The 144,179-nt window shown below is 40.9% G+C and overlaps 1 protein-coding gene across 2 annotated transcripts; it reads left to right on the forward strand.

Moving 5' to 3' along the window:
• Positions 1-2,535: 2,535 nt before the first annotated feature.
• On the forward strand, positions 2,536-121,578 carry cdh8 (cadherin 8). Of its 2 annotated transcripts, none has more exons than XM_049604441.1 (12): positions 2,536-3,081; positions 5,094-5,632; positions 42,338-42,632; positions 76,947-77,066; positions 85,962-86,129; positions 86,395-86,582; positions 95,038-95,285; positions 107,992-108,128; positions 112,567-112,688; positions 113,413-113,530; positions 119,029-119,280; positions 119,466-121,578. In XM_049604441.1, exons 2-12 carry the CDS (start codon positions 5,375-5,377, stop codon positions 119,957-119,959), a joined length of 2,400 nt encoding a protein of 799 aa, XP_049460398.1. In that variant the 5' UTR covers positions 2,536-3,081; positions 5,094-5,374; the 3' UTR covers positions 119,960-121,578. The 2 variants fall into 2 exon arrangements, with proteins under 2 accessions (XP_049460398.1, XP_049460408.1); XM_049604451.1 differs by having other exon boundaries at positions 119,472-121,578.
• Positions 121,579-144,179: the final 22,601 nt, after the last annotated feature.

Raw genomic sequence — 144,179 nt, forward strand, 5'->3', positions numbered from 1 at the left:
CATAGCCTAGGTCTATTACAGGGAGCCCAATCCATCCGAGCCTGAGGATAGTGGCAGGAAATTACAGCATCAGGTCCGGGTCCGGGTCCGGGTCGGGTTCGGGCTCAGGCAGGGAAGCTAAGCTTTACTCTGTAGGCTCACATTACCAAACCTGCCAGTATGCACTGATAAAGCAGGAGCGATAATAAGTGCAACAACTTCACCACTGGTCATTAATTACATTTTGGGCATCATGTGCCATCAAATGGTAGGAATGCGCTAAGGAAATATGTGAAAATGCAGGACTGTCATACACAAATCAGCTATAACATTGGAACGTTAGCTAGCATGCTAGTTAGCTACCAAGGCATCAGCATACAAACAATTGTCTTAAAGAAACAATACAGTGAAACAACTTTAGACTAAGATAAAATGGTTACTATGGTTTTTAAATTTTTATTAATGAAGAAAATACATTTGTGGGTTTCTTCACAAGACCTGTGGTGTGTCTCAAAGCACATATTTCTGTTAGTACACTTCTGTGTAGTAAAGGCTACTGTGCGCACTATGTAGGTTACTCATTGGCGTAGTGCGCAAATTTCGACAGGGTAGTGTTGTCTCAAAACAAACACGGTCGTTGTGCACTCACCGGAAATGACGACCGCAAATTAGCTGGTTAGCTAACTAGCATTAGCATTGGCGTTATCGTTTGTGGTGCCAAATCATTATAGACTGCTAAATTAAACCAATAAACATACTGCTGCCTTATACCCGACAACAGTATAGTGGTGCTTAGTGCAAAAAACAAGCGTATTTGTACAATACAGTGACATTCACAGTTGCACAATCCACACCGCAGTTTGAAAAGTAGTCCCTCCCCTTCCGCTATGTAGCCAAGATGGCGACCATTGAGGGCGAAAAGTGTCCATAGTTCCACACTCAACTTTTTGACCGTTTTGAGTGCACCATCCGGGTACTCATAGTGCACTGCATTTTTCCATACTTCTCAATGTGAACGCACTTATGCACTCAAAATATTAAGTGTAAGTACCGAAGTATGCGATTTGAGACACAGCATAGGTTTCATGTATGCCTGTGAAAAACCTCTGTGTGGGGGGCCATGTTGCCCTTACACCTCGCCCTACCCTTCTATCCCAGCAAGAATCAGGACGCTCTACCCTTATACATGAACACGCAAAATGAATGGGTTAAAGAAAAGTAGTAGGTTCAATTTAGATATTGGATTGGGCCAAAAACACCTGCAAAAGTACTCCAAACCACTAATGCGGTAGTTGTACAATAGGTGTCTCCAAGACTGCATTGTGCCATGATGACACACACAGACTCACAAGGTAAAAACAATACTGCCCACTGTTATGTCATGCCAACAGAATGAACTACTGCCATGTGTTGTTTTGCTGTTTATTTAGTGTTATACCATACCAACAGATTCAACTACTGTAGTGTCTTTTTTGTTTTTTATTTACTCAAAAATACAGAGTGGTTTTGAACGAAGCCTCCCTGGGGTAGTCCTTTTTATACATTTAACTCTATCTACACACACACACACACACACACACACACACACACACACATCTGATATGTGCCTGTCAATGAAATCTTCATTCATATGGAGCAAGAGCAACATGGCTCAACATTTACAGCCTAATGTATTATGCAGCAGAAGCTTTTAAAAAAGATGATTGGAGAATTCCCATCTGAAACGCAGCTGCAACATCAAAGCGTGAGAGGGAAGAAAATTAAATGGTACAGAAATAAATAATGGTAGACTTGATGTCTTTGCTAATTGGGATCTCTGGCACTTGGGTCAAAAGGCCTCCACCAGGCAAAGCCTAAGAGGAACAACTCTGTTGTGCTAAGGTGGTCAGGTACAATAACATGTTGTGCTGGCAGACTCTCACCCTCTGACTCACTGAATATGCAAACATGCGCTTGAGCACTTCAGGTTTGAGGCAGTGGGAATGTGACGCTATCGTTGGAACAAAGGGACTTTAATACTCGATGGGCTGGAATGAGTTTCATAAAGAGACTCTCACTGCTGGAAAAAAAGCCATGTGTGTCAGAGCTGGTGTCAGACGCTGACCATCCTCTCCTGCTGTAGCTACTAATGAAGGCTGCTCCCCAAAGGCCTGCTCTGCTGCTGCCAAGTAGCCGGACAAACACTAGAGGGCTCTCTCCATGGACAGCAGCGTGGGGCCCCTCTGCTGTCACTCATAACTGCACTCACACACACAAACACACACATTCAGCTATGCAATGATGAGCATGACCTTTTCACTAACTGTCTCAATAAGACCTGTGTAACGCTTTCCCTGCTTCTTGTCTTTTAATAATGGGGTTTTTATTTTTTTTTACGCACTGATACGTTCATGTGCCAAGAATGCAAATAAACTGAAGCATTAAAGTTTCAGTTTAAGGGGCGATAGGAAGCAGTGCATGACTTGAATAGTTTTACTTTGTGCCAACAGGGCTGCAATGTGTGTGTCCATCTGTTCGTTGCTTAACCCTATCAAATGACAGTGTAAATGAGCAGCCTCGGTTTCGTTTCACTAATCGCCTGGCCTATTTCATTTCACTAATAACCGAGAGAAGTGAGGGTCATCTCGTGCGTCGCCGCCTCAGCAAAGAGAGAAGAATATAGAGGGGGAAAATACAGTAATGAGGAGATTTTACCTGCGCGCACCTATGTGATATCTACAGCTACAGTGCAGCCGGCAATTTGAGACGATAACCTTTGCGCGTCAGTGCCTGGGCAGAGCGGCATGCATTCATTTGTGCGCCTGTTGACCCGGCTCCTCATCAACCCAATGAGCGCCGTGGAGGGGAGGCTCTCTTCGCCACCGTGCATCTCTCCTCCATCTCCTCCTCACTTTTCCAGTCGGCCAGCAAGCCTGTCGGAGCTCTTAACTACAACCCCAACACTGTCACTCCGCCTTGACAAACTGCAGGAAGGATTTCTAGCCTCTCCGCGTTTTGCTCGTTTTCACACCGCCTCGAATGAAACGCATTGGACTTTCTTTTGCGTATTTTGAAGGAGGAAAAAAAATGGTGCAGCAACGGAAAAGGATGCAAGTCTCACTAGTAAGTATAGCCCGCCACCATGATATATAAACCTAACAGGTATTACTGATTTACACTGGTGTTTAGTGGCGGGGGTTTCACAGGACTTCTCACAGCCCCTTTCACCACCGCGGGGATACAGTCATTTTTTTTCCCGGCACGGAGCGACAGAGCCACAGAAAGGTCTGCAACTTAGACTACCTTCTTTATTCACATTTCACTCGCCTGTGCCGCCGTATAAGTCGCACACATGATGCTTGCATGTGGTTTATTTCCCGTAAATCGGACTGCTTATGCGCTCTAGTGCCACATTTGGTGCACTGAGCAGGGCTGACTGGAAACAATGTGTCCTCAAAGGGTAAAACTTCAGAGAGAGAGGGCGAATTTGGGTAATCGGGGTACGTGCTGCAGACTATTGCAGAGGCGTTCAAAGGCAAGTGGTTCAAACTTTGTGGGTTTATTCTCGGATTATTTTTTTTCCGCCGGCTGACTGGAAATTGAAAAATGTATTGCTCCTGTGTACCTTGGACAGCTCCTCCGCTGCCGGCGCTCGGTTTGCGGCTGAGCTGTCTGGACCGGCTGCTTTTCTGGCGGGGAGCTGTCCTACCCCCGTGGTGCTGAAAACCTCCTGCTTAGTCACGCACCACAGTGACTTAAAATGCATTTAAAAAGAGAGAGGGGGGAAAAAGGCACAATTTCCCGTCTGTTATTTATGGTTAAATTCTACATGATCTATAATTATGTATTTTAACAGGTTTATATTCTCCTCTTTATGTGTTTCCCCTCTCTCCTTTATTAACCTTGCTCCTGCATCTTTTTGTCTCCGGGCACTATATAGTTGCAGAATGTCACAGTAACTCGGATCACTCCACACTTTATGATATTGCAGTTGGCTTCAGGTGGAATACGCTACAGTTTTATTGTCCTTGGGATTGCATTCCTGGAGCCACAAAGCGTACGACCACAGCGGCACAGCGTGTGTAGTAAAAGTTACCAGAACTAACACTGACACTGTGCTGAAAGCAAGCCATTCCGGGCTGTGATAGCACGTCCACCTGCATCAGTTTTATCCGAGGACAACTCAAAGCCAACCGTTTGCTTTTTTCACCCCTTTTTGGTTTTGCATTGTGGTCAACAATGCACAGCAGTGTGCTGAACACTGAAGCGACTGAGCAGGTTAAATGGACGGTAGAGCTGTTTTTGATTGAAGGGCGAAATTCACATCAGACTGCATCCTCTCTGTGTCACTGTTGTAATTAATTTGCTTAATTTTTCAGTCTTTCTGTGTTAAAAAAAAAGTTAATACCCATGTTGATTGGGAAAAAGCAGCTCTAGTGTGATGTAACATATTTGATCCAATGATTAAAAAGCGCCTCTAAATACCTAAACATCTTCACAACTATCTCATCTGGATTGCTATGATATCAGTGAGCTGCAGCGCTGTTGACACTGTAGCGCTCACCTGCAGCCACCCCCTCTATCCAAAGCTTACACTACTGCATGCATGCATGGCACGGGTGTTTAACGACTGCAGCCTATAACAATGTTTCAGCCCAAAATGTAATTGTGAAAACAGTAATCACAAAGCACATGTAATTGCTCAAAATCTTTCCAGGATAATCCCCAGAACAACAGATTAAAGCAAGGCAATCTGATGTTGTGGGCTGAATAGCCTCAGAGTACAGACATACCCATTTGTTGTTCAATTGGAGCAGCATCATATGAAAACAAGATTGCAATAAAGGGTCATGGCTGCTACAGATGGATCATGTGTAATGATGAAGTCACATTCTTTTCTTAAATTAGAATTTTCTTCCTGTTTTGCAAAACCTATTTTTTTGAAATTTTTATTATGCTTGCCTTAGAATAGTTTTCTCCTTCACCCTCATTCTCTCTGTCTCGTCTGATTTGCTCAAATGTTTATTTGTCTCTGTTTTCTCATCCCTGCCTCCCTCTTTCTCCCCCCCTCCTCCTGACAACTCCTCATAAGACTAAAAGACAACTAACAAACAACTGTGATTGCTCCCTTACAGGTCTCCCCCTCGGAATAACGCCAAATGGATGCTGTGCTGAGCTCACCCCCTCACCAACTGCTATGGAGGCATGCCAAGCCATGCAAGTGACCTTTATCACACCATGAATGCAAGCTCCGCCGTTCAAAGAGGACACAAGTAACCTTTTCTTGTTATCTAAGAAGGAGCTGTTGATCTGAAGAGAGGAGCTGGAAACGAGAGTGAGAGAGAGAGAGGCCGGGAGAGAAGAGACTCGTAAAGCAAACAAAAACAAAAACAAAACAAAAACACACAACGACAGGATGCCAAAGCGGTCCGAGGAGATGCTGGTGGATCTGTGGATGTCCTTGCTGCTGGTGTGGATTACTTGTGTTCCCTGCGTGACTATGACTCCTATCATGGGCCCGTCCAAAAGTACACAAACTGGTGGGTCCGCAGCGGTGGCGAGCGGTCCTGGCGAAGGACAAAGATTACTGAGCCGCGCCAAGAGAGGATGGGTTTGGAATCAAATGTTTGTGCTGGAGGAATTTTCTGGACCCGATCCAATTCTAGTTGGCAGGGTGAGTGCTGTGATTGTCAGCATTATATTAAGCTCGCTTATCGTGTGGAAACATTAATTCGGCCATTTGAATGCTCCCTCCATTTTTTTCTCCCTTCCCATGGGCAGTGGGAGGGTTTTGGTTGTCAAGGGGAGGCAGAGATACGGGGGACAAGAGAGGGGGGGCATGGAATGCTTTTGGAAATAATTAAACTCTCATCAAATAATGGTGGCAACATTTTTGCTGTGTTGGATGTCCTTGAAATCCGAGATACTGTGAAGCAGTCAGATTGTTGTTACGTCTTTCTCTCAGTCACATTTACTATTTCCCACACAAAATACAGATGCATAAGAAAGTCTCTTTATTTTAATCCCCTATTTTCACTCACATCCATTTCTTCCCGTAAAGCCATGATTGAATTTGAATTGTGCCTAACATAAGAGAGGGTTATTTTAGTTTAGGGTTTTTTTTCCCATTGCAGCTCTATAATGAACAGAACTGCGGGCTGATCCTGCGGCTAAGGGCCACCTGCTCCCTGGCCTGTGTGGAAGTGTCAGGCAGGTTTCAGGGGAGGGGAAGGCTGCTGGCCAGCCCGGCCAAAGCAGCTTGTTCACAGCTCATTGCTGGGACTCACCTGGGGAGAGTCAGCCTGGCAGCCACGCTCACTTCCCTCCCCCAGAATATCACCCAGCCACTCTGGCATGGACAGCAATGCATGCCATCAAGCATATTTGATCTTGCTCGGTAATAGCTTTTGCAAACAGTGTTGTGGTGCCTAATATTTGATAATTGGTGGGTATGCCTTTCTTGTTTGTGACATATTGCCATTGTAGTGCACTGAAATTTTATTTTTCAGACATGGCACCTGACAGCACTGAAGCAAAAAAAATAAAAAGCTGTTGTTACACAATAAAAATAAGTCAGTTGTGGTCCAAGAAATTACTTTAAATTTCACTCCCTCTTTTTTTTTTTCGTCTTCTATCCGGAGCATTGTCATATGGCTGCATCAATTAAACATTTGCCACCATGTGGGATTTGCACCTGTGTTTTCTAAATACCATACGAACACAAAAATGCTGTTAAGTGATGCATTAATTTTTCAAGCGAGTCAATTAGGCAGCCTCTGCTGGATTCGACAATGGCTGCTCGTCAGGAAACAAACAAGCACTCACCGGGGCCACAGTGACCATCCGTGAGCTCGGAAATTAAAAGTTAGAGCTCAGCTGTGAGTTATTGAGCATCAAAGATTTGACATAACACCGGTTATACATCTATAGGGATTTTACATGAAAATGGCAGGTAAATAAATAGATAAATAAATAAATAAATGAATGAATAAATAATGTCACTTGAGAGTGAGAGGACATTTAATGATGATGAACGTGGGGTTGTGATTCATAACTCCGAGCTCACACACTCTCGCCTTGAATGCCATGCTGTGTGCCTGTGGTCTGAGTGTGAAATGCTGCTCGGATTGGTGGCATAAAATCAAATTGTGTTACTGGTCATGAGGGATGCTTCCTCTCAAGGCCTCGGTTAATGCTTTGCAACAACTTGACTGTATGATAGGTTCGTCATAGGTTTAAGCATCTGCCTGTTGAAGGACATTCAAGGATCGGGCGCAGGGTAGGGGGGCAGCTCAGGGTGAAGAAGAACTCGGCTTGCCTTTTGCGAGGTGATGATGATGGGTTGCGTTCACTGCAAGGTTAAGTGCTCATGACTACGCCTGGCAGAGCTAAGATAAGTTCTATGTTAAACCAAGATGGCACTGTACTGGTTGAAGACGATAAATCTCTCTCCCTCTTAGTCCTTTTTCTTCCCCTTTCTCTGTGTTTTTCACGCTTAATTAAAAAATGAATCAAATGGGTGGGAGGTGTGATTCAAATGGGTCATACAGCTCTCTGTGTGTTTTGCACAATTTCCTCCACTGCGTGTGAGGCCGCCTGCGTCTCTGGTTGTGGGCCTATTATCAAGGAAGTCCAGGCCAATATTGGACTCTTTCCATCCCATAGTTTTTTATTGCTGGGTGCACTCTGAGGTTTAATTATACGTGCATCCCCAATCTGCAAGCAGGCTCCCCTCAACTACACCAACACTGCGAGGGAGAGTGAGAGATAGTGTTTGTGAGAGGGACAGAGAGAGATTGCGCCATCGATTTTTAACGGTGTGTCATTCTCGGTGTTCTCTCTCGGCAGAGCATAAGTGCAGAAAAGCAAGGGAGGAGGTATAGAGGAGGCGGAGGTGTGGAAGAGTGAGAAGGACGGCCACAAGGCGTGACAGCACCCTTCCCTTTTGCTGTTCTTCTTCAGCGCATCGTTTCTTGACATTGTGATTCACTGAGCGGCGTGTTCGTCAGCCCCCGTCAGTCCCGTCGGCGTCGGGGAGCAGACATGCAGTACCTGTTAAAGTGAAGCAGGGGAGACAGCTGTGAAAGCTTGTTGCTCGGCTGTAGCTTAAAACGAACACGGTGTTGGAAGGGATTTTAGGATTACTCATCATGAGCCAGGGACGGTTCAGAAATAACCCGTCATTAAGAATAGAAATAGGCAAATGGAGTGTGAAGGTAGATAGGCTTGAACGTATCGCTCACACGGACTGAGCTAGGGGACGTGCGTTCGCTCATTGTTGACAACGAGTGGGAGATGCCACTTCAGCGAGTAAAGACTCTTATGTAGGCCATTGGGAGGCAAGCAGAGGGTACTTTTAGGTAAAGCAGCTCTTGATTTACCATTGCACAGCCATAGTGGAAAAGCCTGGGTTTTAAAATAAAATGATACTTCTTTTGTGTATAAGGTTGTTGTAATCTCGTTGAAGATCTTTCTTCATTTTGGCACGCGGCCTAACTAAACCTTCTGCAATGTCAGCCATGTTTCCCTCCTCTTCAATCAAAGCTTTTTTAATTATTCAAACATACAAAGAAGCAACTCAATTACACCCGGCCATTAAAGGCAAAACACTGCCTTAGAACAAAAGACAAACAGTGAACAAATTGCTGTGTTTGCACCAAAGAGAAATCAGAATTCTTTCCTTTGTAGTGTGAGGCAGATTGATGGCAGTTAGCGCTGGAATATCTAACAGCCTTAGACATAACTTTTCCAGACTCCTTTACTTCCCGGCGATCACTTAGCATACAGTGTGCTAGGATTGATAATGATGGATCCCAGTCTGTCGAATTGTAGTGCAGATGTGGTAAATTGACTGATCCCTCGTCCCATTGTCCAACGCTTTTATCCACCGCGGCATTGTGTGTGTTTTCGCACAAAGAGAATTGATAATCAACCATTAATATTCATCAATTCAGCCTGAACTGCAAGATTGCAAGGACTGACAGTGATACAGAAAAGAAAAGAAAGGCTTTGATTATTGATTCAGCAAAGAAAACGGATATGTCCGGGAGAAAAAATAGCTTTGTCTTTGTGTGTGTGTGTGTGTGTGTGTGTGTGTATGTGTGGTGAGGGAAAGAAACACAGGCTTCATTCTTCCAAACAAGCTGTTTGACAGGATTCCCAACAAGAAGGGCCATGGTAGTATCAGATCGGTGGTGTAATAGAAGTCTGCAGGGTGTTTGGCTGGAAGCAGAGGTGATATTCTGTAATATAAGTGATGTTTGCTGTGTTCCCCTCAAAATTGAAGACCCTTTTCTTGTAGTGACTTGTCTGAAATGGTTTAATCCTTCTTTCTTGTTTTCCCCTTTAGAGGTACATGCAGGTGATACTGATAAGAGATCAGGGCTTGGATTCATTGGTTCGATGTGCTCCTTGAAAAGAGGCGCCTTTAATATGTATTTATTTATTTACTGAATGGTATATCTGATAAAGTGGGATTTTCCTAGCTCACAATGATACAAGATTACTTCTTTTTTCTCCATCTGCTTACCCCCTCCACCTGGACCTCAGTAAACCATCTTTATCTAGGATGGTTTCCCGAATTCAATTCAGAACTTTTTGTTGCTTTTGTTGCTTTCTGCACTTTGGAGAGCCAGTACAAGATGTGGGACATCAGTCTATAAATACTGATACGAGCTACTTCTGCTCGGCTGGATTGCCTCTCTCTGTCTCTGCCCCCCCCCCCCACCTCCACCTCCACCCCTCTTTCTCTCTCTCTCTCTGTGACGGGGTGATTATGGAGAGAGTGACTCTTGAGCCCAAGTAAGCTTGCCTCCAGGGCCGATGGGGTGTGGTGCAATGACACTGTTAAAATTTCTCCAAGTGTTTGGCTTCGGCGATGCGAGGAAGCGAGGCAAAGCTAAGGCGAGATTGAGTCCTGAATGCGGCTGCTGGATCAGCCCGAGACTCCGTGGTCCTGCCAGAGGCCCTACTGTTGCTGGTTTTACAGTGGATCAAAGGTTGATCCCCTTTCTTGACGGAGTCATGCCGATGTGGTGTTTGATTAGCGAGGACCCCTCCCCCAACTTAATCTGCATTTACTCCGGCTCCAACAATTGAGCGGATATCTGGCTCTGCCTTTGATGGATGGATGAGGAGTGGGAGTTAACGAGAATATTAGCCGAATTATTGCCATTGATTGATAGCCATTATGACACATAAATTACAAGCATTGGCTCCGATATAATAAATTCTGAGATATAGCCCAAATTAGACACAGGTTCCGATGCCATAGTGAGAGGGGTGCATCAGAAAGCTGTCATTAAATCCAGGGAAAGGAAAGCCCATCAATGTTTGTTGGACTTCATTTCATTCCATTTGGGTTCTCACACCCACAACAGCTCCTGGAATACAGCTCTGTAATCTCTCCTCAGGCAGCACCACAAAGATCCGTATTGAGCTGCAGTCTAGCAGCAGCTCCTCTGTCTCTCAGCCCTTAGATCTCCATCCCCTCCTCTTGTGTAATTTAGAAAAAAACATGCTAACATCCCTCTGTCCTCTGCTTCTACCTCCTTTTCCCTGCTCTGTTACCACGCTCCTCTCTCTCCCCGAGGCTCACCTGTACAGTATATCACTAATGCCGGCAGGGCCATTATATCAATGGGCCATGGTCACAGTCTCCCTCTTCCTTTCCAATCTCTCCCTCTGTCTGTCCCTCCCGGTCTGTAATAAAACACTGGGCCCAGCGGTGGCTCTGATAGAGCTGTGGGATCACATTAGTGCTGCCCTCCAAGAGCTTGACAGGTTGTCTATGGCTTTGTGTTGTCGTCCCGGTTCCCATTAACAAGCTGCGTATGTGTATGTGCATGTGTGTGTCGTACAGTAGTCCATTCGGCAGTGTTATGGACTAAAATGAGATGAGCAGACACAGGCTTGGATGGAGTATATTTAGACATGAGGGTTACGTGTGCAGCAGTAAATACAGTGTGTCCGTGTAGCTTTATAGCTGGTGTATCTTTGCAAACATTTGCCAGAGTGTCGGCGGAGTCATATTTATGAAAGATTTCTCTCTAAACTGCTGGATATGTGTTCTGAGCAGAAATTGCAGTCGGAATTCTGTGGTATTTCAAATTTACTGGTGACCTCATCCTCACTGGCATTATTGCTTTTAAAGCAAACGTATCATCATTGCTTGTGCCTTAAATGTTATTGCCAAGTCATTTTACCAGCCTTGCACCATTGGCACATGTGTCATTTTTGAAATATCACTCACTCTGTTTCCCTCTTTGTGTCTTTCTAAACACACCCACACGTATAAACATGAAGCACACACAGCTCTGTCTCTCCTTTAAGGTGTACCTGGCGACCGCAGTGCATTAAATCACACACTGTATTTTCTCCCTGTGTATTTCCATAAGGGAGCAGAAATCATGTTTCAGTTCAGTGTATCGTAAGGAGGCACATGACGCGTCTCGTCCGCGATCCCTGGAAGCTCTCTTGTGTACATGCATCAGCTGCAATTATAATTTAACAGGAAAGCACATCCATTCACACGGCTTCAGAGTCCCTGAGCAAAATAACAAGCTTGCTGCTATCACTCACATCTGTGGCTCAGCGTGATTAAATCCATGTTGTACAGTGAGTAGCTCACGCGGGGGCCACTTTCCTGAGCTTCTACATCAGTGCTAATTCACAGCAAATGGCCCCTTTATGGTTTCACCTTGGACTGCGTCGCCGCGATTAGCTCTCTCCCACGTCAGTGTTTGCCAGTCAACGGTGTCAAACTCTTCCAGTGGAAATCTAGAAAAGCCCCCTCCTCTCATTAGGTTCAACACTCCCCCAGCCTCCTCTTAACTGCTTTCCCTCCCCTCTCCCTCTCATCTCCTCCTGCCTCCCTCACACTCCCTGGCTCACCGGGCCTGGCCTGGGTTGGCTGTGCGGAGGTGGAGCGCTTAGCAGGCTAAATCATCTGGCACTCTGCCTTGAACTTTGCACTAACTAATTTATAGGAATTAAAGCGGTTCACCTCAAAACGCTTGGCTCGTGTGCTGCTTTGGCTAAATTAGTCTAGTTTCTTCTCAAAATAGGGGATGCTTTGTTTAGATTATATCTTTTTCAAAGCATCAAGAGATGCATTTGCAATTTAACAGGATTAAGCTTCTTGGCCTTTGTCTTGTGCTGACATTTAAGCGATTGTTGATTTGTCAGACAAAACACGGGCCCCGTGTATAATCATATTTTCAACCGGCAGTGATAGACGACTAAATTAAGGCGACATTAAAGAGCCTGATGTCGGACATTCTGCTTACTGATGAATCTGCGCTGTGTTTTCCAGTCAAAACACTGGCCAAGCATCAGTAGCAGTAAATGAGGTTACAATTATTCAAATCTGATTATTCAAATCAAAAGATTATGATTATCTGAAACCTGCTAATTGGCCCCTGCCTCTGACATAGTAGTTGTGGGCATAAGCCACAACAGCAGCGGTAGCAGCTAAAGATTCCTTCTCCCTGTGCCAGTGTGCTCTTGTGGGCTCAATGTTTGGCTCCACTCCCCAGGCAGCTCCTCTCCTATGGATAGAGCCCAGCGTATGTGAAATGCTGCAGGCGGCTGCAGGCAGCTTATCCCTGCGCCTCTGCTCCCATACACGTCCCATCAGCCAAACTGGGACTGCCGGAGTAATCTTGTTAAGAATGGATGTTGTTATTGTGCGACTGGATGTGCATTTGGCTTCACGGTTAGCTGGGAGCACACGTGGGCTGGAGCAGGAGAGACAATGGGGAGGGAGTTTTGTGAGTGCCTATTTCTGGCACTTAAAAGATGACAGTCCTCAACCCTCTTCCTCCACCTCCTTACTTTCCCTCCTCGCGCCTTCCCTAGCTCCTCCCTCCCTTCCTCACGCACCTCATACAACATAATAATAACAAAGCGGCCTCAGTAAACAGTGGATGTGACATTTACTTGAAGATGGGTGTCTTCACCTATAACAGGTATTAAAGATGATGATTATCATCACTGCTGAGCGAAAGGCAGAAGGTTGCTCACCTCAATCACTGAGTTGACAATAAAAAAAAAAAAACCCACACACACACACACACACACACACACACACACACACACACGAAGAATCAATGGTTCCGTCCTTTTCTGTCCCCCCCCCCCCTTATTGCAACCACTCCTAACTCTGGTATCTGGGTGCCAACAGACTGTGGCTTTGACCTTTCTCACAAATGAATTATTTCGGTTTAATGATCCCTTCTGCAGAAAGAACAAAAAGATAGCTGAAATAATAGCCAAGGGAAGAGAAGGGGGGTACGTAAAAGGGCAGCACCCACACACACCCCATACTTTATTCTCCAACCTCACTTACACCCTACCTGTGAAGACACCTGTATCCCTCTAATAATGCCTCCTGCTTGTGTTTGTGTCTCCAAGCTGCATGTGATACATCTAGCCAGAGTCTAATAAATGAACTGACTTCAAGAAAAAAATACCCTGGATGTAACAAGCAGGTGGTGAAACACGCTTCTTTGTGTGTGTGAAAGTGACACTTTTTTTCCCCTTTCCTCCTCCAATGTTTGATTAATTCTTCTTTTTTCTGTCAGATCAGAAACGGGGGGTGGGAAGTAGAGGAGAAGGAGGTGGGGGGTTGGGGTGGGGGGGGGGCTAGATGCATGAAAAATTCAAAACGTTATAATATAAAATCCAGATGAATCATGAATGCTTAATGGGAATCAGGGCCGAGCGTGCAGGATGTTAAAATTGTTCTCAAAGAATCTTGGTGTATGTGCTTTGTCTGCCAGCGCCGCGTGCACAAAGAGGGACACGGCATGTTACGTTGTCTCTCTCAGCTGCTCTGTCTCTCTCAATGGCAGCGAAATGAGGTGTTGAGGGACACTGAATAGAGGATGCCAGAAACATGTGAAAAGCTTTTAGGGGCTAGAGGCCGTCTGTTATCGAAGTCTGGCTAATTGCCTTTATCCTAGCTGCAACTGCCTGTTGTTGTGCTTGTGGATCGGACGTGCACCGATGGTCCATCTGATGAAATATTAACAAATCTTTGCTAACACCCGGTCGTCTCTATTGTGTTTTAATGAAAGCGCAGAGTTCCAAGAAAAACTTCTGCTATTATGAATAATAGATCATCCAATTAGTGTAACATCATCGCAGATGAGTATGATGAAAGACTGGACTGGTGTAGTCTTGGAGGAGTGTGAACATTTAGTTAAGTTATCAAGTGTTTGAATGGGGTCCGCCTGTGTAGGTTGATTGCTTATGACTCAGTGACGATGTCATACAAGATTGAACTTTGTGCAGTCTTTTACTCAGAATTACAAACAAAGAAGTTATTCTTAACAGAACTGAAAGGTGAACTGAAGTTTGAATTTTTATACGTTTGTGTGTAAGGAAACATAAACTACTGCTTTTCAAAAGATAAAAATGTTGTTGTATATATTTTTGGAAACGAAGCCCCAAGCGCTCATGGTAGCGGCTGACAGATATTTGAGATCCAGCATGGTTAGGAGATGAGCTGTTAGCTGACTGGAGAACGTCACACTCCCTACAAATGTTGGTACAAGACATGTTTCTCCATCTTCTTCAACGAGCACATATACAGCACAGTAACTTTGGTTATGTACCATTAGCACACCAAGACGTTTATTCCTTTATGACATTCAACAGTTGGTAGCTAACTCAGTCTCTATTCCACTTTGAAAAGAGGACGCTAACAAGCTAGGCTAACTACATTGCATTTTGAAAAATGAAGTGTACACTGCTAACACTGGCAGTGATTTCCAACAGTGGTTCCAAACGCTTTCCCTTTAGGGACAACTTTTCCATCATTGGGTAAACTGACAACCCCTGACTGTATGACATATCCCATGGATATTTCATATTATATTCAATGCATGACAGTGATAGAACTGAACAAATGATGAACTGTACAATTAACTCCAATAGTGAATGTACTAACTGCAGAGAGTTTGTGCAAAACCAGTGATTTGGATGAATTTTGAGCAGATTATTTCCTGTGCATATTGCACTGAGATGAGTTTCTCTGATATTTTTTGGAACTTTATGGGATTTTCTGTCTTTATTGTGTATTTTTTTATTTAACATTCATACATACTTAAAACAAATTCACTGTTTTAGCTCGGTGGTTGTTTAAACTGTGTACTTTTCCAATGCACGATGAGGTTGCTTAGCAGAGAGTGAAGGCTCTGTGAATATAGCTTGTGTTCAGGTCTTCAGTGTGCCCTATCCTGTGAGATTTTCTTGACATATCTTGAATAATAATCCAATCTAATCTAATTTAATAATCTTCAAAAATAATAAATAGTAATTTCACATAATTTTCTCAACAGAAATGAATAAAATGATAAGATATAGGCCCACTGTATGTTGAAAAAAAAGTTTTCTTTCACCCCTTAAAACCTAGAAGGCCTTACAACCCCAGGAGGCTTTAGTGCCCCCCAGTGGGGTTCAGGACCACCAGGCTGGGGACCAGTGCACTTGAAGGTGGACTACTTTTTGCTCATGTTATATCTGGGGTTCTGAATGCTTTGATGGCAGATTGCCAATTGATGGAGGCAGTGTGTGATTAAGAGCCGCACAGGTAAAATGCACACGTCACTTCCGCTTTATATTGAGTTGCTTTTCAAAATTGCTAACTGCAGCTAGCAGCGTTAGCATTTGTGACAGAACGTAATGGCCGCAACACTCAACATTGTACAAGTTGTCATTCTTAACCTAAGTGATGCTTCTCAGTGGGGTGCAGTTTCATGCAGTAGCAAGTTGTGTGTTTAATGTATTTTATTGAAAGTGAAAGTACTGAGGTTGACTGCAGATGATTCAGATGTAATGCATTTCACGTCATGTTCAGGGGCCGCACAAAATGTTTTTGAGGGCCGCCACTGGCCTGCAGGCTGCACTTTTAGCACTCCTGTGTTACTAGAAACACCTAGAACACACATCATTGGCAGCTTATTCATCCTACATTATGCAACAGAGGGGGTTTAGCTAGTGTTAGCTGTTTCTGTTTTATGGGTCTTGTTGTTTTGATGGCTCAGTTTACAGATGGGACTGAGCAACAGTAAACCACTTAAGCCCACTAGCTGTTTAACTGTCTGAGTGGCCACTGGAATTTAAGTGATAAAATAAATTATTTTTACGGCTAGCCCACACAGAATATGCACTAACACTGTCAGTCAGAACCAAAAATCCTTCCACACTGGAGAAGGAATATTGTAAAGTGTGTTGTCACTGCAGAAGAAAACATAAGACTTGAATTTTTCCTCTCTTTGTAGAGTACAGTTCTAACCTAATACACTGATTTCTCTGCAAAAAATGATTTATAATTTCACTTTGAATAGTATCGAGCATTTCAATATTATGTGTAAATGCGTAATGTCTGTTACAAACAGAGCTGTCTATTTTCTCATCCTGCTCAGGGTCACAGGGGGCTGGCACCTCTCCCAGCATGCACTGGGCATTGGGCGGGGTACACCATTGCAGTCTGCCAATCTATCACAGGGCTCAACACACACTGACACATTCACACTCACATTCACACCTACAGGCAATTTAGAATTTCCAGATCACCAGTTAACCTGCATGAAACACCACTGTGCTACCTTTATGAATTAATGTTGTTTGTTGGGTCTGTTTTTGCCAAATACCTAAAAAAATGATCTGCATGACAGTTAAAATCAAAATTAAAGCTTGATTCAGTACTCTCTGGTGTGATTAAGAATGCCATTTGAGTGATGCATTGAACTGGAAATCCCAAAATACAACATTGTCAACAATATTATCCTTTGAGGAAATTCTCTTTAAGTACCGAGCAGCGAAAACAAGAAGTGTAAAGATACTTTAAATTTCACAAAAACCAAGAGCCGTGCCTCGGAGGGAAACCCCCTCTGAGTCTCATGAGATGACTCTCCTCTCGCCTCTAAGAAGAGGAACACTCTGCCAAATGGCACAGTGCCCTTTTATGTTACTTTCTGTGCTTTATCTGCGTCATGAAACCACGTCGCTGCTGTTAGCTGATGAAGACGAGGAGCAGCTGTGGTGAGGCAGCAATATTTTAATGGCTCCACAGATCTTTGAATGGTCTGTCATCGGGGGAAACGACCTGGGCCAACCCCCAAAACCATTGTAGCCTCCATCTGGATGGATGCAGTCACACAGGTCCTCATTTCCCTCCATCTCAATCTGTGCAGCACTCCCAGTGTTTACAGAAGCCGGCGCCCGCTTGAATCACCACTTGCCAAGATGTGGCATGTTTATCAGTGTCTCTCTCTGCACACAGTAACACGCGGGCACATAAACACAGATGCACATGCAAACACAAACACACATTGTCTGTGTGTCTCATTGAGTGGCCAGATAAGAAAACATGACATTATCTTTTTGGTGTGTCTGCTGTACCTGCGCGCACACACACACACACACACGAATTTGTGTGTGTACCCATGTGTCCACACAATGTGTGTGCAGTCAAAATGCTAATGTCATATCTGCCTTGATGACCTTTTCTTCTTTGTTGATGCCCGGTGTTTTTATAAATACCGTGCTGATATCCTGGGATTTGTAATTACTGCACAGCAGCAACACGATGCCTCTTTATTAGTTTTCTGACAATGGCCTTCCTCGTCACCGCTGAGTGCTGTGTGTGTGTGTGTTTCAATGTGCGAGGCTCTTCTGTTGTCCTGTTTACACAGCTGAATCCTACAGTACACTAGTACTCCTCATAGTACATGCTTCTGCTCACACACGCCTGCGAAAGACAATGGCTCAAGTGTGTGATGTTGCTTCTATTTATATGTCAGTTTTGCTCAACAATAGTCATAATATCCATAATATCCCATTTATTATCCAGTTGTTCATCTACAGGAGCTTCTCAGAAATGATCTCAGGGGATTCATAAACGGATCATATCCACAGAACACGTAGATGAAAAAAGGATGGAGGGATTTAACCGAGCAGATACCTCAGCCTGCTGTATTACTTCAACAAATACCGCATTAGATCAAGACAGAATTCAGATCAGGTGTCTTGAGCGGGATCTTTGCACACAATATGTGTGCTAACATTTACAATGCAAAAACATGAGCGGGATTCCTGCCTTTGTTGCATCACCGGTGCGGAGGGAAAATGCATGTCAGAAAGGTCTCTGTGCATACGTAATGGGATCCTGCTCTGCACCGGCTCGGCGTTTGTCGATAAGGATCACACTCCCCAGGTTCGACTCCGGGGATTAGGGCAGAGGCCGTTTGATCTTTGTGGTTTTGCATAAAAATCACAAGTCTCCTGAATCCTGCAGCAAAGGAGCTGAGTTAGCTAATTGGGAGGTGCTGCTGCATGGCGGGATGGACACACTGAAGCTTCATGTAGTGTCCTCAAGATGCCTTTGACAACCGCTGCAATTACAGTAAAGTCAGAGTGCTGTGTTAATGATGCTTTCAGAGTGGAGGAGTGTAGAGGGCTGTTTTGAGTCATGCAGCAGTTGACACACCGTACCCATGCTTTCAAATCCAGCAAACGCACACACACACACACACACACACACACACACAGAACAGTGTGCACTCAATGCAACTTATCCCAACAGGCAGTCAGACAGGAGACTAAATGTGCCCATCATCACATAGCAGCAGTGGTCGGCCTCGGTATATAAAAGTGTCCTGAAATGCTCCAGAGCTGGGTCCCCTGCATCCACACCAGATCAACATGCGCCGAAGCAGCCAACGCAGCAAAAGCAGAGAGGGGTGTGCCAGTTACGGAACATAATTGCTACTAATGACCATTAGGAGTTTGGTTTTCATCCTCCAGGGGCCATAGAAAAGGCCTTTCGTCTTATCAGTTGATTAGAGGCAAATAGACAGGGCCGGATCCTGCATATTAAGTAAACAGGGGGCTAAAATGGTGTTACTCTATCAGGGGAAAGCCTAATGGGGTGGCGGGGAGCTCATCCTCTGCTAATGCCTGAGTTCTAACAAACGGACAACTGCTCACAAACCCCTGCTCCACTTGTCAAATATTGGTAGCATTTCCTCGGCTGCCAGTTGAAATTGTATCTGTAAAAAACAACAAAAAAATGATTCCATCAGCTTGGGGCTTGGACTCAGTTTACTTTCCTGCTCCTAACAGCAAAATGCTGTAGACCTTTGTGCTGCTCTGTAGTAAAGGCACTTATGCTCTTCCAGCAGCAGTGCTGGTATCCAACTGTCAGCAATGGCAGCAAAGTTGTTTTTTCTCTCTCTGTGGATTCATTTGCATTATGCAAATGAACAATTGATATGGATCTTCTCCCCTCCGATGAACATTTTGCACAGCAATTTGCCAAGCAAGTAATTACTTATTGATAGAATGATATTACACAGGAAATTGTTGTATAAAATGGCAAACTCATCTCATTGAAAATGGTGGCAAAAATAACAAGAATAACAATAATAAAATTAGAAATGATCAGTTAAACGGACACGAGTTATGGAGGCCTCGCAGTTGTTCTCCCTGCGCTCTCTCCATCTCCACCTGTGGTTGCACCCTGGGCTTGTGGCTTTGCATTTTAATTAATTCCAAACATTATTAAGGATACAAATTCATTGTCTCACTCGACTGCACTACGCAGTGTAGTTGAGCTGCAGGAATATCAGCAATTATCCATATTGTGATGGAATATTTATGCTGTGTTTGTTTAACCGGCATGTCACATTGTGTCGTGACCAGCGATAAAGCTTTTTTTTCCCTGTTCTTAACATGGTGAAACTGAGGAGTTGGAAAACAAATTCATTTCTCCATCAGGTTTGTTTAATTTGCAGTAGATATCAAGTCAGAACAACAGCAGTGTATTGCGAACTGGAAAAGGTGACTTTTCAACATTAGTTTATTTAGATGAACATCATGTTTTGAGTTCGACCCTTGCTCAGTTTGATTTCAACGCAAGATTCCCTCTGTTGAATTATAAATCAAAGGCAGGATTCTGTGGAAAGTGTTTAAATGCATTTCAAGGTTTTTTTCTATTCTTAAGGCCAGTTTTGAGCACAGTGCTATTTCAACTATAAGGCAAAATCAAAGCAACTAAAAGCATGCAGCACTTCAACACTGTGACCTCTGGTAACCTTGAAAGAGAGAGCGAGAAAAAAAAAATCATGAGTCACCCAAGTCAATAAAGCAATTACTATCACCCTGCCAGGATCAGTGGTCAGTCGCATTAAACTCATTTTTAATTATCTAATTTATAATGACCTATCTCACAGTTATATTTCCCTTTGTCTGCTTCCACCTTAATTGCAGAAAGAAATTATTTCCCAACACGTTGATACTCGTGTGTTTGCTTCAGCCCCATTCCAGCTCTAATATCGAGCATCTCGAGAGATTGGCACCTGGAGGAAAACAGAAAAGGGAAAGGAGAAAAAAAGGGCCAGTGTGCAGCTGCATTTTCTTCCTCAGTAATCGAATCCCTCAAAAGGGGTCCATTTTTCTTCATCTCCCCAGGTCCACAGGACCTTTAAACAGAGCAAGGCACCAAAAGAAGGCGCCATAGAACACAATTATAATTCCAATATAGTCTTGTAAAGAAAATGTAAACAGATAGCCAGGCTGCAAAGCTGCCCCCATTTTCCCAGAAGACTGGTAATAAAGTAGAAAAGATGTAATACTGGAAGAGGCTTTTTACCCCCTGTCCTTTTCTCACTCTAGAAATTGAAAAGTGTGGCTCTCTGCGATGACACTGGTAGAAGAAGGGGATGCTCTGAGATTTATGACAGATTTAAAGGGGACACAGAGGAGGGGAAGATTTTTACCAGAGGCATTAATGCAGTTTTGCAAATGAACTCTAATGCACGAGTATTGATGAGAATTAATGTTGGTCTGCGGTGCTGGTGGAGTCCCCTCTTTCCAGTACAGTAACTGTGCATGTTTTGTCACAGGCTTAATTTCAGAGCCCTCTGACAGGAGACACAAACAAGCCCCTGAACCCTCCAGAAATCTGAATAAGAGCAAATTGGTGGCAAATTTTGATTTGTAAGAGCATGCTGCTTTCATATTGGCAAATCTTGAATTCTCCGGGCAAAACATTTTTCATCCCTTTCCATAGTTTTCTCCACTCTTGAATATTCCGTTTGTTGTGCACTGTCTTGGGGGTAGCATTTGTTTTATGCCCGATTTTATTTTTTCTCGAGTTTATTCTCCAATCATTGGAAGGCAGAGGAAACAGCGATAGGCTGCTTATGATAATTTCCTGGCAGTGGTTGCAACTGTCCTAATAATAATTACTGGTTGTGGGAGCTGCTTGGGCACACAGCTTAAGGGTGTGTGTGTGTGTGTGTGTGTGTGTGTGTGTGTGTGTGTGCATACAGGACGAAATGTCTTGTAGTTGCACTCAGTCACAGCAGTCATCGCTCTCCAAATCATCTATCATTTATATTTCTGAAAGTGTTGTAACAGTTATGTGAGGTCAAGAGTGGAGTTTTGGAAACAACAGTGTAGATAGATTTTATGAAACGTATTCTGAAAGCAAAATAGTTTCCAGTCTAACGGTGGTGACTAAAGCCTGTCGATGTTTTGAACCATAAGAGCCGTGTGGTAAGATCTTGTGGCGTGACCTTTAGCATAACAGTGTGAATGCAATCTGGTACTCACTTAGCCGGGGAGAAGAGGCTCCCGGAGCCGGTTAGTGCCTGGCTGCGCAGCTTCCCACTGAGTGTAAATCACAGAAAGAGAGAGAGAGGCATGGACTTTTGTACTTGTGTGAGTGTGCACGTATGAAAATGTGTGTGCCCTCCTTGTTGTCTGTATGTGAGTGTGTGCGTGTGTGTGAATCGCAGTCCAGGCCAAGAAGCAGTAAGGCCCGGCAGGCCAGGAAGGCGTGGAGGAGGGGGGTGGGGGGGTGTGTGACAGTTTAGTGTGAGAAGGGGAAATGGCATGGTGCTGCTGAAGCTAGTCATCCGTCTGCTGTGACACCCAGCGTGCATGGAAGATGTCCCCGGGACTCGGCAAGGCAGCAAGGCAGAGAGGAAGTGTGGTCGTGCAGAGGAGTGGGCGGCAGAGTGGAAGTGTCATCCTCTCTGTAAGTGTCACTCTGTCTCTGGTTCCCTGTCTGTCTGTCGCACATGGACGCTGTATTTTTGCTTCGCACTCGCTGACGCTCTCCAAATGTTCGACCACACAAATGCACAAACATTTTTTTAACCCAATGAACCCTGGGCTGCTTTTACAAGCCTTTTCTTCAGGCCTGTGGCAGTCAGGTCATGTCGTAGCTAGGTATGCTATATACTGTCACTTGTTACATCTTTGGTACCACTTGCTGAGAATGAGAGAACTTGGAAACAAGCAAGTAGATTCACACGTTCAGATTCAGATACATCAGAGCTGGTGTGTTTTTTGCTGCAGTGAAAACACAAAAAAACACAAGCAAATCTATTTTTATCCAAACTGTAATTGTGATTTCTGCCTTTTAAAGATACTGTAAAACGTGAAATACATCAATGCGGTAGGCGATTTAAGGGGAGGCACGGAGGGGGGGGTCATCCCTCTCCATCCCCCCTAAGGTCACTAATACGTGGACTGTAGGCCGGGTTCGGACCCAGATGATGTCACACTGGGACCTGGAACTAAAACCAATGAATTATTGAGAATTTCAAATTTTGATAAAGCATTTCTACTTTAAGCGCCGCAGTATTTGTAGACTTTACGGCAATGGTTTAGCAACCTGGGAACTGCACCAGTATGCCTTGTACATAATTTCAAGTGAGACGATCAAATCTGCACATTACAACAAGCATTGCAACTGAGGTCAATCAGTGAGATACCCACAAACGGAAAAGACAAGACAAGAGACGAGACAGAGAAAAGTAATTTCAGTGAAACAAAAATAGACCTTCTCATGAATGGGCAGACTCTTACATGTTGAATCTCCCCACAGGCATATCAAAACCAGTATGTCTCTAAACTGTGTAGCTAGCTATGTAATCAGTTAGCTAATAAATTGTCCAATGATTGCACAGATTAAGACAAGTACTGTACTTGGTTGTAAGCTTTTGCTTGGTACAGAGGTACACTCATGTCTGAGTGTTTCACATTCTCAGCAAACAGAACAAGGCTTTTAAAGTAATAAAAAAGGAATTTTGAGGCGAGTGATCCACAACATTGTGAGTCCTTGGGAGGCAGAAAAAACTCCATGAAGGCCGTCCCATCTATCGGAAGGATACAATAAAGGGTAACTTCTCGAAAACACTTTTGTAAATTAGTTTTTTAAGCTTTATTGACAGGAGACACAGATGGCAAATGTGGGGAGGGAAAGAACAGGATGACATGCAGCAGAGATAAAGGTCCAACAAAGGAAGAAGTAGGCGGTTATGTGATCTGCATCTCACTTACTCGGCTACTGTGAGGCCACATTGGGAGGCTGTCTTTCCGTCTTCCTTTTTTTTTTTTTTGTTAGTAGGAATGGTATCAAAGTATTTTAAACACATGTTTCACAGTACATGAATGGATGGGGCAGTATGCTCTTATTGCATCAGAGGTTTAACTTAAGAACCTTGTTGAAAGGACATTCCGTACAATAATATATTTATATAACAAAACAAACGACAAAATCATTTTTTCCTGTCTTTCCTTTTGGTTTATCCTTTCTTATTTCCATCTGTGAGAAATGAGTAGTGTTTACAGCCAGGGTTCCCATCTGCTTTAGGTGATGTAACATGACATCAGTGAGCAAGCTGTGGGCTCCACCTGAGGAACTGACACATAGCTGATACTACATTAGCTACGAGAATTGCCTGCTTGCACAGTAATGATCGAAAAATATGGACCTACAGGACCTACTAGACCTACAGGACCTACTAGATACTTAAATTGCAGAAATACTGGCAGTAAAATGCTCCGAAAGTATCAGAAGTGAAAATGCTTCTTGCAGATTTGTCATTTCATTCCTTTCCCTGTTATATTATTATATTCATCATATTATTGGAATATTAACATTTAAATGTTGCTTTATGTGAGGTGGATCTCATATTAATGTGTTTAGATGTGTGTTTTATATTAATCTGTAATATATCTTATTATATATATATATATATATTAAAGTAAGACCAGTTCCCATGGGACTAGTATTACCTGGTGACCTCTAGTAATTTCTAATAAGCAGAGGTCGTCGGTGATCTTAGTCCCGTGAGAATCTGCCATGCCTTTCGTGTGTCAAGAATAAGTTGCAACTCAAAAGATGTAGAATATATAATATCAGTCCTGTGCAAATCGGTACTTCAGGGATTTGGGGTCATTGTAAGTGTTTTGTTTTCTCTTTGCTGCCTCTTTACTGGTCAAGAATTATGGAGGCTGCGTTGGAAATTATACATGAAAGTTTTGAAAGTATTTTGGGTGCAGGAGGCAGAGAAAGCAAGCTCAAATCCCTCAGAGGAGCAAAATCTCAAAAAATGAAGAGATCCACGACAAAAGACATGAACCGCCTCTGTTTGTTTAACTCACATTAAAAAAAAAAAAAAAAAAAAAAATAGGGAGGAGGTTGCATTATCGCTAGTGGTGCTGTGTAGTGTTTCTGTGTTGTGTAAAGTGGAGTGCATCATATCTCGGGAATAATATCAGTAAATTCAATTAAAATGCAGGCTTTGGTTATCTCGTTCAAATGCACTGCACAAAACACAGACATGGGGGGTAATTTCTAAATCGAATAAGGTCCCCTAGTAATACGAGTCCAATGCAAACAGGGTGTTAGATGTAAATTTTTAATTTGTAAATAGCTGCTGTCAAATAAATGTGGCGGAGTAAAAAAATATTTTCATGTGAAATGTGCTGGAGTAGCAGGATTAAGTGGCATGAACTGGAAATTGGCAAGTAAAGTACAAGTATCTCATCAATATACTTCAACAGTACTTGAGTAAATGTACTTATTTACTTTCCACTTAAGCCGTTCAGCAGCATGTGTATGAATGATCAACTTGGCTCAGAGAGTAAATGACTTATTCTCTCTGCCAAGTTTTAACTCATTCCATAATATTTTGTGATGTCCCCACCCCCTCCGCCCCTCTTCCCTCCATTACTAGCACTAGTTATTAATGGCGTTACTTTCAGTATAAAGTCTCACGCAGCGGGTGACCCAGTTGGGAGAGGGAGAAAGACAAAGAGAGACAGAGAGACTGAGGGGGGAGCCAGAGTTGCTGGGATTTTAATGGCTCCTGCTTGCCAAGTGTGGTCATGAGCCTCCAGTGCACAGACAAGGCCTAATCAAAAGCCCCACACGGTGTGAGTGACAGCATCAAAGTGCATCTGCATACTGCGGGGAACTCTCCTAACTTTCTGATTTCTTCACAATTAAAGTGGGTGCGGGGAATGGAAACGCACGCTGTGATGATTTCTTCCTCCTCCTATTTTTTTCTGTCTCCCTCCTTTCCCTCTTTCCTCCCGTAAACAACATGAGCGCTTATCCCGTTCCCCTGTTATGTTTGTGTACATTATTTCCCAACCCTCAGGAGGCCCAGAGGAGGAGAGGGAGAATTAAAAAGGGAGAGAAAAGAGCTGAGGAGTGAAAATGTAGAAAAGACACCAAGAGGAACGCTGCTGAGAGCAAGACGAAGAGAGGCAGACAGAGCGGGGAGAGTGTGAGAGGGCTGTATTTTCACACCATTACTGTTTGTAGAGTGTTTTAGCACCCTGAGTAACTACGCTATGTCAAAAAAAAAAGTGTTGTGCTGCTGCGTGAAAACATCTTTCTGGAATACGACAGCGTGACCCACAGCAATAGCGGTTGACCAACAAACTATAAACACAACTTGAATGATACTCCATGCTTAAAGACATTACAGTAGCTCTTGTTTGCTCAGAGGCATTTCCTCTGTTTCTGTCTTTCTACTTTTACATGTTTTGCCATAAATATTTCAAACGCTACAAACCCATCAAAAACATTTTTTTGGGAGGGGTTGGAAGCAAAAACACCAGCAGGATAAAAATTTATATGTCAGGTTTATACTTTCTATCTCCACTTCCCTCCCTCCCATTAGCGGATTGGCTGCTGAAGTGCTGCTTCCTATCAAGGGAACTGCAAAACTCTGCACGAGCCAGAATGATGGAAATTACTTTTCTGGCTTCTCTGTGTGGTGCTACTATAAGGCCAGGAGTGTATTTCAAATGTAATTGAGTTTGGTGCGTTCACAAAGGCAAAATGGTGTGTTTGTGACCAAAACGATGCACATTATTTCACTTTCGGATATGCGGCCAAACTTTTAGCGCGGCTGTATGCGCCTCCTTCCAAAATTCCCCTGGAACTGCTTGTTAATGTTATGTGATTGGTTTTGTTTCATACCTGCGTCCTTCAGACCTTCCAGCCCCCGCCCTTCCCCTCTCCTCTCAATGTGACTCCCAAGCGCCTCCATTTGGCTTTGATGTTATTAAATGAAAAGACCTCAGGTTGCGGGGAGTATACTGGCACATGCTCACAGCATCACACTCGACAGCGGCATTTGGGAACACACCAAATTCAATTTCTTTTACTGCCAGCCTAATGACAATGACAACCTGGCAGAGCAAATGCTTAAAGTTAAACTTTTATTTGTCACAAGCTCCTAGAGATTATTCCCTGAACCTGTGACGTCCTTTGTTTTTTCATCCACCCGTACCGACAGTGCAGGTCAATAGGTTTGGCCACCCCGTTTCTGTGTATGTAAGCATTTTTGCCAGCATCTGGAGTGACTAAATGGATATTGGAAGCTGTTGCCGGAGCCGAAAGAATGTTGGACAATGGTTGAGATTGATGAGTGTTTGGGCGCTTTCCCTGTGACCCCTCCGCATCTGGCAGGAACAAAGTCAGGCAGGTGTGACAGCCAGCATCCATCTACTAGTCAGCTGTAATAGGGAGGGGGCATTTGTACAGGGACACACACGCACAAACACACACGCAAGCAAACACATACACACACTAAAGCCTGTGTTTTCTACACATTTTAGCAAGCAAGGATGCACACACATATCTGTCACACACACACACGCGCGCCTGTAAGTGAAGTATGCACACACTCATTCAGGCACACACACACTTACACACTGACTCAGGGAAAAAAAAAGCCTTCCTGGCAAGCTCCACTGTGTGTCTTTCCAGGAAGGAGTCGTTTTGCGATGCTGACTTCCTTCAAATGTCTGCGAGCTCTCATGTCTTATTATGGGAGACAAACGACATGTCGTGCAAACACCACGTCCCTGCTCGTTAGCTCCGGACATGACAACCGTCGCAACATGTTTCACTTATCTGTGTCCTCTTTCATTGGTTGAACATGGGAAATACTCAGACAGCTCACATGTTGAGATTCATAGTGTAATTTTAGATGTATCAGGGTGATTTGGGGTTTCATATAAATAATAGATATTAGCCTGTCAGTGTCGTTTCTGGTATGATGGAGGTTCCCCTTTAACCAAAAACGCATCAGAAAAATCTTTAAAAGAAAAAACAAAAAACAAAGAAAGAAATATTTTGCTAAAGAGTGTAGTAATTGCATTAGTGGAAAAAAATGTTTTTGGTAAAAACGGGCCGATTTGCGAGTGATAATCAGTCAACCATCACCAATATGAGCTATCATTGCCAAGTTACCTGCAGTTTACTTGCAACACATTCACCTAGCAACCAACAATGGTGCTCACGGCTTTATTCAACTACTGTTACTGTCTTTATTACATTATATTTCTCACATTGCTTGGGTGAAGTCTGAATTGAAGAATTTAAATAATTTATGTAGCCCTGCATGTTTAATGTATGTAGAGTCTGGGAGCTTTCATTTATTGCATATTCACATAGTACACTGTATTGTTGCACTTGCTTATGATAAATAATAATATGATATTAATATATAATTTTTAAAATCATTTTCTAGGAGGGGGGGGCACACATCCTGGCAGATTTGGTCCACCCCAATGTTGACGCCATGGCTACGGCCTTGCTCCAAATCACAGGGTATCTAATTAAGGGGACCACTTCAGATCACTTTGACTCCAAAATTTCTGGATCCTTGTACATTTCCAGGATATGTGAGCGTATGTTAAAATTAATGAATGAAGTTTAGTACATTGAGCTGAATTTAAGCCCAGCCAGGTCTTTAGCAACAGTGTATAACTCTGTCTGACTAATACTTTTAACAGCAATTTAGAACTTTGTTTCAGCTTCCAGTGTTCCTTTTTGTTTTTCTTTTCTTTTCTTTTCTTTTCTTTTCCTGATTTGAATGAACAGACCTTTTTAGCAGGAAGTAACCATAAATCATTTTATCCCCCTTGGTTTTTGATGTCACATGATGGTTTAGATGGTGCTTCAGAGTTTTTTTACCACACCAAAATATGAATTAAATATAAAATAATTGCAATTTAAGGATACCAAAACATTACATATTGTAACTTCAACCCACATTATACACACAAACATGCAAGTGCATGAGCACAAAAGCACGTGCTCCTTTTCCTGAAATATGCTGGAAATAACTCAGTCAGACCTGTGTGCTGTGTAGGGAGGGTGGTGTGACATTTAAGGAGCAGGGCCTGAATGCAGTCATGCAGGTTCTCTTTGCAGTAAAAGCATCTCTCAGCTGGGTGGTCTATGCCACCATTGTTAGAGTGCCTTACCAAGCCCCAGGGTACAAGCTCCACCCCCACCTCACCTCCCTACTTACCCACCACCATCACCACCATCACCGCTCCCCTCCCTTTGCTGGCATGGAAAATCCCCCATGAGCCTCTTCTCTGATGTAAATCACAGGTAGGGGAAATGTGAGCCCGGCTGATGCACCGGCACTGTGCCGTGAAATCTCTGTTGACATTACCGACGGGCGATTCCAGAAAAAGACACAGAGCGAGAGCAGGAGAAGGGGAAGAGAGTGATAAAGAGGGAAAGGGAGTGAAAGAGAGAGAGATGTGAGGAGACGTGAGCATTTCAGGGAGTCACTTTTGACTTTCTTACTTTTTGACTCACTGCCTCGTCTTCGTCTCCACGATGACGAGCTGGACTCAGTGGGCTGCACGCTTTCATCCCCAGTCTCTCACTGAGAATTGTCTGTTTAATGTTTTTTTTCTCCCCCTTCCTCTCTTTGATAGGCTGACACAGAGAAACTACCTGTTTTAACTGGTCTTAAAAAAGCACCTTTAATTCAGCCGCTGGATGGTACAGCTACAATACCCTCTAGGCCTAACCTGTTTTCTTACTTTTCTTTCGGTAACCTTTTAACAGACAAAGATTGATTTTTTTCCCCCACCTCTGGTAGCTTTGTTGTGTGATAGCAAGAAGTGGAAAAATGAAGATAACTTGGAAATGAAGTGAGGGTAACAAGGGAATCAGGGAAATGGGTTATGAGAAGCAATTTCCATGCCCACTCCCCCTTTCCAAGCACCGAAGGATCGAGTAAATGACTTGTACTTTGGTGTATGAAAATATTTAGTTGTCTCAAGTGCGGCATTCTAGGAGGGCTTAGGTATCATTTCTCCTGCTGCTTCTTGGTTTTTTGCTATTAGAGTGGTGCAACGGGATGTAAAAGTTGGCCCTTTTTTAGCCAAAGGATATGATTATGTAAGTGAGAGAGGCCTTGGACATTTGTCTAATGTGGCGGAGGAAGGCTGGGGGGATTCTGTCTCGACACAGTAATGCACTCGATGGTCGCCCGTGTGGGGTGAGGGAAGGGATAAAAGGAACATGTCATCACTGTCCAGTGTGTTAAAACAACAGAGATGACTCTGTCTCCTCTTCCTTGTCTACTTTTCCCTGCTCCTTGCTACTTTGTTCTCCCCAGTCCCTCCCTCCCTCCCTCCCTCCCTCCATCTCCTGGTCTGTGTTCCAGACAGAGTGTGAAACACATATAGTGGCATCATGACACACAGAGGGAGTGCTTGTGCTTGTAGCTGCCGTCCACTCCAAGGTGATCTGACATCTTAAAGCGATGCTCTGCGCAATTGCACATTCACTCAGACAAGCATGTTGACGTCGCTGCCTAGCCAAAGGACCCCTCCTGTCCCCCCGTACCAGTCTGAAGCCGGCTGCCAAGTGCTTCCGCGAAGAGGATGGCTTAATTGTTTCTGCCACAGCCATGCCTCTTCTTCATTTTTCTCTCTTTCCTTCCTAATCCCAGGGACGGGAAAATGGAGCTGTTATTTGCATGTCTAATGATACTCGATATCACAGGCCTCTCAAAGGAGAAGGCACAGATGATTATTAATATAGCCAATGAAGCCCTCATTTATACTGCCTTTTGTTCTTAGGCCTGAGCAAATACTGCTTTCCAATACCTGCCTATTAAAAGCCGTATCCCATAGAGAGATGTGTTGGCTTTGAATGTGGAAAAACCACAGCAGATACGTACAAAGCCTTTGTGCGTCTCGCTGTGTCAGATTGGACGTTGGAATAAGCTACTGATGTACAAAACAGATACTTAGTCAAAATAATGTAGCCGCGATATTGATCCTGCTGGAGATGAGATCAGAACTCCTATTCTTAGATCTTTTACACATCACGTCATGATGCTTTTTTTTTGGTTTGTTTATGGAAGCAATTGGTCTCTCTTTTTAGCTTGCCCATGATAGAGCATATTTTGGCATTTAATGTCACAAAGATTTGACTGAGTGCATGCGGTTAGTGCACATTAACAATTGATATAATAAAGCGATAGCCTGCAGTGCTGTTCTGAGAAAGGGCCTACAGTAGAGACTTCCTATAAGACAAACAAAAGTGCTTAGCAAAAGCTGTCAGAGCCCATTATTCAAGTCCCCATACAGAAAACTTACAGTATACCTGCAGGAATTTTCAACACCAGCAATGCATGCCTTCCCAGCAGTGGCACTTGGCATTGAAACTGGCTAATTTGCAAGGCTTCTCAGGTTGAGAACAATGAGTTTGACAGCTCGAACAGGCACTGTGGAGCACATCTGCATTTTTCCGCAGGAATAAGCCCCAAAGAATGGCTTTGGCACTTCATGTCTTCCAATTATGGAAATATGTGCATGTCTATATATACTATATATATATGAAATGCTTTTTGGGGAAAAAAAGGCTGGTTGTAATGCAAAGAAAATCAGAATAATGACTCTTACTCCCTGCAGGTTTGTTCACTAATTTATATATAATCATTATTATTATAAAGTTTAATTTATCCCAGATTCACAGTAGATTATACAATCCATAGTCTTACATACGCTACAGTACGTACATAATTCAGCAAGAAATGTGCTGCTTTACTTTTACTTATTTTACTTTGTAAAACAGAGGCAGATCTGTCGTCTTCTGCAGATCACCTTTCGGAGCCGTGGCACAGGTGAAACTTGTCATTTTGGTCTATTTATATACTGCATTGAAAGGCTGGAGGAAGATAGATAAAAGATACATTCAGGAAGAGAAATAAAAAATAATGGACCCTCCAATACTACCTTAAAAAGTCAGACTAACCAACCCTCAATCAAAAGAAAATGACAACATGCTCCCTCCTTTCTAACCTTCTCTCCCACCAGCCTGGTCTTATAGAAAGTCATGAAATGTACATGGAGTCTTGACAAAGCATTATGTGGTGGTGGGCACAGAATTACATGCTCGCAACACTAAAACAATGCCAGAGCAAGAAAATCTGTGTAGTGTGAGTGGGAAGGGCGGTGGATGGGTCAAAGGTGGACTTACAACCAGGATGCCGCTGTCCATGTCCCCGTGTGAAACCAAAAGCCAACTTAGTTATGCGACATTACGGATTTCGTGTAACCACACAAAGTACTTTATGTAGGTACTTATGTACTAGTATGCAAAGTAAGTTTAAGTCATTTACGTCTCGTACAAAATGATTTACATTTGATATTTTTTGTTTTCTAACCAAACCAAGTGTTTTTTTGATTTTCCTTAACCTAACCACACACCACGACCACTTCACAACTAAACTGTGACCGTTCATAATAGACTTTTGCTTTGGCATTGTTTTAGTGTTGCCACCACGTGATGCGTTGTTAGGACGTCAGGTCCATTTCATGTTTTTCTGTAAGACTGTTCTGCTCCAACCATCATTTTTGTGCTCTCCCTTACACTGTATGCTGTGCCGGTCAAGTATCTCCTTCTCAGCTCTATTATCCAACACATGAGCTCCAACACTCCCACCATGAAACTCATCAGTCGGCATGTGTTGTTTGTGACATTTAACAAGATCACAGGATCACATGTTTGACAGATGAGTTTGTGATACTTCCACATCCACACTCATTTACTCAGTGGTTAAACTATGAACCAAAAAAAAGGGGTGGGGGTAGGGGGTTATGAGAGAAAGAAGGCGAGAGGAAAGGAAGGAGGGAGGGGAGGCGGGGGGTAAAATGTTGAAATATGAATTACAAACCCGAGCAGCACCATCTGGACCGAGAAAACACGCATCATAGTGGAGAGCCGGCACATTGAATTAGACTTGCTACGGGATCCATCTGCACCTCGTGAAATCAATCTCATTCCTTGATTTGATTAGGTCAGCCACGCTGAAGAAAGAGAAAACTGTTGTGCTCCTTGATTAAGCTTGTTTTGTTTTGCACCCCTCCACACCCACCCACCCCCAGCATGCCGATGAGTTTTGGGCCCACAGGTAGGGTAATGACAGTAGTCGAGGTTAATGCTAAAAAATCTCCCTCTATTTAACACTCAGCGTGTGCGCCACAGCCTCCGCAGCCGAGCTCATTTACACTTTTTCACGGCTCTTTATTGTTTTGAACATTTCTTTCTCTCGTTTTTTTTTTGTTTGTTTGGTTTGCTCAAATCACAGTTTTTTTTTCCTTTGGAGGCTTAATTCTGGCAGCAGAGCTCTTCACAGGACACATGTGGAGCTGCTATAAATTGGACAAATGCTTTACACCAGAAGTTGTGTTTCTTTTTACCTTTTTTCTCTGGTGTTATATCAGGCACACACCAATGAACAGACTGATTGTCTAATGCTATCTTGTTGTAACAACAGGCTGTAATGAGCAGGCGGTAAAAAATCTATACCGAAGATTGCTTGCATACAACAGGCCATTCTTGAAGTGAGAGCGGGTACAGCCGACAGCCTGGATGCATTATGCAGAGTTGGTTTTATTTTCTTTTTTCCCATTCTCTCTGGTAGTGACACTGTACCCTCCTATGATTAAAATGCATCCTCCCAAGCATCCGAACTCACAAACAAAAGGCTTTTCATGGGTGGCTAAATCTAATTGTTTTGCCCTCTTGTACTAAAGGTAGCTGCTTTGACTTTGACTTATTTTCCAGAAGCAATAATGTGCCGGTGGTGGTGGTTACAACACATGTGCCATTGCTCAAAGTGCAGGCATGGACATGGAGCACATTAGCCCTGATTGACTTTGGTCGGGATTGCACACAAATCCAGTACAAATTGTCTCTTTTTTTGTCTCAATAATTCATGATTGCCCAAGAAGAAAATAAAACAGCATGAAAGTGGAAAGCAAAAGCTTGCCGATGATTCAGTTCTCTGTCCAGTACAAAAAAAAAAAAAAAGAGAGAAAGAGAGAGTATAATACTGGGAGTCTCTGTGCTGATTGTAATTACTGTACCTTTTCTGAGTGGAGCTGGCTTCAATTACAAAGCGTCACCTTTGCTTGTATGCGGGTCACGACACCATCTCTTTCCCATTGTCTCAATAAAGGAAGAGTGTCTGCAGTGATAATAAATAAACAGAAAAAAAACATGCAAGGTGCTCTTTCCTCTCTTGGCCTCCATAAATACTGTGTTTGACCTCTCAGAAGAGCAATATTGATTATTGCTCACTTGTAGATGCCCACAGATCCCCACGGAATTAATTCCTTTGTGGCCAGTGCAGGAGAACAACAATAGATGACCTAGCATTTACAGAGTTTTATTCTGAGCTCGGAGAAAAATCTTTGTTTGTTTAGAAGTAAACAGAAGTAAAAAATAATCAGTATTATAGCTACTGGGCCATTCTTTAACCTTGGCCAATTTTGGTCTGGATTTTTTTTTTCTTTTTTTGAAAATCTAACACATATTTAGATAAACGTAGTACAATATTTTCAGTGAAAAGATACTAGCATTTCCATTACCATATGGCTTTTCCATCAGCCCATACACTTAAAATAATGGATGTAGCTACCATGACGACACCATGGATGTGTTCAGAGACCTGGATGCAGCATTAGGCCTCATTCATTCCTATGAAAGTTGCTCAGTGGTGCATGAAGCAAAAAAACCCAACTGTATTCCCACTGTATGAAATTACCCGGATGATTAGTGCTGCTTCTGCATCATTGGACCTATAGAGCAGGCGTACTAGAGACTTGCATTCGCCAGTCATGGCTTGGTGCACTCAAGCACACCCCAGCTGCCAACCTCCGTCAGCTGAGCAGTTGACCTCTGGTTTTGCTCTCCACTGACTTGAATGGGGATAAAATAATTTAATCTTGTGGCTATGCAAATGGATTCAGTCTTGATAGTGAAATAAGTCATTTCATAGGAGTTGTGACACTCAAAAAAATGTATCCACTCATTTTTAGATGTCTCTTTCACAACATGAGTCTATGGAAAAATGTCTTTTGGGCCCAGTGGCATCAGGTGATTGATCCCGAAAATCCGAAAATTGCAGTACCACTGTTTGCCCACTATGAAAATTGGCTTCAAAGCCCAGGACACTTCTTGGAGGCCTGAATGACACCTATTGGTTTATGCACCCCCGCTTTGAGGCCTTGAGTTCAACATTTTGGTAGTCGCCATCTTAGTTTTTGGAGCCAGAAGTGACCGTATTTGGACGAGAGGTTGGCGCGGTGGAGGAGCGAGGGATGGATCTCACTGAGAAGCCAAAGACACTATTGGCAGACAGCCTGTCACTCAAAGTGGCCCACCCTGTGATTTTAAGTCTTAATAAAAAGGAAACAGGTCAGTTATATAAAAATCACCCCTGGCAGTTTATATGGAGGGGGACATGAGCTGTACAGACCAAAACGATATTTTGTACCAGGCTGAAAACATGTTTATTTTTGCTGTAAAGTTGGGCATTTTAACATGGGGGTCTATGGGGATTGACTGGCTTCTGGACCCAGCCTCAAGTGGTCATTCAAGGAACTGCAGTTTTTAGCACTTCTGTGTTTTCAGCCCCGGAGGTTGCCGCTTGCTCCAGCCATGTGCTCTGCTGTCACATTACTTTTGCTGTGGTCACCAAGTATACAAACTCTAAGAAAAAAAAAAAGGCAAAAAAAAACAAAACAAAACCCAAAGAAACCTCCCTGAAGTTGCATTTTATACTGTATGGTTGACATGACCATAAAGGACAGGTATTCTTATTATGAGAAAAGATTGAGAATAATAATATATTTTATGACACATACATTTTATTAAAATGTGTATTTATGTGTCATTTGTATCTAAAAAAAAAATATATATATATATATATATATATATGTTAGATCAATATTAAGTTCAAAATTAAGTGAGGTTAAATGTCCAAAGTCTGCCTCAGGGACAAAGACAACATAGGAAAAACCACACATTAAAGGCCACTTTTTATATAATAAAATTAATAATGGATCTATCTTTTTTTTGTGTGTGTGTTACTGTTAGTGTGAAGTAAGTGTGACAAAAAAAAAAAAAAAAAAAAAATAAGAATGTGTTTTTGTTTTTCTTATTTCCGGCCTAAATTTGTCCTTGTTTGTTAGGAAAAATTGAGGAGCCTAGAATATTTCTGAATGAAGCATTTCATTTTCAAAGTTCCAGCACAATGGATGCTCACTACATGCTTTCCTCCAATAAAGTCTGTTGTGGTTCACACCAGAAGGGAACTTTTCTGTCCAACTTGATAAAACACTACGTGCCATGAGACAGACTGCAGGGAAAATGTTCCCAAGAATAGCTAAGTGTATCATATATCATGCATTGCGCCATCTGTTCCGTACATTCAAAATGTTATTGCAATATTTAGAATTACAGATTATTCATGTAGGTGTAATTAACATAGTCAAAATCCAACAAATGGGATGAAGCTACAATTAATTTCCAGCCATGTTTGAGCAGAATCTATCTGGAGTAACTATTTAGGCTACAGTTGCCTAAGGGTGTACAGATGGAAAAAAAATGGTAGCTCTAATTTTACCACTTTTGGCAATGAATTAGCCCTGTTGATCCCTCATTGCAGTATGAAGCCCTCATGAATGAATTGCTTGGATTTGTACTGTGAGACTGGGTCGCAATGACCAGATGAGGAGAAATGGGTCATAATAAGTGACTGAACTGAATACAAAAAGGTCAACATCTGGCTGTTAGAAAAGGTGCTATGTAAACTAGTCCACACAGCGCATGGCCTTGGGCTTCCCATACATTTTACATAACAACATGCAATCTATTACATATTTAATGGGTAACATGACATTTTCCAGTACAATTGCCTGGTCTGGTCATGCAATCTTGTCTACACCCCGTCACGATCTCACCAAACATGACATTTAGTGTCAACACACTGATGCATTATAGCACGTTTTCATGCTGCTCCATGTCTTTGCCAGTTTTTATCACTTGCTACATTAAATAGCATCAAATGCTTCATATTAAAATAGGCAGAAAGTGACTAAGATGGCGTTAGGAATCACATGCAGATGTATTGCTTACTACATGCTCTCTGTATGTACTGCGTGGTGCCTTCTAAATGAACAATTAGGTATGCCATTACCAACACAGTTCACACTGAAGCGTACTCAAGCAGCTTGACTGTATCACAACTGATGCCTGCTCTGACCTGGCCAGCAGCTCTCACATCTCTGAAAACGTTGCAGCAAATCAAACAAATCAAAACAAGTGTTACTTGGATAAAGTGGCTACATATAGGGAATCTAAATAGGTACTTTATTTCTCACATATACAAAATCCAAATATGCGGGGTGAATGCACGACAATTTTATGCCATGTTTAGTAGGAACAGTATGTCAGTAGGCTTGTGTGATTTTGAGCACAACCTAAATCCTCCAGTACTTAAGTATAAATTCGAGGTACTTGTACAGTACTTTACTTGAGTATTTTTTAAATTGTTATGTTATTTTATACTTTTAATTTATTATATTTTAGAGAGCCATATTGTACTTTTTATTAGACAGCCACCTTTTAGATCAAGATTAAGGAATATAAAAAAACCCCCCAAAAAACAAAAAAACAACAACATGTATTTACTGCATTATAGATTAAATTAGTTGCTTGCAAGGTCAGTGTGTAATTATGGGCCATTTTTCTTCTACTAACAAAAGATCTAGTTTCAATTAGTTGCTGATACTTATGTGCTTTTATTTAAATATAATTTTCAGTGCAATGCCAGAGTATTTTTACATTAGTGTAGTAGTAACTTTACTCATGTAAATGATCTAAGTACTTCCTCCACCACTGATAAACGGTACCCACATATATGTGTGTAACTGTGTTTTTCCAGATTTATTTCAGCAAAAAGTAGTGACTGACCCTTACTGAGGACTAACTGAGGTAGAATTTGGGGAAGGCAGTGCGACGTACTATGTGCAGTCTGTTCTAGCAGACAGTAGCTGACAAGCTGCATCACAGTGACAGCATCTCCTCCCTCTCGCTCCTCGCTTCAGTCTCCCTGCAGTCCTACTGGTACATACATAGGAGGAGCACATGTCCTATCTAAGATTTGCCCTGACAAGGAGCAAAATCATTAGTTCCCTCTGTAGGGCTACGCTAGAGCATGTGGGAACCCAGGCCCGAGGCAGGGGCGTGGGTGGGAGGTGGGGGGGGGGGGGGGGCTGGGTGCTGGGAGTAGAATCTTCCTCATTAGGACACAGTGATTGTTCAAGTGATTGCCGTAAAAGCTCATCTTCAGCAGGGACTGACATATTTCCTCCTCTGCTGACAGGATAAGCAGTCCCATGCAGGCCCTGATTGGGAGCTGCGGTTGGCAAATGGAGGTGTGCACGTGAGTGTGTATGTGTCTGTGCACAGCAGTACTGGCATGAAGGACAGAGTATTGTAAAGTTTCTTTTTTTCCTTATCATTCTGAATTGTGGCTTCAAATATATGGATGTCTGTCTTTTCAGCAGCCAGAGCACAGCGGCTAAGGCGGGAGTCATAATAACTTTCACAGTCTGTATACACACGCTGCACTCGCTAATGGCATTATTTCCTCTTTATGATGGATTCTGTTTACATTCATACAATAAAGCAATCACACTGTTTACTTTGGTTATAAGTATGATGAAACTACACAACAGCTGCAGTACATTTTCAGTATTATTCAAGGAATCGAAGGGTTTTCTCAGACTTTACAGCAAGTGAAGACAGGTTACAGGTTCATTGCCACTTTTCCTAGTAAATATAAAATAAACATAGGCAGAACAATGATCTATGTGTGTGCTCAGAATACTGTATCGCTGCTTTGGGACTCCAGTCTGCATTGTAGCACATAATCATCATGACCACAGTATGTTGTTATCCATTATCTGCTTGTTTCCTGAATGCCACAGTCAATGTCACTGATTCCTGGTGCTGTTTTAGTTGCCCAGGCAACTCAGTTAATGACAGGGACCTGTGACAGAGTTTTACCCCCCCTCCCCATCAGTAATTGTACACTTTGATGACCATTTGTGCACTCCAGTGTGAAGGCTGTCGAAGAAGTGGGCGACCAGGGCATTTAGAGGAGACATGAGCGCTGAGAACCACAGCTGGTTGCAGCCAGCTCGGCTCAACTTTCAGAGAATGCAGTGTTAAAGTGGCAGTTTCTCGCAAAGTGATGATTGATTGCATGACTACTTCTTTTTCTTTTTCTTAAAAGAAAGCACACCCTGTGCCATTTTTGTAAAGTAGAGGATTTAGTCATCCATCCGTAATTTTTGTTAACTTGTCAGCCAAAATGCACCATGGCTGGTGCTACCTAGACAGCTAGACAAAGTGGTAACTCAATTTAAATGTTACAGTGGTTCACAAGCAGAGGAATCAATCCTCTAAATAAATCAAGGCAGTAGACCTGTTGTGTGGTGGCTATGCACTGATGTTTTCAGTCATGTAGCCACATTGCTTTGACGGTACCCTTCATAGCTGTATAAGGCACAGCCCTCAAATGACCCAAACCATGCTGCGTGGATATCAGTTTATACCAGTGTGAGTGCTCAGTTCATCTTGCACAAGTCTTTAAGCTGTTCGAAAGTGCAGGACAAAAAGTTTTGTTGAAATCAGCCTTCTGAGAGCAGCTAAAGTCTAAAGTCTAAAGTCTAAAATCTATATCTTACTACATAACTTACTTCTTTAACCATTTTTTAAATCATTTCTTAAATATTTCTTATTGTCTTCAATCTGTTTGATTTGTTTCATTACTCAGCTTTTATCATCTCTATTTGATTTTTGATCATGAGAAGGCAAAACGGTCTAACAACCTAATAACTAACAACTTGTAACCATGGTAATATATTGTAATTTCAAGCTGGCAGTCATTAACTTTTTTAAGCACATGCTCAAAAGATAGTAAGTCAACCCTGAGTTTACAATACTTTTTTTCATTAAATCTTTTTTGCTTTTATTTGATAGTTGAAAGAGAGACATGACAGGAAATGACATAAGAGAGAGATGCAGGGGAAGATATGCAACAAAGGCTCAAACCCCTACGCCACCAGGTCACCCCAAGGTTATAATATTTTACCAAAGGTTTGTGTTTGCAAAGGCAAGAATGAATCTTGTTGCTAAAAAAGATGATATTAGGAATACGATGCCAAAAAAATCTGCTAAAGCAGCAGACGCAAACCTACATTTTATTTCAACTTAAAAAGTGCACCCTCAGTTTCATGGATTTATATTGTCATGCATCTGGATCAAAATTATTGTGCTTGACGCTGAAAATTGCAGCTGACAAAACAAAGATCTGCTTAATTGCCTGTGTTGAACTTTTGACCGAGTCACATGGTCTCCATCAATGGATTGAGTTTGCACAGTCGTCATGGTACTTTAAGCATTTGGACTTAACCTGACTCAAAAGTTAAGCTTTACAGTTTTGACCTTGAAAGGTTAGTTCACCCCAGAATCAAAAATAGATCTTTTTTTCAATTACCTACAGTACTATCTATCACTCTAACACTGTTTTGGTGTGAGATGCTGTGTGTTGGAGATATCGGCTGGAGAGATGTCTGCCCTTTCTCCAGTATAAGGGAACAAGATGGCACTTACCCGTATCACTCTGGTGGAAGAAACCATGCATCTGCTATTAGCTTACCTAGCACCACTGAGCTAACAAACATTACAGCTCAAGACGCCATTCATGTTTACATCTCATGCTGTCACGACCACAAGCCTCTCATCCATGAGTAGATACTCTCTTTCTGTGGTGTAGGGATACGGTTGGCTGGTGCAGTTCAGTGGAAAGAAAATAGTTCCTACATGAAACTGCTCATAACAAGCTCTGTGGTTTATCTTGAATAACTGGATCATGATTTCTGGAAAGAGACATTGCTGTTGAGTTTTTCAAATGTAATTTTTTGGCTCTTTGAGCACCACAAGCCCAAGTGCCATCTAGTTCCATTATACTGGATGGAAGGCAGATATGTTTATGGCCAATATTTCCAAAACTTGGCAACTCACAACAAAAAAATCCAGACTGATAACCGGCAGTACAGATAAGACTAAAAATGTGTGTTTTTGATTTTGGAATGAACTGCCCCTTTAAAACAAGTCTGGAATGAACACCTATTTCTACATTATTGTGCATATGTTTGTGCAAGCGTGACCTCACAGTATTAGTGCCAAGTTAAGAACTGGAGTGTAAGTGCCAACAGCACTAGGATTAAATCGTTAATGGGCTGCTAAAAACATTTATGATATATGGCTAAACCAAAACCAATATCCAAGCTTAAATGTCATTTGCACCCCTATGAGAGAAACATGCAGCCATATATGCTGAGCTGCAGGCATACCACTACACACAAGAAGTCACACATAGGATAAAAAAAAAAACAATGACAGACCATCATTAATTTGAGCTCATTTAAAGAGTTTCTCAGTGTGCAGGATGTTGCGAGGCATTTGTGTTAATGAGCTACATCATTCATGTGAAATGATGGCACAATTAGGAAAACAAAAGTGCAAGGTGTGACAATTTAAGTGAATGTGCTTTGTCAGTGTCTGCAAACAACACCTCCGAGACAGTATATGCATAAAAACTGGCTTATAAAAACATTGCAGGGGGTTTGGAGGTCGGGATTTTCACCGCCAGATTTTTACCTTGCTATTCTGCACCCTAACCACGCTCCCACAGGAGTCTCTGTGGAAACACTGTGGCAGGAAATGAAATTAAAGCTGCTGAATACAGATGTTTTGATGCATGCCTGTGCGCTCAGTTGTGTGTGTGCATGTGTGTGTGTGCGGCTGTGTGTTTTTCTGATGTATGTATATTGACAAAAATACAAACTGAAAAGAAGAGGGCTGCCAGCCGTGTCACAACAACACTGCAACATTGCTGGATTTGTAAATGTTCTACTCAGTGCCTCTCTCCTCCCCCTCTGAAAGTCACTCACCTTGGGGATCAGGAGGCTTATATGAAAGGTGACTTACAGTAAAAGAAGTGCTCTCTCTGTTTATGTGAATAAAAGCAAAGTTCTTTTCTTCCCTCGTGTCAAAGCCTGGTGTTTCTCTTTTTCTCTGACCTCTTTCATCCCACATCGTTGTTTCTTCTGCCCTTCCAATTTACCTTTTGAACGTGTGGAAGGTTTTGCATGTTCTTCTGTCCACAGATGTTTCAAAAGCCTTATGTAGCATTGTCAGACTCATTAGTTATACTCAGCTCAATGCGGCGAGTGGGAGCCAACCACTCAGCCTAGCGCGTAATGCAGCTTTAGTGAACTAATGAAACTGTAATTACAAAAATAATGAGGAACATGCAGTATCGTCCAGTAACTTAGGGCTAGTTATTTGTGAGCATGAATCATCATGTGCAGAGTTTCCTCTTTAATTTTTTATGGCTTCTGATGCTTTTCTGTTCTTGCCGTGTTATGGAATGCACATTCAAAGCACTTCTAGCTTCTTCGTTGTGTGATTTTCAGACTGCAGGGAGCAATATCCCCCACAATGTGTGTTTGTATGATGTATTTGCGATGTATAATGAGGAACAATGTAGGCTAAGGTCCATTTCCTGTGCTACTTATAAAGTTATTGCCCCCAATGGGCCTCATTTAGCAAAGTGTAGGCTATGTTGAGCCACGTTTAGTATCCCTGCTACACTAGTTGCCGCAAAGCACAGCAGCAAAAACAAAACATTACAGTCATACTGTACACTTATCTGCATTTACATGGTGACAACTTCTGGAATCTGCTGAGCTTATCAACTTGCATTCATTAAACTCCTCCTTTGTCTCTGTTTACACAGCGGGATCAAACTATGGACTCTCCTCCACCTTTTCACTTCATCTATTGTTTTTCTGTTCCATTTAATTGCAGCTACACACAGACTTGGATGTGGGTGGCAAGAACATCAAGTACGTCCTAGCAGGTGAAGGTGCAGGCACCATCTTCGCCATCAACGAATTAACAGGCGACATCCATGCCATGAAGAGGCTGGACCGTGAGGAGAAAGCCGAGTACACGCTAACAGCCCAGGTCGTTAATGCCGACACAGACGAGCCCTTGGAGCCGCCGTCCGAGTTCATCATCAAAGTCCAGGACATTAACGACAATCCGCCGCAGTTCAACGAAGGGCCTTACCGAGCCTCTGTTCCAGAAATGTCTGCTGTTGGTGAGTCACAATAGACAGACTTCCTCTCTGGTCTTGCGCCGCACACAGCAGCCTAATCAGTGTGTGAGATTTCCGACACTGCCGATCTCTAATGGGCTATCGCATAAAAATAATGAGTGAATAGCAACAGGAGGAAATGAGGACGCCTATTTACATGCTTGCTATGAGTATCGTGGCAAATGAAAATACAAGAATGATAAATCAAATCACTAGAACTTCACCCATATCTCAGTGCTGCAACAGTGTCAGTGTCAACACACACTTAGCCAATGCTAATGTTAAATCCCCTACAAATACAGTGCACTCACAAAGAAGCCCAACTAACAACACGTGAAACATAACACATCCCCACATCAGGAAAGCAGGAAACGCCACACTAAAACTCTTTCATGCACAACTTGAATTCTACAGACACTGAAAAAGCACCATGAGCACATTTAAGGCATGCTACAGCACCATCAGCATATGCAGATGGAGCACTCGCCCTTCTGGCAAGCATAATAAAGATGTTATTCTCTGCATAGGTCAAGGGCCATGCTCACTTATGATGCGGAGCATTTGGGAAATTTGGTTTTTATTGCATTCTTTAACATTTTCAAACGTGCAGTCAGTTATGTGGTATGAGCTGGTGGTCACTACTACATTTATGCAAAGACTGGAAAGTTCAGAACGTTTTACAGATGACAAAAACTTAAGAAAAGGGACAAGGAGCAAAAACCACCATGGAGTACTTCATTTGGTGTCACAAGCATTTAGAATTCAACCTCTTTTTCCTTCAGAACAGCAGTGAGCCTGAACAAACCTCGCTGTAGAAAAGTCTGTGCATGGACAGTTTTTAATTCAGGATTCAAGCATTTTAAGATAATCATAGATGAAACAGAAGAGCCGTACAAAAGCATAAAAGGTTTGCATTCACACTCACAAACTATTAGCACTGTGCTGTCACTTAGCTTGTACACGCTGACGGATGCTAATGGCTAAGAGCTACCTTTCTTCAGTCCCCCACATACTTGTACACAAACCACTGAAAACACTTTCCATTTTGCTGTATGCTAATATATTCATATATTCACATTCGTATTCCGTCCATGCATTTAAATGACCACTGCATGATGATCACATAATTCAAATGTATAACTCATCTAGGACTGGCAGAAGCCTGTAAGTGGATCAGTACACTGTGGTTTTTTTTATTTTTTATTTTTCCCTTCAGGGGAGCGTCACCACTGACCCCAGAGCAGCAGGAGTCTTGTAGAAAATGTTTCCATCAGTAGCAGGAAGGAGATCAGAGTGTGTCTTTATGCCGTTTTGACACTGGAGGAGTTCAGCGAGGGTGCTGAGGTCTGTTGTTGGGCGGTATGCGCTTGTTATTGTGTTTTCTCATCGAGCTTCCTCTTGTTACCTGTCACAAAGCTGACATAACATGCTAGGGCAGATGGTGCTAGGTACGCAGTGGAATCTGTTTGGTGAATCCCATCTGTAGGTTGCAGCCTTTACGTCGGTTCTTTGAGGTAACGGTGATTTAGCATCAGCTTCTCATGATCATTGTGAATGACTTTTATTAGCTGCTGCTGCCACTGCTGTTGCTGCTGCTGTGGTGGAAGCAAAAGGGAACAAAACACAGTGCAAAAGAATCCATGTAAACACAGAATAACAGTGAACTCTTGTTGTCTGAACTCTGTAACTTGATCCCTGCTGCTCATTGTTTTGGATCTCAGTTGAAATGTACTGTAGCTCTCCAAGGGTTTTTGTCGGTGCAGTGCAGGGACAGCCATAGTGACAGGGTAGAGAGCAAAGTGGTAGTTGACAGCACTCTGTGATTTGCCAGTGGGAATAATGCATAAGAAATGGAAATCGGCGTCTCTTTGTTGATTGTTGTTCCCTTTTGTCACTACTGATTAATTAAACATTCACGAATGCTCAGTTGTTTGCTTGAAAGGCTTTTTCTTTCCGTGACTAGTTTTCCTCTTGTTAAGTTTTCATGTGCTGTGGCATTATGGGAAGAATGTGACGCTCCGGACAAACAAACAATAAGTCATTCATCCCTCTCGCCTAATATTCATAAATCACTGGTTTCTTTACTGTGGTGTTTCATCTTTATCGCGTTAAAATGAGAATTTGAGCAGGCCTCAGTGGATTACTGGAAGTATGCTGTGCAGTGGATAACTAATAAAGTCCACAGGAAAGGGAACAGAAAAAACAAGGAAGTGGGTGAAGCCTGCTGCATATGAGCAAATCTCCCCCACTACGAGAAACTGGGAAGCATTACAATGTAATTATGGCACATGCTAAGAGATGCTGCATTACGTCGGGTATTGAGTTCAGACAATGCTGAGTGTGCTGATGTGTTTCTGCTTAGCAAGAGCCCACCTGTGTGGAATAATCAAAAATCTAATCCAGACCATAACAGGCTGGTTCTCTTGACGATGTTATCCATTTACAGAGCTTGTCAGTTCCACTCCAGACTTCATCAATGTCTTACCAGTTCCTCGCTTATCACGAGTGTGTCCACGGCATATCAGTGAGACCAGGGACAAATATCAACACCCACCTTTTATCTGTCAAGGACTACAGCTAGATAGAAAACCCGCTCATTGAATGTCACCATCCCCCATAGGAAGCGGTCCCCACAGCCGGATGAGATATGTGACATGGGCCACTGAGGTCGCCATGTTTCCTGTGTGTGGAGGAGCATAGAGGTTAATGGGAAATGAAGGAGAAAGACCTTTTGTTCTTCCTTTAAAAGAGCCAGTCGGATAAGATGTGTGGCTTTCGGTGACTTTTCTCTGACTTTCATTTTCCTGAATGGCTGAGAATGGATGTGACTACCGTTTTAATTGTTTAGAGGATCGTCTCTCAAAGTACAGTGCAACAATGAGAGGAAGGGGAGAGCAAAGGTGGTGTCTGTGCCGGAGGAGAGACAGCCAGTCAGAGTAGAGTAAGTGTAAGGAGCCAGGGTAAGCGTGTTGTCAGTGGAGATTTTGTGACCGCTGTGCTTGGCTGGGTGTTACTATACCATGCTGTTTGACAAGAGGGTAAAAAAAAAATACATCTCCAAAATGTCAACTTTTTAGTAACGAGGGAAAACAGCTGTATTTTTAAAGGCCCATTCATTGATTTTTTTTTTGTCCACTTTAATGAGAGGCAGTGGGACAACATCTTTTATACTATTTTTGCTCATTCAGCAGACACAGAGCAAGATTAGAATTCATTTGGAGTTGTGCTTCTGACCACCTGACAAATAGGAGTCCAATTTTCACCCTTAGTTTAGGTCTGTTTTCTCTACACATAACGTCTTGAAAAACAAGCTTCCATGCTGCTAAATCTGAATTTATTTTATTTGTTTATTTGGCAGAGACAATGCACAGCTTATGAGCAGCACCAGACTTAGCTAAAAGTTAATGTACAGCTGTAGTCCCTGGGCAAGAAAAGAGAAAGAAGAAGAAGAAGAAGAAGAAGAAACAAACAAACAAACATATAAGATACAAGGGCTCATTTATGCTCAGCGTTAGATACAAAGATGGAGACAGACGGAGCCTCCTGTCCATACTCTGCATTCATTTCATCTGTATTTGTGCATGTTCTCTGAAAGCTTATGAATACGGACAAAAAGAAGCAGTGCCACTGGAGCTCATGGAGGAAGTGTAGCTTAGTTCAAGTGAAATATACCCATAGGAGATGTCTCTGTTTAAAGATACAATATTAGGACCTCCTCCACTGTCACCTTGTTTGTTGTTGGGTGAAACTATTGGCTGTATTAATACTAACATAAAGGGCACATGAAAGTATGAGAGCAGTGTCGTTTACAGTGTTTCAAATGGACATATCTATTGTCGTGCGTAAAAGGAGTGTAAATGAGGCTTAAGACATGTTTGCATATATGCGTCATAGGTACATGATTGAGTTGAGGACTGATCCGCCAAACTCAATAGATGTGTGTGACCTCTGTTGGCCATCCTAGTTATCCCCCCATTACTTGAGTGCAGTGATATGAACTCTTTTAAAAATGGGGGAGGAGCCATTATTGATTTTTGATCAATTTGTACTCTAATCTAGCATCGGCAAGACACACAATGTGGTCAAAGGTCGGACGATTACACTATACTATGTTCACTAGCTTGTAGCTAAAGTTGTATATCTGCTATTTTGAAAACAGCTGCGTGCCATGGCTGGAAATGATCGAAGTTGTGGTCTAAACAACCAAGACAATGATTGAACAGAAGCGCGAGGCGGCTTTAGAAAACATACATGGCATAAAGAGCTGTGCTGCAGGTACAGACATTCTGCAAGTCACACACAATGGAACTGTATGGAGGGCACTAAAAACTGATAACCACACTGACTACTTGTCAGTAATGTCAAAAAAAGCAAACTATGATTTTTTTCTCAGTTGTCACATTGTGATTATGTGTTATTAGCATTACAATTAGTGTTAGTATTACACCATGACCAGAGGCCCCACGATAAGATGTTATCATGATACTTTATTTACTTTACGATACATAATACAATATTATTGCAATTTTAAACATGTTGCAATATTTTGAGTACTGTGATAACAAATATTGCAATATATTACAATTTATTACCTTTTTTCCAAAGGAAAACTTTGTCAACATCTGTATTATCTAATAAGATAAAGTTTTCAGTTTTTCATCTCGCTTCAGTTGTTTCTATTGGAACAAACTGTATCTAGTGGACTAAATAAAACAAAACAAAAACAAGCAAACAAACAAAAAAATAAGTGATTTTATTATTCTATTAGGCCACCAAAAGTTTTCTTTGTATTTCTAAAAAAAATCGATAATCAGTGTTCTTGTATAGAATATTGCCAAGCGAAATATCGTAACGCCATGCAGTATCCATTTCCTCCTCCAACCTATAATGTGTTCCCTGGAAACTTTGTTTTGTTGTTTGCAACTTCCAGCATTTTTGTAGAATGAGTTTCCTGGTGTTTGTATTTAGAGCATTCGTTAAGTAATTCATTTGTTTTATCTATATTTGCTTATGTTTTCTTGAGTTGAAATCTGCTGTCTTCGGCTAACACAGCAAACTTGTATCCCAGAAATTATATAATTATATCCTATGAATTTGCTTCCCAATTAAGTTCTGATGAGAAACATAATCAATGTCCGTATTAAGTTCACAGGGAAGGTTTTTTCGAGTGAATGTGTGAGCAGGATTAGACAACAAAGCTCTTTGGTGAAGGTTAGGAAGAGATTGTGGTGGTTTTAGTTCAATTTTATTAAACACAGAGTTTTTCTGTAGCCTTTAAGCAAGACAGCAATCTTTCCCTAACCTTGGCCAAATGTTGCAAGTGCCTAAACATAAGTATAAAAAAAGAGGTTTAGTTAAAGGCAGATGTTGTATCACAAGAACTCATATTCACTAATAAAAGAAAGACGTTATCAGTGAACATTATACAGAAATGTTGAGTATCAACACTTGCTAAATATGTTAATTAACAGCATCTCTTTTTTTAGTAAAATCCATCTTTCGAGCAGAATTTCATTCCCTCCTAAGTGTATTTGCTGTTGTAAATTAGTAGTATATAAATGTAATTCTTGGGAGATGGAGGGGAACTGCCGTGAGATTTCTGCAGGTTCATCACTATGAATACCTTCTTTACATTACATACTCATTTGATCCACTGTTAATATAAAGACATTAATTACAGCAGCTTTAACCACATATTTTTTTTGATGATTTTAATTGATTTCTATTCATGTGTTTTACAAATCCACGGATTGTGTAATTTTCTCTGCTTCTAATCTTCAGGCAAGTAAAGGATCATGTGATTTTTTTTCTTTTAATTGAAAGATAAAAACGATCAATTCCTTGAATCAATTTAATATTTGATGTACTCTGATGTACCTCTCTTTTATTCTTGGTTTCATACATATATTCATTACAGATAATTATGTTTCACCGTCACTTCAGTTAAAGGGGAGTTTGTTTCTTATTTGTGAAGCCTGGCCGTGATTGGAATGGTAATTCATTTGCACGGATTGCTCAGATCTCACAGGATTAGTAGATCCAGTTTTCCTGTTAATGGGGTCTTTGACTTTAAGGCCACTACAAGCCGACAAATTCCCCTGTATGTCTGTCGACCATATGCTGGAATTATGAGGCTCTGCTACCCTTCTGCAGCTAACAAGGGGGTTGTGATGTAGTTGGAAATTACAAAGTCTGCTTGAAGTGACGCTTCAGGTAATTAGGAGGAGGTCGCTAGACCATCCTCCCTGCGCTAAGGGGGGTGCGAATGACAATAATTGCTACACTGCGAAACAAACTTGCTGAAAGTTGTTTTGCCGGATGGAACTCATGCGAGAGATGCCCCAGGAGTGTTAGGCTGTGAGTGTGCTTCATTATCAGGGCGATTAATAAACGGGCGCGTAGACAGATGGCCCGTCTCCTCTTCGCATGGGCCGTGCTCTCTGAAACCCCAGCAAAATGAGTACCTGTATGGAAGCACGGATCCTCGCCAAATGTGTCAAGATCTGCTAAATTGGAGCGCAGACATAAAATTGAAGTGACATTAATAGATTACCTGGAGTTGATTTGCATTTTCAGAGTTATTATGGGTGTGGGTAACAGGACTAACAGGCACAACCGTCTATGTGGGGCCTTAATGATGTTTCTGATTACGCTCTCATCACCACCGGCAGCTGGGAAAATAAGTAAAGGCTTGTCATCACAGATTTGGACGTTAAATGAGCAGACTTGATCAAGGGGAGACGTATGGAAATGAGCACGATGCAGACCTTTATCAGAGCTGATCGTCTCATGCTTCCAACATACAGCAGAAAGCGTACTGTGATCACAGACGATTTAATACCCACACACTTGTGTAAGCGATACACTGATACATAATCCTACATGAGGGATGATATTGTTAAATGCTGCTGTATGTTTTATCAAAACATCTGTCTCTATCTATCTATCTATCTATCTATCTATCTATCTATCTATCTATCTATGATTCGTTTTTCTCTTCACTTTTTCCCTACACATTGGCATCTTTCAGATCAATACAGGGAAAGCAGAGCTATTTTCAGAGCATTTCATGCTCCACTTGGACCAGATGTTCTATAAAAATCCCGTTCCTTGATATACCTAAAAATATTATCGTGCTATGCTGATCTTGCAGTAAATCTTGAACATATCTTGGTCTTAGAAAGTCTGAGTCTGAATGCATTAAATGCAGTTTAACTTGAATAAACCCTAGCAGTATTTCAGGGTCACAGCAACCCACATAAGCAAAAGAAGCACATTTATAGTGCATCTTTTATCTGGCATTTCTCTGTTGAGCTTTGAGCAGAGAGCTAAGAGCGAGGGTGTCTGGTGTTTGTGCCTCTCTCTTCTCTGATCCTAGACTCTGGTTTGCAGCTTGGCAGATGGACTGAGTGGCAGGGGGCCCCTGGCCCTTTAACATAGTGGGCAGCTGGGCCAGGGCTGGGCCAGTGCTGGGCCGGGGCACATCTGACGCGCGGGCTCCTGGGCTGGGCAGGGACGTGGCAGACCAGGGCCGTGGTGATGGTAGTGGGCGGCTCACAGGCTGAGCTGGGGTGAGAGGGGGTCAGAGCAGTGAACCTGGCCAAGCCTGTGACTCTCTCAGGCCTGTCTAACTGCCAGGCAGCATGCATGCCAGCCTGCCCTTTTCTGCAGCCATGCTAAATGGGGATAGGACAGGCCTCGGAGGCAGAAAGGATTTAACTGACATGCTGGAGTTTCTCTGTAAATAACCTGCTACTCCTATCTATCTCACCTCATTTGGCAACAGCATCTGCACTTGTGCATCTGTGTGTGTGTGTGTGTGTGTGTGTGTGTGTGTGTGTGCATGTTCCTGTGTATGTGGGTTTATTTGTAAGCTTGTTACACATCCGTTTTGTCTGTGATACTTGTCACCTGTCAGTAACCTACTGACTCCTTTTTTCTGTGTATATCTATTCTTCTTCACTGCTCTTCTTGTCTGCGACACCCAGCAGCTGATAGAGAGTCATTGCTAATTCAGTATGTCTTTGTTTCACACTTAGCCACTACATAGCACACCGTATATAAGCGAAAATGGAAAATCACATATTCCCCAGCTAACACATGTTCAGTGGTAAAAAAACAACAACAAAAAAACCCCATACACATGCACAGTCACAGCTGCTCAATCACACACACGTACAAATGTGTATTACTTATTCATCATATGTTATTTATTATCCAATGTACCTCTGAATTATGTATGTAACATCATCAGTCACTGGTCCAGATACAGTAATATAAGCCCTTTAGAGCCTCCTGGGGCATGATTTTGTTTCTTCAGCGTGCAGGCAGGCATACGTGCACATGCTCTGTACATGTACACACATGCAGATCACACGTTCTCAAGTGCATGTAAGTGCACATGAGCACTAAAACACATACAGTCTCCATGTTAGCATAAAGCCGCTCTGCACCGTCGTAAAGATGCTGTTGTTCAGGTGTAATTTGTCCCCGCTCCCCCGTGTAGCCCGCAGAGACGCACTCTCTTTGTAACTCACTCCCTCTCTTTCGCTCATGCACACACTTTTTTTCTCCTCCTCTGTACTTCTCTCTCCCTCCCTCCCTCCCTTTTGCTCGCCATCGCTCTCTTTTGCTAAGCTAATGCTCTCTCTCGGTCTTCCCTTGAGGGAGAACAAAAAGTAGCTGGCTTCTAGGTAATGAAGCCCTTCAATGTGATCTGCATAAGATTGCCTCCCTTGCTGGCCTGGCTGCCTTGCCCCTATGAATAGCAAAAGACTCTCAATTAGACTAAGGACAAAAAGCAGCTTTCTCCTTATCCACAGTGTCGTTTCTCAAACAAAGTCGCCTCTTTTTTTTTTGCTTTTTTTTTTTGTGCCGTGTCCATGAAGTAGAATGAGACGAAAAATGAAAAGGAAAGGAGGTGAATAACAAACAAAGTTCATGAAAGGGAAGGTAAATGAGAGTGTGCCATGTGTCAGAGCATGTATACAAGCTGCTGTGTGTCTGTTTCTGTAATGATGAGGAGAAGGATGCGAATAGCCGGGGCTGTCACAAAGGCCACCCTCAGCTTTGTCGCACTGAGGGGATGTGATTAAATGGATTTCATGCAACAGGGTCAACAGTGGTACAATGGAGCATGAGGGAAACAAAGGTCAAAAATGAAAATCATTTGGCTGAATGCAAAAACATTTACAAGGCTGCAGTGTCAGAACATCTGAAAAGATCTTTTTTTTTTCACAAACACAACCTGTCATGTCCCGGGTTACTGTCCTGTTTAATTAAGTGTTTGTAATGAAAGTTTTTGCAGCCTTGAAATCCGTGTAAGACTCATCTTTCCCTGTCATGCTGTCACACACTGCTGATCATTGTATCAAGGTCAGTTAATCAATCTGAGAGTGAAAACAAGGACACAGCATCCTCCCTTCAGCCGTACTGCAGGGGAGGAGTGGGACTGATCCTTGTTCACTGTGTCATCTGAAGACATTGTAGTGCCTTCTAATGGCCACTGGTGGGCAGATCCCCTTACTGTGAGTTAGTAAGTGAATGAATGAATATTTGAGGTTTGAGTTACTCTCTCAAAACATGTCAATACCTGAATGGTCTTGCAGTCAGACTGTCTCAGGCTGTCTCTGGATGTGGGATAGACTTAGACAGAATAATAAATAGTCGGTTGACAGAAAATGATTCAGCAACTAACTGTTTTAGTTGTTTTCAAGCAAATGTTCCCTATTTCCAAGGGTGCAGTTTAGCATCAAACACATTTTTATACATCATGTGCACCTTTACAGTAGCAATTTATGATGGAGATGTATTTAATTTTATCAAATTAAAAGTACTTTGCTACTTTGTTTTATTTGAGAGGTTGGCAAATGCAAGTTCTAAATATGAAAAAGGGCATGTCCCCTGCATCCAGGGGCGTTGTAGTGGCAGGAAAAGTGGGACTGATTATCCAGGGCCCCAGTGGGTGGGGGATTAAACACAGCTAGAGGTGGGGACCGCTTTAGCATGGCCCAATGCTACACCCCTACCTGTATCCCCCCAGAAATCTACACCTATGCCTATTTCCTGCCGCTGGGGTTGTGTTGCTTTTCTTTGCTTGTTTTGTTGTTGTTAAATGTGTCACATCCCAGCCCTGTCTCCTAGAAATAACAAAATGTGCAACTAATTTGAAATAGCAAATATGTTTTGGTGAAAAAAAAGGATAAATTATGTTTTTTTTTTTTGTTTTTTTTTTAACATAATGACAAAATGTGGCTAAGGTATCTAGCAAGTTGCAAAAATGTTGATACTGAACTTGTCTTGACTACAGCATTACATTTTTAACACTACTTCACCATCTATCCCTTACTTTAATCAAAGTACCTTTGTTACCAAAACCTACACCAGAAGTTTGGACATGAACAAGTACATTGTACATGTACAAGTATTTTGTTACCTGACAGAACATTCAACAATCCAGGCAGCAATTACATTGCCACAACAACTAAATTAAGACGGCAGTTTAATAACATACAAATACAATTTAGGAGACAGGGTTGCATATTATGTTTAAGGAAATATTAATGGGCATTTTTCATTATTTTCTGACCTTTATTGACCAAATGCTGAATAAATTAATGGATAATTTGAGAGAATAAACAGATTTAGCAATAATCAAAATATTGTAACCATCACTGGCCCTCTGTTGGGCCAAAATGGGTAGTAAAGCCTTTGTTATTTATCCATCCATTTATCAGCTGTTAAAGGAACATTTATTTTGATGAGTGCCTTTCATTTTAAAACACTGGGGACTTGTAAGAGACAGATTAAAAAAAAGAAGCAACGATGATCAATTCAGAGGAGACAGAGATATCCTAGTTTTTAGTCCCTAGCTCCAAAATGCACTGGATCCTACAGTTCCCATGATGGAACCCGACTTCTGAGTCTTTTGTTACACACACTTGGCTGGTAAATGCCCACATCATTTGAACCTCACACTCTTCAAAATGCAGAGCTAGTCTCCAAGCATATTTTTCTTCCTGCAGAGCCACAGAGGACATTATTGAACTGTTTTCACAAGCTGTGTAGCCTAATTCTCACCATGACGTGTAATATGACTTTTTCTGTCACATTAATGTAAAAATTTTCCTTTTTATGTAACATTTCAGAGCAGCCATACTGTTAATGGAATGCTATTCAATTGATACTTTGGTTAATGATTTCAGTCTCCTTCCTTTTTCACCTCTAAAGTGAGTCAGTTGTCAAAGCACTGTGCGCAGTGACCAACTCATATTGTAGTCAGCCTCTATTCAGGGCACTTCAGATTCTGTGTTGGAAGTAAGAGTGGGGGTGAGCAGGAATGTACAAAGAGCAGAAGCAACAAAGAGTGACCAGGGTATGACGGAACTTTTTTTTTTTGTTCCACCTTTTAGAAATGTAACTTATTTGATATACTTCTTTGGATGTAAAGCATTAATTAGGTGTTATACACTTATTTCTCAAAGTCTCTCAAATGTAAACCTGGTGAATCACTGCAAACCTTTACCACACAGTACAGCATGACCTTGGGTATATTATTGCTTTATACAATATACAATTCACAGCCAGCTTAAAGCAAAGATGAATATGTGGGGGCCTAATGAGTTTTTCATGCCACATTTCTAATTATAATTAGGTGTCTGCAGAAGGAGCTGATATGAAAAGCTAACTAAAAGTTAGCAGCTAACTCACTAGCACAGTAACATACACACCTTTCAAGCTCAAGAACAAGCTGCAGCGTAGCAACAGACCCTCGTTTGCTGCTAACCCAGTAGCACAGTAACATACACAACCCCCGAGCCAAAGAGCAAATGCTGCTTCACAGTAAGAGACTCTAGTTCGCAGCTAACCCAGTTATACAATAATATACACACCTTTCGAGCTGAAAAACAAGCCACTGTTAAACGACAGACCCTTGTTTGCAGCTAACACAGTAGCACATAGACTCCCCACCAGCTGAAGAACGAACCCTGACAGACTCTCATCAACTAACCCAGTAGCACAGTAACATACACGAACAGACTCTCGTTAGCTAACCAAGTAGCACACACAGTCTGTGGTAGAACAGCATAAACCACCACTGGGTGGCGACAGTCTCTTGTTCAGCAGCTACCGGCAATTAACATAAGCACGTAGCTCATACTCACAGAATTGAGCAGACAGCATGCCGGGTATCCAATTTAGGCTGAAAGACTAAAAGGTATGTTAGCAACAGCTATTTTGCTTGTGTTTTTTATGATTTTTGCGTTTACCAGATATGTTTGTAGAGGTATTTATCAGACTGAAAGAGCTAGACAGCTTGTGGAATGTGGCAAACTTCTCGGGGGGGCACATGACATGACACTGATGCTAACGTTAGTAGTAACATAGTTTTTATATCGTAAAGGATGGGTTATGTTAAAGATGGCACCAGTAGCTATGTTTCCATCCAAAAGTGATTTGAATCATTGGGAAATGCGCATTAAAAGCAATACGAATCCTGTGTGTTTCCATTAAATGTACAGACTTTGGTGAAAACTACAAACTCGCACGAGTTTTCCGCAGAACAGGAAACAAAACAAGTATCGCATTCTTCTTCTTCTACGTTTTCTGGCGGTTGGCAACCAGCATATAAATGCATTACCGCCTTCCCTACCCAGAGTGTGGATATCACCATGGAGAGAGGTGCGCTACGTCAGACTTAAAGGGAAATTTTGGTTTATTTCAACTCGTCTCCTATTGTCCTAAATTTGTTTCAAGTCACTAGTGACATAGAAATAATAGTTAGCATGTTAGCCGTTAGCCTAGATACAGCCATAGCATCAGACCTGTTAAAACATAATTGAACGGGCATCCTTTCAAGTGCAAAGTTAGTCCACTAAACAAGCTTCTTCTCCACAAAGACCGCCTCATATCGTTAGGATAAATGTCAGAGAACATATAGAAAACGACATGTAAATGTGTTGTCTTACCTTACCGGTGTGGTGCCATGTTTGTTGTTTACCATTTAGCTAAGGCTGCAACCGGTCTCATTCCTTACAACAGAGGTATTCCTCTTCTGTGGGCACTGGGGTACAGCATTCACAGGTAACGTTATACCACCAATCTCCAGAGCTAAAGCCTTCCAGCAGCCATTCCTCCTTTGTCGTCCTCTAACGTTACCTGTTGTGCCTCTCTCTCTCTCCTCCTCCGTTCTTCAGTTTCACAAAGCTCTTCGTCAGTGTATTCTGGCTCAAATAAATAAGGGCTAAACTGACGTCAGCCCTGGCACACTCTATTGGGCCATGATTTCAGGCCTGCTGAAAAAATCCTGTAGGCCTATCTTGAAATGGTAAAAACAGTTAAAAGGTCTAACTTCTCACATTTTCAACAAGTATTTTCCAACATGTATAATGTGTTTAGAAAGAAATCATCGATTTTGTTTTACACAGACTTAAGTAAAAGTTGCACATATTTTGATTGCGAAAAAAAAATGGTTATGCCTGTGATGATAATGTCATTTTTTTTTAACATATAGATGACAACCTCACCCGTACGTGAGATCAGTGAAGTTTGCTGTGAATGCCTGCAGTCATTAGGTCGGGTACATATCACATCTCAGTGGAGACAGATCTGGTGTAGCTCGGCTGCATTTTGTCATCTTCTCACTCACTCAGTCATACACTTACTAATTGCCCATCGGCCCCCTATTCTAGAGACGATACGCTGGGATCATTCACCACACATTCTCTCTGCTATATTGCTGAACTGTACAACGTGTAGAAAATGTTAGACAGAGGAGTTTTTGTAAATTTTGTGGTTGTCATTTTTTAATGTATTTATGCATACACAAAACAGCTCTGTAATTTTAACTTTAATCTTTAGTTAATAATGTCTGAGGGAACTCATTTCTGATGATTAAGATGGAACACATTTTTTGGATTTCATGTAATTTTGTTAGTGAATCCTTCGATATTGCAGAAAAGTTTCATTTCAAAGGTTTGCGGAAGTAACTAACTTTCCAGTGTGTGGGTCTGCATGGTGTCCTTATTAGCTGTGTTACATATCAGCCACAAGTAACAAGGGACTGTTTGAAGTCACTGGTGAGTGGGAGGTCCTCTCTGCGTCGTCGCTGTAACAGGCAAACTGAGGAGGTTCTCAAGTTCGCACCTCCGACTTGGCAAATGCTTACTCATATCTGCTCAGATGCCAGGATGCTTTCTCATACGCATTCTTCAACACACAGCTGTGTGGTTCACCTATTAATTATTGAAGAAGAGAGTTGTGGATATTTAATGTTGTGTTGTAGGGCCTTTTTTCCGTGCACTTTTCCCGCTCTGCATTCATCCCTCTTTGCTCCTTGGTGTCTCCCTCCTGCTGGATCTTGTATTGTGTGGTACGTCATCCCCACTTACTCTTCGCTTTTTTCAAAAAAAAAAAAAAAAAAAAGTAAGAACTTTTGCTCCGTGGCTCTACAGCCAAAAGTCGACATGAATGCGTGTGTGTTGGAGGCTGTGCTCCCTTTTCATGCTTCAGGTGATTTTAGTGTTGAGCAGCAAGAACAGGATCCCCTGTACTCTCATCCCTCCACGTCTGCATTATTAATTGTCTAAGGTACCAAGCATAGCTATTTGGACCCTGCAGGCACCCAGCACTCCGTACCTAAAATTAAAAGCAGCGATTGCATCCAATTGAAAGACAAAATACCACTATTTAAAGTTACATTTTGCTCCCACAAAAGACAGTGAAGGCTTGATTTAACATCCTGCGACCCCTGCACCCTCATATGAGGACATTACAGGTTGGGTTTGCTGCAACTTATGCTGCTTAACTTAGACACTTTTATATTCCATCTAGTGGTAGCAAGAGCGCATACATTAATTTATGTAAAAACAAGAGAGCAGCCATCTCTGTCAAATCAGTCTACAGCCGATCTCGACAAAAAGAAGGCAAGCCTAAGCAAATGTTATGGTTGAAACATGTCGATTTAGCCTATGTTTCATAAAATTTGTAGTTTGATACGGCATACAAAGTTGATGAATTTTAACATTAGTAACAAGCTAAGACCCTGTTAATTATAAAGTACTCATTTGAGGAGAGTGGACATTATTGTATTATGGCAGCATTTTACGCAGGTCGATTAGGTGTGACACCTGTAGAAACAAATGACATTCCTAGCTTGGAATATGAAACACGGAGGATTTATACAGAAATGAACAAATCATAAGGCTTTAAGATATGTTGTGTTATTGGCCCCTGTCTTTCCTCTCTTGATCCATGTCCCTCTTACCAGCTTTTGAATTTTCCTTTTTCACAATTTGTTTTCTTTCCCTCTACTTTCCTTCCTTGGAACCCTGATTTCCCTCCCGGGGAACGACTCGACATTTTGTGCTTTTGAGGGGTGAGTGGGGCCGCAGACAGCTTCCACTATCTTTTTACATAAAGTTCAGTCTTTCAACTAAATTCATTAAGACAATTTTAATTTAGTTATGACACTGATTATTTAGAATTAAAATATTGCAAACAAAGCCATACTTTTCATTCCAGGCTTTTTGAGGCCCCCACTCCCATTGGGGCCCTGGGTAATGTCCCACGTTTCCCCCCACTGCAACGCCCCTGCCTCTAACCCATAGAGTTACAAAACACTGAACAAATGTTGCATGGAGTGTACTTTTGTTTATGCACAATGATTTTCAGGCATTGAAATAAAAAGTTTTATTCTTCATTACCCACTTGTGACTATTAAAAATTAACTCATTGTCCCAATATGAGGATATAACTGTTTTCAAAAACTACTTACTGTTCAAAGACGATGCTTAGATCATTATAGTCATCAGGTCCTTCTTATTCCAAATAGCTAGGAGAAATTAAAAATGTATATCAAATAAAAGCTCAGGTCTCAGGAGGTTGAGCGCAAGAAAAACAAAGCAAAGAAAAAAATGACATAAAGAGAGACAAGAAAGGAGCTTTGCAAATATTTTTACTAGCTGTTTCTTTGTAAGCAGTTGCATGTCTGTGATCTTTAAGTGGCCACAGCCGAGATTCATGTGCCATACTGTAGCTGGTAGTGGGGGGGATTGGTCAATGCAACATAAATCGGGCTGGAACACATTCATCAAGGTAGCAGAGATTTGAGACTAGAGAGGCCCATCCAATCACCGGCAGAGAATAAAGGGGAGAGGCATAAAAGTCCGTACAGCAAGGTCATTTGAAAAAGAAGCTGATAAGACGAAAGGATCAAATCTCCAGTACGGGCGAGGCCCTCCTCTTGATGTCTGTCCCCATTAACTAAAGCCCTCGCCTGGCTCGCACAGTCACTGCCACGCCTCAGCTGTCTGATACAATGAAGGGGCAAAGTAGGAAAAAAAAAAGAGGGTGACTCCTCTGCCATGCCGTGCTTTCACTGCTTTTATTTTGTCATCAAAATTTATGGCTCCGCTTGTAATTTCGTTTTTCAACCTTTTCTTTTTTTTTTCCTTGTTCAGGTATTACTTTAAAGGTTCTGTTTTTATTGTGTTTTATAGGGGAGCGATACCATATTCAGGCAGGTCTGGTTACTGTTTGTTTCGCCCTCCTGTCCTGCTGTCATGCAGACGGGCTGATTTGTGGCATCACACAGCCTTCTTTTGCTCTGGCTGTTTGTGTATTGGAGCATTGGCAGCTGTATTGCTCTCAACGCTGCAGTATGGATTTAGTCAGTTTGTGGTTTTACCACAGTCACAGTCTGGTGTCCACACACACACACACACACACACACACACACGCATAAAGCCACACGCACAAACCACACACACAGTCAATCCTACAGCAGGTTTACTGTGTCACACTGGGGGCTGCTGTGTAATTGGGTGAATCTGCTCTCCAGCACGCTACAGAGATAGCCCTTTAAAATTTCACTTCACTTCTGGGAGTGTAAACAAACCTTGGGATTACTAGGGGTGTAAATCCACATTCCACCATTCCACTATTTCTGTCGCTCTCCTCTCATTTTTCTCTCTCTTTTTTTTCTGTCGGCCACCTGCTTTGAGAGTTTATTGGCAGGTTAGGTGTTTGCTCAGTTTTTGGAGTGTGTTTGTGCCTCTGTCTGTCTTCCTGTATTTTATGGCTGTCAGCATGTTAACAAGTGCATGAATGTGTGTCCATCTCTGTCGCCGATATACGTGCATGTGCAGTAGGTGCGCGCCGTGGGCGTGTGTTTTAGCATGTCTGTCGTGCGGACACTTTATGTGGCGGCATGCAGCTTTCTGTCTGTGTGTTCTCTGTGATGGATTGCTTGTCAGACGGCAGCATAGCACCGCTCTCACCGGCTGACGAAGACATTAAGTCACCAGTCACGTAGACGTAGTACGTTTCAACATTCCTCTGGGAAAACGCTTTAACCCTTCTCACTCCAGGACGGCTGTCAGATGACAGAGTGTATTACTTAGGAGGTGCTTGGCGCTAGAACCCACAGTATGACTGGATTCAGTGGAGTTCAGCCTCTTAATGCAGTTGTGTGGGAGGTGGAGGACCTCTGTCACATGTTTCTTTTAGATGGGCCAATTGCTGGGGTTATTGGCTACATGCTGTGTGCCACAACTGACGCTGTGAGTCTTGATTGTTTTTGTATTTTTTTTACTTTTTATTCTTTTATTTTACCCTAGCTGTAAGAATGCAGACAATATGTAATTGAAGGAGCACATCTTCTTGCACTGCAGCAGCCTGGGGGAGTCGTTGCTGAGGAAGGGATGACAATGCTTCCCTCCAGCTCTGTCCTTTGTTTTTAATGCAACGTCATCCTCAGTGCTGCTGCCCCCAGAATATGAAAATAGCACAACAGCAGCATAACTCTCAAAGAATGTGAATGTTCATGCTAGCACCTAAAGAAAATGTAGTCTCTCTGTTACAGACAGCAGGAAAATCACCCCTGAGTGTTACCTATACACTCAGTCAACACATTTTCCAAAAGACTGTGAATTCTTATAGTGTTAATTTTTGCAAAAATTTTCATTTTGAGACAAGTTGTAATGCATTAGTGTATCTTAAAATGTAACAACTAGGTTCTAGTTTACATTTTGTCATTTTCTTATGTCTTACTTGAAATTTTAGTCATATTTTTATGCACATACAGGCCATGCTACTCAAATCTGAGATCACCTTGTCTACATTGTATTAGTAGTCTTGCGTCGCCAGATCTAAATCACACTGTGCCAGAGCTAGAGAAATGTCTTACTAAACCCATCATGATTCCACATTAAGGAAAAAAAATTGTTTGTGGTTGTTTGTATTTTTAACCAATCACAGTTGTCATGGGCGGCACTAAGCCAAGGATGCAGCAATGGTGCTCTGGCAAAGTAATGTCAGGAGGGAACTTGCTGTGGCAGAACATTTGCATTAAAAGGGCTACACCCACCCCACACAAAAGAAAAAGGCCAAAAAAATGTAGGTTGCTACCTTAGATGTCGTTGTTGTTTCACCCACAGCTCTGATTGTGGTTGTCGGTATGGTTATGTGAGACTTAATTCCTGTAGCAGCGAGGATTCTGAAAGGGTACATGCAGATAATGGAAGTGGAGGAGAACTCTGTCTGAAATAGGACTGTAATGGCAGGCTTACATCCTGTGAGTCAGATAATGACAGTAGTGATCCAGTATTAAAGTTTTTTCTCAACAGCATGAAATAATTTTGTCAGAATGAGCAGTAATTGAGGTTAGTTTTGAAATAAAAACCATCCTTATTATTCATTCAGAATTGACTTGATCAGATTTGATTAACAGTTGCCTGGTAACATGAGCAAACAACTCAGCATCAGTCATTAGAATCAGATTCAAATATTTTGGAAATCTGATAGGTGAATGAAAATGAGACATCACATTTTTGTAATTGAGCCCCATTTACTTAAAACCAGTGATAGGACAGGCGAAGTTCAGGGGTTTTTGTGTGTTTGTGTTCTATAGGACCTCAGAACTCATACTGAGATGCATTTGGGAAAAAAAACCTAAAGAAAAAACATGTTTTTCATGGTCCTTAAAAATAACCACAAGCTAAGTTGACTCACTGTGACAGAAATATCTCTTTGTAGATTTTCTGTAATTTGGCAGTGTTCCTCCCCCATCTTGAATCGGAAGGGAGTTTTTCATGTCTGCACAGTTTTGTCTGTCAAGTCAAGTTTTTTGCCACCCACAGACACATTTGTACATTTATTTCTTTACATTTCACTTTTCAATTTTAGATTGTGACTAGGCTTTGGTTACGGTGTGATTACATTTAGGCACAAGAATAACTTGGTTAGGTTTAGGAAAACAAAATGTTTTGGCTGAAAATACCCAGCTAGGTGACTACAAACATGGCTGGTCCAGAACTCATTTAAAAAGCCCTGTTTGTCTCTATAAACACAGCTGTTCCAAAGCTGTCGTTAAAATATTATCACTTAGGTTGCTTCAAACAAAGCTGAAAATTGTCATTAAAAATATCCACTTTTGTTGTTACAGACATGAATGGAAATGCCCCCACTTGTCATTAAAAATACCAACTTTGATTGCCACAAACACAGCTGGAAATGTCCTTACCTGTCATTAACAATACCCACTTTGGTAGCTACAAACAAAGCTGCATATGTCTCGAAATCTTGCTGTTGTTGCTACAAACATGGTTAGAAATGTCCTAAACTCATTAAAATACTTTGGTCATTACAAACATGATTGTAAATGTCCCAAACCCATTAAAAATACCCAAATACTTTGGTCACTACAAAAACAGCTAGAAATGTCCAGAGTTCAATAAAAATAACTCCTTTTGGTGCTATAAACATAGCTGGAAATGTCCCAAACTCTCATTCAAAGTACCTACTTCAGATGCTACATACTCAGCTGTTCATGAACTGTCATTAAAAATATCCGTATTTGTCACTACAAACAGGGCTGGAAATGTCCCAAACTGTTGTTAAAAGTTCTGGTTTTTGTTGCTACAAACATGACTGGAAATGTTTCTACCTGTCATTAAAAATAACAACTTTGATTGCTACAAACAGGGCTGGAAATACCCCAAACTGTTGTTAAAAGTTCTGGTTTTTGTTGCTACAAACATGGCTTGAAATGTACAGAGCTTGTTAAAAAAATACCGGCTTTGATCGCTATCAATACCGCTGGAAATGTCCCAAACTCTTGTTAAAAATTATGGCTTTGTTGCTACAAACACAAGTGGAAATGTCCCTACCTGTCGTTAAAAATACCCACATTGGTCACTACAAACACGGTTGGAAATGTCCAGAGCTTGTTAAAAATACCAGCTTTGGTCACAGCAAACATGACTTGAAATGTCCCAAACTCTTGTTGAAATACTGTCTCTTGTTGCTACAAAAGAGGCTGGAAATGTCCCTACCTGTCATTAAAAATACCCTCTTTGGTAGTAACAAACATGGCTAAGTGTCATGAACTTGTTAAAAATATCCACTTTGGTGGACACAAACATGGCTGGAAATGTCCCAAACTCTGCTTCAAAAAATCCCTACATTTCGGGGCGTCAGTGGCTCAGTGGTAGAGAAGGCGCCCCATGTACAAGGCTGTTGCCGCAGCAGCCCGGGTTCGAATCCAGCCTGTGGCCCTTTGCTGCATGTCCTTCCCTCTCTCTCTCTCTCCCCCCTTCACACTTGTCTGTCCTATCAATTAAAGGCTTAAAAATGCCCAAAAAATATCTTTAAAAAAAAAAAAAAAAAATCCCTACATCTGTTGCTACAATCACGGCTGGAAATGTCCCAACCCATCAGTAAAGAAATATCTGCTTTGTTGGTCTCAAGCAGTTGTCTTCTGCTTGGCAGCCGTTTTGCCTATAGTTATCAACATTTTATTCTGCCGGGCTGCAAAAAAGGGTGCTTTATTATTTTTATCTAGCTGTGTTATTCCATTGTGCACAGTGGCTCTGCATGTACACAGAAATATATAAGCACCCACACTAGGAGTTGTCTACTGTTGACCACTGAGCAGCTCAGCTGGAACAATTTGGCTACATGCCTCGTTAAGGGCATTTTGACAACGGTGTATACATAAGTAATTTATTTCTGGATATTAAGTAATAACTTTGATCTCTGGTTTACCGCTCTCAGGAGCTAGTGCTGATGTAGTGCGGCAAATATATTAACCGCAAGTTCATTTCCTACCAGTTTTGCATTATGCTGAAACTTGTTTTTTTTACTTCTACTTTTTTCCTTTTTTCATTGAGGAAGCATAATTCACATTAAACACTCTTGCCCCTGTGGCAGAGTTCTCAAATTAAGCAACATTTTGTTCATTTACCCATGATAAAGTTGTTCATTAGACAATACACTTTGCCTTATTCTTTGTTATTACCTCGCCATTGTAAATGCCTTGGGAGCAATTAAACATGTGAAGTGCCCAATTTTCCGTCCTCGACTTCCAGTCCTGAACTCTATCTGGATGTTGCACACATTTCCTATGAACTAATTAAAGTGAATCAATGACACAACCCTTTAAAATGGCGGCATATGTCACGGCCATCAGTGGGGAACAAAGGACCCTCTTAATTATTTTGTTCCTGCCGCTCCTGTAAACGGCTTGTCAAGGCAGCAGACTCAGTCGCCGACTCCTTGAAATAGGGATGTCATGTACTCACACAGACATGTATTACACATACACAACATAGGCAAGCACAAAAGCACACACACACAAACACTGTCCCCACTTTCTCTGTGATGGCTCCCTCTCTGTCTTATAAAAGACTAGTAATTGTACTACAACAATGACAATGTAAGTGCTTAAGTGTGACGGTCCTCTTACTCTTCAAAAGTGCAGCATCCCTTATCCATCATTGGCTCTTGGGAACAATGTCTTGGATGCTGACAACCATATCTTATCTTCAAGATGTTATTTTTCCTGTTGCAAGCCCACCTCTGGCCCATGTTGTATTTGGACGAGTCTAATTTTGAAAAGTGTGTTACAGTCTGATATAAACACATTTATCCTGATCTTTTCAGCCTCTGTAGGGTTTTCCTTATTCATTCACCCTGTTCCTCAGCTGTGTTCTGCGGCCCTGCTGAAACACACACTTTAGCATGAGTATGCATTAGTCCTGTTATGAAGACCGATGGGCTGAGAGAGACCATGTTTTTTCCTGCCTTGCAATTATTTACTGTGCCCCCCTGTAATCTAAAATACTTTCATCTTTCAGGTATAAATATAAAACATCAGAGGAGAGCCACCACTTTTAGTCACAGCCTGGGCTGTAGATCATGAGAGTGTTGGTGGAAATGGTGACAAATAAAGGGGTGGAAGGTTTGTGGCTGCGTTGGAAAATGAGAAAAAGTTCACACATGTCAGTTGTTTATGAGCATGCTTATTTGTTTAAGGGTTTCCCTCAATGCCCATCTGCAGTGTTGCAATAAATGCCCATCTGCAGCCCAGGAATCTAAAACTGGCTTTGTAGAAAATCAACTGGCGGTGCTCCAAGTATGTCATCTTCTCCTCTGAGAGAATAGACGGACGGGGATGGATGGATGGATGAAAGGATGCCTCGACACGCTTGTTTTCTCCACCTCGTTACAACCGTTTCTGTGTTATCAAGAGCTTTGGCCTGCCACACTACAGCACAGCGCTACACTTTGTATTTGACAATACTCTGCCTCGCGGAGCTAATCGCCTCTTAATTCTTGCGTTATTCCCCATCCGTGCGCATGCATTTCAATCAAATAGGTGGTACTGTCCAAAAATAGTGCTGGCGGCACTGCCTGGAGAGATGGGCTGTCAGTCTCCCTGTCTGATCATGAGCTATTATCCTCTCTGCCCACAGACAGGAGAGAGAGCTACACCAGTGTCTATGTGATCATGATCAATACATAATCACTTTCCTGTCACCGCAATGGCGCTATCAGGGGACAGTCCAGCCCCACAGACCAGCCATTTTAGAGAAAGGGTTTGGCACACCATCATTCTGACCTAGAAAAGCAGGAGGGGGGGTGAGCAGTGGCTAAGTGAAGGCTGGACTCATTTAAACAGTCATTGCCATGGGATGCATTATTACATTTTCACTATGCTTGGGTTCATTACATTAGTTTGCACTGTGCTGTCGTAAGAAAAGTGACTGTTATGAGACCAGACAAATATTTACTGACCAACAGACTGACTACTGTCTAATAGTGAATGACAAGGAAGTAGCTACACTAAGCATGCAGTTTACATCATTCATGACATGGATTTGTTGAGCAATTGTCTAACTGGCCAATGAATACATTTTGAGGTTTACAATTTATGCATGATAGAGAGCTTTCTCAAATTTAATCCCCTCACTCCACGGTCAAGAAATCTGTGAATGGTTGATGGTATTAAAATCATTGCTGGCATCACAGAAAAAAAAAATATGTAATTGAATACTTTAATCAATCACTCAGTTTTATTTGTCACGAAATTATATAAGGTACACATCCAGTGAAAAGTAATCCTTCCAGTTTGTGAATAAAACCAGTGTAAATAGAACAGGAATAACGAAAATGAATGTGTTTGGGAGGTACTGAGCTCACGACGAAATAAATGAGACTTGGATTGTACTGCACGAGTTATGTGAGAATTTGTAAACGGTTGTTTTGATACACTTTTGTTGTTGTTAATCTTGGCTTGTATGACTTCAATTCATCAAGAATGTTTGCATTTTTTGGATTCTTTGTTCACTGTGGAGGCAGGCAAGGAAACATTTCTGAATTCATTGTATCACAGGGTGAGTAATTGACATAAGGGATCATTTGCGGGATGAAGTATTTTTTTCATGACTTCCCTGGCCTTATTCTTGCAGTGTAAACATCCTTTAGGCAGGGTAAATCAATTATTGTAAGCGGGAGCGTATCTATGTTTCCCGGGTTCTATGTTCCCCACTTAACCCTGCAAAAAAGGTTCTCTGTTCCCCGCTTACACAAAAAAGGTTCCATGTTTCCCGGGTTCTATGTTGCTCGCTCAACCAAGTGGGAAACACAGAACCCTTTTTATGTAAGTGGGGAACATAGAACCCGGGAAACATAGAACCCTGGAAACATAGGGATGACCCCTTGTAAGCAGGCCTTGTGGTCTTGTTCAGTGCTGTTTCTGTACTAGGCAGTGATGTTCCCCCTTCGGGATGCTCTCGATGGTGCAGGAGTAAAAATTCCTCCTAATTTAGGAGGGTACCTTGTCTTTCCTCAAGTGTCTGAGGTGAGTCTCTGCCTTTTCTTTCTTACCACTGAGTCAGTATGCAGCGCCCTGGTCAGGCTCTCAATAATGTGGACGCCAACGTACTAGCCTGCTGTCCTGACACCAACAGGTCAGGTCCTGTACTTTCTGCTACACTTCAGGTAGGCCATTTTATTACCTCCGCCAAGGAGGTATGTTTTCGCTGGCATTTGTCTGTTTGTCTGCAAAATAACTCAAAAAGTTCTGAACAGATTTTGATGAAATTTTCAGGAAAGGTTGATAATGGGAACAGATGATAAAATTTTGGTGGTGATCGGTTGAAGCAAAGTGGATAAAATAATAAAACGGCGGGAAATCCAAGCTGCTCAGCAGAGGTACGCGCTCTCCGAGTGCTCTAGTTGTTGTCTGTGATCAGATGCATCACAGCTGAGTCGTCAGCAAACCTGATGATACTGTTGGAGCCAAAAGTGGTTACACAGTTGTAAAACAGAAGTCAGAATTTTCTAAAAAGGTCAAAAACCAATCCAGTTGCCAGAGTAAATGTTGGCATTCTAGGTTTCTGCAAACCCTGGATATGTTGCATTTGTACATTATCATGTAGCAGATACATTGAATCCAAGTGGCAACATCTGCAACTGAAAAAGTAAGCCAATGGGCAAGTGCCAAAAACTGCAGTTCATTGAATGACCAGTAGAGGCTGGCTCAGGAAGCCAGTCAATCCCCACAGATCCAACTTTACAGCAGAAATAAACACGTTTAAGGCCTACTAAAGCCTACATTTCCTTACATTTCAACATCCCTATGGTAAATTATGTTCAGGCACAAAAAAGCACCTGGTTGTGTTTAGAAAAACATCACGTTTTGGCTTAAAACACCCGCTTGTTGTGACACAAAAGCTGCTTGAAATGCAGCAGTGTCTCACTGAAAAACAACCAATTTTTTTTGTTTGTTGTTCTGGAGCCGCGGTCATCACCATGTCGCCTAGGTGTCATGCCGTCCACCATCTCCTCCACCTCCTGATGACAATGTCAGCTCATATATGTAATCAGAAGCCTCAGAGCTAGTGTTGACTGAGAGCTTCAGACCTCCAAAATGGCCACTAAAAGGGGTTGGTGTGTTCCCTGAAAACTCCATCTTCCTTTTTTTTTTATTTCAAGACCATTCTTTAATATCTAATATTTGCTCTGTGCATACTGTTGTAATAAACCACCAAGAATACTATTCTGTCAAGCACGCTACTGCCCCTCTGCCCCTCTCTCTGTGTCTCCCTTTCTCTTTTTCGACCCCTGCAGTGTAAAGCCAGTCAGACATAAACAGTATTGTTTTACCCGGGTAGGGCTCACAGCAGGGCACTGTTAGCCCCACGCCTCATGCAGCCCACAGCTCTCCCCATGCCTCAGTGATATCCCTTCTCTATGGCTCAGTGCCTGCATACATATGAATGCCCCCTGTCTTCTACCCTTCACGCTTCTGAGCTGGTCCAAGCTGAGCAGAGCTGAGATGTTACACAGCTGCCATGCTTGTTGGACGTGGGGATGTGGAGAAGTCTGGCATTCCAGCAATAGTAAATGAACTGTAATGTCACATTCTACTGAGTGATTATAGGTATGATGGTACTTGAGCTGAGAGTGCTTCCCTGTGGTGCGGTTTGCTGAGTTGTGCTAAGCATGCTGAGGGTGAATTCTGGGCGATGGGGGGAAAAAGCAGCTCATGTTCTTGTTAGATCAACTGGAAAATAGAACCTCTGTGTATATAAACATAATAATGAAGACTTTGTAGTACTGTTGTGCAATGCAGTGGTTTTTGCCTTTGCAGAATATCTCACACAGTGAGCCATGTCTTTGCTGTATATTGTTTGTACTGTAGATTAATGTGTTATTTCATCCAGTATTTCTAGACACTTAATTGTCTCGGAGCTTATCACACAGTTTGAAACAATGGTGTTAATTTGACCAAAAAAAAAAAAATCCTCATTTTTATTTCATCATCCAGCAGCATTTTGATGCCAGTAGCTGGGGTAAATGAGCATCTTGAATTTTAACATATCGGGCACTTAATCATGCTTATTCATATTTGTACATAAAGCTGCAGACAAGCGTACTGTTTAATTTTCAAATTCATTTCCTTTTTCCTGCCACCCTGCAGTGTACAGTAAGCGTTTGCAAATGAGCATCTTGTGATAGCTCAAAGCTACATCTTTACGACCTTCCACTGTTTGATTATGCTTGCAATACTTCTAAGGAAATAAGCAGGCTATACAGATGAAGCTGTGCTGAGGGATAATGTGTTACAGAAATAAGCTGCAATGTCCTTCCACAGCCATTGTGTGTCACATCGGGCTGCATCCCCCAATTTATCCCCACTCTGGTTCAAGGAAGATTCCTATTGATTTCCTATCACTGAGCCAGTGTACAGAGTAAATAGGAAGTGTGCGCCCTATTATTTCTGTCGGTTGATAAAACATGAGGCTAGACCCCCATGTCTTTATTCTGGGGCTCCTTTAGAAAACCACAGGCCTTTCAATCAAAAAAGAAAAGAAAACAGTTGTAAATATGATGTAAATGCCTCATATATGGTAATGGCATCTTTAGAAAATGATGTGTGTTTAAACTAATGGTTTGGTGTTAAATCCAGGACGTGATTAATGAGATTACACTTAGCGTGGGAAAACAACCGTAAACGCAGGCTGTATTTTCATACATGCTTAATGCGTGTCACTTTGTGGGCTACTGCCCAAACCAACAGAGGGAGATTTGCTCTCCCAGGAAATGCTCATATGTAATCTTGCAGTGTCTGGGCATTTGCTTGACAGCGGGAGAAAAGTGAGACAAATCCATTTAGACAGGAAATAGCATGATTGCACCTACTTCCATATCTCTAACAGGTTTGACTGAGAGTAGTGTGTAAGTAACACTTTTCAGGTAAAAACAGATGCCAGAGCAGTGGACATCAGTTGCATTCTGGGTGAGCATTTTCCATCACAGGCTTTTTACATGCCTAATTCCTTCTTGCGTGGTTTTGTTTATAGCAGCCATTTTTTTCATCCCTGGAAGTTTGTAGGTGTTGCTATTATTGTAATCGCCACAATGCTACAGGCTTCAAATAAAAGCCAGAGACAATATTCCTCCTACAATTGAGTTTCTGTGCCCAGTGCCTGGCCTACAGCTGCATCTGTTTCTGCAGTGTCCCTGAAATTTCTGAGCATTATCAAGGGGAAGGACGAGCTAATCTGCACTGATTTGAAACAGGACCAAAACACTGGCTTTCCTAATCCCTCATTTTTTTATCAGGGGTGGTGAGGAGCATTTTACCCCTGTGGGAGGGAAAGAAAGAGGGAGCTATTTCATGCTTCACCGGTTCCACTGTTTTTATGAAGATTTTTTCCTACCCTCTACTTCCCCCCACTTCAATCCATAGTGTAACTGAATTTATAAAGCCCTGTTTGCAATAGTCAGACACCTTTTAGAAGTATGAAGGTACTTTTCATAATTAGGGATGTGTAGATGGCCGCCTTCTCCCTCTGTAGTGGTAGTAATTTAACTTTAAGGCAGATAAGACTCTGTATCTCTGAAAAAAAGGAGGTGCAATTTCTTTAGCTGTCTCTCATTTTGTTCATTTGACAATTGGCAAACACCTATGGCACCCGGGATGTAATTTGCTTCTGCATGAGCACACCAATTTGGATTATTGCAAACATTTGTGGGATAAAATTCATATAATTATGTTTCTTTACATTCTGTCAACCAATTTATTTGATACTGTGTTTACCTATCTAACACCTTTGTGGGAAACGTCTGCAAAATGGCAGTTTTTCAAGGTAGAATTGTTCATAGCAGACATGGGAAACCCCGTATTGGGGTATTATCCTATATGATGTGTCAAGCTGTTCTCATGCACATTTTCCTATGAAAAGTAACACAAAATTCCTACATATCTCACATAATCATGAGCCAGTTATTTGTGTATAACCCACATATTTGGGAAAGCTGCGATAGCATGACCAACGCACTGATTGGAATATAGAAGGAAGTTTTCCCTGTAAGGAGGTAGGTTGGGATGGTGGATGATTCACAACACTCAGGACTTTCCCTAGGAGACTAGTGTTCAGAACAGTCTGTTAAGGTATGTTTTCACCATGTCTCTTTTCCTAAACATGACTACAGTAACGTTACTTTCCTGACCCTAAAGATGCACAAAGATGTTTCTTTCGGTAAACCTAACCTCTGTAATTTTATGTTAAGGATGTAACATCATTTGCGGAGCACTAATTCATAGGATATCATACTAACCATTGTATGAGAATACGTTTGGTGTGTAAGCAGTGTCCACATACAATGTGTCATATGATATCTAGTCTCGCTCACCAGACCTTTCTCAAAAAAAGAAAGGTCTGTCTGCGCCGACTCTCACTTTAAGATAGGAGGAGAAAAATGCCCCGGCTTTTTTTTAATTCTTTCAACCAATCACAATCGTTCTGGGCGGTGCCAGCAACGGTGCACTTGCAAAAATATTGCCGGGGGGAAACAGGTTTTGGTGTAACATGCCCACAAAAATATCGCCTACAGGACGCGAACCATGACAGAAAAATGGCTACATCCCCGCAAGATCAAACACTGCAAAAGTTAGTAAAGGACGTGTTGAAAACTGCAACCGGAGGTGGTAGGGCGGGACTTCAGCGGGTGGTTCATTCCGCCAAATGAGAGGCTGGTCTATGCAGCGAACTTCCGCCCACTTAGACTGTATGATACCTAACAAAGTAGCGCCCCACGAATGGCATTAATGATACTTAACTTACTTAAGTACACAAACCATGGCAGAAAAATGGCTACATCCCCGCAAGATCAAACACTGCAAAAGTTAGTAAAGGATGTGTTGAAAACTGCAACCGGAGGTGGTAGGGCGGGACTTCAGCGGGTGTCTTGTTCCGCCAAATGAGAGGCTGATCTATGCAGCGAACTTCCGCCCACTCAGACTATATGATATCTAACAAAGTAGCGTCCCATGAATGGCATTAATGATACTTAACTTACTTCACAGTACTTAACCTAAATTACAGTATATACTTAATGTAAAGTTACATAAGTTAGCGTTAGGCAAGTAAAGTTATGCAGGTTAGGTCTAGGGGAAGAAACATAGTGACAACATACCTTAAAATATCTCAAACTTGACTTGGTTTTAAGCAGCCATGACCGCCAATCTCCTGGGGGAAAGTCCTGTGTATATTTGACCCATCCACCACACAAACCAACAATGTATCCTCATACAAGGGTTTGTATGATGTATGTATGAATGTACACACAACAGTTTGTATGATATCTAATTAATTAGTGCCCCACAAATGTTTTGTCCTGAAGTAATTTAATAACATAACATTATGGAGGTTAGATTTAGGCAAGTGAATTTACTATGGTTAGGTTTAGGAAAAGAAACATAATGAGGACATACCTTAAAATGCCTCAAAATTTACATGGTTCCGAACACTGGTCTTATGGGAAAGTCCCGTCCTGTGTTTGTAACCCATCCACCAACCCCAACCTGCCTCCTAACAGGACCACTCAGGACTGCTTCCCTTTTTAGTCCCATCAGTGTATTGGTCACGTATTCAAAACGTTTAAAATATGACAGTTATGCACAAATTATTGGCTCTTCATTATGTGGGATATGTACACATTTTGATGCATTACTTTTCATAGAATAATTTACGAATAGGGCATGAGAGCAGTATATAACCTGTCTTCTCACACAGACTTTTGGTCTTTGTACTTTTTCTGTCTTTATGCTCATCAGCACATAGGTCATGTGATTGCAGCCTTCTGATACAATGGGTTATATTTTGGGACATTACTTTTCATAGGTGAAAGTACGAGCAGTGCATGAGAGCAGCGTGTTTTTAAGGCATGTGAGACACATGCAGCTTATGATGAGTATAGTCAATGCAATGGTTGGCGTTTACTTCATGAAAATTGAGAGTAAGTTATCTGAGTGGCAGGTTAGTGGATTCAAGTAAAGAAAATTCCAAGTCTATCAGCAGCTGACATCAAGTTATAACATGCTGTTTTTTTCGTCAGTGTTATCACAGCAAGCCGAAACACAGGAAGAAAGGGAGCTCATTGATCTGCTGTCATCTTAACACCGCAAAAGGCATGGGGTGTAAGAAGCGGTATGAAATTTACAAGGTAAGCTTTGGCAACACAACAGCATGGGTCATCATAAGACTATGAATTACAAGAACACCTCTGTCTCTGAGGACCACTTGAGGCTCCCTTACTGTGAAATAATTGGGTTGCAACAGTGAAACTGCTACTCCAGTTAGAGTGCAAAGGTGGCTTTTGCTTTGTTTTGCTGTTACAAGACCACAGAGGCGGTTGTGACTATTAATCAATAGTTGACACATGTAGCTGACGTCACAAAGAGGAGATAACTGAAAAACATCTTTGGTGTAGTGCTGTTTGTGAAAGGTCCTTTGTGTTTTGTAGAGGTTACCCTGGAATGCTTTGCTTTGGTGAATTTAATGTGTATTCTGAGAGTTTGTTTTTTAACTTCTTGCAGATTAGATGTATCTTAAATCATCACTGTGCTGCACATTGGTCAGCAGGTCAGTTGGAGGTTGTTTCGGTGCTTGTAAAGGCAGCAAATGACAGCAAGCCGAGATGTCTGATTTGTGGGTCACACACTGTGCAGAGATTGTGTTTCCGTCGCATCTGGCATCTTTTATTTTTTTTATTTTCATGTTTTAATTCATGACTGAAACCTCTGAATCGCAATGTCGGAGCTAAACTCAGCAAAGGTCTTTACTACAAGCCTTTTCATCTGCAGTGGACAGACTTAGGCGCCTGTGGCAGGACCTGTGCCGTCTGCGACGAGGGACGTCTCCCTTTGTTGTCAGAACACCTCTAAACATCTTTCACAGAAACAATTACCATACCATCTGTAGCTTCCTGCCAGCGTGTTGCTCACTGTCAGCATGTCAGTTTCTTTTCTCTCCTTCTTTCTTTTTCCCTCTCACACACACTCCATCACACTGAGACTGATGAGGAGCTAGGTCACTGTGAATTAAAATGGATGAGTTTAATTGCGTTAATAGTCCCTTTATATTCAGTTTTTCAATGCATTTTTCCCTGATACCTTATAATGGAGCTGTGAATGGTGGATTGAATTGTCGCTAATCTATTTTGTGATTTGCCTTGAGCGTTTGGCAGAGCTGGTATATTGATGAAGGTCCTTGCGTACATTTCCTCCAAAGCTCATACAGCTGGTTTAATAAAGGACCTCATTTCTGATACATTGCGTATTGTTGACATGAAGGTAATGGCTAATTGCTCCAGTGTTAAAGAAATAGCGATATCCGATTTGCACTTTGAGAATACATGTGCCAACACTTACATTAACATAAACAAAACTTTTAATTGGGCAAACTCTTTTAAGAGAGCAAAGTGTTTTCTTTGTGTGTTAAGACTGTAAGTTTGCTTCAAGTGATATGGCACAAAAACATACATTAGATTATCTTATAACCTTCAACAGTGTTGCAGCACTCCTTTTAGTGTGAACACAGTTGTGAAAGCAGAACTTGGCCATCAGTTTAATCGGTTACTTTCCATGCTGTGCTACAAGAAGTATGTGACACATCCTTCACTGTCATGTTGATTTGCACACTAGCTAACATATTCAGCAAAGGCTAACATTAAGAGGCTAAATGACAAATCAACACTGACATGACTGGTTTGTTCAGTTAGGCCAGACACCCATTATAACATATTTCATCTGAAGGCATGTCAAGTAATTGACACTTTGATGCCGGAACTGAACACATACCATCGGAAGATGGATTAAGGGCACAAGATACAGTTTGTTTGTGGGTGGGTGCACGTGCTTCTTCAAATAACATGTTGTTTTCAGTTCAGACTGAAGAAGACTCAAACCCTAAATTCATTTTAAATTATTTCTATTTAAGTTATTAGGAGGAGGGAGGGGCTCAAAAAGTTTAAGTGTTGAAGTGAGGATGGTGTAACAATTTTGGAAGAGCTGGGGAGAGTGTTTTAAATTTATCTCACATCAACGTCAGTAGCTGCAATGATTGGGATGCGCTGTTCTGTATTTGTCATAATTTATAATGTGAAATTTGGTGGATATTATGAAAGCTATTCTTTCATTTACATAATCTATTAACTTTAAAAAAAAAAAAAAAAGCACACTGCGTTACATTTTCTATGGATTTAAACAAGGGTGATGGCTTCATTTCAACACTGGGGGAGACACATATGTTATGTGGGGTTTGGTGGTCCTGCCGTAGTATCCGTCCACCGGATCATATGTTGGTATTTTTGCTTATTGGAGTATTTGCAAATGCTCCAACCTAAACTAAAATGTTATGTAAGTCAATAAACCATAATAATTGATACAGTATTGAAGTTATGTCATAAATTAAAAATAAAATAAAAATCTGACATGTTTTTTCACTGAATTTGATACACACAAAACACATTGATCCATATTGATCTTAATGTAGAAACATGATTAAAATACTTATTCACACTTCATGCATTATTTTAACTATGTACATCTCATGTTTAGTTTTTTTTTAGTCATGTTTAGTTTTTGAGATGTGCTAATTTTTTTGAGCAACATTTAAAGCCATTTTATAGTTTCATCTGCAGTAGAAATATTTCTCCAGTGCCTATGTTGGTATTTTTTGATATTTCATATCCCCAAAATCTGTATAACCTAAAGGTTGCTATAGGTTATATAAGTCAGTACACCATAGTAATTGATGAAAGTATTGAAACTGTGTCACAAATAAAACAACATTACAACTGATAATCATACTGACCTGCTTCTCAGCTCCTCTGGTGCCACCACATGTTTTTAACCATCATTTGGATCACTTGTAACATAAAGTAGTGACGTCATTGCAAGCAGATAACATGACGGCAAAAAAGACACAACTCTGCTGCTGCTGCGACAGAAAAAACAATGATGTCACGTGCACATGTTATAAAAATGGAGGGGGATGTGTCCCCTGCGTCCCCCCACCCCTCTAAAATCTACAGCTATGCATCTGTTGGTTTTATAATAATATGGGTTGTTTGTCCAACACTGGTAGTATTCTGATTAAGAGGGGTAATGTTACATTCTTTTGACATCAAGATTCTATTGAAATTGCTGATCAAACGATGGAGAGCCATGCTATTTTAAGAAAAACACAAAAAACAAACATAACGGCCGGGCTCCACCAGGCACGTCAGCGGTGCGACACGTCTGCAGCGCGACCCCTGTAGCAACTAGCCCCCCTGTTAATCAATTACAGCAGCTCCACCAGCAACGGGAGCGGCGCGACAACCCCCTGTTTTACGCGGCTCTTCTATTTTTGTCACGCTATGCTCCCGTACGCGACCCTCCAGCAGATAAAAACTACATGAAATAGTGTGCTAAACGAGCACAATGTGTTTTTAAATGAATAAACCATTATCAGAGGTGATATGTGATGATTTTTTTCATGCATTTCCCCATGTTTATCCGTGATCCTACCATTTAAATTATGTATTTTAATACAGTTGAAACTGTTTATCGTATATTGTATTGTAAATATATGTAATAACTTAGGTGGAAAATGCTTTAACTTACCCATTTCATGCAGCCTCTCGGCTCAGAAAACAGTAAACAACCCCTCTGGCTTCTCTATGTGTCGCTTCCGTACGCCATCAGTGGAGCCCAAATGAATACATCGCGACGCTACGCTGACGTGACACTTACGTTTGCAGCCGGTGGAGCCCGGCCGTAAGGTTTAGCTGCCCTGTACTTTTACATATCTAATTTTATACTTTTTAAAAATATTTTTATTTTCCTTATCTTTAGCCTGTAAAGCCTTTGATTGACCTCTGTGTATGATAAGGTGCTCTATTACTAAACTTTCCTTGCCTTGCCTTCCCCATGATGGTAATTTTGATTTGTCCTTGACGTATTAAATTAAAAATACACAGATACAAAAAGCTCAGATGTCATGCACACTGCTGGTATTTCAGAGCAACACAATTGCCAGTGCTGTGCAGATATCAAGCCTGTCTGATACAGATGGGACTGGGTTTTTTGAACAAATCAACCCCACATAGGGATGAATACTCTCACTGTGATTGGCAAAGCTATGTAGAGGTGATTGCCTATAGAGTTATAGTCTCTTACTCTGTCTTCCTGCCCTACAGGTACCCCAGTTACCCGGGTAACAGCCACAGATGCAGATGATCCAGTGTACGGGAACAGCGCTAAACTAGTCTACAGCATTCTGGAGGGACAACCGTATTTCTCTGTCGACCCCAACTCAGGTAAGTCCTTCTGTACTTGTAGGTGTTTTGAAATTAGTAGATGAATCTATTCTGTGGGCAAGTTGTGAAGGTTTTTGTTGTTCACCTTGACTTTAATTAAGCAGCACACACTGGAGGCCATTTCAGAACATGTTTCACACACAAGAGTCACCTGTGCAGGATGGCTGTGTGAGGTTGTGCACTGCATCCAGCTAAAATATTACAAAAAAAACATGCTTAATACTACAAGCAATAATACAGAAGTCCAGTGTAAGTGCCCTGACTCTAAAGGAAGGAAGCACAAAAGGAGGACACCTCTGCGGGGCAGGCAAAGCTCTTTGTGCTGTTATTCATTGTTTGCCTGACAAAGCCTGATGAAGATCTCTACGAGATCGAAACCGTGCTTCATTAAATTTAATGGGAGCTAGTAATACAGTGTGCAAAGCCTTTGTCTGTTTCTAACCAATGGAGAGCATAATGTATTACAAAATGCAATGAATGAACGCCACGCCCATAATGGGACAAAAAGGAAAGAAATAGGCTTAACAGTGAGACAGTGATTACATCTAAGGATTATTTCAGTAGTCTTTTTCTACCAGACAGGGGCCAGGCACATCAGGCCAGAACCCTTCAGTATTTAAACATTGTCCTTTTTTTATTACCTGCTTCAACTTAGATAAATGAGCTTACAAAGTCACCTCAGGTCAAATAGAGGGCTATCACTGTTTGACCAAGTCTGTAGGTAAGACCATCCAACTCGCCGGTGGAAATAACTTCACCTCAGAAGGGTCTAATTTACTGTACTGTATATAGATGCAAGAATATACTATTACCTTAACTGTGAGATCTCCTTTAAGCTTTCAGGATCCAGCTGTGTATCAGACCCCCAACAGACTATTCTGTGTATACACTTTTAAGCAATCAGTATGCAGTGGAACATTTTAATGCATGTTTTGCATTACCAGAATGAACATCACACCCCATTTGTGTCCAAGATTGTCCCAGTTACCTGCAGGCAACAAGGTTTTCTGAAAAGTACAGAATGTCATTCATTATTAGATCGTGACCAATCCTTGAAGGGATAATTAATAATCATAATTAATGCGGTTACCTCTGCTGTGCTACGTGCGTAAAAATGCCCATTTTTAATTTGGAGACGCTGGTATCGTCCCTGCTGCTGTGTGACGGCTGCAGGTATTTAATGATACGTGTAAATAAACAGATTATTCAGTAAAGTGAACATAATCAGTAAAATTTATCAAGCTAATGCATTTCAGACTGAATTTGAAGGGCAAAATTAGGACAGAAAAGTTGAACTTAAAATATATGAAAGGTATTTAATAGTTTAGGGAGAGATGGCCTTGGAGTGTGCTCCATCATCAACTCAAGCCACAATGTGGACGACAACAACAAAAAAAAATTCTTACATTTTCCTTTGTGTTGAGGCAGCAAAATTTTTTTACAGCTTTTGTATATTTTCTATGAAGGAATGGCTTTGTGGATTTGTTTGGGTGGTGAGAGACAGACCTTGAAAGCAGCTGTATCGTGTCAAAAACAAATTAAACTGAAAGCACGCATTAAAGGGACAGTTAACCCCAAAAAACTCATAGCTTTCCTCTTACCTGTAGAGTTTTTTTAGTCTAGTTTGTTTTGGTGTCAGTTGCTGAGTGTTGGAGATATTGGCCATAAAGATATCTGCTTTCTCTCCAGTATAATGGAGCTAGATGGCACTCCATTTGTGGTGCTCAGAGTGCTAAAAAAAATTCACTTGAAAAGCTCAACAGCAATGTCTCCTTCCAAGATAATTTTACAGACCTTATTGTGAGCATGTTGGAACCATTTTCTTTTTACCAAACTCCACCCGCCAACCACATCACCACGCAGACGGAGGAGTGCATCTACTGCTAGCAACACTTAGCAAGCTAACATTTTAGCTCAGCCAAGGGTTGCATACATTTTTACATCGTGCACTGTCACAAACACAAGCCTCTCTTCCATGAGTAGATGCACGCTCCCTCCTGCTCAGAGATACAGTTGGCTGGTGAAGTTCGGTAGAAAGAAAATAGTTCCTACATGAAACTGATCACAACAAGCTCTGTGGATTATGTTGGGTAACAGCATTGTGATTTCTGGAAAGAGATGTTGCTAATGAGTTTTTCAAAAAAAAAAATTGGCACTTTGAGCACCACAAGCCTAGAGCACCATCCAGTTCTATTATATTGGAGGGAAGGCAGACATCTCTATGGCAGATGTATCCAATACTTGGCAAGTCACACCAAAACAAGCTGGACTGATACATGGCACTGCAGGTAAAAAGAAAAATAAGTCTTTCAATTTTGAGATGAACTTTCCCTTTATGTAACCCAAAGACGTTATTAAATCGTGAGCAAGGAATGGTAATATGAGAGTGCAAATTATTAAATAGACAGCACAATTTATAAATGTTCTCTCTCAGTAACATCTCCTGGACTCCAAAGGGGGAAAAATGCCAACTGAATGAGAAAAGAAAAATGCAGAGACTGAGAGTTATTCGGATGAAAAAATGCATTTATTAGAGATCGCCGGATAACACAAAAGAAATATTTGAATATTTAAATCAGTTCTGAAGGTTACTTGGTAAACTATGACATCTAAACATGAGGTCAAGCAAGACATCTACATCCTGAATATATGCACATACAGCTGTGCATCAACAGAAGATGGCACATAAGCCAGAGGATCATACGTTCTGTAGTATCTAAGGGAAGTATAGGGGATCCAACCAAACATTTATTATAATTAATTCATATTTTAGTGATATTTATAGTTTGCTTATACACCAGTGTCTATAATGCAGCCTGAGTTCTGGCAGTAGAGCTCTCTGTGCTGCGTGGATTGAAACGAAAAAGAAAGACAGATGTGACTGCAGTGAGAGAGAGAGAGAGAGGGAGAGAGAGAGAGAGGGTAGCTTATTAATGTACATGTGCACTGCCCACAGCTGCAACAGGTTGTGCAGGTTCCAGCAGGTGGAGATGCAACAGCTTCCCCACCTGCTGGTCCACCTGAGCTGATCTCAGGTGCTGTGCATTAGGGGGGGAATGCATACATTTTCTGAAGGGACATAAAGGGATTTATATTTTAAAAAAACACTTATCAAGAGCCCACATGGCAGCTGTGAGTTAACGAGCTTGTTGTTCACCACCATGTCTACATAACCTCTTTTCGGCAAGCCTGCGAGGGACAACATCAGCGAATGCACGCTAAAAGAGAGCTGACAATGTTGGTTATGGCTTAAAAAGTTGTGTAATGACAACAGGACTGCAGGTAACTCAGCCCATCTGTTTTTTGAAATGCTTGTAGATTATCGCTGCATGAGGCTGCTGTTAACTCAGGCTCCCCGGGCTCGCTCTCTTTCTCTACACCTTCTCTCTACAGCTGCACACTTTCTTTTCAAAACATGAACAGTACGCTGGGGCAAAAATATGCATCAGTGGGGGCGCTGTAACTGAAATGTGGAGTGTAAAGCTTTAAATTAAACATTGAAAATCAGTGACAAAATGTATAAGTGGGTAAATGAGAAAAAAAGCAGCTGATATGTGGAGTGAAACAGAAATACGATCTGCATACTGTGTGTGTAGCTTCTTATAAATGTCATAATTTTGATCTCACAGATCTTTGTCAGGCTTGCCAGGCAACTGTTACTGACATCACTAATGGACAGTGTTACATACATACAATATTACTCACACATGATTGCAATCTGCATAATAAAATCACCTTGGCCCTGCTGAACAAGACACGCTTAGGCTTTCACAACAGGAAGTATAAGCTACGCGTGCAGGTGGGAGAGGACAAAAGTATGCCTCTATCAGTGTGGAACATCAAGATAAATGCAACGGCTTCTCTATTATGTTCGTCCTGGTTAGCTCGGTCAACTGATCATCAGTGACGTGCTGTATGGTTCAACAATGGGTTGCATGAAATTCATTATGAAACTACTAAATTATAAGATTCATATGGGCATCACTGAGCTGCACGTTTCCATTAACTGATTGGTCGTCCTAAATGCTAAATGGGGCAGTACTCATATGCTTGCTGTGCAACATTATTGCGTTATGAAGTCAAAGGAATAATAATAATTACTTCTTCCTTTCACGAGGCAAACTCCTCAACAGCGTCATCATGCATAAAGTTATCTCAAAACAGACTCCAGATTGGATCTTTAATTGCTTTTGCAGCTGACTTTTTAACATGTGTGTCTGTAAGCAATATGATTAAATAATGGTGAAATTACATTAATAAGAAATGAGATGGAAATCGACTGCTCACAATTTGGAAAACAGCACACAATAAACAAGCTTCAAGAAAGGGAGTCTTGAAATTTATGTACATAATTAGGACGAACGCTCGGTTCAACTCGTAGAAATCGGGCTCGTCCTCACGGCTATAGGCGTCACAGTCTCCAAGCATCTGCAAGCCGGGACGTGGCTTTAGAAAACGCACTGAACGGACAATTTAAGGATTAGCATTCATGCTTTGTGTGACTGCGGAGCACACGCAGATGGCTCATTCAAGTGAGCCAGATGTTTTAATGAATGTTAATGAAAAATAAAAGGTAAGGGGAAAACAACCATTAGAATGTGTTTGACACTTACAACGCCACATTGGAAATGAAAAGCATTCAATAAATAAATAAACATCATGCCCCAATTCATCACTTGGTTAATGGTCGGTGAAAAAAAAAAAGTTGAGGCAAATATCTATGGAAATGAGTGTTTGTCTATCCTCCCTTTTCAGTGATTAGGAATTAATTTGAATAATTAACGATGATCAACAGAGATGAGAGTGTTGCTTCTAGCATGATGACTGAAGTATGTTTGTGTGTGTGTGTGTGTGTGTGTGAGTGTGTGTGTGTGTTTGTATGCGTGTAAGAGGGAGTACCATGCACTTGTTTGTGTTGCTTTTTGTTATTATTGGTTCATTTGTTTGCTTGACGAGAGGAGAGGTGGGCCCACCTTGTTGATCCCAGTCAAAGCTAATTTCTAACCCTCACACCAGTGACATGATACAGCACGTGAAGTTAAAATGTTGCTTTTGCACACCACACATACACACCTCTGAGCTGATCATTCCTATAAGTAAAGCAAATATTACAATAAGGTGAAATCCCTTTACATAATTGCACATGTCCATGGTTTAAAAAATGGCAACTGGACTCTTGTGACAAATGTATGTCCACTCACTGTGTCCTCCAGATGTCTCTTTGTTTGTGTCCCATGCATATTTAGAAGGACAAGTGAGACATTACTACATACTGTTTGTGATGTTTCAGTTTAAGAGCACTTGAAAAGCCTGTTTTTTTCTGTCATCAGTTTTATTTTTATCCTTAAGAGCACCTTAAGCTTATCTGGACTGCATGTGAAGTGGAGCACTTGGCCTTTGCATTGACTATTGCAGTGCTCTGTTGAATGAAATCATTATGATTTATTATTTATATTCATATTATTTATGGTTTATTATAATGTGTGAACCCTTTTAACACTTCATTGGCTTTTGAGAAAAGTTAACAAATAGATTAATTTACTCATTCTTTTGAATAAAATGATTCAGTGTCATGTGAATGTTATATTGCTGCATTCACAATTTCATGCTGCTAGTTCCAGAGTCTTACCTAATATCAGACAGAGCTGTCAGCTAGTTCCACTCTCTTTCCATCTTCAGTCTGACATTGTGTTTACTCTGCCTGACATCATGTAAAGTCCACGCTGATGCATAAGCATGCCAACATACCTGTTTTGCCAGGTTTTTAAAGAGCGAAGGGGAGTGAAGTAAAAACGAACAAAGATGTTGGCCGATATTGAGAAGACATGTTGCTTTATAACAGCCTCGATAGCAGCGTCTATCTTACCCAAAGCGCTCGCCATTGTTGTTATTACTTGCCTTACCTGCTTGACACCAGCCTGACATTGGTGTTAGTTCCACCTGTGGCACTGATTGGCTAATTGAGTCCCACTGCGGCGCTCATTGGCTTTTTTGATTCTAACTGAGAAACGGTTGTTTCATGTAAGGATACCAGACTAATCAGTTAACTTTAACTGGAGTGTGCAGATTCAAACATTTAGCCCCAGGCAACCCAGCATCTACAAATGTACATAACATTCAAAAATATTTTTTGTATAAAAATTGAGCATCTTGTAATTGAACAGTCTCTGAAAAGAAAGAAAGAAAGAAACAAAGAAAGAAACAAAGAAAAAAAGGACCATCAGCTAAAGAACACACTGAAAGTCCTCGACCCTACAGCTGCCTGCTGTGGGTTGACTGATGAATGAGCAGTGCGCATCACCATGCCTAGCATTAGTGTTAGAGGGAACATGGGAGAGATTCAGTCAAACATGTTTGAACCTCTGTCAAACCCCGACTCAGATAAGAATTCTGTGGGCACCAAAATTGGCGACGAGTAGACGTATCAGAATAGTAAGTGCAATTAGTATCTTTGTATCTTTGTTTGTTTGTTAGATTGTTAGCTTTTAACTGGCTGACACATGTTAATTGTTGTCCATATATACAATCATTTCTGCTTTTAAGAGGTTTTTGGTAGATAGAGGAAGAAAGCTCCAGGGTCTGGTTTACATCCAAAAACTGCACACTCTACCATGATTGCTGTCAAAACTTTCACTATACTAATGCAAACTCTGATTTCTATACTGAGTCCCGTCACAATACCAGACGAATCAGGTTCACTTTTTTTGCCGATGTCTTGTTGTCTTTTCCCCATCAGCCAATTTTTTCCCCTAGGATGGCGAAGGCATGACCCACCCTCTAATAATAGGTTCTTGTTGCCTTTGTTGGTTGGATTGGTTAGGTTTAGGCATGAGGGCTGAGGTTGTTTAGGATTAGGGTAAGAATATCAGAGTAAGCCTACCAGAGGTAGAAAAAGCCAGAAAGACAGGTCATGCCTTTGCCAAACCTCGCCCCCCACAATATGTGTTTCTTGTATCAGACAATGATTTGCTTTTGTACTGATGACGTACCTAATCTAGCTGCCCGCTGTACGTTTGATGCTCAGTTTTTAGGGAAGTGCACAGACGTCGCCACCTTCAGTAGAGGAATATAAAGAACACCTCTTTATTGACAAACTTTGCACAGATACAAGTCAATTTAGTCAAGGTTGAACATTTCAGGGGACCTAAACATAAGAAAAACATGTTTTTGAGTGACGGGCACTTTAAGATTATCTCACCGTGATATTAAATGAATAAAATGGATGGTATTAAACTCTTCCGAAATGTGACAGTTGCCTGAAAAAACCTGATTTTGAACTGATGCCATGTTTTGGAATCATTGCAGAAAATGGTGTGTTAGTTCTGTTTGGGGTGTAAAAGACCTAAGAATATGGTTGAATTCATTGATTGGTCTCTCCTAAATCGCAAATAGCTATATTTCTGTTACAGGAGACTGACACAAAATTAAACCTCTCCGGCATCCAATTAGCTCAGAACATAAGTAGCATTTCTAGGAAGGATAACATGCTTTGCATTTCTTTCTCAGTGAATAACTATTTGGCAAATCAAAGAATATATATTTGTACATGCATACCCCATATAGCATTAAAAACTGAAAAATCAGTACAAGCCAAAATTGTGGCAAATTGAAGAGGTCACCACTTGAATACCTTTCCACATATTGGGATCTAATAAGTTCAGAAGGAAGGTAAAAGAGATGTATTTTAAAGACAAAAAGATAATAACTGTTATTTCTACATATTCTGTGTAACAATGAGAACCAAACAATGAAGAAGTAAATCCAATGTCCAATGCCAACAAAAAAAACAAGACCAAATCAAGACATCACAATGAACAGGACAGTCTATACAATACAGTATGACCAACTGGTCCAAATACACCACATTTTTGTCAAGAATGTTGCTTGTTCAGTCACTACTGTGGAGATGTTAATAATTTATAGGGCTAAGGGAATGGTGGTAAAACAACAATGACCCCAGTGTTTTTCTGTTTCTTTTTTTTTTGTTTGTTTGCTTGTTTGTTTTTAAAGCTTGTTTTATATGGTAGCATACCTATCTATTAAATTATCTAAACAAGGCTGTTGCTCCCTCCTCCACTGTAGTCTTGCTGATGAGGTGAGGTAGCTATTTTGTTTAAAATATCCGACTCTTCTCCTTCACATTCTGTAGTTGTCTAGATCATCAGTGTTGTGTGTGACCTCCAAAAGCAAAACTGACCCTGAAATTGTGCTAAATCTCCAAGGAAAATCTATCACAAGAATTGAAAATGCAGGCACAGACAACATCCCAACCCCTCCCACGTTTTTCATCATAGCCAAGCATATTCTCATTGTCTGAGGCAGCTCAGGACCAAGGCAGGGTGTCATGCCAAAGCCTGGCTTTTATGAGGGGTTTTATATTCATTTGATGATCCTGCGGGCCTCTGTTTCCTGAGTGGATTATCCGTATATGCCGGTGCTGAGCCCTTTTTATATTCAGCGCCGTGGCAGAGTCAATAAGGTCCATTCTGCATACAATATTCAAGATTATACAAGACAGACAGCATAATTCACACTCAATCAGAATACAAATGACTGCAGACGGCGGAACAACACATTTGAAAATAAACACAGCTGATTCTCGGTGCGGGGACTGGCTCAGTCATGACCACCTTGCCATGCTCACACAGACTGTGAATAAACCTGCTGGGATTTTTCTTTTACCTTTGCTTTGTATGGAGTCCTTGTATTGTAAAGTCATGGTCTCAAATAATGTATGTTACAAACCAGGTAGGCCATGGAGGACGTGAAGGTTACAGTATGCCTTTCTTGTGGGCGATTGTGCATACTTGCATGAGCATCATTAAAATGATGTGCACAGTATATCAGTCATGTTTATAATTGCATTAATGTGTAATGAACTGTTTCCACCTTCAGCGACCATAAAAATCGCTCTCCATGGGATGGATCGGGAGATGAGAGAGGAGTACCTGGTGGTCATTCAGGCTAAGGACATGGGAGGTCACATGGGAGGCTTGTCTGGAACAACGACTGTCACCGTCACGCTAACGGATATCAACGACAATCCGCCAAAGTTCTCTAAAAGTACGTAACTTCATGACCTTAAACATCCCAAATCGAATTAAGAGCAGAAAGAAATTACTGCTGCTCTAAATGAGTATATCACTGATTGGTCATAATTGGGAAAAATAAATTTTATTTTGTAAATTTCATCAAACTGGCTCCTCAGAAACTAATTCTATCTGCAGTAAAGTCTAATTATGATGCAGTGCTGTAATATACTTCGGTAATTTTGTTTAATATAATCAACATTTCTCGAAACCAAAGAGCTATGTCTGGTCTTCCCTAGGTCTTTATGAATTCGTGATCCCTGAAGACCTACCGATAGGAAAAATGGGCGGCAAGGTGAAAGCAAATGACAGAGACATCGGTGAGAATGCCAAGTCAACATATAGCATCATCGAGGGAGATGACCAAGGCATGTTTGAGATTATTACGGACGCGCAGACACAAGAAGGGATTCTTCGACTGAAAAAGGTAAGACCTTGAAATTGGGCTGGTAATGGCAACTCCTAGTTCTCTCTCTGTCTCTGTGACTCAGTGACCATGACCAACAGGGCCATGGACTGTGTAATACCACAGTACTTTCAGCAAACTTTACCTTGACTGTTTAACGTGTGGTATTTTTTTGTACTTAACCTAACCCATAGGAACCCAGGTGTTTTAAATGAAATGGTCAGAGACAAGAGTGATGGACACGGAAAACAGAGTCACTTCTCTCCCCTGGACAGACTTTTGGCTCAGCCCTTGTCAGTTAGTACATTTACATGACATCAGAGAAAATCAGTTTATTGTGTTTTTCAGACTAAAACCAGACTTTTAAAAGATACATTAACATGTTGGTCTGACTGAAATCGTACCAAATTGAATTTCTCAAAGTTGGACTGACACACCCAGCTAATGCGACTGGGAGTCAAATTACTCCTGCATGTATACAATCAGTTGGACCCAAACTGGCCCAAGTGCTCTGCGCATGCTCCACAGTTTCCGCCCCTGGCTTTGACCTGGAAGTCGAATAGCATTAAATGCGTGACGGAGGAAGAGCAGAAAAAGACGTAAAGCATAGAGCATTTATAAAATCTACAGAGCTGTGAAGTTGTCTACCATGGTACCAGTTAGCTAAATTGTTTGTTGATTGTTCTGTCTGTGACGTAATAGGTCAATGGGAAAAAGGTGCAATACTGACAAGCTGAAAGGGGGCATATCGCCACCTATCATAGCAGAGTCGGACTTTGACTTCAGTCAATAAATCGACTCCCCTCCAGTGCTTGTATACCGGGACGAAGACAATAATTCAAGTAAATTGTTGGTCTCGAGCAGTGAACTAAAACTTGGCAGGCATCTCTGCTTGGTGACAGTGCCGCAACAATGACGTAAATAAAGTACACACAACTGTGACAGCTAGGTTTACTCAGAACTAAGTTGTAGAAGTGTTTACACAAATTGGTGACTTCACCATGGTATTTCAGTTGACAGCACTTTTTGTGTGTACATGCATTAAGTGTTTACATGAATGTGCAGACTAATTAAAATAAGAAAACAAGTACTGGACATTAAAATGTCCCAGAAAGCTGAACAACATAACAGACCTGCCTTGACCCTCAAGTATAATCTTTCATTTATAAGGTAAACACAACGTGGCTGAAATGTTTGTTTTAAACTGGATGAAGTGTTTAGTCAGGTGTTTTGCATGTTTTGCCCACCCCATTTTGAGGGGGAAGAATATTAGGAACACATTCCAGTATAACACCACCACTAACTATGACCTCACTAATACACATATAGTTAGAATAACACCTCTCTGAAATCTAAGATAATAAACATTATAAACTTTCTAAATGAAGAATTTGTGGCAGATTAGTTGTCCTGCATTGCATTCAGTTATTTCAATAATATTAATATTAATAATAATTTATTTAGTTATATAGCAGGGATTTATATTGCAATAATTATTAATCAGTGCATGACCCCAGATATCAGGGCTAGCTCCAGATCTTCACTGATCATTATGTCCCTACATCAACCTGCTACAGCTAATTTCTTAAAGACATAAAACCGTATAAAACATGTCTGTTTAAATTCTAAATGGTGAACTAACATGAGGCCAGATGGCTCCTCCTCCTCTGTACCACCTCTAGTGAAATTCTCTGCATTAGTTTTTGAAAGACGGCTTCACTTGAAAGTATACCATTAAATATTAAGACGCTGGGCCCTGCACAGTGAGTGTCTTGGGGGCTAAAGGAACATTTTACTTTTTTTTCTTCCATTAAAAGAAAAAAAAATCCCCAAAAAATAGTACCAATAAATTCGACATCTGAATTGCTTTTTCAGACAAGATTATCTCATTTTCACATTACAGTCTTGCCTGGAGCTATAGCTGTAGCTGTCTTAGCTCAAAGCAGCCTCTTACATATTGTAAATTGGTTCAGCCCTTGTTCCAACTTTGGTTAAATTTGCTTGCGACTCCTGCATTACCATCACCATGAGAGCAGATGGACTGAATCTAAAGTTGCAGTTGTAGTTCTTTGTGATGCCAACCAATCCACATGTGAGAGCTGCCGTCCTCTTCCGCTGGCCCCAGAGCAGCTTCGGTGAAGCAGTTGCTGGTTAATTGCCTTGCTTAAGGGAACATTAGCAGTTGTTGAGCGAAGACAAGACAATGCTCATTAAATTTGTTCAAGTTCAAGTTTTTGTTCATTTTTGTTCAAATTCTTTATTCTTATCATATGTGGAACAATTACAGAGGAGTAGTCATTGGCAATGAAAATCTTAGGCCCCAGGCTTCCTCCAACAGTGCTCATTAAATATCATGATATCCCCATGTGTGTGGACCTGAGGAAAGCAAACTAGTGACATTCCTGTCACAAAACCTGAATCTTTAACCTAGAGGCAAACACATCTGTGTATAGACACTGCGATTGTGTGATTTTCACACAGTGTGAGAGTTTCTAGATATGTGGTACAAATGTAGTGTGAATATTTCCTCCAGGATAAAAGCTGTGAAGGTTTGAGCCTGCATACCATCATTTGCCTGTAGACATTTAAAGCACCCAACCACATATTTTTCTCAATACGGAAGTGTTTGGAATTTACATTTGAAAAACTGCAATGCATATTAATAACACTGTGACCCACAAGCAAGTTCAGACACAGTTGTATCTCAAGGACATCTATGGAAAATCAAACCAAGGTTTGAACACATGGTATCAAAGGTACCAAAGCTATTTATACATGTATGCATTCTATATTCTAAGTCTATATATGCACTGCTCGGTCGAAGATGTTTGCATATATTGAATCATACATGTGATTGATGGATGGGCGTTCTTAAGTCTTGAGTCATGGTTGGTTCAGTGTCGGGAGAGAAAAGCTATACATCACTCAAATGTGGAATGCCATTGTGTTGTGATGTAAAATGACATTACCCCAAGGACATGTGGTGTGACTTTGTCAAAGTGTGAACAATGAACTGTGTGGGAGGTGGAATGTATAAGAGCTAAGGCGATCTGCCGGGACTACAATTCACTGCCACTAAAGAAAACATCAGTGCTGGAGAACAAACTCGACACAAAGTCATAAAATCTCTAACTGTTGACAAAGCAAATGTCAAATGTGTTAGTCTTTTAGGCAACCTCCACTTCCATGTCCCGTGGAGAGAGCCTCGCACTTCCCTCGTCTGCTCGGCTTTCTTTCTGCGGCCTTGAGTTGGTTGCCTACATCACTGAAGCAAGATAGATGATAATGTGTTGGGAAAAGTAGCAAGGCGTTTGCACACTTAGTGTTTCTGCATCCCTCCAGACGGCAGCGTCTCAAGTTGAGATGAGTTAAAAGAAAGCAGTTTTGCTCTTTGTTCTGTACCCTCACCAGTGTTATCCTCCAACCAGGGTGACACAAGAAAAGATTCAGTGTAACTCTTTCCCCGACACACCCTGTCCCCGTCAACAGCTGTATGAGTCTATAAACTGCCATCTAACGTAGAATTCAAATTATTACAGATCCTTTGCGGCAAGGTTAAAACATATTGATCTAACTGAGGCTGGAGAGGCACAAACCAGGCGAGAGATTCTTTGCTGTTTGGGTTTTAAGCTTTTTATCTGCCAGCCCCCAGGCCTGTCGAGGGATGTTAGTGGGATGCTGAGCTTTCACCCCTGCAGCCAACGCTGAACTTTGAAGTCTCTAAATGGCCTGTGTGTACATACTGATTTGATGCTAACGCTTGAGAGAGACCGAAAAAGGACACAGTGGGGTTTGGGCTGGGACACGACGGTGAGTGGTTGTTAACACAGGAGAAACTAGAAAGTCTCTTTGTTGCTTAGTGTAAGTCTGCCGTCCCTCCACTTAGAAATTTAGCCTCATTCAGTTTAGCCATGTCTACCTGGACACCCTAAACTGGCTACCTTGACTCCAAACTATCTGGTACGTGGCTCTGTTTTCCTTTTGCACTCACGAATCTCTTAATAGTCAACAGTAGCTGTGCAACAGTACCACTATGCATACTAATAAAAATCAAAGTGGCTCTCCCTGGATTACTCATTCAAAGCGCTGTGTGTGATTATTGAATTAATAATTTGAAAGGGTCGAAATATGACTTGTATTGAGATTCCATGGGTAGGCTATCAGACAGTTTTTAAAAGAGCAGCTTTTTTTTTTATTTTGTAATTGATATTGGAAATAATTAATCAAACTTAACTAGGCTAATCAGAGAGGCTGTTTACTGCTGTGTTTTCCTTAAACCGTACAAGTAGATTTGGTGTAATTAAATATGCCAGCAGCAGTGAGAGTCCCCCCTCTCCCCTTTCCCCTCTCTATTAGGACACTGGAAACAAATATAATGAGTTGTTTCTACATGCTGTCAAGAGGGAATAATAATGACATAGTTTGATAAGAGAGAGGCCAGTGTTCCTGGAATTTAATGTGGAGTCGTTTGTTAAATTACTTACGTAAATGTGAAAACCAGCTCACTAAAAATACACAGTCTTAAAGCTGCATTTATCAATGTTATGATATTAACTTATCAACATACCATGTGTGATGTGATGGCCGCATATATTGACCAACCCACAGGGATTTAGCATTCTGAGCTCATTTTTACAGCCCACACCCTTTAATGTAGTAGCTCAAGAGGAGCTGGTAGAAAACAAAACCAAAAACAGGCGTGTGAGTGCTGGACTTGGTGGCCTCAGCACGACTTTAAACGGATGCCAATGTTGCTCTGTGTTGGCTGAATGCATAGGCAAATGTTTGCCAAGACATTCTCAATAACAACTTAATGTATTTCAATGTTGTATTTCAATGTTTTTCCATTGTCCCTGCAACCTAATTGCCAGAAAAAAAAGTTGGCATTGTACATTGTTGCAAAGCACGGATAGGATACATTTGTACGTTACTATGCAGCAGATTCGTTGAAACGTTACATTTCAATAGTGCTGTGGTTAACATGTGGTTAGGTCTGTGAATGTCTTTGCAAAAAACAAACATTTTTTTGTGGCACTATCTCGGCAAGAAACCAGAAATGTCTTGGTAAAAAACACCTGTTTTCATGGCATGTTTAGGGTAAAAAACAACCAGTTTCCATGGTACTATCTCGGCAAGAAACCAGGATTATCTTCACTTTTCTCAGCAGTTTCTCGTCAGGAAATGCAGCAACATTTTGGTAACAAACACAATCACTTTTTATGGCACTCTCTTTGGTGGAAACACAGCTACGAGTCATAAAAAAAACACCCATGTTTGATGGCAAAAATGCCCCTGGAAACGCAGCAATGACTTGCTAAATCACAAGTGGTTTTGTTGTTTGTTGGTGTGGAACAGTGGTCTGTAATTGTCTGCAGCTTGGAGGGCATCTCTCCCCTCCATCTTCTGATGACAGTATCAGCTTATGTACTGTCACTTTTGAAAAGTCAATATGATGCATATTGCACACACAAATGTAACATATTCATTGTTTTCAGAAACATGCAATTAAAAAATTTCCCTCTGGCAACTGGACTGGCCCCCCGAGTAGCAAAAAAAATGCAGCTTCAGAATGCCATGTGATGTATTATTTCATAAATTACCTGAGATGATGCGGCTTTAATTTTGAGAACAGATCGCTTGAATTTTGTGCAATTTCCAGTATCCCGTGCCCAGTGCTGGTTCCAATGGAATGGCTAGAATTACAAAATGACATTACAAACAAAAAAAAACAAAACAAAAACATCACATTACAGTAAACCAATATTTTAAGCCTACCAGTAAATGACTTTTAAATAATAATTCATATTAAAACTTGGGTCGTTTCCCCCTCTCAATTTCCATATAATCATTTTGACTGCACAGCCACAGTCTCGTACAGGCTCTTACTCCCCACTACCCTCTGAATTTAAGTGTAATCCATTGGCTCGAGGTCCAGCCACACTATGTACTTTCTCAGCACAGATGGCAGGATCAGAGAGAGAAAAGGAAGGAACGGATGGGGGGTGGGGGGTTGTGTGTCAGAAGTAAGGAGGAGAAGGGAAGGTTAATAATGAAAGTGTTCCAAATAGCTTCTGCGACCATGGAGGAGAGGGGCTTGGAGAGGCTTCAGGGGCTTGGTCTGTCTACTAGTGCCCCGAAGCCAAGAATGTAAGAGCATGGCAGTCAAAGCCCTGGGTCGCCTCCCCCGGCCCCCTGGCTGCTGCTACTGTCTCACAGCTGGACCCCCAGACACCCCTCCATCCACCTGCCCCCTCTACCCTCAGAGCTCTCAGCACAGGCCCTGCCTGACCTCAGAGACATTTCCTCTTGCTCTCTTTCTCTTTTTCTAACTGAATACATTTCTCGTTTTGTTCATCTTCCTCCTCTTATTCCACCTCTCTCCCCAAGCCAGCTCCTATCCCCTCAAGCGGCAAGGCCCAGTTTTGATTTCCCTATAAATCCCGGTTATGGAGCGTGGAAGTGACTTGATCCCATTATTCTCGTAGTATGAGAGCGACCAGAGGTGATTCAGAATGAAATTGTGACAGTCTGGGGTGTCCTCGGAAATGCCAAGAGACTAAAATTGTGACTCTCCTCTCTCTTTTAAATATTAATGATGAGCCATCTGTAAAGGAAATACTGCATAGCAATTGAAAATAGCGATTAAACAGATATGTCAGTCACACAATGACATGTCCTGTACAAAATGTTTTTATTTCTCTTTGGGAAATTACACCTTTTGTTGATAGTCTTGAATGAGCACCTGCTCTCATTTATTTTATGTGAGCTGGTTGTGAAAGCAGTATGAAAGCTGTAATAATCAGCTGTCACTGAGAGCATTAACAGGAAGATTTGTGTTCTTTCATGCCGATAAAGGTTCGGGAAATATTTTCAGGTTGTGCAACTCTGAAATTTACAATTATTGTGCCGCTTTGATTTAAATCAAAATGATGATCAAATAAATTCTGTTTGCTGTGATAGACGAAAACCATGGACATTATCACAGTCACTCAAAAACTTTATCTCTCAGGATTAAAGCCCCCTGTGTCGGTGTGTAATGGTTATGTTGTTACAACTTGTTTTCAACGATTATGATGGCATGATTCTTTTAGTAGAAAAACGGGGAAATACTTGACAGTATGGATGCTCACTGCACTCACAGCTCAGGGATGGGGTAGCAGCATGCACTGCTGTCTGCATAAGTGTCTTTTAGGATCTGCAATTGTTTAAAATAAAGTAGGAGAGTATTTGTTTTTTCTTTGAACATATACCTCAAGTATCAAACACAAATGTACTCATTATGCAGAATGGCCCTTTATTAGATTGTTGTATTGTTTGTAATGATGTAGGTGGTTGATATGGAGATAAACTGTTTTAAATTGTTGGGTAGTTTAAAGTGGTATGCCAGCCAAGAATTGCATTTTCAGAAAATAACAGGGCTCAAAAGACACATTTAAAAAAAAAAAAAAAGAAAAGATCAAAATCTAAGCAGCAAAACTTCACATTGTAATTACATACTTATAGTCCTAAGTATGAGTCAAGCTCCAGAAACATTGGATCCCAGTGAGTGTTGGAACTTGAGTTTTCTGAGTAAAATTTATGGAGTGCCCTTTGATTTATTAACATAAACATAAAAATGTAGTGCGTATAGTGAGTATTTGTGCATTATTTTCTCCATTCCTAAAATGTAGTGAAGTAGAAGGGAATGTACAATTTAATTATTAATATAAAAAAAAGAATGAAAGAAAACAATTTAGCTATACTACAAATACACCCACTGATCGCTGTCCGAAATAATAATTAACAAATGTAATCATAATCATAAATAAACTGAACAAATTGCAGTTATTATTGCATCTGGTTCTCGTATTATGTCATGCTGTAGTTCTACGTGTGGTTTGTGTAAGTCGTGTTGCCACACCCCAGTAGAAGCTGTTGCTCGACTGCTGTGTGTAGGTACATTCAATGTCAAACACTGTTTCTGTTTCATTACTCGCGAATGTCATAAAACATGGAAAATTAAAATACAATCTCAGAATATGATATTTCACCATTGATTGTGATAGAGGTGGTATAGTGGTGAAGTGGTTAGCATTGTCACCTCACAGCAAGAGGGCTCCTGGTGCGAATGCAGGTTAATTGGTGACTCGCCCGTAGGTGTGAATGTGAGTGTGAATGGTTGTCTGTCTCTATGTGTCAGGCTTTTTATAGTCTTGCCACCTATCCAGGGTGTACCCCACCTCTCACCCAATGTCTGCTGGATAAGCTCCAGCCCCCTGCAACCCCCAACAGGATAAGCAGTTATGGTTCATAAATGAATGAATGGATTGTAATACATATGGAAAGTCTTACTATGTCATAAAATTAATTATATTCTGGCTCCCTAAAAAGGCATTCAGTCATCAAAATTTTGAGAACCCCTAATTTAAGATTTTCTTAAATGGTCAGTTTTAGCAGTTCAGTTCCTAAACGGATGGTCTGTTTGTCCCCCCTACAGCCTATAGACTACGAGAGCAAGAGAGCCTACACCTTGAAAGTTGAAGCCACCAACATCCGCTCTGAGCCCAGCAGTGGTGGGCCCTTCAAGGACACAGCCACAGTAAAGATTGTGGTGGAAGACGCTGATGAACCTCCTGTTTTCTTCAAACCAGTGTACTTACTAGAAGTGAATGAGAACGCCCCTATCAACACAGTCATAGGGACAGTCACCGCCAGGGATCCAGACTCCACTGGGAGCCTTGTCAGGTAAGAGAGTGGGTGCCGTTTACAGTGAGCTCAACCTTTACTGCATAACCATTATGCTATTGACTGATCAGAGAGATACACTGGCAAAACTTGAGAAAAGAAAAAAGCTCTTCAGATTAATTTCAAAAAGTGATGGAGACTATAGGTTAACCATGAGTCTTTTCAGACTATAATGAGTTGTTTTAATGAAAGAGTTGACACAGAGGCATGCAATTAAATCTCTTCATGCCTGTGACCTTTGGAAACTATAGAAGTGTCTTTGGCAGTGAGGAAGCAACCCAATGATTGCTCTCATTTCCACAGATGTACAAAAAAAAGTCGATTATGAGTTGAAGGCAGCACAACTTTAACTTTCAATGTGTGGCCAGCCTCGCTATATTCTCCTCTTGTGTGACTTATTCTTGGAAATACCACAAGGGCACCTTGAGGATAGGTTATACAGGCAATTTCTCTCCCTCCATCTTGGCATTTCATTAATTCTCCAGCGACTTGCTGACCGCATTCCCGGGACAACAGTCAACAGGTTGTGTGTAATTGCATGGCGAGCAGAGAGCAGACTGGGTTTCATAGATTGGCTGGGGCTACAGAGCAGGGCCCGTTCATTCTACCTTTTCTCTTTTTTTTCTTTCCTGGTGGCATCCTCATGTTTAGTGATGAGATTGCCAGGAGGAATTGAACCCTGAGGTTGGATGATGTCCCTCCCCTGGTAAAAGGAGAAGTATATTTCATGTGTAGTGACATATTTTGCTTCTCTCTGTCCTTATTTCATGTCATGGTGCTCCTATGTTTGTTGAGCAAGTCTGTGTTAGTTAGAGGGAGATAGAAAAACAAGTTTATTAAACTGGCAAATGGAAAAGTAAAAAACTAAATGATTTATCAATTGTCGAAATAGATGCCAATTGACTAATTATTTAATTAACTCTGCTCTAAATGCATGAATAGTCTTTTGGTCTTTATTTACTTTTCTTTACATCTTAAATGACGAGTGTGTAGGATATGTTGCGGAACTGAAACTTCCAAGCATGTAGGACAACTGTAGTGGCCGATGCAAAGATGTAAATGGCTCTATCTAGAGCTGGTGTTTGATTTGTCTGTTCTGGGCTAAATGGAAGATGACCTGCTCTATATAGATATAAATGACTCTAAGCATGCACAGCATGTGTTATTTTCAGGGAATTTTGAACTAATGAAAGCATAGTTATGAATAACATATTCCATTTCCACCAGATGCCCTTAAATCCTACACACTGCACCTTTACGTGTTTAAATGTCCAGTGTATCATTAGATTTAAAGTAGCTGTATGCAACATTTGGAAAGTGATTCAGAACCTGAGTTGGGGTTGCCTGAACATGGGTCTCAACATGGAGGTGGCAGATCTGGAGGCTGGCAGCTGATGGTGCTAACAGTGTGAACAGTGCATATTAACCATGGTTGGAAATTAACTTTCTGTCTACTTGCCACTGTGGCTGGTGAATTCCAAGATCTAACAGCCACTCAACAGATTACTGCCTGGCAAGTGAAGCAAATCTAGCAGCTACTTATATATTTTACCAGCATTTGGCTGGTGGTTGGTGCCAATTTTGAACTCTTAACAGCAACAGCGCTGACAGAGCCAACAGTTTTTAACCTGAGAGCAATCTAAGGGTGGGCATTACGCTTTTTGGCTGCTGCCACCCACCACTGTGAGTCAAGAGAGCGTCATCAACAGTAAGCACCATATGTGTGCAGTGCAGATTAGGTCTGCCATCAGGGGTGGGGGTCAAAGGATACAGGTGATCTTGGCCCAAGGCCAAGGGGGGGCCCATGACAAGATCTATGGTTAACTCTTACATTGTATCAAGTACTTAAAGTACTAAATTTTACTCACTGAGTTATATCCCTGACAATACAAGGCATAGGTATTTACATGATAAACAAATGTAGATATAGAAATGTAGATATTATCATTACGACACATTTCAGGGTGCCACCACGGCAGATATTGCGGAATGGTGCAGTCCATCTGACAGCGGGGGTCAGATGGGCATCTATGTGCAGAACATACAAGTGAAGCTAATGTAAATGTGTGAGGTGCAGCCAGGGTACAAAGAGAAAATGAAAGTGAAAGGAGAAGAAAGGCAATGGCCAAATGTCTGGTGAAAAAAAATGTGCGGAAGTACCAGGTGTGACAGGTGAAGCTGAAGGTGAGAAATGAATAGAGAGAAATAAACAGCAAATAAAACCTGCTGTATCTGACTCAGTCTTAAAGCTACGATGAAGCCACATGTACCATATTAAACAATAGGACCTACGGCATCGATCTTATAATGTCTTGTTTTGTACAACCAACAGTCCAATTCTAAATATATCCTCCTGAGACCTCAGCTTCTGTTTGGTTATGCATTTGCAATGTCTCCTAGCTATTGTATTTAAAACTATAAAATAACTAAACATTCGTTTGTTTTGGAAAAAACAATAAAATAAAATACGTCCTCATATGGGGACGATGGGTTTTTCTTAAAAGTCACAGGTGTGTGATCAAGTTTAAAACTGTTCACATAAACGTTGTGGAAAAACTAAACTACAAATAATCCTGGACTTATGATTTGTTCATTTAGAAACTCTGCGTGAATTTTCCCTGATCAATATTCCAAGCTAGGAACATCTTTTTGTCCATGGGACGTCTGTCACACCTAATTGGTCCCAGCGTCTTCAAACAAGACCATAACAAAGTCCCAATGTCCAAGTGTTGAAATTATTTTGACAGATATTGCAATTGCGACACAAGACACAGGTTTAATAGAAATTGGTATATTTTTGCATTTTTTTCACTGAAATAAAAATAAAAAAAAACATAAAAATGATGATGATGTGATTTTTGCTGGGGTCTGTATAATCACACTCCCTAATGTCTCAAATATGATTTGTACGTTGGGGTCCCTCTGCGGTACCACAGTGTTTGATTTATAATGGTAGGTTGAAACATATTTTACCTAAAGAAATTAAAAGTAAAAGAAAAATTGCAGATCCTGCGATGTGAGTATCACACTAAGCCAGGCTGCAATTTTGATAATATTTCGATTAATTTCATAGCCCTACTTGAAATGCATTGCTTTTGCACTTTACTCAGGCTAAATAACGAAAAATGCTGAAAGAAACAGACAAGGATGCAGCAAGCATTGCAGATAGTTTTTTTTATTCTATTTTATTCTAAGTTCAGTGTATATTATATTTAACAATCTCAAAGAAGCATTTTCCTCTGAATTATCCGCCGTATTAATAATTATGTTTGCCTACTTTCTTGTTCACTACCTCCAGTGAACCATTACTGAAAGACAAAGTGACTAAATAATGAATGAGTGTTGATGCAGATGCCAGCACCCTGCTAACATGATCTCTTCACACATTTGCTGCAATGAGTCTAGATATCAACATCCTGTCCTCCAACTTAAATCTTTAGAGCATCAGTGAATTAAGTCATAGGCTGCCACCTATATGCACCAGGTCTATTGCTCTCTTTCTGTCTTTCTTATTTGCCTTGAAGCCATTCACTTACAGTATTCATTATGCTTATAATGACCAATTTTACAATTTTGTGGAGAAGTTGTTATTTTCACAGCGGATTGTTGCTCAAGGGCTTTGTGTGACTGTCAGGCCTCACAAAACTTCACTGCAGTCAAAGAGACAGAATAGAGCCTTTTGAAAAGAACTGTTAGATTTTTTAATACAGCTCATTCTCAAACTTTCCATTTTATTCTCCAAGACAAAGACGAGGAAGTTTATAAGTGGCTAATAGAATGCTGCATTAATCATCTGCCAACTCCTGTAAAGCCACTGATCAGCTGGGGGGAAATAGCTTCTCAAAGATTACACACACAACCAGGCATTTTCTTGCCAGTTTGCATTTTGTCACAACAAACTGTTTTGCCTCAACATGTGATTTTCTTTCAACACCAAACGTACATTTTTAACCCCCTTGCAAATGTTTCAAAACGAGCGTGATCTATCACAGATGTCAAGTGTTTTCTTTGTGGGGGATGAGATGAAGCAAGCTATTGAGAGAGAGGGCTTAATATGATGCATCACTCTTACTGAAGACATTTGATTTTACTTTGCATTTGTATTAGCCTGTAACTCTGAGCTTTGGGCTGATAAAATGATTACAGTCTGGAAGATTTTAATCCTTCCAGATATACTGGCTAACAGAAGGCTGTAGCCTCAATAATGCCTCTTACATGATCAGAAGGATGTTCTAAATAATAGAAAATCTGGACAAAGCCTCGATAGACAATAAGCCAAATAATTAGACTGTGAAACTTTGTTCGCTTTGCATACAGGGCTGCAATTAAAAAATAGCTTTATTGTTATGATTACTCCTGATTACACGATTGATAATTTGGTCTATAAAAGAACAGAAAACTGTGAAAAACATTTGGAGGTGGCATCTTCAAATGTCTTGTGTTGTCCGACCAGCAGTCCAAAGCTTCAACATGTTCAGTTTGCAGTGATATTAAATAGAGAAAAGCAGCAAATCCTCACACTGGAGAAGACAAACCCAGAGAATTGTTTGAGTTTTTAATTGAAAAATGACTTCAATGAAGAATCAGCTGTCCAAATAAATATTATTTATTTATTTATTTATTGTCCTGCTAATCGACAAATATAGAGCATCTTTCACCAACTGTTCCTCAGAAGAGTTTGACTTTCACCAATGTCCTCTTATTTGGGATTTGTAACTTATGCGCACTCAAAAACACACTTACACATATTTTTTGCTCAAATGTTTGTGCAAAAATAATTGGTAATTGCTTTTTTCCTCAGTTCTAACATCTAATAAAATTATAAGATTTAAATTACAATATTTTTTTATGATTTAAATTGTTATATTATAATTATTTATACAACTTTACAAACAACATAAAGGTATTTTAAACACTACACTGATACTTAAATACGCATCAGTTTTGTCAGTGGGAGCCAAGCCTTATAATAATTAGTAACTGAGCATGCTAGAAAATAACACATGGGACAAAAAGTGCAGCATTCATTCATCTTCTAACCGCTTCATCCTCTTGAGGGTCGCGGGGGGGCTGAAGCCTATCCCAGCTGACATCGGGCGAGAGGCAGGGTACACCCTGGACAGGTCGCCAGACTATCGCAGGGCTGACACATAGAGACAAACAACCATTCACGCTCACATTCACACCTACGGACAATTTAGAGTTATCAGTTAACCTAGTCCCCAATCTGCATGTCTTTGGACTGTGGGAGGAAGCCGGAGTGCCCAGAGAGAACCCACGCTGACACGGGGAGAACATGCAAACTCCACACAGAAGGGCTCCCACACCCGGGATTGAACCGGCAACCGGTTGTGAGGCGAGAGTGCTAACCACCACACCACCGTGCCGCCCAAGTGCAGCATTCTGGGGGTACCATTACAGTTTCTTTTAGGGGGTTTTAGGGTGCTCCAGCTGCGTAAGACTTTCATTTGAGCATTCCTTACTTAATTTTTTCAAACCCTCTTTTCTTCTTCTTCTTCTTCTTCAGTTTGTGTGTGCACATGGCCCCGTAGTCTCATGATCTTTTTCACAATTTCTCAATTGTGAGATCAATATCTTATGTGTATCTTATCTTATGGAGATCCATGGGGTGTTTACTTATGCTAAATAGGATCAACTGGAACACACTTTTAACCTAGGAGGACAGTGGGACAGTTGGTCATTACAAAAACACAGGTGGATCCAAACCTTCAGTTTGAGAGCACTTCATGAAACAGCTGTAGACATTTCTTATGAACCATTCTGATTCAGTAAATGAGGCCTACAGTCTTCAGGTATTTTATCAGTAACAAAAAAGGGTGAAGTAAACAGACACAGACAGGGCTGTTACTGTAGAAAATATTATTTCTTTGATTGTGAAGGTGATTTGAAGAATTTAATTAACCACAAACTTTGTATGTATTTCAAGGTTTGTCCAGAAAATGGGTGAGTCCCAAAGTATCTGTGTGAAACCAGCAGTGAATGTGTCAGTTAACATATCCATCATTCACAGAAAGCTTATGGCTGGCCCTGGCCTAGAATTGTATTCGTCTTTTTCTCTCCCCCTTAGTTTCTTTTTCTTTAACTTTCTGTTTTGAAAGTTGGTAAGAGAAGGAGCTCCTAAAAAGAAAGCTGTAAGGTACAAGAGTGGCAGCAGTAATGGCAAAATGAGTGTGGACTTTGTCCTGACCACCATCTGAACGAGCAGAATCACTCTGCGTCTCAATCCCCCCTCCAGCTGGACCAGACTGAACCAGTCTGAGTCTAAACCACTCGGGGCGAGTGCTCTGGTGGGCTGCCATGTCCTCTGCACTCAAGAGACAAACAACCCCTTAGCTGTACTTAATGCATCCAACCAACAACATTTCAGGTGCACTCCATGAAATACTCCCTCAGTATTGCTTCTCTCTGGAGCCTGTGCTCTGTCGTTTTCTACCTGACTGATCACAAATAAAAAGCAATGTGACATCTGGCAGTCACTATGGCTGTCTGACATGAACTGCTATTTCACAGAAAAGCTGTAACTATATTTTAGTACAAAATATTGATACTGTGAAAAGCATTGTCATATGGATTTTAAATACATTTGATTAACAGTTTTTGTTTGTTTGTTTTCATTCTCTAATTTTTCTTCTGTTGTTGGGGAAAATTGTAATGGAATTCTGTGAAACTTGTTTCTTACTGCAGGTTTTCTTATGTTGTTTTAGCACAGCTGGCAGCTAACATGCTGCATATTGTAATACAAGCAGTCATGTAAACTAGTTGGTTTTGAAATAAATGGAATTTTAATGTCAGGAAGGCCTATATTTATGATTTACTTTTGACTCTTATGGAAATCACCTTCCTGGTGAAAGGGCCAACCTGAATAAAATGTTGTGTTAAAACACAACTGGTCAGCATTCAGGGGACGGCAAAAATTAGTTCTACATCTGTGGTCTTCCCACTGGAATTACTGACCTAATAACAAGCAGGAATGTCACAGAGGCATTTTGTTCTCTGCAGACAGCAAGGAAAAAAAAAAAAGCATTTGTTCTCGATCTTTTCACCTCTTCTTCTCCCTCCAACTTGTACAGGCACTCAGTCACTCACACACATTCACACTCTAACAGAGCAAAGCAACACCTACTGGGCACACATACAGAGGTGTGAAAAAGCACAAACACACAGTTAAGCAGAAATCTTTTCTTGGCTGCTTAACCTTTAGGCCTTTAATTTTGTGATAATGCGCACCCTGTAGAGGTGCTAACTAGAGCCTGACCAATACAATGGCACGGCTTATATTGTATAGGTGTAGCTCTCATTTAGCTGATGACATATAGCGTTGATCAACATTTGAATACATGTTGACTGATAAGTAAGGAGAAATGGAAATGCAGCATGACAAAAATACTTTTGAGTTTATTCAGTTATTATTATTATTCAGTGAGTTTATAGGCAGTGTCTTTAGGTCCATCAGAGAGCACTGACAAGTTTATTTTTCAACTCTGATTTATTATGAGTGCTTAGACAGTCATAATTATCAAAATAAATGAAGCTATGTAATTTTGAACAAAGAAAAAAATACAAATTCATACAAATCACATTTTGAATTCACAAGCAATAAAACACCATTATCAATTAAATACACTCTCACCCGGTCTGGTATGATTAGTAGCTTTATTGTACCAAGAAATTGCTATATTACCGAGTTAATTTCCTAGTTTCATAACTCTTGTCTATGTATGGTGCCATTTAACTCATCTGCATACAATGGAATTAGTGCCCCCTACCAGCTAGTGTAGGTTAGGTTTAGGTGAAGAGTCATGGTTGGGAGTCGTCACGTTTGAGCTGTCCCAGACGAAAGACGACCAACATGAAAGAAAAGTGGTGAAATCTTTGGTTGTGGCTCTAAAACAGTGGTCCTATGTCATGCAGTGAAAGAGGTTCAAAGATGGCTGTTGTCATGGTCTTGTGTTCAAATGGAGGGGATAACATTCTGACAGTGTCAATATTTCTGTGTGACTGCTGTTACAACCTACGTCTACTGACCAACCAATAGAAATGCAGCATGTAATGACAAACTGGTACTTAACCCAAACAAACAGACGGATAACAGCTTGCCATGGAGGCAAAATGTGTTAAAAGAAATTTGTGGGATTCCAGCAAAGAGGAAAATCTTGTGGACTTGTGGCAGCAGAGGCTTTACCTGTTTGTCCTCCAGCTCTTACCATGATCGCATAAAGAAGGACGAAGCATGGAGGGAAATAGCGGTTGAGTTGCAGCTAGCAAACACATATACAGACATATCGCAGTATAAATTGCCCACAATACTTTAGGTTATTTAATAATGTGACCCTCTATATTGTGCTTCACTGGTGGAAAAGTAATAACCCGTGCAGCATCCTAACCCATCATAGGTCGTAGCCTGTGATTCAGTAGGCGCTGTCATCATGCAATCTCACAGTCCATAGAAGGCTTTACACACATGACTTAAAATAACTCAGCACTGACTCTTAGTTTCACATGGGACACAAACAGTGGTTTCCTGGGTCAAAGTTCTGTGTTTGTGTGACCCATCCATCCACCCTGACCGCCTCCCTTTGAAGAATGTATCACTCTTTATACTACGTAACCTGACTTGACAGCCTACAGTGCATAGGTCACATGATAACAGTCTCCTGGCACATGATTACATGGGTTATATATGAACTATAGTGCATACCTTTTCATAGGTGTAAGTATGAATGGTGAATGAGAGCCGTCTGCACTGCTGCACAAAGCATTTATAATGTCATGTAATTATCACTTGTGGCCAGAGGCTGATAGTAATCAAAAGTCCCTAGGTCTCACTTTAATTTATTGTAATGTATACATATATGTACAGTATATATATATATATATATATATATATATATATATATATTATCCTTCATTGCACACACATCCAAAAAAAAAAACTTTTGTACTTGATTTTTATTCCCTAATATGGTCAAGATTTGTGGAAAACACTAGATCCCACATTTCTCAAAATGCAACCTGATAGCATTTTCATTAGGCTTATAAATCTGATGTTGTCATGGGGCTTATTTTCTCAGACAGCTCCTTCCAGAGCCACAGAGGACAAGAAACATTTGTTTTCACAAGTTGAGTTATACTCCTCATGAATGTAAATCTGTGGAGTGCTCCTTTAATTTGGCTGACCCTTTGGTCCAAACTGCCTTACATGTATTGCCCTCACATATACAGTGCATATATCTGTGGGCCAACTTGATGCTAAATGTGCTAGCAATTGCAGTTGTTACTCTTTTCAGGAAACAAAAAGCCGTAGTGTCTCTGATTGACATGAATCCATAGAAGTAGAGGTCACAGGGAATTTCTCGGTTCAGTGTTTTTCTGTCAGATTTAATCATTGTCAGTTTGCACCTCATTGGGATACAGAACCCACCCTAAAGCAACATGATCAATGCTCAAGGTTCGATGGTAGCAGATGGTGTGGGTTGCCATGGTATGTTGTGATCCCATCTTGGTTTATCATATACCCCCACTGAGATCAGTCAAGAGAGAATTTTAAATTAGTATTTAATATTTTGCTCTCAATTTTAACATTACATTTAAGACAAATGTAATTAGAATTACATCAGTGTCTGGTACATCCAGACATCTAGAGTAAATCATTTGACACACATTATGTGATGAAAAAGAAAAATCACTGAGTAGTTAGCATGAGCAATGATAGCCGCCGTGGCTAAAGAGACAAAAGATTGCCACCCACAGAAACTCAAACAGGGAAGATGTCCCGGCCACACTGTTTGATTGACAGGCGATCTGTGAGAAATGCAGTGCAGAGACACCACATCAATGCACCAGAGAACCATAAATGAATAGGAAAAAAAGAATAATGATCTCACTGATTACAGCTTATGGTTATCTTTTTTCATGCACCGAACAGCTTCTGTCACACTGATGCATTCTGATGAGCGTATTATGTTTGTTTTATGTTGAGCTTGAGTATATTTCGATGTCTGTTGCATCAGTTGTAGGAATGCTTCACTGCTTTCTAATATTGTGCACAAACAGCCTTTCCGCGATGTTTAACTGTTAGACTGAGGTCAACTCAATGGCGTTTAAAGGCCTGTGAAAAGTGAAGCAAAGCCGAAACGAGACGACCCGCGCACCGAGGCACGCGCGCACACACTCGCACATCACACTCAGGAAAACCGCGCACGTATAACGCCGGATATCATTTTTTATTTGCTTTTAATTCTTTTCACATCACGTTGTCAGTTTGAGTGACAGGTGGCAGAACATTTCAGGGTCTGTCTCCTCGCTTCCACGTGAGGCTGTCAGAGTTTGACTGGGATCCACTCAGTCTGCAGGAGAGAGGCTGCTCCCAGGTGGTTTGCTGCTGTCTGCCTGTCTTGAAAGTGCTCTGCGTCTGCAGGGCAAGAGAGAAAGAGAGGGTGGGGGTAGAGGGGGGTGGGGCGGGGGGTGTAGGGGGGGTCCTTATGGACCTCTCCCAGCCCGGCGTCTAGAGGATTTTACACCATTTCATCTCAAAAATGGAAATGTCACGGCTCGGTACATCTCCCCAACAATTGGAATCTGGGCCAGTGGTTTATTTATTTCATTTCCTATCATTCTTGTATAAGCAGCACCCTGCTTCATATAAATTGTTGTTATTGTGACTTTGTCTTTGGCTTTCTCTGGTGCTCTTTCTCTATTTCTCTCTCCATCCCTCTGTATCACTCCCTGTCTCTTCTCTCTCATATAAAAACTGTAGGGTTCCTGCCAACAGGTCTGCACTGATAGGGATGAGCAGCTCCACTGCAAGATGCTACAAGACCCAGGGTTAGGATGGAAGGGAGACAGGGTGAGCAGGGCGCCTGGTGGTCGAGGGATGCCTGTGTGTGGAAGGGGCCTGCAAAGAATTGGATAGGGGGATTGGATTAGGAAAAGCTAGAGACCCAGCTGGATGGAATAGAAAATACTTTCTGACTGTTGAGTGAGTAAGAGGAGGGGGGAGATTCTGAGGGAAGATGTGAGAGTGGGACAGAGACAGTTTGTCCTGGAGGTATGGAAACAGTTGTGCGGTACACGGTGTAATTAGCTCACGTGACTCACCGCAGCCTAGTGTTTTAGGTGAGTAGGATGTTTATGACAGTCACACATAATGGCAAATGAAACGCGTGAAACCAAAGATGACCCATAATGACAGATTCTTTTTTAGTCCGTTTTGTGTGGGCTTGTCCCAAGAATTGGCTCTGCGGAAGGAGCGATTTCACAGCTTCAAGTGGCATCGGAAAATTCTCTTTTATGTGCATTCCAATTTCATACCCACTGCTGGAGTTTTTTTTCTTTTTTCTGTGGAGCTTCATGTCTTGCCACTGTATTCTTTTTTTATCACTGTACAAGTCTCAAAAAGTCAGTGTGTCACAGGCAGGGTCACAGCGACATAGGAGAACGCGTCATAAATAAATCCTTTGAAACAGTGTTTGGTTAGTTTTAAACGTGCGCTGCGTTATTGACAAGGACCTCAAAATGGCTAGTGGTTTGAAAAGCAAACAAAATCATTTGGATCAGACAAGGTCACACATAACAGGCCGGTCATTGGTTCATCTCCATTACATCCATTATCCCCTCCCACACCCCTCTCTGTTGTTAGAGCTCATGTGTGACACAATGCTGTCCTAACTCATTAATGAAAAGCCTTTGGGGGCCATTGAGTGTTGACAGATCCCAAACAGGGTTAACAACAGCCCATCTCTTACTCTGACATAACATGCACTAATGGTCTTTTTTTTGCAGGAGGGAGGTGTCACTGTGGTCAGGGGGAGGGCTTCTTGGACCTTTGTAGGTTTCAATGTCCCCGGCTGCTCATGTGAAGGCTGTAATTATTGCTAAGGCTACATCCACACTAATATGTTTTTGTTTTAAATCAAACTATTGCTGTTTAGCTTAGAGTCCACACTGCTCCAGCATTTTGGAAGCCATTAAACAGAGACCTTTAAAAACCCCGCTGACCCTATTGTAGCATAAAAATCCCAGGGTTTCATTTTAGTCTGGATAGACGGAAACAGATGCTTTTAAAAACGATGATGCAGACATCCACGTTTGCTTCCTAACAGGGACTTATGGGTCTGCACCATTACCAAGCCGGCGATGTAGGCATGTACTAGGTAGGTGGAGACACACCGGTGCATATATACCGGACCAGCCGCTAAATTTACGATATATTTAATTTGCAACAACTCACAATTTGTTTTCTACCACTTTGACCGCTTTGTATTCATGTTACTTTCATTCAACAGTTCCACCTTGTCGGTCTGAGCAACTTCTCGCCATCTCCATTGTATTTTCTGTAACTATGCAACCAGCCACAGAGTAGACAATCTGCTTCCTGTTGACACCAGTACTAAATGCCCAGTGTATGGGAATGGTCATGTGAAATGCAGTTCTGGACATGTTAGTATGGACAGAGATTATTTCTGAAACAGTGGTAAAACACTTGTGAGATCTAAGTGTGATATTAGTGACAATGTGGCCTTAGATAATTACTGATTCCTTGCTTGTTTTCACTGTGCATTGATCTACAGGTATGTCCTCATAAGGCACTGTTAGCCACAACACCCAGAGGATTGCAAAAGATGCTGCAGTGGTGGCTCGCTAGAGAGTTTTGGCTCAAATTTCTGATGACTGATTGTCTTTGCAGGTACTTCATCGATCGGCACACAGACCTGGAGAGGCAGTTCAACATCAACGTAGACGATGGGAAGATCACACTGGCCAAACCGCTGGACCGGGAGACAGACATGTGGCATAACATCACAGTAACTGCCACAGAAGTCAGTAAGTAACGTCTCCTGACTCTGCTCTCGCCCTCCTGTGAACACCATCCCTGTGAATTGTAATGTCCTATTTTTGAAAAATCAACACACTAATAGACATTCACTGGCACGCAGATTTTAAAACCTGAGAACTGGAGGGAAACACGCACAATATCTCCTTCTCCAGAGCCACTTCATGGGATCTCTCAGTCAAAGGAGTCACTGACCTGCTACACACAATCCACTGTTCAACAGTATAGCGCTTTGTAAACCAGCACTTTTAATCGCTCCCAGAGTATGGCACAAACAATTAGCATTTGAATCCACAGAGGCATTAAATACGTTAATTTGCTGAGTTTTGATTGAATTAAACAGCTCAGTAGTCAATTTGTGGAAGTGCAAGAACATTAAGACGTATCAAATAAACAGTTTTAAAGACATGCTCCAGAGTGGATTGCTCCAACGCCAGCATCCATTACAGATTAAAGAACATCTGCGAACCGCAAAACTCACTGACTACGTACAAAATCTTGCCGGCAGAGCTACAAACAGCTCAAACCATATGTAAGGCTTTATTTGCATACAGATTGTTTCAGGGGGGCTGTATGTTGTGATAAAGCTTAATGTACCCCTTAAAGCTATTGGAATAGAAATTTACACAGCTTGTAACTTTTTTTTTCTTGTCCTCTTCTGCTCTATCTCCCTCTCTCCCTGTCTCATCCTCTATCTGTCCCTTTCTTCCCTTAATCAAAGGAAACACACATTAATTGTCAGAATAAATGAAAGCCCAAACGCTGTCATAATGTTTTGGCCGTGCAGCACAGACAAATCCCACCATCGTAGCAGCCCGTTGGAGGAATTGAATGTGTCTCATTTGATAAGCCGGTTGCCTTGTCATTTCTTGCACCCATACATTTAAAGCGTGTGTTCATGCCTCTTGGCAAAGTAACTGTGGCTCGAGATAGTGGCATCTCTGAGAACACCTAATAGGAATTTGCCAAAATAAATATGGCAGTTTTGCTATTCTTCACGGATGGGAGGGAAGCCGGTGTCTTCTCTGGCGTGAAGAGGAATAGATGTGTTCCCAGTTCTATCCCGATGCCATTTGCCACCCAAACGGAGGCGCGTTCTGCCGCCTCGCACCAGTTGACATCTGACTAATCAGACTCTATTCCCTGTCTGCTGCTGAGGGAAAGTCACTTTTGGAGGGGGGTGGGGGTTCTGTTTTCTTCTCTCCCTCTGCCCTAATCCATCTATCACTGTCTATCAGACTGTCAATTTCCACTCTCCTCACTGCTTACCTCTATTTCAACTCATATTCTGGCCTGTCTGGTGGCCTTGATTTTCTTGGGCATCCTGTTCACTGCTCTGTGTTTCATTAAAAACAAATTAGTATAGACAAGGAACACAAATACAATTTGAAGCAAGAATGTGTAACTTTTTAAAGAAGAAATACCACAAATACTATTACAAATGGAAAGTTTAATATATGATGAATAAAAACCCACCCAGCTCATGTTATTACACTTAGGATTTTTGCTGCTACATCTTCACATGATCAGGTATGACCAATGGTTTATAAGCTAATGTTAGCAAACTTGTGATACTATAGACTAGTCCATACCCATTGAGTGCACAGTTGCCCATGTACAGTTTCACATGGTGTGTGTTTGGGATACAGGTGATAGGAAATTGCAGATTAAATAGTCAACTGAACCCATTAAGAAGAGCAATGTATTCAGACAGAGTTTTTGTGAATTTGACTGTACGATTGCTTTATTGAAAGTACAGTAGTACCATTGCCAATAGTGGGATAGTTAGTGGGCTAAAACTGTACATTAGTAGTTGAGGTAGCACGTTGAAAGGCACATAGTTAAAGTGTTTCTACAGTATGTTGTATTGACCTAAAAGTGGGGTGCACTGGTAGTTCACATGGGAGAGGTGCAGCTAGCCCTTGTTGCAGCAGTGGGGGTTGGAATCTGGCCTTCTTTCTTTGCTACATGTCTTCCTTGCTGTCTCTCTCTCCCATCCTTCCTGTCATGCTTCACTGTCCTGTCAAATATAGGCAAAATGCCCCCCCCGCCCCCCCCAAAAAAGAGGTGTCCTGTTCTACATATCTGCCAAGTTTAGTAAAAATCGATGTGGCGGTTAGGCCTAGATAAGAAATTAGCTCTCTAGCGCCCCCATTTTGTTTGATGGGGTCAATAATGGAGGGGTCCCCTCAGATTATGTGTTGTCATATGCCTACAAAGTTGCGTGGTGATCGGTGAAACCCTTGAGATGTTATACACCTTTATGTGATGAGCCACGCCCTCCGCAATATTCATTGCCTCATAGAAGCTCAGTTTTAAGTTTTTAAGTTTAAGTTTAAGTTTTTTAAGTTTTCCAACTTTTGCCAAGAGGGAACTTTAGATATTGGTCCCTAGATTATGTTCACCGAGTTTCATGCAGATCGGTCAAACTTCCTAGGAAGAGATCGATTTTAAGTGTTTTTCAAAAAATTCAAAATGGCGGAAAATCTATATAACCGGAAGTTGTGTGTTCTTGAGGCAAATTTGTTCCTCATGAGGAGAGGCATCTCTGTGCAAAGTTTCATGTCTCTATGACATACGGGGCATGAGATATGCCCATTCAAAGTTTGCAATTTCAATCTGTTGCTATAGCGTCCCCCTTTGGCCAATTGATGTAATATTGCTTCATTCGCATCCTCCCATGACCCTCTACCACTGTGCCAAATTTCACATGGATTGACCAAGTCAGTGAGGAGAAAAACGTGGAACAGACACACACACACACAGACAAACCCACAGGCAGACAGAGTTTTCATCATTATATAGTAAGATGCTCTCTTTCTGGCATGAATGAGTCCATTTGTTGACTTAATCACTCATTTTCGCCTTGTGTACACTACATTTAACAGCCCTGTCTCCTAGAAATTACGTTATATACGACTGATTTGAAACAGCAAATATGTTGGTTACATAATTTCGAGCAAATTATGCTTCTATTGCCATGACGAGGAAATATTGCAAATTAACATACCTGGTATGCCTTATACTGTAGTTGTTTCATGAAAAAAAGTAGGACATTTTGTAGGACAGTTTCCAGTCATAGTGACTACAGCACTATTTTTTCTTATTACCTTTTTTTTTTAATTCTTTTTTTTTTAATTAATGATAACTATCTTTTCCTAATCTTAACCAAGTTGCTTGTGTTGCCCAAACCAAAGACCAGAGTCTGGACACAAATCTGAAATTCTGGTGTCAAGGTCCTGCTCTTTGTACACCTGACATCCTCTTCACACCCCCTCCTTGTGTGGCATAAATGCAGTGCTTCTTTCCCTGACAGAAACTCTGATTATCTCTGATCATAATCTAGGCAATTACACTGCCACAACAAAGTATATGAGAAAGCAGTTTAGAAACATACAAATGTAGTGTGTAGGAGATGCTTTAAATAACTATGATGATGTCTTTTAAGCAGTTGGCCCAGGAGAATCTTGAGAAATTAGGGAGAGGGTTATCTTGTAATTACAATGGCTGCTGTTCAACAAAAGTTACATAGTCTTGTTTCAAAACCAATTTTTAACCAAACATGTTAACAGTTGGCACAGGTTATTATGATTTAAAAACATCTTTGATAAATGGAAAAATAAAATACTTAAGACTCTTAGAGAGAAGAGAAATCTTAGGTTTATACCCCAAACATCAAGAAAGTGCACCTGTTATTCACATGCTGTCATTCTTCTTATAAGGCGACAGTAGAGGCAAGCTTCATGGCCCCAAATAAATTAATGAATCAATAGCATATAAAATAGAAAATGCACCAGTGTCATTGGCCACAGTGACATGGCCCTCTTGGGGCCACATTAATACTGTTGCTTTAAAAGTTGGCATTTGCACTGCTGATTAATAAATACAACCGTTTATGGGGACTCTCGAAAGGGACTGTCAATTACCAGTGATGAATAATTCCAATCAAAATCTAATCTAATTAAACTGCCTTTTATTGTCTTTTTAGACTTCAGTTACCAATGACTCATTAATATGCATGTTTTAACCCTCATGTTTTAAACATTACAGTGTACAGGGGATTTTCAAAAGCACTTTGGATGGGATTTTTTTTTTCCATTCCTGTTGCCTAGAATCCTGTTTTGTGTGGCCAATACGAGCTGAAATGTAGACTGATGTGGCTTATCATCTGTCCTCCCATCAGCTCAGGAAATGAAGGGAGAAATAAAGATGGAAAATAAAGGAAATTAAAACTAGGTCACAGAATTTACCTGGGATTTCATGTGTAACCTTGTTTTAATTTATTAATTTGTTTTCTGTTATACTCATTGTCCTTTCTTGTTTATGTCCTCTTGTCTCTCTTCTTTTTTGATTTGCTCTATCTATCTATCTATCTATCTATCTATCTATCTATCTATCTATCTATCTATCTATCTATCTATCTATCAGGAAATCACAGTCAGATATCGAGGGCGATTGTGGCCATCAGAGTAATGGACATTAACGACAATGCCCCTGAATTTGCCACGGAATACGAGGCCTTTCTCTGTGAAAATGGAAAACCTGGACAGGTAAAGAAAGAAGCAGCTCATCCATCAAACCAGTGATCTATCTTTCTCTCTCTCTCTTTGTCCCTTTCTTTCTGTCTCTCACGCCTCCCCTGTAATGATTGGCCACAGTGAATTATAGCCTATTTATTTCACTGAGAAACTACAGAGGTGGGAGCACGGTCCCTTTTTCCCTGCGACAGTCCTCCCTTGACACAGTGTGCGTGGAGCAAAGGGGAAATGAGAGCAGTCAGGATTGATCAGAGCGGATCATAATTCAAGACTGTCTTTCATGTCCTTCTCCAGATGGCACAATGCTTCCCCCAGCCAAAAATTCTGGACAAGTACTTAGCATTCTCCTCCTCATCAATCGACCTCATTCAGGGGACCTGTGTACGCACAATAGGGAGCTTTATTGAAAGGAGGGGAAAAAAGGGAAAACTGTCCTGCAGGGCCCGAATTCTAATTTCCAATCAATCATAAAGACGTACAGCACGATAAGACCTATGATGACAGATTAACAGATAGAGCCAGGAGCCTGAAAGTGTGCCAGACTAGACAGGACCTCATTGATAATAATCTCAAACTCCAGGAATGAATAGGGCATATATTTCATCAGGTGTGATCCAGCCAGTATTAGACTGAGGCAATCTGCGGAAGGCAAAAACAGAGTAATGAATAGGCTGCCTCCTCTCATGACTTTGAGCCCTCCACTGTATATCTTCCTGTCTCTCTGTTTTCAACACAGGTGATCCAGACTGTCAGTGCGGTGGACAAAGACGACCCGATCCAGGGCCACTACTTTGACTATCGTCTCGTCCCGGAGATGCTCAACAACCCCAATTTCACCATCAAAAACAACCAAGGTGAGCAACAAAAGAAACTGCAGAGAAGAAACTCCTCTGTGGCAGAATGACTGAAGTTTCTGTAAATTTCTCCAATGGCTTTCCAGTCTTATCTCTAACCCGTGGCATGTTAGCCATACTCGAGATGAAATCTGGTGGATCAGTGTAGCTCACAATTAGCAGATGTGAAATTGTTTGGACACCAGCTTCTTTTTACTCCCCAGTGCATTTTGAGGGAAACTAAATGAATGGGATCCAAATGGCTTTTCCTGGTAGTCTTGCAGCTCAATGTAGGGTGACTTCCTAGGAGCTGCTGCAGTGTGGCAGATGGCACTAAATTTATTTGCTAAATACTCTGATTGGTTTATTTGCTGTTTTTTCTCTCTGTCTTTATCCCATTCCTCTTCTCCTGCCTCTCCTCCGTAACTGGCTCTGAACAGGCTGTGTTCATGATGACATTGTGTAATGCTTTCAGCTTGGGGCAAATAATCTTCATATGGTACTAGCCTTCTGTTTCAATGCAAGGGCTGCAGGCTAACTTACTGCAACCTCTCTCTGACGAAGGAAAGAGTCCATAAAAACCAGGTCATCAAACGGACTTGCCATTTTTTGAGAAATATAAAAACCTTCTTCTTTTGAAACAGGTACATTAGCAGGCAGAGGCATGAGACACCAGTGTGATAATCACAGGCAATGGGAAAATAGTCTTGGCTAAGTGTATTTATACCGCTTTTCACACATTGAGCAATAACTAAATGAACAAAATCATATTTTTCCCAATACAAAAAATGTAAAAATCCTGTCAGAAAATGGAAAGTCAAAAATGAAGGGCTGTTTAACAGGCACAGACTGCTGCAAAATACTCAGTCTTAACTGCGGATCAACCTCAAAGTGCATAAAACATGGAGGTTCCTGAACCCTGCCCTTTTGTTAAGAAGAGATTTAATAGTTTCTTAAGATGATGCAACAGATAAAACCGTCACTAGAAATCTTTCACCACTACAAGCACAGCTCCAATAACAGAACACCCTGCATTTTTCTCACTTGCCTGAAACCACACTAAATACTATGTGTTGTGGCTCTGCTTTATATATTACATACTGCACCAACCACTTGTCTATGGCATTGCTAATTCTGAACAGAGAAAAGAAACCCATCGTGCCACATCCCCCAGCACTTCAGTGACTATTTCTATCTGAATCGGCAGCTGTGGGAGACACTTGAGTGAAGAGCGCCAGGCTCCTGTGAGCCTCTGTGTGCTGCTTTTGTTTGTGATGATGAGTCTAATTGTAGGGATTGCACAGTGAAGAGGTTAGGGGCTGCCCACGCTGAGGAAGATGGCGAAGGTTCTGACCAGCTGTATAGAAGATATCGAGCACTCTGACAACTCTGTGTTCAGCAGGCGGAGCTGCAACAGAGCAGAGCATCCCATTCTCAGTAATTGAGACAACATACATTCAGCATGCTGCCAAGAATGAAATTCTGCTGAGAGAAACTCTTTTCTGACTCTTTTAAATTGTGTTAAGAAATTACACAGTCTTCTTTTTTTTCAAAAAGGTAAAGTTAAACTCATTGGCAATAAAATGCTCCCCCTGCTCATTTCAGAGCACTCAGAGGTTTTGCAGATACCGTCTAAATTGGCCTGGTATGACCAGTTCCTTGTGGTGGCTATTTTAGCAAACTTTTGATGGGTATTGCTTTAAAACTGAGTCAGTTCTGTGACTCTCTGACTCCTCTCCACTAATGCTAATGCAACACAATGTTTTAGCCTTTAGCATTATCCCATAACTGTCACCTGTGGCCACATTGGCTGCTGTTCAGTAAAAAGTCGAGGTGTTTATTGTTATATGTGTTGTTAAAAACAGGTTTCCCAGTACAATTAAATTCTTCTTTTACTTTATTCTCTAAATGCTGTTTGATAGTGAAACATGGTGTATAAAAAGAAAAAAATATAAATACAATAATATAAGAAAATAATAAGATAAAAGGATATCACAAGAGATCCAGGAAAAGAAAATAATGAATAAAGTATTCGATGAAGAATCATTTTAAAGTCCAGCTGAAATAAAAGTGTCTATATAGACAAAGATTTTTTTTTTTCAGTTATAGGCTGACAACACCACCGAGTAGAAGTCACTCATGGAATGTGACAAAGCACAAAAAAGCCACAGACACACGAAACCAGTTGTGGCTTTAGCTAATGTGTCCTCCTCCTACAATCATGGAGACGTGTCTTGTGTTTCACCTCCACCTCCTAAATGAGCTACCAGACAAACATCCATCAAGGGAAAAGTGCTTGCTAATGATTTGATGCTGATTTTGCAAGCTAATTAGCTTGTCAGCTAAAGAACACTGAACAGCGTAAAAACCAACCTGCAAAATGTCAGCATCTGTCAGTGTAGATATTAATTGTTGTAGTCCTTTTTCTTTAACCAGTGAAAACATGCCTGTTCGTAAAGGGGTGATTGCTTGGCCTGTGGCCTGTGGTGCTGCTGCTTGCTCAAGAACCTCTCATACCATCAAAACACTCCGCACTGCTCTTCCTTGGGTCCTGAGACACAGACCTGCGTGGCCATCATACACAGTTTGAGTTGTAATAGCAGAGTGGCGTTGTTCTTGTAGGCTATGTCCTTGTGCTCATTGCCTCCAAGGAAATGAAGACGATTTCAGTTGTGGTGTTAGTATATCCAGCATCGAACAGCAAACTTAGGCAAAGACATGCTCAACCTACGTCCACAGAGCCCTGAAGCTGTTCACATCTTTATTCAACATTTATCTATAACATGTCACATCTCCAAACTGCACCAATTTTAACACATCCTTGGGTCCCCAGCAATAAACTCGTAAAATGTGAAGTAGATTGGATGAAGTGTTCCTGAGATATATGAAGGACACACATACAGAAAGACAGAGAGCCCTTGCTTTAGTTAGACCCTGCCAACACAACAATGTTCTTAGTTTGTAAGCTACATTTTCTAGTGCACGTTTGCTTTGATTGTGTCGGTGCCCCTGCTAGATCAGCTGTCAATCACCTTGCCCATCCACTCAGAGGCCTGCGGGCTAAAGGAGTTAATGTAGTGTGTCTCTCAAAACCTTTTTCCCCCTTTAGCAAAACAGTAAAAAAAACATGTCTTAAAATCAATCTGACAATGATCAAAAAAGATGACTTTTATGATTACATTTGGACCTGAGTAAAGTGTGCTCTGAATACTATTACTTGTTAGTGCATACTTTTGGTTGAACCAAATGTAGTATGACTAAGTAAGTAGAGACCAATTAATTAATTTCTGTGTTGCGTACCCATGCAATATTGAACCATTCACATATTAATTACATATATGCAATAACATTACACATACTAATAAAATATTCATACACAGAGAGGAAAGTGATACAAACTCACTAACAATTGTGAATTGGATCTTTTCTTCCTCCAGTCCTTTGGTATTATGTTACAGTAAAGCATTTAAAGGGACTCTTCTACCCCAAATCAAAATTACATATTTTTCCTCTCACCTGTAGTGCTTTTTATCAGTCTAGACTGTTCTGGTGTGAGTTGCTGAGTGTTGGAGATATCAGCTGTAGAGGTGTCTGCCCTCTCTCCAGTATAATGGAACTAGATGGCACTCACCTTGTGGTGCCTTAAGTGTAAAAAAATTCAACAGTCTTTTTCTAGAAATCATGACCCAGTTACTTAAAACAATATGTAGACCTTGTTCTGAGTAGTCTCATGTAGGAACTATTTTCTTTTTACCAAACTACACCCGCCAACTGTATCACCACAAAGAAGGGTGCATCTACTTATGGACAGGAAGTAAACAATAATGGCTTTCTCCTTAGCTGAGCTACAATTTTAGCTAGCTCAGTGGAGCTAGGTGAACTAGCCGTAGATATATGATTCCTTCTGCATGGTGAGAAGGTTGATGGGTGTAGATGGGTAGAAAGAAAATAGTTCCAACATGAAACTGCTCACAATATAGTCTGTGGACTATCTTGAGTAACCGGGTCATAGTTTCTGGAAAGGACATTGCTGTTGACTTTCTCTAATGTATTTTTTGGCATTTTGAGCACCAAAAGTGCCTCCGGTTCCATTATATATCTGAGATAAGGCAGACATCTTCATGACATATCTCCAACATGCTGCAACTCACACCAAAACTATCTAGACTGATAAATAGCGCTACGGGTAAAAGGAGGAATATGTATTTTTGATTTGGGTGTGAACTATCCCTTTAAGTCCAACTGATTTGGCATTCATGAATGTGCTGTGTGTAGCTAAGAGACTTCAGAAGTGTAGAAAGTTTTCAGACTGTTGGTGTCACTTCTGCTGTCACTGCTGTCATTTGGAACCACCCACATATTAAGTTATTTATAGCGAGAAATTAATTCAAATGAGCTTTTGCTTTTGTTAATGTCATGATTAATATTTCAATGTACACAGATTTTTCATCAGAATCCATCAGACGCTCGATAAAACACTTTTAATGTGCCCTAATATATAAAAGATAATAAAACGAGCATTCTTGTAACTCCACTGAGTTCAATCTGTTTAAAGGTTCTCAGCACAGCTGCCTTTCTCTTTGAGTAGCAGGCTTTATTCTATGGAGGGGCTGATGGGCAGGAAATGTTTAATTCTATTTTTACCATCAATAGTGGCAGAGAAAATGAAAATGACCTGTATATGAGGACAAGCCCTGATGTTTTACTACAGTACAGTAGATGATTGCATACCCACTATGCACTGCCGAATGATCCAAATGAAATAGGACATGTTGGTGCTCACAAAGCCGAGCGTACCACTTTGTGGCAGCACTCATAAGAAAATAAATCTGAGCATATGTTCATATCAATTACAGATTGTGCAAAGCAAATAATTCTATCATGAAGCATTCCATCTTTTGATTAAGTTTGCTCTGTCAATGCAGATGTTTCAACATAGCCTGTCTCTGTATTGCGTGTATATCACCAGATCTATTTTCCCCTCCCTCTCAGTACACCCTTAAGCAGAGAGGCAAAGGTTAGACTATCAGAAATCTTGTACGTTTTCCATAAGATCAGCAGGAGTAGATTCTTATGGGAATGCAAGTGTTTGATAATGTGAGCAGGGTAAGGAGAGCCAGCTAATGAGCAGACAGCTTCACAGAAGTGTCATCAAAGAGCAGCTGGCACCTTTTTGGGTCGACATGTGCCATCTTCTAAGTCAGTGTCGCCTGCCGTGGTCCCTTTCATTTCCTCAGCTTTTAAAGGGGGACAGCAAACTCAGGCTCGCCTTCCTTCAGAATTCCCAAATTGGACTGTCGAGAAAAAGGAGGGTGGCTGAAATCCATCTATGGCATTGGAACGTGAGAGTGCTAGAGAGCCTTGTGACGATTGATGTGAAATTAGTTTACCCTCATGCTGCACTGATCTTCACACGATTTAATAATAGAACTTCAGTCTGTTGCTACCATGAATAATAATGGGTTTTCCACACATCCTTGAAAAAAAAAATCATCTCTGGCTTTACCTCTCTCTGACAGACAATTCAATCAGTGTTCTGGCCAAGCATGATACCTTCCGGCGACAGAAACAGGAGATGTACTTCCTGCCAATCATTGTGACGGACAATGGGAATCCACCGATGAGCAGCACCAACACCTTGACCATCCGAGTCTGTGGATGCAGTAAGGATGGCATTGTCCAGTCCTGCAACGTGGAGGCCTACGTCTTACCAATCGGCCTCAGTATGGGAGCTCTTATTGCCATCCTGGCCTGCATTATACTGCTATTAGGTGAGGTATTTCTTTTTTGCAATGTGAGATTATTACTATGAAGTGATTTAACAGATGTAGATGAAGCCTTTAATACTCTGACCCCGATGAATGATCTGCTTGCACTAACAAAACATCCACTCATCAAAGCTTGACCTAGACTTCTTCTTTCTGTCTTCCTTCCTCTCCATGTATCTTTCTGACAGTAATAGTTGTACTATTTGTGACCCTGAGGAGACACAAGAATGAGCCTCTGATTATAAAGGATGACGAAGACGTGAGGGAGAATATCATCCGTTATGATGATGAAGGAGGCGGCGAGGAGGACACGGAAGCATTCGACATCGCAACGCTGCAGAACCCGGATGGCATCAATGGTTACCTGCCACGCAAGGACATCAAGCCCGACCTGCAGTTTATGCCCCGGGCGGGCCAGCACTCTGGCCCAAATGGCGTGGACGTGGACGAATTCATCAATGTACGACTCCACGAGGCAGACAATGACCCCACAGCGCCGCCTTACGACTCCATCCAGATCTATGGATACGAGGGTCGGGGATCCATTGCTGGCTCCCTCAGCTCACTGGAGACGGCGTCGTCAGACTCAGACCAGAACTATGACTATCTCAGAGAGTGGGGCCCACGCTTCAGAAGACTTGGGGAGCTCTACTCTGTGGGCGAGAGCGACCGCGAGACCTGACCTTTGGTTTGTTAGAAAAAAGACCTTTCTGATTTTTTTTTCTGTCCACATACTTGTGTATTAAACGCTAGGGGGTTTGCTGGCTTTTAGAAACAGGTGTTTAAAAAGAAAAACAGTTAATAACATGGGAGGCCACCTTTTTGTATTCTTCTTAGAGTGAGGTATAGCAGTCGTCATCCACTATGTCAAGCGCATTGTAATTGTTGAGCCAAACAATGTCTTTATTAGGAGATCTATGATTCTTGTGGAGTGTAACTTAGATTCCGTTGTGGAGTGTCTAGCAGTATTTTGGGTGTTAGTCATTTGCTGTGACTGCCAGTAGCAGAAAAACCCTGGGATTGCTGGTAGTTACCCGATGAAAGGAAATAACGGATATCGTTGGGTTCTCTGAAGCTTGAGCGGACACTCCATGCTCCATGGACAGCAAGCCGGACCTCAGAAGCTGCAGAGGGACTCTTGTTTCATGTCTCCGTAAGCCACCCAGCTGATTGGTGATCTGAAACAAAATGACAATGAAAAAGCAATATATGGTCTACATTACAATGATGAATGTATGTATGATTTGAAAAAAAAAGCAAAAAGACAAACCAGTATTGGCTTTAAGGTGAATTTGTTATCATTTGATATGTTCGCTGGTGGCCACATTTATAAACTATCTAAAGCCCAGAAAGGCTTGCTTTATACAACTCTTTGTATTTACACGCTACAGGTGTGGGTCGCAAGTGTTACTAGCCTATAAAAGACTGAAGTGAAGACAAAAAAGAGAAATGTAGAAACTCTGAGGCCTTCTTTTTACAGAAGCAACATTAAATACAATTGTAATCTACTGTTTTTTGACAAGAGATGTGTTGATTCTTCATTATTGTTCTATGAGTTATTGTATTTCTGTTCTTAAATAATTTTCTTTCTGTGCTGACAATTTGAAGTGAGTGTTAAGATTATTTCACATTCAGCTGTTTTTTCCACCACTTGAACACTATGTCATAACAGCCAAACCATATCATGAATTTATTGCAGTTGATAATATAGACTAGATGTAAGCAAGAAACAAACAAGAGCTCTAAGTTACTCTAACAATACAGATGATCTAATTAATTGGGACTGCAGGAATGGGACCTTTCTGACACATCCTAATTCTGTGTAAAATATATCCCATAATATATTCTGAGGTACATGCCAGTGAGCATCTGAGCACAATAGTCCAATTGATACCTGAGTACGTGACTCCTTCCAAACATCAAATCTCATTTAGGAAACACAGATTGCATCAGCCCAAGAAAAACGAAGACACAAATCCAGACCATGTGCATATTGTGCTTACACTGTATGATATCAATAAAAAAGACTTGTACTGTACATAGAGTTACTGCTAACGTCATTAGCTTTCAATGAGGTGGTAGGTTTGTCTCTGCACGTTAGCTCTTGCACATAATGAGAATTTCAATGGCACTACAGCTGCGTGCAAACTCAGTTTGTACTGATACAGTATTATGGCAGTTCTCTGTAGACTAAACAATATATATGGAATAGTCCTACATGCAGATCATATTTTGTACTGTGCTTTAATGCTTATAAATGTGTATGTTCAATTATTTACTCCCTGTACTGTAATCTAAGATACCCTGTATTGTTTCCTACTTTGTGAAATATATTTTTATAAATATTGCTGAATTGGTGTGGTTTTATTATGCTGATGAGTTACAGACAAGCAAAAGTTGCAGACAGAACATTAATACTGTTAAAGGGGCAGTCCGGCCATTTTACACAAGGTTCAGTTTACTGGTGGAGTACTACTCAGCCCGTAAACATAGTTATATAATGTCATCTGTGGCTCTGGAGGGAGCTGTCTAAAGTTTGAGGAAATAACCCATCATTTGAGGATGATGTCATAGTGATGTCATCAAGGTTATCTTGGCCTGGGCTCTAAAACTACAAGTTTGTAACAAAGTCTGTGTTACAATCTTGAAGCAATCCAATCACCAGAAATAATGTTGACATTTTACATTTCTGCAAACCATGGATATGTTACATTTATACATTGTCATGAAGTGGATACACTGAAACTCTATGCTCCAAAAATGCTGTGGTTAATGTGTGGTTAGGTTTAGGCATAAAAAACAGTTGCTTTTTGTTTAAGAACACATCGTGTTCTGGCTTAAAATATCCATTTCTTGGGGCACAATCGCCCTGGGAAAAGTGGGGACATCTCTGTAAATTCAATTGCTTTTCTTGGCATTATCCACAGTGGAAAAACAGAAACGGGTCGCTACAAAACACCTTTTAGTGACTAAAAAGGCACTGGATGGGCAAAGCAGGTGTCCCATGTACAAAGGCAATGTCCTTGCCACAGTGGCTGCATGTCATCCCCCCTCTCTCTCTCCTTTTTTCATGCTTAAATCCTGTCATACTGAATAACGGCAAAAGCCAAATATTCATTTTTAAAAAGTCACTGGAAAAATGACAGGTTGCTATAAAACACCCATGTTTGGTGACTAAAAAGCTGCTGAAAAAACAACGACAGGTTGCTGCAAAATACCCATGTTTGCTGGCTAAAACCCACAGGAATCACAGCTTCATGTCGCCAAAGAACACCCATGTTTGGTGACTGAAAAGCCACTGGAAACAGCCATGGGTCACTAAAACCTAATCAGTTGTGTTGTGTTTTGGTCTCAAACAAAGGTCTGCAGTGGTCCGCAGCTTGCCAGGCATCTTGTGTAGGTGACAAGCTATTCACCGATCCCTCCACCCCCTGACAACAGAGTCAGTTCATCTGTCAATATGTTCTTAATATGACATCTATGAAACGTACAAATGTAACATATTCATGGTTTGCAGCAATGTACAATGCCAGCATTTTCTTTTGGGGACAGGGTTGCTTGAAGTGTGGAATTTGAAAGACGCAGGAGTTAACCAGGCATGGAGGGACTAACAAAACATGCTATTGGTTGCAGTATTGGAACCGTAGTATCCAGTGCTTTTGGAACTTGACCCACACTAAGGACAAAACATCAGAGCGATCTTTTTCAAGTCTGTGTCTTGTGATTCCCTCAACTTTATGAAAGGAAAATACTTTAGCAAAAAATAAATAAATAAATAAAAATGTTAGTTTCCCCTGCAATGAATTTCTGGATCTGTTTTGCTGTGTGGTGGTCCATTTTTTTGTCGTTGTAAAGTGAAAGCAGTTTGGCTGAAAGTGGATTCACCAAAAAAGTAAATTGCAACATTTCATCACAAAATAGCTCCTGGAAAGCCTTGAACATCACAGAATAATATCCAACAACAGAATCTAAAAGCAGGAAGCGCAACTGGACTCATTGTCAAAACAACAGGACGGCTGTGCTGAATCTCTAAAAATGCCTCTGCAGGCCTATGCATCATCAAACACTGTGATAAAGATAAAATAAAACTGGTACCATTATATTTCCCAGGCTGTTCTTCACTTAGTCACCTAGCACATTCTGGCCCTGTGCTCCTTGAATGCTATAAAAGTCTGTTTCACTGTCTTTCCTGCTGCTGTGGAAAGCAAAAATGGACTTTTAACCCACTTGACTCAACATTCTATTATTACAGCTTTACTGAACCTGCACCCCAAAAGAGCAGCAAGATAGGAAAACACATCAGCTGGGAGGAAAAAAAATGTCAAATGCTTATCATTTTCCCCCTGCCAGCAGCTTTTCCTTGGCTTGAAAATGTCTCTGATGTAGAAGGCAACCTTTCATCCCTAAAAGTTGCCGTTTTGCTTGTTCAGAAAATATACTGTCTTAAGAATGTGCTTTATCAGTTTGACATTATGAAGTTGTGACAGTTCAACTTTTAGAAGAATATAACCAACAGTGCTGTTCAAATATTTTGATTGAACATAACGTGGCTCTGTGCCACTGATTGGAACTTGCTAGTCTTTTAAAATATCCTCACAGTGAATATAATTAAACAAAAATCACAGGGCATAAAATCTGCAAGCACAGTAAATATGTTGTGTATTCTTGTCACACAGTTTATCATCATCCAAGACAATATATATCATTTGAAACTTCAAGATATAATTAGATTAATGCAACCTAATCTGCTGTCTATCATGATCTATGTCTTATCAAAGGGAAAAAATAAGACTTGTAGACTATTGTGTATTAATCCTGATTTGTTATTCCCATCTCAGAGAGTATGTACCCAGGGAGATAAAAGTTTTGCATGAGAAAGGCCTTCATTATATTAATTAGTCCGGGATGTAAATTGTGGTGTTGTGTTACAGTAATACTCATGTGCCACTGCAATTTATTTTATTATTTATGAGCAAAGGAGATTAGATGTAATGCAATTTCCCATTTCTTGCCTTTTCTTGTTTTTATTTCCTATTTTATTTATTTATTTATTTTTGAACATTGTGTGCTCTTTGTTAATCTTGTTGAAAGATTAGACTTCTGTTCAGCTTTATCTGATATTGAGGTTTCTCATAAATGACAAAAGCTTTTGATCGTATCAATTACCGGCTGTGCCTCACTGAAGTCAAAGGCACAAAATCTCACAAATCCACTTGCACATATGCCTATATATAGAGCTTGCAGTGCACACGCACACACTCGCAATAAAGAGACGGAGCTGCTCTACTTGATAATGTCCTTGTAATGAAAACAATATGGATAGCAGTCGCAAAGATTAGATACATTTGATAGCAAAAATCTGAAATATCAGACATCTTATCATCTGATTCCACATTGCAATGTATATCTACCTTTTCCAAACTTGCCAAAGTGGTGTTGGTGTTTCAGATGCCTTTGCCCTCTGGGACTGCATGTGATGTTAAACCGGGAGCCTGCTATCTTTATGCACCTGATCCATTAGTCAAAAATCAGCCATGGAACACATTTTACCGACTGATATCTCCCACTAAATGATAGCACAAATTGTTTTCTGGAATGTGCGACCCCGGCAGGTCAGCAGACTCATTTGTAGTCAATCTTCATGTACCCACACTGCTGTGTATGGCTGCGGGTCTGACAGAGGTTGCCTAACTAAACAGTAAATCAAATTATCTTCTCACTTTTGTCACGTAATGGAAGTGTCCCTCGGGTGACAACCTTGCACTTGTTGTTCCCTGCTGATATGTGCCAGACTTTATAAGGCAGGCCTGTGGCTCCGGCTCGCGTGGTGTAGAAACTGTAATTACTGTTGCCTGGCAGAGATGCCCTCAATTACAAGAAAACTTTGGTGCATACAAATCAAGAAAGCCACTTTCTGTTCTGGTTTTTGAGATATGGATATCGTGGGTTGCTACGTTGCACCCCATGTTTGTTTGTTTTTTTCCATATTGACCATTGTGTTTTCATGGCTCCTTTAGGGGGCCCTGAGGCCAAAATGAGCCATGGACCCCTTCTCACCATCTGTTCCTACCACTCTGTGCATGGCAGATGTACCCAGACTTCTTCAAGCACCCATCAAGCACACAACAGACTACACGTGACATATTAAGTATGTTTTGCCTAAAGCATGAGGCAGCAACCCGTCCTCCTGTGCTGGAAATCTACCTGGCCCCAGGATTGCTTTGCACTAATTAGTTTGTGGGAATTTGATTAAACACTAATTCATTTAGCATAAGGCACCGTGTAAGGACATTATCATCTGAAGTAAACGGTTGCAAAACTAGATGAGCCCTCTGCAAACAAGAGCCCCATGTTAATAGTTAATACTACAGTATTTGAATATTTTTCCACTAACCATACCTTCAGTGGTTTTTTTCATTTAATTAATTTGATACTAAAAGAATTTAAAAAATGACATATTTAAAAATCATTGTTTGAAGTACTGTCCAGTTGATTATAGTGTTAATATTTTTACTGACAAAATAAATAGCTCATGGGGGCTTCTGAATAATTAAGAAAAAAAAGGAATTTGTGGAAGCAGTGGGGGAGGTCCAGGAGAAAATTCATTTGTTTGAGATGTCTGTGGAAAAAAAGGAGAAAGCCATTAACAATACACATTCTGCATTAGCATGCAGTTTTTAAAGTAACTGATGATGAGCAGGCTGAATGTCTGAGTATTAAACTCAAACCTAGGTGCAGCTCCATGTTTTTAGCCTGTAGCCTAATTTGATTACACTTCTGGCACATCTGCATCATAACCACTCTACAGACAACAATCACCTGTGCGATTCTGATACAGGAGAAAAAGCTGTCTGAATGTGATGATTATATGACAAGATCTGATAAAGTTCTAAGGTGCACCTCTTTTCTATGCCATCTTAACATTGAAAAGCCTGACTGTTGTGACAAGGTGTGATGTTATGATGTCTGTGTGTTTCTATTCGACTGAGTTATAACTCTGAGAAGTGTTTTTATGTATGCGGTTAATTGTGTCAGTCAGGAGACAAGTGTGGGAGAGTGGCTGGAAGATGTTGGCAGGCAAATAATTACTGCAAAACTTGTTGTTTTTCGTATCTGTTCAAAGTTCATTAATTGTGCATATCCTTGTAATGAAATTGTATTTGTTAACATTCTGACTGGTAGATGCTGAATGGCTTTGGTAAAGATAATCAACAAAGTCCATTTAGGATATTCTATTTCTACTAAGTATCCAAATGTAATTCTTAAAAAAAAATACATTTCAGTGCATTTTTTTAATGAATCAATGGTAAAAATCTCAGAGCCTCAGTAAATAAAATTGAAACTATCTCCATGACTAAATACCACCAAAGTGGGACAATATACATGTCTGTTATTTGTGTTCACTATCACTTTAGGTCCCCTATTGTTTTCATTGCAATTGTGCATACATGACAAAGTCACACTAATTAAATCAGCAGTGACCCAGTGACAGAATCATTCTGGGGGCCCAACCTGTTCTTATTCTGAGGTTGTCAAATACAGAGGCTTTGCCACACCACTCTGCATCTTATAGCAACGCACACTGTTGCACACAGCAACAGTTTCACTCCTGCAGAATCTCTCCACAAAGTCCTTGGCAGCCCAGCTGGTTTGGCAGACCGAACTGGGCTGAGAGGCAGGCGAGAGCAGGGGCGGGCCCAACAACAAACACAGTTCAGTTCAATAACAGGCAACGGTACCGTAGAGGAGCAGGCTGGAGATGTGGTTGAGGAGGCAGAAAATCCAGAACCAGGTAAGTAAACAGTCCAAACAGATGAACCAGTTTGGGATAGGCAGATGGCAAGTCGGGGCCAGACGGAGTGTGGAGAAGCCAGCAGGTAATTATTCACAAGACGCACTACAATGGCAAGTGTGGCGACATGGTGAAACCACAAATAAGCTGACTGGAACTGGAACTGTAGCATCGTCGGATGGAAATGAAGAACCAAATATTCGGCAGCAGGTCTCACGGTCAGGGGCAGAAGGCTGAGGCGTTTACAAGGAATCAGACTAAGTAGGGAGGTCAGTCGCAGGAAGTGTCAACAACTGATCAACAACAAATCAGTCCTGACTAGCCATACAGAAAAGACCACATGACCAGGAATACAGAACTGTGACACAAACAGAATTACTCAACATAACATGTTCTAAATATGTAATGAGTGACTTCAATGCACAGTGACCATACAGAAATTATGTAACATTACATTAAAATAATGTAAACTTTTGTTTAAACAGGTATGTAAGTAACATAATGGTATGTAATGTGACATTAAAATAACATTAACTTTTTGTGTCACACAGGACACAAACTGTGGTCTCCTGAGTGACAGTCTTTTGGGCCCATTTACCTCCCCTCCCTCTTGCCCTACACAGACTTTCTTCATCTCTATACCACATTAGTTGCTCGTAGTGTCAGATATTTCTGTGGATTGGTTTACATGGGAGATAGTTAAAAGCCTGGTGCATCTCTTAAAGATGCTTGAGGGTGCCTTCGGTGTATCACATGCTGAAGGACGTGACAAAGTGATGGTTTTTGACAATGTGAGGATGAGAACAGCTTGTGGGCTCTTGGAGCCCCTGGAGGTCTGGGGTCGTTCTTTTGCCAATAGGAAAATGTATTACCACATATCACACTCAAGTGTTATAGAATTCAGAAATGACCATAATTATATATATATTATTCAAAAAAGCTTTGTATTAGTTAAAACTAGAGCTTTAGCCCCTACAAACACATACGTATAACTGTATTAAAAGAGAATCCCTGTGCGATTTCTCTTAGACAAATAGTTTTTTACCTTTCCTCTCAATAACAACGTCCCAACAGAATTCACAAATAAACCCATTCCTTTGTTATATGAATTTATTCCCTCATTATGATTGAACTTATTCAGGCAGAATAACCTTAACTGTAACTTTTTAATTAAGTTCCATCAAACAGTGTTTACATGTCTAATTTAGTCCACTTTGATCTTCTGAGGTTGCTGCGAGAAATGTTCCGCAACATCACTACAAAAGAAAATCAAAGTAAACAGTGTGATCAGGTGCAGCTACAGTATATGTAGTGGAATAAGTGGACTTGTCTAAACAAAGGATAATGAAAATCATCAAAGATTAAAGGCAGGCCGTCTCAAAGTTTGTTTCCGGAGTGGACAAAGAATTCTGGGGCCCATTAATGTTCCGTACAGGAAAGGATCACACTAATGGTCTAACCAATCTTGTGTTTTCACCATTGGTCACTGAACCGCCAAACCACGTAAACACCATATGGTCGCAGCTGCTGGTCTAATTCATTCTGCTAGCAGTTTTCAAAGTTTTGTTGACATGAAGGACTGTGTGGCCAAAGCTAATTCAGCATACTTTGACATCCAGTTAAGCTAAAGTTAGAACTTTCCTTCTCTCACATCCTTCGCTTGACCTATAGCAACCTGTAATTAAAACGACAATAAAGTCATGTTTTCATAGAGGAGGAAGCAAGCCAGCTGCTAGAAATCTAAAAGAAGTGTCTTGTAAAAAGACAATGTATCTGTGAGCTGAATATTGTCCAGGCATCCTCAGCTGCCGAGCAGGTGGAAATGCAGGTGGGTGGGGGGCCAGTAGGAACTTCACTGTCCTGACATTGTAGTGGGTGTAAAGTTATTGTTCCAAAGCACAAGGGTACAGGCTGGAAAGGAAGAAATAAAGTATGAAATCTGTGCACAAATCCAAGCATTTGTTAAGATATTGGTTTTCACTTACAGCTCTGTTCTCCCCCTGGAGAAGTATTATGGTCATTCTGTGCAGAGGGGAAGAGAAAATCCCTCTTATTACACCTTTAATTCAACACCAATATGTTTTTGTGTTCTGCTTTCAGCGGAGGAGAGGATAGCTGTTGTTTTGATTCATTGGTCGCTAACACGGTGGTCCTAATCATGCACCATGGAGTGTATAATTGACCCCCTCTTGCAATTAGCATTAATTAGCACCTCTGTTGGTGGATAGCACAGCCAGCAGAATTGCACCATAACTGTCCTGCCGTTTCTATGGTGCACCGCTGTCTCGGCTCCAGCCAAATGACTGCTGGGACCTTAATCAGTTCCTGAGCCGGCTGGTCCCCTCACAGCTGCTCATGGGATGAAGGAATCTTGGCCCTGCTGGACTACGGAGTGAATCTCATGAGCAGATGCATGGGGCTGTGTTTGGATTATCTTTGTTTGACACTACTCTGTTGGAAGTTATTATAGCTGGTTACTTTACAGCAACATATTTTCAGAGAAAACACCCTGAGTGTAAGAGGCGTTACACAGTATTGTGGTTGTATTGTGTGCTCTTTATGTCAGCCATTCATTGCCATCATTGTCATTGCTATCCATTGTCAAAGTTGCGCAAAATTCCATAAATAAATAAAAATGTTTTCTACGACTAGGTGCTGCAGTCTGATGGTATACACGTACACTGAACAACAGTATAAATGCAACTCCCTAGAAGTCTAAGAGGTTCTTTCTACACACACAAAAGGCTTGTCTTTCCCAAATTTTGTCTCCAAATCTGTTTAAGTGAGCACTTACACCTTTGCCACAATAATCCATCTACCTGGCAGGTGTGGCATATCAAAATGCTGATCAAACAGTATCATTACTACACAAGTGTACCTTAGTATGGTCACAATAAAGGCCACCCTTAAAAAAAAGAATAGACATTCATTAGGATTTCACATGATTAGGGCTTTTTGTCCCCAGTTATGTCAAAGAGTCAGTCAGTATCTGGTGTGACCACTACATGCCTCATTCTGTGCTCCATATCTCCTTCAGTTATTCAGTTTTTCAGGAACTAATGCCTTCTAACATCCTGTAGAAGTGATATGATATTGTTAGAGTGCATCTGCAGTTAGGATAGTTAAAATGTATATTCTTGGAGCCACTTTGCCAGACCAGAGTGACAAAGACCCACACTGTTACTTCAGACTTGATGTTCTGTGTTAGGAGTGTCTGTTTGTGTAAAGATCTTTGCCAGGGAAGTCTTTAGATCTGCCTTTTGCTTTTGGTTTAACTTACTTATGTGACAGATGGGTGCAGTTTGCTATGTGGGGTAACACTTCCACAGCAAGAAAGTTTAGACAAATCAAAGCAGAGTCAATCAAAAATGCCTCTTCTGCATGACAACTTATGCGGCACTATCTGAATTTAAACAAGAGTTAGAGAACAATAAAAGCCAACAAAGACAGTTTACATGGATGTGTACATCCAACAAAGTGTCAATATTTAGGACTGAAGAGCACAACAGAAGATAAGATAAGATAAGATAAGATAAGATAAGATAAGATAAGATAAGATAAGATATACCTTTATTGATCCCACAATTGAGAAATTCCAGTGTTACAGCAGTCAGGGGGAAAGAGTCAAATTAAAGATTTCAATATTTAAAAAACGTAAAAACAAACTAGGCATGCAAAAAGAGTACAAAAATACAAGAAACAGCAATAAATAATAATAATAATAATAGTAATAATGAGCAGTGAATAAAAAGTGAGCAGTGGATTAAAGTGAACATATTTAGTGCAAAGTGAATATTGTATGTGCAAATAAACAACAACAACATGGGGGACAGTTATGCTTATTATGGTGTCCATAAAGTGTCCAGATCATGCATTTTTCAGCCACGCTGGCAGCATGGCTGTGGTTGGTCAGTCCATCCCTTTTGTCCAGACTGAAATATCTCTGCAGCTATCGAGGAAATTATTTATATAATTTTGAACAGACATTCAGATGTGGAAATGATGGCATGTTATCTTTGTCATTGTGAGCATTGTGACATTAATGCCCACAGAACCCCAAGGAGGCTTTAGACTTGTGTTGTTCCTTAGTATGTGAATCCTTACCTAAACATGCTGTATACACAATATGGTAAACTGTCATGTCAGATCTTCTATTTGAACATGTACACTAAATTGCAGAAATTATTTTCACAGCCTTTTGGTATATATTGATATATCCTGGCCTGTAATCCTGTTGGTTTAAACGTAATGTTCTTTTCCTCTCAAATGTATTTTTCATCCTGTTTTGATGTGGGAAATGAAAGTTGGCAGGCTTCTCTGTCCAAAGCCTGAGGTAAAAAATGCTGACTGACTGCAGCTAAACTTCAGCTGGGCTGTTTTAACTGAACTTTGATGATGTTGTGAGGTAGCAGGGGTTCATAGGAGTGTTTGTTTTTATTGTTAAACAAACACCACTACAGATAAAAATCTATCTGAAATGACTCAGGAGTCATGTTAAGGATTGGTAATTGGAAATGTATTATTCAAGTCATGTTTATTTATGTCATTTATTTTTAATGAAATAGCCACAAGTAATGTAACGTTAAGTTACCATTAGCATTAGATGAGTCGACTATTCATACAGCTACTATAGCTAACATGATCAAAAAATCACATTAAAAATAACCTTTTGAGCATGATGAGTGGTGTTTTCCACAGAACTAGATTCTATCTGTAATAGACTAGGTGGGGGGTAATTGATCTTCAGGTAGCACCCAGTAGCAACTTGAATTCAGCCAGCGCAAACGCAGTGCCAGGGGTCTAATCCTGGTCTCACTCTCAAAAATCACAGCTTGGATAGTGACCCTGTGCATCAGATATGGGTGCACAATGCCATTGTTAACGTCTGTATGAGATGGAACGGGCTTTCAACAAACTCCGATGTTCGTTGTTGGATGGTTGGAGCAACAGATAGATATTAGACAGTAAGGCTGGATGGGAGGTGGATGGGTCCAACAAACACAGGGCTTTGACTCAGGACATCTGTGTTACTAAAAGTCAGCGTTGAGTTATGTTATCATTAGTCATCGTTTTTTTAGTCACATTTTTATTTATTTGGATAGCATTTGTCAGTTGTTTGTCAAGTGAGTCGACTTAAGTGACTTACAACCTTATGTGACATATGACCACAATCGTTTCCTAGCCTTAAACAAGTAGTTTTGTTGCTGAGACCTAACTACTGAACTTTTCTGCATCAAGATACAACACAAAAGGCTTTATATAAATAAAAGGCTCACTATAATAGTGCCTGGGGCTTCTGCCCAAGTGTCAAGATATGATGAGTAGGGATGATGTTACGTTGGATCCCCAAACCAGTCCCTGCTGGATCAGCAAACTTTCTGTTGCTGCTGTTACACAGGTAAGACCTTGCCCTGCCAATGAGCCAACAGCCCTCTTGCCAACAGCCACTGTGACCCCAGCACAGGCTGAAGTTGAGTTGCTACAGCCAAGCTGAAGGTCCATCTGTAGCGCTATGTCCCTTGGTGAAGTGGTCTACTAGGTAGGAAGTGAGGCAGAGGGATTGTGAGGTGTGCTAGCTAGCTGGCTAGCTGGCTCATTTAGCTTGTCTCATTTGTGTTCTGATAAACAAAGAGAAAGAGCGGGGCAGTGAATCACTGCACTGTGGGCAGCTCTGTAATGAAATTAGATTTTACCCATTTTAAATAGCAAAAAAACAAACACAAAAACAGTATGTGGTGGTCTGTATGCATCGGCTTACCCTACACATTAGCTTGGTTGCTGGCATGAGCAACCTGGATCCATATTGAAATGTCATATCAATAAATTAGGTCTCTACTAATCTAATATAATTACTGAAAAAAAATGTGCTTTGTGCCAGGAAAAATGTGTGTTACTGTTACTGAGTATAATTCTGTGATGTTTAATGATTTTCAGTGAGGTGTCATCTGGTGTTTCCCCGGAAGTTAGAGCAACTAGAACGGTATAAAGGAGATATAACGCCATTGAGAGGCAACCGATTGAATTGACAGTTTTTTGAATAAAATTGCAGATTTCTCTGGGTTTGAACACTGATGAGACAAACAAAATATATAACATACTGTAGGTCCAGTAGTTCTTAGACATTTTAATGTGGAAATGTAATTTATTTCATTTTTAAATTCAAATCAAAATCAAAGTACCTCAATCATAGTATTAAGCACGTGTACGGGAAATAGATAAATTGATAGTCTCCCTCTCTTCCTCATTCACACCCACATGAATCCATCCACCCCAATTATCTTTTATCCACGTAATTTATTTGTACCATCACAACTTTGCACAATATGACCCACAGACAGTTATGTTTCAAGGAGAACACCAACTCCAGGTTGTGAGCTCTTGTAGAGATGCCGTCTCTCTTGCCGTCACCTTTGATCGTGATATGCATATTTCATGACCAATGTAATGTCAATGAGTCCTAGACTAATCCACCTCGGAGCCATGGGGAGCACACCCAATGATAAGGGTGAGTGAACTCAAACAGACTGAGATAAATATTGTATTTTACGAGGAGGAGAGAGAAAGACGCGATGGAGCCGAGGGACATGGAGTTGGCGGGAGTTGAGATATCAGGAAGGATAGCGAGAAAGGGAAGTATTTGAAGAAGGAGAGAATGAGACAGACATGGAGACTGAAAGATAGCAGGGAAAAAAAGGTGTAGGGCTTAGGTTATTGCAGGCCAAATGTTGGTGTCAGGAGACACTGAACGCTGGTTGAGCTGATTTTCTTTCTAGTTTACACTTTCCTTCCTATGTTGACCCTGACAGCATACAGTATTCAGTTCAACAGCAGCTTGTTTCATTATTGACTCATCTCCGATCCATGCATCATTAAAATCAATTAATTTCCTCAAACAACCTTGAATTGATGAAACAGACTGAAAGTTCAAAAATCTGACTTGAATCTTTTATAACAGCTGCATGTTTTAATCATTACAAATATGTTCTCACCCCAAGATCTTTTTTTTTTTTTTTTTCTCTCAATATGGCCACTGGGAGACAGATCTAAAGACACCCTGGTGAGCTGGCAAATGGCTCATACCTACCACGCAACAGAACAGCAGGGGAGCACAGGAACCGAACTGGCAGCCAGATATCAAACTCATTCATAGCAAGACAGAACATATGAGGCTTACTGATTTGCCAGACGTATACTGTAGCTTTTCTCTCCTTTTTTCCCTTTCTTTCTCACACTTTCTCCATGTTTTCGTCCACCCTTCGCGCACCCCCTTCTCTAATAGCTGGAGCTCAAAAAGAACGAAAGAGCACTTCAGTTACGCATTCCCATGGAAATGCGTTTGATTCTTGGAAGCTTTTGATGCAGATGACTTTTGCCTCAAAGCGCCTTGTCCCAGCCCTCCGCACAGGCGCTTTGGAAGTGATGTGACACCGGATAAATGATTATGGGGTCCTCCATCCCCCCCGGCTGTGAAGGGAAGAGGTTATGTGTTAATACAGGAAGAGAGGTTGTATTTTATGTCCAATGATTAGCCTTCTTAGACCTAATTATGTCCCTGGGGAAAACGGAACTCCTCTCCTCCTCTTCGCTCAAAACCTTTTTCCCTTTCTCCTCTTCTCTCTCATTTTTTTCCCTGTTACTCTCCTCCTCCTCCTCTCTCACTCTTCTCCCACCCGCCCACCCCCCAGCCCTCTCTTTCTCTCTCTCAGGTAATAGACACTCTAGATTCCCTTTTCTTTCAACATGAGCAGACCTTCCTCTCCAAGTAACCCAAGTCAACCTGAACCACCTAAAGTGGAGTGAGTGCGAGGAAGAAAGAGAGGCAAGGGTGGACAGACAAGCCGGAGAAAACTACATGAACGTTGCTGATGTTTGGGAGCAATAGAGATGAAAGAAAGGAAAAAAAGAGAAAGGAAAAATGATTTCCACTACACTGAAACCCTCCTCTTGATTGTGCATCAATCCCTGGCTATCTCTCAGCTGCAGATGGAAGTGAAGGGAACCCGATTCCACCTCAGTCTGAAATCTGAATAAAACATGCTCTCTGCTTTACAGTTCAAGGCTGCCATAAAGACACATGGGCCCCTCTAAACTTCTAGGAGAGGGGCTCCCACTCAACAGATGCCAATTTGGCATGGTGTTAGGAGTTATAGGAGTGTGATGCTCTTTAAGAATAAGCACAGCACCTTTCCGGTGATAAACCGTGTTCCTCTGTAACACATTCTCTATTTTGTTGATGGTTTCTTAAAGTTCAGAAGACTCTAATCTAGGATTGGTGAAGTCAGGTTGAAAGAGTTTAAAAGAAGCAGCTTATTTATATGGTAATATAATGGAACTCAATTTGTTTTCTATATGCAAAATCCTGCATTGTTGTAGGTACAACTTACAGTATGGTGTATATTAGTAACTTACACAATAAATATAAAGGTGGAAAAGGGTATTCAAGGGAATAATGTCTAAACAAATCCAATATTAAATGTAACAGTTAACATGCTGCTACAGTGACATGCTGCTATTGATAGTTGTTTCTGTAGCCGCAGCCAGAAAACCCTCTGTCTTCTAATAGTCATTTTCACATTTATTCTGCATCATCCCCTATGATTTGGGCAAACAGCCAGCCAGAGCATTCATAGCCAATGCAGGAATAAGTGTGACCACCCAACACATTCTCATCCCAGGTCGTCATATATTGACGCTTTCTCAAGCTGTGATACAGACATCAAAGGCACCCTTTTGCATCTCTATGAGACACATCCTTTCAGGTCTGCATGTGATGGACAGCTGTCTCCTGGATAAAGGTCACTGTAATGCATGGTTAAGGTCTTCAAACAGTCACCATTAGGTTTACGTAAAAAAAAGTCAAATGTCAAGTCAATGTTTAGAAAATTATCACGTTTTGGGGTAAAAATAAGTACATAACATGTCATGAGTCACATAATGCATGTTAAAACAGCACTAACTTTACTTTACTCCACCAGTGGCTTTGGGCTTCACACCGGACACAAACAGCAGTCTCCTGGCTGAAAGTCTTTGTTTCTCTCTACTTTATACGATGTTAGTTGCTCTGAGTGTGAAATATTACTGCTGATGGGGTTTACACTGAAATTAAGTGAAAGCCCAGTGCATCTCAAAGATGCCTTCTGCATCAGTATGACTACCAAGGGGTGTGACAAGGCGACAGTTTTTGACAACCTGGGAATGACAACAGGCCAGACCACCATAGGTAAATACAATAGATACAGGTATTTTCTGTAGGCTGTATGCATTCAGCTTCAGTATATTGCTACACTGATCAATATTATATTTACTCATTTTATCATGAATATGTTGTTTCCAACGATGTTACATGGTTAATGACAGATAGTATTCCACTTATACTCCAGTTAACATGCAGCCGTGCAAACTCTGATTAATTAACCCTAACATGTTGTTTATTGCGACTGGAGCCTCTTGTCATTTTGTTTCTTTGTATCAAAATAGGAAGTTTTCAAATTTCCACTGGTGGCAGACTTGTTTGACTGTGCAAAGCAGCCTTGATTTTTCATTCTTTCAGCCACCTTTTTGAAAAGGTAGGTGTTGCGATTTGTGCACATATCTAAAAGCCTGCTGATATCATAACTTTTCATATGTTTTAAAGTAGGTGTGTTTCTCCTTCTAACCAGAAATGCAGGCTTTTCTTTGGGTTCTACACCATCCTTGCAAACTGTTGGCAAGTTGGTTTCCACGACAACTCACAGGGCTGAGTGTAAATAGGCAAGAGGCTGTGTGTCGCAAACTGTCGTCAAAACCCCAATTGAGTCGCATATTCTGAATCTACTGTACACCTGCCTTAATAATGCTATTAAAATCTGCTTGTCTTAATTGAAAAATTTTAAATTCAGAAAAGCCTCATTCAGAATATCTAAACAGCATTTAGTGTTTACCTAACTCACATAAAATTCAGAATATTTTCAGTCAGAATAATAGTGGGATATAAGTACACTTATAAACACAGTCAGTGTGACATGAGAAATGAAGAGTAGGTGGTCAATACATGTTTACTGCCTCACTGTGGTTGATGCATGTGCAATTAGGATCCTATTATAATGTGCTTGCTGTTACCATCAGTAATCATAAGCATCGCCAAATTGACCAGGATGGTAGCAGATTAAGAATTAAAACTGACTCTATACATAATACATAATAATTTAATTAGGTACAGTGCACATATTGCAGACAGAATCAAATGTAAAGTATCAGATAAACAATGATGTTGCCGGACCTGCTTTGTTTTTCTCTACTGCACACACTGCATCAATTTACTTCTGCACCCCACAGTTACGTTCCCTCAGTCCACCAGAAAAAACAGAAACATAGAGAATATGTAGGCGACGGACAAAAACATCACATGCTGGGTGTGGACAAAAGAAATAAGTGAATACTATCTAACATAGTGGAAACGTTTAAATACCATGTACCAGTGCAACAAGGGAATCAAGTTCCACAGTGTATTTTCATATACTCTAATTATATAATTTAAAGGTTCCCATTAAACTAGCACATGACAGTTTGAAGTTTGGGGATATTTGCTTAGAGTTTGCACACGGTTTAGAAGGAAATCACTGACACATGTTTGCATCTCTGTGGATTTCCTGTTTCAGCAGAAGCACATATCAACTCCCTTTCATGACTTCACATTCATAAAGTTCAAAATTAATATGTGGCTGAGTGAGCAAAACATCTTAGTTTGTGCATTTTCAAAGAAAGTCTCATCTCTTTTGGGTTGAATAGAAAGTGAATGGGAAATGTGTAACACTCCCCTGACACCAAGAACATGACATGAAGCTGAGATAATTGCAGTTTGATTGCTTTTGAGAAAAAATCTGATGAATCCCATGATTTGTCCAAAGCTGGGAAGAAAAAAAAAAAAAAAGAAGAAGAAACTCCAGCAAATGCTGATTTCAGACCGAATTACAATGTTCATCACTGTGATCATTGCACAAGGATAAGTGACACATAAGAAAGCACAAAGAGTTTAGCTTCACATTTAAATTTTAATTGTGTTCTCCTAGGTCTAAATGGCACACTCACTTTGAATGCAGCTCTGGGAGTGTGTGGAGGGTGGAAGTACTAACTGATTACTTAGATGACTGTAAAATGTGCCATGAATTGGTGCGCAAGGCGGCAGAGCAGAACTGAAGTGAGCGTCCACTGATTGGCTAAGTGTGCAAAGTGCTTCTGTTTCTGCAGTGTGCTGCTCTCCATACACACTACTTTTCAGAGCAGAATCGGTTTTCAATTTGTATAGAACGCAACTGAGTGTGTGTGTATGTGTGTGTGTGTGTGTGTGTGTATGTGTGTGTATTTCAAAGGTCTAGTATGATTTTATGTCAAGCACTATTATTAGAATTGCTATAGAGTGATCATTTGGAGCAATGCTTCTGATGAGCTTGCATCTGCCGCGGTGATTATCACTGGTGACCACAGAAAAATGCATCGTTCTCACTTTCTTGTCTTTGTAATGTATTGATTTAGGAAGTGTATGAAAATTATTAGGATGAGGAGAGGGGGCTGCATAGTATATTTGACCAACACATTCTTACTCCTAATTTGTCAAATACTGATCCTTGGTCAGTGGCCCTACATATCAAAATATGACTCGCTGGATGCCCCACCTCTGTCACTTTTGGATGGACAGGGACAGCGTGTCAAATTACGCTCGTTACATGCAAGTTTCTGCTTGTAAAATGCAGTCGCCTTTCAAAATAAGTCTAGAACATAAGTAAAATACTTCATTTTTAGTTTTCTTATTTATGCAACAAAAGCATGTGGTTAGATTTAGAAAAAAAAAAAAGAAAAAAGATTTGTTTTAAAATACCTACACTTATTACTAACGTCACATGACATACCTCATTTGACATACGTGACTAGCACAGTATGTTACACATACTAGCACACTACATTGTTTTAAAAATAACTCAATAGACTTTCCTGTTTATTGAGCTTTCCAGCCACTTTCTATTTTTTTGATAGGAATATCTGCTAAATGAACAGTTATTATGGCGGGCAGGCAACAGCTCTGTCATTAGCTTCGAAGCTGTCGTATGTTCATTTCAACCTTTACCAAAACAGGTGGGGGTGTGATGAACATGCATTATGTTATAGACTTTAATTTTATATGATCCATTAAACTGGACCATAGTTCTGTTACGATGCTGAAAAAAGTGAAGGTGGCATAGTGTTGTTTAGCATTAATGCCAATCTTTTGGGTTTTCATATGGCAAAATTCACCTTTATGGCCCACTTCACACACAAAAAAAAGCATGTTTGTACATAACTATTGTGACGTACGCAACTGCTGATCTGGCAGAAATATGTGAAACAACCTCTTAGCACAACATAGCGGGGGCACAAAATGTCTTAAAATTATGCATGAAACCTGAAGTCAGCTTCGATTTATTTCAATTTTATTTTCCCTATTTACGTCATTTTACAATGTACTTCTGTCCTACAACTAATAAACATTCTTATTTCAACCACAAACACAATCTTTTCCTAAACTATACGAAATGGTTTTGGTGCCTTTATTCAACCACACCTCCAGTCCCACCAGTCCCCCATATAAATATATATATATATATGTATATATATATATATATATATACACACACACATATATATATATATATATATATATATATATATATATGTATATATATATATATTAAAAAAACAACAAAAACAAATTTACAACAACTAAAATCTGATAAATGTATCCATACATAAAATGCTGGAGGAAGAACCAGTCACATTAACCCTGAATTATCCCTGCATGATCAATATGTCAAAGCTTTGGCCTTGGCTTTAATGATTAGTCTGTGCTAGTATATTAGCTTGATGCATTATAAATCCAATAGCTTTGTCTGCTGGTGTGTGTTTGCCCTAACATAAATGATAGTGACATAATAGAGATCAAGCAGAGTATTTAGTTTTAATTTTCCACGGCATAGTTAAAATTAAAAAAAAAAAAAAAAACACACAAAAAAACCAGTGGTTATTAATATTTTCTGTAAGCACACACACTGAATATCTTTATGCTTTCTCTCTCTTTCTGTTCTCCTCTGCTGTCTCTAATTAAATGGGGTGAAACAGCCTTGTGTTTCACTTTTATGTGTTTCAATTTTGTCAGCAAGTTTCCCCACAATGCACCCATCTGAATTTCAAATGATAAATGAAAATCCTGCTCTTAGTGAAGTAATTCCATTAAAGGTCCACATTAAGGAAATAAAGACAAAAACCTACAGTATGTAATTTAATTTTCTGCGTTTGGTTTCTCATAGGGACCACAGTGGATGAGACCATCTATCGAATTTACTAATATTTAAGTGCCTCATCTTCCCTGAAAACCAGATTACTTTGTGCATAAATGAAACATTTGCATTCTGCCTTTCCTCTAAAATGTATTTATTTTTACTTTACTTAGCCTGCATGAATTAGATATGTGGAATTTATCTCCACAATAACCAAATCAGTGTCTCTACACAACCGCATGCTCTTTCTCCCCAGAACAGCCTTGTCAGGTTTGATGAGGTCAAGTTTTGGGAGTTTCAATAACAAACTCCATCACTCAGAAGATTGATGAAGCCCATGGCGCATGTTTGAATAATGTGTAAGACATGACAGAGGCCATTGCCAGGGGTTATTTCTTGCTCCTGGCATGTTGTTGGCTGCAGTGGTGGCAGCCTTAACAGGAATATGGATCCCGGCCTGGGGAGATGTCTCAGCCTTGCTGTGGGATCATTATTCCGATGGACAAAGCCTTGGTTATAAATAGGTTCATGGAGTTCTGGGCGGCACACTCTTTGTTTTCAGACCGTCCCTATTTGTCTTATTGATCTGAATATGTGTGGCCACAGCAGCTGTGAGTAGGAGCGGGTGGAAAGATGTGATATGTTTTTACTTGATCTGGAAATGTGTATGTGCTCCAGATAAAGTCATTTTGAATACTGTTTTACTACTAAAAACAACAGTTTCTTCTTACAGCTGCAAAACTCAGTTATATGTACTATCAGTGATGACTGTAACGTGAAAGTTGTCGCTTGTAACGTCAAATTCACAAAGCATTATCACCCAACTTCACAACTCTATGAAGTGTTTCAGCTTCTTTTGGTATATTGGGGTTTCTTTTGCCTACAAACTTAGTTCTTTTCTCATCTACCCTGTTTCCACTCGCAGCAAGCAGCTGTTTTAGCAAAAACACAATGATAAATCAATGTACAAAAACTGCCCAGCACCAAACAGCAGGAAGACAAGCTTAGCTACTAGCTCAAAATGGCAATAAGTATTTTAACTTCAAAGCAGCTATCATCACTTATTTTCTATTGTTACGAGTTAATGTAATCCAATACAACAGATCTGCCACAAATTCCTCATTAAGTAATTGTAATGTTAAGTTTTAATTGATATGTCAGAGAGGTGTTAATTAAACCATAGTTTTATTATTGAGGTCATAGTTAGTGCTGGTGTTGTACTAGACTGCATTATATTGTAGTGTGTTTCTAAAGTTCTTCCCTTTATTATTTTTATACGTGGTGGGCAAAATGTTAGGAACCCCTCTCAAGATAATGCAGTCCACTTCAACACCACTGTTAAGTTAAAGGGATATTTCATACAGTAGATAGTGGTAAGCACACTCCCAGTTTGGAGAAGCAGGCTGGAGTCTGACGTGGAAGTTAAGCAATCTACTGCTGTAGAAGGGGGTCAGCAGTAAAATGTATTTTAGCCACCTGAAAAAGGCCCACCATAAAAAAAAAAAAAAATCAAGATCAGTTTAAGTGTATACTATATTGGTAGTTTTTTCACTGCCTTAGCTTTCTGTCAGACAGCCCATTCCAACGGGGAAGCTGTTAACTGCTTCAGTTCCCAATCTATGCTCTCGTCACAGTCACAAGACTCCACTGACAAAAACAGTAATTTTGGCTCGCTGAACACAGAAGTTGCTGGTCTACCGCTGCTACGATCAGTAAGTTTGTTTGTGTTACAGTGTGACTTTGGTGAATCTGAACTTATTCTTTTAAACACCAACGTCACAGAATAACACAAAAAACACAACTGATCAAGACAGCAGTAGACCAGCAGCTCCTGTGTTCAGCGATGATAAATCACTGTTTTTTTCAGTGGAGTCTGGCTTTGAACAGAGTGATATTCCCTTATTTTCCCTGTCAGAAATCACTGTCTGACGGCAAGGTAAAACAGTGAAAATACTGTAAATGTAACATACAATAAAGTTGGCTAAATATGTTTGGTTGCTGACCTTTCCACAGCAGCAGATTGCTTGGTTTGCTAGCTTGCTTAGTTTAGCTTAGCTAGCTTTATGTTGGACAGCTTATTCTCCAAACTGGGGGTGTGCCGACTGACATACCGCTGACTGTATATGAAACAAATCTATATTTTAAACAATATATGTGGCAGCATGCCTTATGGAACAAGAGAGAGCTATTTTAAGACGCATATTAGAATACATAAAATTAGCATGCGCCAAATTCTATGGCAAGTATAACTAAATGCTCCATTCAGTTTTAAACACTAATTCTAGCCATGTTGTGTTTGCCTGCATACAATATGCACTGCCAACTGTAATACTATGGTGATGTCATGCTGTGATGAGTGCCTTAACAACGTAGCTCTGATTAGACATTGCTGCCTTGTGTTGTGTTTACCTTACTTTGCTTTATTGTAGTGGCCTGACCGCCGGGGCATAAAAGCTGGCCAGTGGAAGCTCTCCCTTGCTGGCACTCCCGCTATCATTGACAGGAGCTGAGCCAAAAGTCTGTGCAGAGGAGGAGAGGGACTCTGTTTTCCTTTCCTTCCAGACCATTCCCTTTAAAACACATTGCGTCTTACGCAGCTATGATCTGGATTTGGTACAAAAATGCCAAAAATGATAAAGAGGCAGGGCCTTGCAAAAAACATTTGATCCATTTTTTAACATCCAAAATTTGACTTGTGAAGCTTGAAACAGTCACCAGCTTAAATTGTACTTATTATTTAAACCACTTGTTTTGACGTGAAATTACAGGCAGTCATTAAAGTTATCAGAACTGTCCACAGTAAGTTTCTGTCATAAATATCAGGCATAGCTGCTTTTCAGTTTTGCCCAGCTGTACTTGCTGTAGTTTTTTGCCCAGGCAGTTTTATGCTGACAGGGATGGTGACACCTGAATTTGGATTATATGCACAATTTTTGGTTTCCAGGACCATAATTTCAAAAAGAAGCAGCAGTTTCTCTTCTAGTTTTTGATTAATCTGTTCTTTAAAGTGACAGATGGTCATAAAGGACATCAGAGAATCACTATGACCAACAAGCCAAATCTACAGTGTTAGTAGGGAGGGGGTATCTTTCAGTTTTGCAGCCTCAGTTTACGTTAACGGCTGCAGTTTCACCTAAGTGCAGCTTTAAAAATCAATAAAAACAGAAAGGAAAAACTTGGTGGTAAAAAAATGACTTTTTATTCTAGCCTTCCACCAGTGTGTACAAGAGTAGGTTAATTTCTGCTGTGCTGCATGGTTTCAGTGAGGGCTGAAATCACAGATGTGCTCTACAGGGCTCCACATTGTTACACCGGCGTCAGCAACTTTCCCTACCACCTAGCATATGTGGAAACTCAGCCTGGAATGCATCCATGAGGAAGAGAGCAAAGGAAGCTTTGCTGACCCCAGACAAAATCAAATGGAGGGAGGTGAGGGATGAAGAGAGGGATGGAGAAAGGAGAGCGCTGTAGTGCGTGTGTGTGTGTGTGTGTGTGTGTGTGTGTGTGTGTGTGTGTGTGTGTGTGTGTGTGCGTGTGTGAGAGAGACAGGAGAGGGAGTGGAGGCTTCCATTTTCAGGGGATTAAAATGTGGCTGTAAAACTTTAATGATTCCCTGTCTATTGACAAAACGACCACGTTACTGTCTACTACTTACTGTACCCACTTTCCACATATCACACACTCTCACAGTTGCATATGGTGCAGGAGCACAGTTAAAGAGAAAATTACCTATTACGCTTTATGGGAAATTTAAAAATTGGTGTAGCTTTGTTTGCATTTGAGTGAATGAATGATGAATGGTGGACACCCAATCCTTAATGGAA

The sequence above is a fragment of the Epinephelus fuscoguttatus genome, linkage group LG2 (genome assembly GCF_011397635.1).
Source record: "Epinephelus fuscoguttatus linkage group LG2, E.fuscoguttatus.final_Chr_v1".
Lineage (NCBI taxonomy): Eukaryota > Metazoa > Chordata > Actinopteri > Perciformes > Serranidae > Epinephelus > Epinephelus fuscoguttatus.

Bases quoted from the DNA above. Each gene is read 5' to 3' on its own strand.
- cdh8 (XM_049604441.1), top strand. From the start codon at position 5,375: ATGCCAAAGCGGTCCGAGGAGATGCTGGTGGATCTGTGGATGTCCTTG. The intron at 108,129-112,566 runs GTAAGTAACGTC...TCTATCTATCAG, and splicing joins AGTAACTGCCACAGAAGTCA to GAAATCACAGTCAGATATCG. The intron at 113,531-119,028 runs GTGAGCAACAAA...TCTCTCTGACAG, and splicing joins CACCATCAAAAACAACCAAG to ACAATTCAATCAGTGTTCTG.